At 42.2% G+C, this 144,179-nt stretch overlaps 1 protein-coding gene across 3 annotated transcripts; it reads right to left on the bottom strand.

Moving 5' to 3' along the window:
• Positions 1-9,411: 9,411 nt before the first annotated feature.
• LOC135504738 (transient receptor potential cation channel subfamily M member 4-like) lies at positions 9,412-118,217 on the bottom strand. 3 transcript variants are annotated; one of them, XM_064923559.1, is made up of 27 exons: positions 117,966-118,217; positions 114,610-114,671; positions 114,206-114,383; positions 100,570-100,750; positions 91,925-92,094; positions 91,073-91,250; positions 88,840-88,904; positions 88,417-88,650; positions 88,030-88,132; positions 73,392-73,513; positions 71,391-71,687; positions 68,537-68,638; positions 68,036-68,294; positions 66,541-66,686; positions 66,191-66,303; positions 65,811-65,912; positions 60,137-60,183; positions 59,507-59,739; positions 56,007-56,122; positions 37,816-37,948; positions 30,922-31,096; positions 30,517-30,682; positions 30,100-30,281; positions 27,048-27,180; positions 23,315-23,387; positions 20,310-20,403; positions 9,412-12,752 (listed from the first exon to the last, which is right to left on the bottom strand). In XM_064923559.1, the coding sequence occupies exons 1-27, from the start codon at positions 118,023-118,025 to the stop codon at positions 12,721-12,723; spliced, it is 3,756 nt and encodes a 1,251-aa protein (XP_064779631.1). In that variant the 5' UTR covers positions 118,026-118,217; the 3' UTR covers positions 9,412-12,720. The 3 variants fall into 3 exon arrangements, with proteins under 3 accessions (XP_064779631.1, XP_064779632.1, XP_064779633.1); XM_064923560.1 differs by lacking the exons at positions 20,310-20,403; positions 23,315-23,387; XM_064923561.1 differs by lacking the exons at positions 114,206-114,383; positions 114,610-114,671; positions 117,966-118,217 and adding an exon at positions 110,441-110,526.
• Between the last annotated feature and the right edge of the window lie 25,962 nt (positions 118,218-144,179).

Genomic DNA, 144,179 nt, shown 5'->3' on the forward strand with positions numbered 1-144,179 from the left:
TCACTAGATGCCCCCATTGTGCTTTTTGACCTTATGTTTTTTCCCTTGTTCCCCATTATTATTTGCACCTGTGCCTCGTTTTCCCTGATTGTATTTAAACCCTTAGTTTCCCTCAGTTCTGTGCTCTGTGTATGTATGTTAGCACCCAGCCTTAGTGTTCTGTGTATTCTTGTCGATTCCGGTGGATGCTCTTGTGGAATTCTGTTTTTGTTTTTGAGTATCTCTTGAGGCTTTTTTGTGCTATTCCTACCACCTTTTGGATTTGCCATTTTTTGTATTGAAGGACTTCTCCTTTTTACTTTATTAAATACACCGTCTTAAGTACTGCTGTGTCTGCCTCATCTTCTGGGTTCTGCTGACTATTCGTGGCTCAGTTGGTTAAGTGACTGTTTCTCACTCCGGAGACCCAGGTTCGTAACCGGGTCCTGACATATAGTTTCTAAGATTACATCCCTCTCAACAAAAACAGTTTAATAATTTTTCATATTTCATACACAACATAGAGGATGGAAACTTTGTACATATAGTTGGTATACTTTCCAAGTTACAGTATTTCATAATGACATCACAAAATAACAACCAAATGACATTAGTGGTCATTGGGTCACCTCAGACTGTTCCCCACATTCTATGTTAGAAATATAGTTCCAGTATTTGCTTTACACGGAACCCAATCCGGCTGCGCGCGTGCGCTATCGTGCGCTATCATGCATAAATTAATTAAATTAATCACAAGGCGCAGGTTAAAATATCAAAACAAATTCTGAACCAATGACATTAATTTGGGGACAGGTCGAAAAGCATTAAACATGGCACTTTAGCTTGCACTTGCTAGCTAACGTTAATTTGTCCAATTTAGCTAGCTTGCTGTTGCTAGCTAATTTGTCCTGGGAGATAAACATTGAGTTGTTATTTTACCTGAAATGCACAAGGTCCTCTACTCCGACAATTAGTCCACACATAAAACGGCCACCCGAATCGTTTCTAGTCATCTCTCCTCCTTCCAGGCCTTTTCATCGTTTCATTTATATGGTGATCGTATCTAAACTTTCATTGTATTACCACGACTACCGGCAAAACAGTTCATCTTTCAATCACCCACGTGGGTATAACCAATGAGGAGATGGGAGAGGCAGGACTTGCAGCGCGATCTGCGTCAGAAATAGGAATGAGTTCTATTTTAGCCCTTGGCGTCGCAGACAGTGTGGGTGCAATAATTGAATAACATGTACTTCTAAATTTATTTTGCGATGCTCGCGCACGCGACGTGTCCGGTGGGAAAATGTCTGTGAAACAAAGACACATTCATGTGTGAATTTGGAGAGGGAGATAGCTGAATGATCTTGATTTACAACAGGGTGTGAGCACTCAATACCCCAGCAGCTCCCTTCTCCTCCCTTCTGTGGTTGAGAGGGGGTCTGGCCGAAATCATCCACTGAATGATCTTGATTTACAACAGGGTGTGAGCACTCAATACCCCAGCAGCTCCCTTCTCCTCCCTTCTGTGGTTCAGAGGGGGTCTTGCCGAAATCATCCACTGCAAAGCTGATTCGACCCATCTGGATCCTCACAGAACAGTCATAACAACAGTAATTACACTTAAAGGGAAAAGGTGAGCGGAAGAGAGTGAGTAGATGCAAAAAGGAATTATACAACGATCTGGCTGCTATGAAAGTGAACTGTGTTTGTGCTTGATCAAAAGATCAAGTAACCATTTCACCATACAATTTACAATTTCTAGATCCTGTGCATATGACAAATAAACGTTGATTTTATTTGATATAGTGTGTTTACCAGAAACAGTAATTTGAAGAACAACATGACCTGCATCAAATTCAAATTAGGATACAATGTTAGGCCCCCCAAAAATGTTTAACTGATGGGTTTATTGGTTTAAAAACACAGCACTCATGCTATTTTGGACCACCAGGCTGCTGATGTCATTCACCCTGTCATTTTTGTGTTTATACTTTTTCATAACGACAATAGAATGTGCATGATGTCACTGCGACAACTGCAATTACAGTACTCAATGCAAATCTTCTGGGTAGCCATTTGATTAAATGTTCAGGAGTCTTACAGATTGGGTGTTTAGAAGCCTCTTGGACCGAGACTTTGCACTCTGTTACTGCTTGCCATGCGGTAGCAGAGAGGACAGTCTATGACTAGGGTGGCTGGAGTCTTTAACAATTTTTAGGGCCTTCTTCTGACACCGCCTGGTATAGAGGTCCTGGATGGCAGGAAGCTTGGTCCAGTGATGTACTGGGCCGTTCGCACTACTCTCTGTAGTGCCTTGCGGTCAGAGGCCGAGCAGTTGCCATACCAGGCAGTGATGCAACAAGTCAGGATGCTCTCGATGGTGCAGCTGTAGAACCTGTTGAGGATCTGAGGACCCATGTCAAATCCTTTCAGTCTCATGAGGGGGAATAGGTTTTGTTGTGCCCTCTTCACGACTGTCTTGGTGTGCTTGGACCATGTTTGTTTGTTGGTGATGTGGACACCAAGGAACTTGAAGCTCTCAACCTGCTCCACTGCAGCTCCATTGATGAGAATGGGGGCGTGCTCTGTCCTCTTTTTCCTGTAGTCCACAATCATCTCTTTTGTTTTGGTCACGTTGAGGGAGATGTTGTTGCCCTTGCACCACACGGTCAGGTCTCTGACCTGCTCCCTATAAACTGTCTCATCATTGTCAGTGATCAGGCCTACCACTGTTGTGTCATTGGCAAACTTGGTGTTGGAGTCATGTCTGGCCGTGCAGTCATGAGTGAACAGGGAGTACAGGAGTGAGCACTGAGCACGCACCCCTGAGTGGCACCAGTGTAGAGGATCAGCGTGGCGAATGTGTTGTTACCTACCCTTACCACCTGTAGTCCATGAATAGCATTCACAGCCAGCCATCTAACCTCTTCTAACGTTAGCTAGCTAACTTGGGGTCTTTTGTTTAGACATGTAACGTTAAGGGTTAGCTAGCTAGCTAAAGAATGAACTAAAATCCTAATCCACAGGATAACATTAGCAATCCAGCCTATGAACTCCAACTGGCTAGCTAACAGCAAGCTTTAACTAGCAATACAAACCAATTGTCATAGCTAGCTAAAGTTAACCAAATAGGTTCAATGTTAGATTCTTACCCGTATACATGGATGAAAGCTTCACGGCAGACTGATTCATTTTCAGAGTCAAAGAGATTCAGCATGGCACGATCGTCCTCCAGAAATTGGTCCATCACAACAAACTTATCTCTTGGGATGTCCAGCCCACTCATTACCTCAGCCAATCATAGCTAGCGGGAAGGTTGCTGGCTTTTTCTGTGGCAAAACCAACTAGGCTTGTCAATGAACAATTTTATTCATATTTACAGATGGCATACAAGTTTGATATTAAGGCACATGAAAGTTCACAAGTTCGAGAAGGTATCTCTGCAAAAAAAACGCATTTTGATAAAAACATATTTTTACGTTCAAACGGCTCACCTGTGAAGTCGTGATTTGCGACATACGCCTAGTTTCCTGAATCGGGTCACATATGCTGTAATAGAAATAAAACCATCCTCATAAAAGGTATTGTCCTCCCTCATCTTAAATGGCACTGACTGCCACTGACTGGAAGTAGATAAGATCAAACTTAAAGCCTTTATGCCATGGCATGAGTTATGACATTACGAGCCAAGAAGTAAACAGACATTAATCCAGGAATAATTTCAGCTTTTTCTCAGCACTAGGACAAGCAGTAGTTCAATCCTGGGTAATGCTTGTTCTTTTGAGTAAGGTATAGCCGTTCTTGCTTGTTTGGTTTTTATGTGAGCTGCAGCTGGGCTGGCCGATCTCCCTCTCGGTCTCTTAAAATCGATGGAAAGCCTTTGCTGACTCTTTCACAGCCAGCCATAAAAGATTTTAAGGTTTCTCCCTCTCCGTGTTGACATACTCTGCTGCTATTTTTGGTGGTCCAACAATCAAAATTAAATTACGATGTCCGCTTCTTTGTCAGGCATCAATGTAACAGGTGGAAATGGCCTTGCTAGCAAATTATTATGTTCTTGTTTGTCCTCTTCTACAGCTTTTAGCTCCAAAAGCAACCATTTCGAATTTTGTTTTACTTCATTACTTACACAGTATTTGTTTTCATGTGAAAGCATTATGGTCTGAAAAGATACATACACAGTAAGTCTTTAAAAAGCCTCTCAATATCCACCTTGTTCTCTGATTTACATTATTTTCCTGGTTATATCTGTTTTCAGCTGAGAGTTGGATGTCTGGTTCTCTGACTCATTTACCTTGGATGACTGGATCTCTGACTTATTTGATGCTTTGAAGAACCTCATACATAAAGTGCTGAGTCCCGAGCTAACTGAAATTCAAATGACAATAATTAAAATCGGAATGAACCACATACAATCCCACATATTGTATGCCAAAATCAGTTACACAGATTTGACTATTGAGCTAGAATCATGAACAATATTTAACTCAGGATGTGTTATTTTAGTGTTCCCTTTATTTTTTTGAGCAGTGTATATATATATATATATATATATATATATATACACATACATATACAGTGCCTTGCGAAAGTATTCGGCCCCCTTGAACTTTGCGACCTTTTGCCACATTTCAGGCTTCAAACATCAAGATATAAAACTGTATTTTTTGTGAAGAATCAACAACAAGTGGGACACAATCATGAAGTGGAACGACATTTATTGGATATTTCAAACTATTTTAACAAATCAAAAACTGAATAATTGGGCGTGCAAAATTATTCAGCCCCTTTACTTTCAGTTCAGCAAACTCTCTCCAGAAGTTCAGTGAGGATCTCTGAATGATCCAATGTTGACCTAAATGACTAATGATGATAAATACAATCCACCTGTGTGTAATCAAGTCTCCGTATAAATGCACCTGCACTGTGATAGTCTCAGAGGTCCGTTAAAAGCGCAGAGAGCATCATGAAGAACAAGGAACACACCAGGCAGGTCCGAGATACTGTTGTGAAGAAGTTTAAAGCCGGATTTGGATACAAAAATATTTCCCAAGCTTTAAACATCCCAAGGAGCACTGTGCAAGCGATAATATTGAAATGGAAGGAGTATCAGACCACTGCAAATCTACCAAGACCTGGCCGTCCCTCTAAACTTTCAGCTCATACAAGGAGAAGACTGCATGCCAAGAGGCCCATGATCACTCTGGATGAACTGCAGAGATCTACAGCTGAGGTGGGAGACTCTGTCCATAGGACAACAATCAGTCGAATATTGCACAAATCTGGCCTTTATGGAAGAGTGGCAAGAAGAAAGCCATTTCTTAAAGATATCCATAAAAAGTGTCGTTTAAAGTTTTCCACAAGCCACCTGGGAGACACACCAAACATGTTGAAGAAGGTGCTCTGGTCAGATGAAACCAAAATTGAACTTTTTGGCAACAATGCAAAACGTTATGTTTGGCGTAAAAGCAACACAGCTCATCACCCTGACCACACCATACCCACTGTCAAACATGGTGGTGGCAGCATCATGGTTAGGGCCGGCTTTTCTTCAGCAGGGACAGGGAAGATGGTTAAAATTGATGGGAAGATGGATGGAGCCAAATACAGGACCATTCTGGAAGAAAACCTGATGGAGTCTGCAAAAGACCTGAGACTGGGACGGAGATTTGTCTTCCAACAAGACAATGATCCAAAACATAAAGCAAAATCTACAATGGAATGGTTCAAAAATAAACATATCCAGGTGTTAGAATGGCCAAGTCAAAGTCCAGACCTGAATCCAATCGAGAATCTGTGGAAAGAACTGAAAACTGCTGTTCACAAATGCTCTCCATCCAACCTCACTGAGCTCGAGCTGTTTTGCAAGGAGGAATGGGAAAAAATTTCAGTCTCTCGATGTGCAAAACTGAGAGACATACCCCAAGCAACTTACAGCTGTAATCGCAGCAGAAGGTGGTTCTACAAAGTATTAACTTAAGGGGGCTGAATAATTTTGCACGCCCAATTTTTCAGTTTTTGATTTGTTAAAAAAGTTTGAAACATCCAATAAATGTCGTTCCACGTCATGATTGTGTCCCACTTGTTGATTCTTCACAAAAAAATACAGTTTTATATCTTTATGTTTGAAGCCTGAAATGTGGCAAAAGGTTGCAAAGTTCAAGGGGGCCGAATACTTTCGCAAGGCACTGTATATATATATATATATATATATATATATACACTGCTCAGTGGGGCAAAAAATTATTTAGTCAGCCACCAATTGTGCAAGTTCTCCCACTTAAAAAGATGAGAGGTCTGTAATTTTCATAATAGGTACACTTCAACTATGACAGACAAAATGAGAGAAAAAAATCCAGAAAATCACATTGTAGGATTTTTAATGAATTTATTTGCAAATTATGGTGGAAAATAAGTATTTGGTCAATAACAAAAGTGTATCTCAATACTTTGTTATATACCCTTTGTTGGCAATGACAGAGGTCAAACGTTTTCTGTAAGTCTTCACAAGATTTTCACACAATGTTGCTGGTGTTTTGGCCCATTCCTCCATGCAGATCTACTCTAGAGCAGTGATGTTTTGGGGCTGTTGCTGGGCACGGACTTTCAACTCCCACCAAAGATTTTCTATGGAGTTGAGATCTGGAGACTGGCTAGGCCACTCCAGGACCTTGAAATGCTTCTTACGAAGCCACTCCTTCTTTGCCCTGGCGGTGTGTTTGGGATCATTGTCATGCTGAAAGACCCAGCCACGTTTCATCTTCAATGCCCTTGCTGATGGAAGGAGGTTTTCACTCAAAATCTCACGATACATGGCCCCATTAATTCATTCCTTTACACGGATCAGTCGTCCTGGTCCCTTTGCAGAAAACCAGCCTCAAAGCATGATGTTTCCACCCCCATGCTTCACAGTAGGTATGGTGTTCTTTGGATGCAACTCAGCATTCTTTGTACTCCAAACACGACGAGTTGAGTTTTTACCAAAAAGTTCTATTTTGGTTTCAGCTGACCATATGACATTCTCCCAATCTTCTTCTGGATCATCCATATGCTCTCTAGCAAACTTCAGATGGGCCTGGAAGCAGGGGAACACGTCTGGCACTGCAGGATTTGAGTCCCTGGCGACGTAGTGTGTTACTGATGGTAGGCTTTGTTACTTTGGTCCCAGCTCTCTGCAGGTCATTCACTAGGTCCCCCCGTGTGGTTCTGGGATTTTTGCTCACTGTTCTTGTGATCATTATGACCCCACGGGGTGAGATCTTGTGTGGAGCCCCAGATCGAGGGAGATTATCAGTGGTCTTGTATGTCTTCGATCTCCTAATGATTGCTCCCACAGTTGATTTCTTCAAACCAAGCTGCTTACCTATTGCAGATTCAGTCTTCCCAGCCTGGTGCAGGTCTACAATTTTGTTTCTGGTGTCCTTTGACAGCTCTTTGGTCTTGGCCATAGTGGAGTTTGGAGTGTGATTGTTTGAGGTTGTGGACAGGTGTGTTTTATACTGATAACAAGTTCAAACAGGTGCCATTAATATAGGTAACGAGTGGAGGACAGAGGAGCCTCTTAAAGAAGTTACAGGTCTGTGAGAGCCAGAAATCTTGCTTGTTTGTAGGTGACCAAATACTTATTTTCCATAATTTGCAAATAAATTCATAAAAAAATCCTACAATGTGATTTTCTGGATTTTTTTCCCTCATTTTGTCTGTCATAGTTGAAGTGTACCTATGATGAAAAGTACAGGCCTCATCTTTTTAAGTGGGGTAACTTGCACAATTGGTGGCTGACTAAATACTTTTTTGCCCCACTGTGTGTATATATATATATATATATATATTTTTTACTGTATTCATATAAAATGAGGAATTTTGCTCCTTGATCAGGATTCTCTCTGTGTGTTAACCCACAGCTCGTAACCTTTTCTTTATTTTTTTTTTTATTGAATATTCGAAACATACAATATACTTACAGGGAAGCCGCTCAACAACTACATCATACCAGTCATCCAACAGACTCCCATTCAGAGCGACACATAGAAGCATCCAGGGTCAATGCCCTGCTCAAGGGCATGTTGACCGATCTACCACCAGGCCAAAAAACATGAACCCAAGATCCCCCCATAGTTCCCCAATAGTTGTTCCTCAACCATTCAAGACCCCTCCCACAGTCCCCCCAGGAAGATGTTTAAAATTTTTGTTTTTTAATTCCATTCCCCACCACCAAGAACACCCCAATGCACCAACAACCAAAATAATGAACTAAAGAGAAAAAAGGAAAAGACAGAAGAAAACAGCAAACAACAATGCATGTAAAAAAATAATTATATGAATACATTTAATGAATACACTTAAAACAAAGGACATCAAGGACAACTAAAATCATAACGGCAATGCCAGACATGCACACAACTGTATATGTTTGTGTGCATGTCTGGCACTATTACATGTATGTGTGTGTTATTGTATGTGTTTATTTGAATGAGTGTGTGTATATGCATGTGTACAAACACATGCACGGCATCAGCCTCAGGCAAACCGGCATTAGTTGTAAAAACACTGCCACTTAATGTCATTCAAATGTACTTTTTATTATGTTTTATTTAGACTTTAATTTATTTTATTTTTCCACTCGTTACCTATATTAATGGCACCTGCTCGTAACCTGACACCTACCATGCAGCCTGGACACACACAGAAACATAGGGCCAGAGGAAGAGCCGTCTTTCATTGAATGTAAGCAAGACATAGGTGGCGAGCTACCCGATGATATATGGCAACAAAGTATTGAGCATATCCACACATAATTTTGCACCGACTCCATTACTCAAATGACGGATTGGTAAAAATATACCTACATGTTGATGCCAAGTGTTTGAGATGCCACCAGATTTCAGTGACTGTTGGACACATGTTTTGGCCTCTGGGACCCCATTTTTTGAGGCACTCTCACATATGTCTAATACAACTGTTAGCCCCAACCCGGTCACTGACATTTTTGGGGTACATCCCTTAGACCAGAATGGTACCTCGCTGCTTGCTCGCCACCTTGTCCTCTTTCACTGGAAGTCTGCAAAGCCGCCCTCCTTTATGCAGTGGGTTAAGGAGGTGATGTCATCTCTGCCTCTGGAGAAGGTTAAGTACACTGTGCATGGATCCCGACAAAGGTTTAACTTAACCTGGTCTCCCATTAATACAATACGTGGAGAGCCTGTCTTTTACTTAGTGTAACTTGCATAGTTTGGTAAGCAGTGATGTCTGTTCTAGTGGCCATTTATTCTGATAAGAATTTTTATATACAACTTTTTTTAACCATTGTTTTTGTTTCTAATACTGTTTGTTTATGTTTATCTTTCCTTTTTAACTTACTTTTATAGATGCCTTGGAGGGAATGGAGGGAGGGGAGAATGAGAGGTTTGGGTTGTGTTATTTTTGTTGTTATATATCTGAAAATCTGTAAATAAAGTTAAAAAAAATGTAAATGATGGATTGACAAAAAGAGTGAAGTAAAAATACATGTCCTGTATAGTTGGCTAGTATAGCACAGTCTGTAACCCTGTAGCACATTTATATGTTTTGGTCACATCACTGCAGATAGGGGTTATACTAATACTAAATGGTACTTCCTTACGGATCAACCGTACAGTATCATCACAATTCTACAACTGAGTATGGCTATTATTGAATTGAAGTACAAGATCAGAAGCTGCATAACATGATACACACATATGAGTCAGAGTATGCAAGATGGAAAGACAGCGAGGCAACTTAATGCTTAGGAAATGTGACTACATGTTATACAGTATGTGTTGATCACGCCATTCCACATGACCCATTTCAGCTGAGAAGTTAAAAAGCCTTCTATCCTTTTAATGCAGAACATGGCTAAAATTACATGAATGGCCAATAGTGTAACAACGGCCCTGTACACACTTGGGTTACACAACTCATTTGATGCAACTGTTGTTATACAACAATGTTTTTCCGTAGTGGTGGTTGTGTCAAATTCTTTATCCAGACAAACTCAGATGTATCACAAAAATATCCATTGTGTTTAATGCATTGTACATTAGTTGTATTGCAGAGGCCTGCACGGGCAGGAATTTTAAGCCCAAATCCCACCCTTGCCTGTGACATTTAGGCCCTAACCTACCAAGACCCGATTGCTTCTGCCACATTTAATACTAAATGAAACCCGAAATCAGAAATAACTTCCCCTGTTAGTAAAACCATTAGCTGCTCTTCTGTCTGTCACTCGCTCCCTGTGCACACGGCTCTGAGTCGGTGAATATCCATAACAATGGCTCCGCTTGGGCTGCTCTGCTCAAAACTCGGACAAAACTCAAGGTACATTATTATTTTCTGTTAAATAATCTCTCCTGATTTATATTTGACGAGGTTGAAGCAATTCTGACACCATGTTATCATATCAGTCAGAAATGACTACTGCGTAGCAGAGCATGAGCAAATGGCTCAGCTTCAAAAAGATGGTGATCAATTTTGTGATACCCGAGCCATACCCTAGTTATTGATTAAAAAAAACAGACCCTACCCGAATGTATAACGTCGGGCCCCGTCGGGCTCGGGGAGCAGAGCTCTAGTGGTCGGAAACAAAAGTAATACAGACGTGACTAATACTGGACCTGACTGCAAGCAGAATTAATTAAGAATGAATACAGCAATCTACGGTTGTCGGCAGAAGTTTACATACAATTAGGTTGGAGTCATAACTCATTTTTCAACCACTCCACAAATTTCTTGTTAACAAACTATCGTTTTAACAAGTCGGTTAGGACATCTATTTTGTGCATGACACAAGTAATTCTTCCAACAATTGTTTACAGACAGATTATTTCACTGTATCATAATTCCAGTGGGTCAGAAGTTTACATACACAAAGTTGACTGTGCCTTTAAACAGCTTGTAAAATTCCAGAAAATTATGTCATGGCTTTAGAAGCTTCTGATAGGCTAATTGACATCATTTGAGTCAATTGGAGGTGTATCTGTGGATGTATTTCAAGGCCTACCTTCAAACTCAGTGCCTCTTTGCTTGACATCATAGGAAAATCAAAAGAAATCAGCCAAAACCCCAGAAAAAAATTGTAGACCTCCACAAGTCTGGTTCATCCTTGGGAGCAATTTCCAAACACCTGAAGGTACCACGTTCATCTGTACAAACAATAGTATGCACGTATAAACACCATGGGACCATGCAGCCGTCATACCGCTCAGGAAGGAGACGCACTCTGTCTCCTAGAGATGAACGTACTTTGGTGCGAAAAGTGCAAATCAATCCCAGAACAACAGCAAAGGACCTTGTGAAGATGATGGAGGAAACGGGTACAAAAGTATCTATATCCACAGCAAAACGAGTCCTATATTGACCATAACCTGAAAGACCGCTCAGCTAGGAAGAAGCCGCTGCTCCAAAACCGACATAAAAATCCAGACTACGGTTTAGAACGGCACATGGGGACAAAGATCTTACTTTTTGGAGAAATGTCCTATGGTCTGACGAAACAAAAATATAACATTTGGGCATAATGACCATTGTTATGTTTGGAGGAAAAGGGGCAGGCTTGCAAGCCGAACACCACCACCCCAACCGTGAAGCACGGGGGTGGCAGACTCATGTTGTTGGGTTGCTTTGCTGCAGGAGGGACTGGTGCACTTCACAAAATAGATGGCATCATGGAGGAAAATTATGTGGATATATTGAAGCAAAATCTCAAGACATGAATCAGGAAGTTTGCAAATGGGTCTTCCAACTGGACAATGACCCCAAACATACTTCCAAAGTTGTGGCAAAATGGCTTAAGGACAACAAAGTCAAGGTATTGGAGTGGCCATCACAAAGCTCTGACCTCAATCCTATAGAAAATTTGTGGGCAGAACTGAAAAAGCGTGTGCGAGCAAGGAGGCCTACAAACCTGACCCAGTTGCACCAGCTCTGTCAGGAGGAATGAGCCAAAACTCACCCAACTTATTGTGGGAAGGTTGTGGAACACTACCCGAAACTTTTGACCCAAGTTAAACAACTTTTGACCCAAGGCAATGCTACCAAACACTAATTCAGTGTATGTAAACTTCTGACCCACTGGGAATGTGATGAAATAAATAAAAGCTGAAATAAATCAATCATTCTCTCTACTATTATTCTGACATTTCACATTCTTAAAATAAAGTGGTGATCTAACTGACCTAGACAGGGATTTTTAGTATGATTAAATGAAAAGAATTGTGAAAAACTGAGTTTAAATGTATTTGGCTAAGGTGTATGTAAACTTCGACTGCAACTGTATGTCCTAAAATATTACAGATACCTCTAACACAAATGTACATTATGAACCTAGAACTGGTCTAGATTCAGTGACAAATACCCAATATAAAACATGTAAACTTCAAAAAGTAAAAGAAATTGTGCAACAAAAAAATGGTGTAAAATTCATAAGAGAGTGCCGCAAAAAAGTATTTGACAAATACATAGTATATCACATTACCCCTTTAAAAAAAACATAGCCCTCATAAAAAAACAACCCTTTCCCCTGGTTCCAAATGTTGTCTTTCAGGAACCTTTTAAAAATAAAATACACAACCTTAACGAATAAAGACAATTTAAAATGCCAACAAAAACTATTGGCAGCAGTGGTCCCTTGTTGATAAAGAAGCAGCCGAAGTGGAAAGAAACAGCGTTTCAACTTTTCCTTTCAGTGACCCTGAATGGCTTGGCATGTAAACAAAGACAGGATCAGATGGAAGAGGAGGGGGTAGGGAATGGCTCTGGAGAACGAGAGAAAAACAGAGAAGGGACAAGACATTTGACTTTTGGCTCAAATTTCTACAGACACTGACATTGTGCAAATTGGTCAATCACAATCAGATATAATACAAAACAATTTTCAAAATCAAAAATGACAAAACTGAATAAGATTGTGTATATACATATATTGAACAAAAATATAAACGCATCATGCAACAATTTAATTGATTTGACTGAGTTACAGTTTAAATGAGGAAATCATTAAATTTAAATTAATTAATTAGGCCCAAATCTATGGATTTCACATGACCGGGAATACAGAGGCGCATCTGTTGGTCACAGATAACAAAAAAAAAAAAATGGGCCTCACAATAGGCCTCAGGATCACATCACAGTATTTTTGTGCATTCAAATTTCCATTGATAAAAATGCAATTGGGTTTGTTGTCCGTAGCTTATACCTGCCCATACCATAACCCCACCACCATGTGGCACTCTGTTCACAATGTTGACATCAGGAAACTGCTCGCCCACACAATGCCATGCACGTGGTCTGTGGTTGTGAGGCCGGTAGGACCTCTAAAACAATGTTGAAGGCAGCTTATGGTAGATAAATGAACATTCAATTCTCTGCCAACAGCTCTGGTGGACATTCCTGCAGTCAACATGCTAATTGCACACTCCCTCAAACCTTGAGACATCTGTGGCATTGTGCTGTGTGACAAAACTACACATTTTAGAGTGGCCTTTTATTGTCCCCAACACAAGGTGTGTAATGATCATGCTGTTTAATCAATTTCTTGATATGCCACACCTGTCAGGTAGATGGATTATCTTGGCAAAGGAGAAATGCTCAATAACAGGGTTGTAAACAAATGTGCACAACATTGTAGAGAAGTATGTTTTTTTGTGCATATGGAACATTTCTGGGTACATTATTTCAACTCATGAAAAATAGGACCATCATTTTACATGTTGCGTTTATATTTTTGTTCAGTGTACATATTAATCTTAATATGCATTATAACAGTATCATGCTTAAACCTGTCAGTTTTAAGTGTACCCTGTTGTTTTGTATAGTATCATTTGGCTGTATCTACCAACGATTTACATATATACACTAGACTTACAGGGGGTGCTGTTTTGAAACCACCTCACATCCATCTTGGCACTCCCCCATCGATGTAAAAAAATATGGGAAGCTCTAGAAATGCATTTGTTTTTGACACATTAATGCATACTTTTAAATTATATTATGTGAGCTAAACATAAAATATAAACACTACCGTTCAAAAATGTGGGGTCATTTAGAAATGTCCTTGTTTTTGTCTATTAAAATAACATCAAATTGATCAGAAATACAGTGTAGACATTGTTATGTTGTAAATGACTATTGTAGCTGGAAACGGTAGATTTTTTATTGAATATCTACATAGGCGCACAGAGGCCCATTTACAACAACCATCACTCCTTTGTTCCAATGGCACGTTGTGTTAGCTAATCCAAGTTTATAATTTTAAAAGGCTAATTTATCATTAGAAAAACCCTTTTGCAATTATGTTAGCACAGCTGAAAACTGTTGTTCTGATGAAATAAGACTTCTTTAGACTAGTTGAGTATCTGGAGCATCAGCATTTGTGGGTTCGATTACAGGCTCAAAATGGCCAGAAACAAAGAACTTTCTTCTGAAACTCGTCAGTCTATTCTTGTTCTGAGAAATGAAGGCTATTCCATGTGAGAAATTGCCAAGAAACTGAAGATCGCGTACAGCGCTGTGTACTACTCCCTTCCCAGAACAGAGTAACCCATCTCTAACCAGAATAGAATGAGGAGTGGGAGGCCCTGGTGCACAACTGAGCAAGAGGACACATTAGAGTGTCTACTTTGAGAAACAGATGCCTCACAAGTCCTCAATTGGCAGCTTCATTAATTAGTAACCACAAAACACCAGTCTCAACGCTAGAGGCAACTCCAGGATGCTGGCCATCTAGGCAGTCACAGTCATTTACAACATTAACAATGTCTAACACTGTATTTCTGATCAATTTGATGTTATTTTAATGGTAAAAAATGTGTTTCTCTTTCGAAAACAAGGACATTTCTAAGTGACCCCAAACTTTTGAACTGTAGTGTATATATTTTATGTTTAGCTCCCATAACTTAATTTAAAAGTATGCATTATGATGTCTCTAGGACAATATATGTGTCAAAAACAAATGCATTTCTTTCAAAAACAAGGACATCTAAGTGACCCAAAACTTCTGAATGGTAGTGTATATTTTTAGAAAGTACTAATGTTACTGTCACCACTACAACAACAAAAACAAATGCATGTAATTTTGTCCTCAACATTTAAATTAAATACTGTAGAATTCCATTCATTCCTATGGAGGACTGCTTTTCTGAGGAGTGCCAATATGGCCGACTGGTGGCTTCAAAGCATCTCATTGGCCAATACAAAGCATCAGCAATCCAGGGTTTATATACAGTGGTTCTTCCTTTAAAAGTTGTCATACTGCAGCACACCTTGCGGGCTGCCACAGAATTCTATGGCACGTTATTTAAGAGTCAGCCATTGTTGCCATCAACGCTAGTCAGTGCAAGTTTGACCACCAGATGGCATTTGACAGTATTTAATATTGATTGTACTAGATAATTTTTTGTTTTTGTTTGTAAGAACACAGTATGTGGGATTGATTTTAAGAAACTTTTTTAATTTGATAAATATTTTGGTGTTTCTATTCCAAGAAAAACAAAACCCTCAGGGTTTCCGTTAGGAAAATATAGTGCTGTACAAAGTGACGGTCGGAAGTAGGCTACTAAGAGCAAAATACTCCTAACATTTCCACACCTTAATTGGAGACTAACCAATACCCAAACGTAGATTCAGTGAAAATAAAAATCTCATTGATTTATCAAGACCAGCCCCCATGCTTGTCTCACAGCAGTGCGAAATGGTGCTGAAAATAGTTGACCACACACGGGTAAGCTATTGCTTCAAATCCTATTATAACAATTGGATCACTTTGGGTGTTCCAGTAAGCAACAATTTGTTGCCTTCATTAGCCTACTTTACTCCAAAATTTCTGTATTTCAGTGAAATCTATTCCCATAATAATTTGTTATGGATGAATGATGAGCGATCGGCAAAGGCAATCAACAGCGCTCTAATCACAGTCAGAAGACAGTTGAAGAAACTTGAGAGGACTTATGGAAAGGCTCTGTAAGACATTGTAATTATTATTATATATATATCATTTTTTCTCCAAAACATTAACCATGTGATGTCTGTTCTCTTGTTTTGTACTGTTCTGTAGTTTCGACCCAATGTTTCGTCTGACAAACAAAAATGTTTGCATACTGCAGGCACAGGCATGGATCCAAGCTGACGAGACATTCAATGACATCTTCAAGAGATATACTGGACCCTATGTCAGAGAGGAATTTTTGGGACCACATTGTGTCTATTGTCCTGCTAATAGCCCTTGTGGAAACAGGGACGACAGAGCCGACAGAAAGGTTCCTAACTTCCCCCCCCTTCCACTTGCCTCTTCCATTTATTCCCATAGTAAATCGTTATGGTTTGCATTGCAAATGAGGGCATAAACTGGGTCAAGACGCCAGCAGACTAAGTAGACCTTTATATAGTAAAATAAAGGTTAAATAACATATATTTTTTTTAAAGACCTACAACACTTAACAGCACATTACTCAACAATAGTGAGACTCATGTCGCCTAAAGTATTTACGTAGGTCACCTGATTTAAACCTGATCGAACGTGTTGCAACTAAAATGTAGTTCAAATAAACATCTGCATGTTTGCCTGGCATGGATTGTGACTCCATCTCGTTCCTCGCCATCTTCAATTCCACCAATGCCGCCTGACACTCCGCCAATGACGTGACTCTCCGCCAATAATACAATTGAGAGGTTTGGATAATTCCAAATTAATATCTAAGGGGCATTTTTCGTTAGGGCAAATCTGGTCTGTGAGAATATCTAAGGGGATTTTATATAATTATAATGCAGGGTTGACAATAATAATCGCTTTGTAAATAAGGATGTATTATGAAAGGAAAATTAAATGTGCAAGAGATGGTAGTATAGCCTAGTGGTTAGAGCGTTGGACTAGTAACCGAAAGGTTGCAAGTTCAAATCCCTGAGCTGACAAGGTACAAAATCTGTCGTTCTGCCCCTGAACAGGCAGTTAACACACTGTTCCTAGGCCGTCATTGAAAATAAGAATTTGTTCTTAACTGACTTGCCTAGTAAAATAAAAATATATATTTTTATTCATCATAATTTTCTTTAACCAATTTTGATCTTGAATGCAGGGCCGACAGACACGTTCCTTACTGAAATTGCAACCAACATATGGCCTGTTTAAAAAATAATTATATTTTGAAGATGATTTCGTTTCAAATAACTGAACGTGAGCGATTGTAATCTGAATAAAGAGAAAAAGGCCATTCTTGAACATGGGGTGAGACATTCTTACTAATTTGTAAATAAAGCAAGTTTGTTACTTAGAATGATGTACTTCTGTTTTTAGAGGGAGAGATACCAAAAGCACACCGTGCCTTTTTTGGGGGAAATTGTCAGTCCACATGTCAAGTGAAATTCCCCCATTGTGATTACCCAAGTTCCATCTTAACTCCAGGACCACAGACAGTTGTTGTTGTTTGATGCAGAACTCTATTGCCAGAGGAGAGACTCAAAGACTGAAAACGCCTCCATTAATTGCCACAGTTTAGACTACCGATAGATCAGCGTTCTAACTCCCCCTTGTGATAGTGTGGTGCAATGACAGAATGCCACCATTATACCACAAACGGTCGCGGCATAAGCTCGTAACTTTTAAAGGAAGAACCACTGTACGTCATTGTTATGTTGGTTAAAAACTCTGGAGAAGAGATTTGGGAGATGAATGAATGAATGAATGAATGACTGAAATGTGTTTATTAACCGTGTTCTCAGCATTAAGGTTGTGGGGACATACAGTGCATTCAGAAAGTATTCAGACCCCTTGACTTTTCCCACATTTTGTTATGTTACAGCCTTATCTGAAATGGATCAATTAAAACATGTTCCTCATCAATCCCATAATGACAAAGCAAAAACAGGTTTTTAGACATTTTTGCAAATGTATTAAAAATAAAAAACAAATGCCTTATTTACATAAGGACTCAGAACCTTTGCTATGAGACTCGAAATTGAGCTAAGGTGCATCCTAATTCCATTGATCATTCTTGAGATGTTTCTACAACTTGATTGGACTCCACCTGTGGTAATTTCAATTGATTGGGCATGATTTGGAAAGGCACAAACCTGTCTATGTAAGGTCCCACAGTTGACAGTGCATGTCAGAGCAAAAACCTAGCTATGAGGTCAAAGGAATTGTCTGTAGAGCGCCGAGACCAAAACAAAATCATTCTTAAATGGAAGAAATTTGGAACCACCAAGATTCTTCCTAGAGCTGGCCGTTCGGCCAAACTGAGCAATCGGGGGAGAAGCGCCTTGGTCAGGTAAGTGACCAAGAACCCCATGGTCACTCTGACAGTGAACTCCAGAGTTATTCTGTGGAGATGGGAGAACCTTCCAGAAGGATAACCATCTCTGCACTACTCCACCAATCAGGCCTTTATGGCCAGACGGAAGCCACTCCTCAGTAAAAGGCACATGGCAGCCCGCTTGGAGTTTGCCAAAAGGCACCTAAAGAACTCTCAACCATGAGAAACAAGATTATCTGGTCTGATCAAACCAAGATGGAACTCTTTGGCCTGAATGCAACGTGTCACGTCTGGAGGAAACCTGGCACCATCCCTATGGTGAATAATGGTGGTGGCAGCATCATGCTGTGGGGAGGTTTTTACAGTGGCAGGGACTGGGAGACTAGTCAGGATCAAGGAAAAGATGAACAAGGCTGTAATCGCTGCAAAAGGTGCAACAACAAAGAACTGTGTAAAGGGTCTGAATACTTATGTAAATGTAATATTTCATGTCAGTAGGCATTAAGTGCTTTGAACGGCTGGTCATGGTTCACATCAACAGCATCATCCCGGTACCCTAGACCCATTCCAATTCGCATACTGCCCCAACAGATGCACAGATGACCCAATCTCTATTGCACTCCACACTGCTCTTTCACACCTGGACAAAAGAAACACTTATATGAGAATGCTATTCATTGACTACAGCTCAGCGTTCAACACCACAGTGCCCACAAAGCTCATCACAAAGCTAAGGACCCTGGGACTAAACACCTCCCTCTGCAACTGGATCCTGGACTTCCTGATGGGCCGCCCCCCAGGTGGTAAGGGTAGGCAAAAACACGTCTGCCACACTAATCAACAACACCGAGGCCCCTCAGAGGTGCGCTCTTAGTCCCCTCCTGTACTCCCTGTTCACCCACGACTGCGTGGCCAAACACGACTCCAACACCATTCAGTTTGCTGATGACACAAAAGTGGTAAGCCTGATTACTGATAACGATGAGACAGCCTATAGGGAGGAGGTCAGAGACCTGGCAGTGTGGTGCCAGGACAACAACATCAATCTGAACAAGACAAAGGAGGTGATCGTGGACTAAAGGAAAAGGTGGGCTGAACAGGTGCACATTAACATTGATGGGGCTGTAGTGAAGCAGTTTAGAGTTTCAAGTTACTTGGTGTCCACATCTCAAACAAACTATCATGGTCCAAACACACCAAGACAGTCGTGAAGAGCGCACAACAACACCTTTCCCTCTTAGGAGACTGAAAAGATTTGGCATGGGTCCCCAGATCCTCAAAATTCTACAGCTGCACCATAGAGAGCATCCTAACTGGTTGCATCACCATTGGGGCCAAGCTTCCTGCCATCTAGGACCTATATACGGAGGCAGAGTCAGAAGAAAGACCAAAAAATTGTCAAAGACTCCAGTCACCCAGGTCATAGACTGTTTTCTCTGCTACCGCATGGCAAGTGGTACCGAAGCACCAAGTCTAGAACCAAATGGCTCCTGAACAGCTTCAACCCCCAAGCCATAATACTGCAGAACAATAAATCAAATGGCCACCCGGACTATTTACATTGACAACCCCCCCATTTGTTTTTACACTGCTGCTACTCGCTGTTTATTATCTATGCATACTCACTTTACCCCTACCTACATGTACAAATGACATCGACTAATCTGTACCCCCACACATTGAATCGGTACCCCCTGTATATAGCCTCGTTATTGTTATTTTATTGTGTTACTTTTTACAATTTTTTACTTTAGTTTATTTGGTTGAAGAAAATAGTTTATTAACTCTTTCTTGAACTGCATTGTTGGTTAAGGGCTTGTAAGTAAGCATTTCACACTAAGGTTGTATTTGGCGCATGTGACAAATAAAGTTAGATTTGATTTCAGTTTTATTTGATACATTTGCTAACATTTCTAAAAACCTGTTTTTGCTTTGTTATTATGGGGTATTGTGTGTAGATTGAGGGGGTAAAAAAACTATTTAATCCATTTTAAAATAAGGCTGTAATGTAAAAAAAAAGTCAAGAGGTCTGAATACTTTCCGTATGCACTGTATATTGGGAGGTACCTCTAAGTGTTGGCGGTGGTCGAGTGGGTTTGACCATGTTGCTCTGTGAGAGTGCTTCCATTATCCAGCTGAGTGCACTGGAGCAATATTCCAACTGGGAAAGAATGGTTAAAAAAATGTAGTTTGAGAGTCAAGTTCAATTAAATATATTCCAGTGCAAGCTTGTTCTCTCACAGCTAAATGTAGCTACCATTAAGTTATGAACACCCTTCCAAGACTTTCTCGATACATTTTCAAGAATCTAACATGGTGCATGGTTGGGCATGGGGCTAGCAACATCATACCGTAAAACCTTTGTGCTACATGAACAAATGACAATCCTTCAACTGGATGATTAAGATCTCCCAGAGTCCCAGACTTGTATGACTGCCATCAGTGAAAGCCTATGGGAAACTGGTTATGTGAAGATGGGAGCACTGAACACCAAAAACAAACTGCACATTGGCTTATGGAATGTTAAAACAATGTTTGAGTCCGGAAAGCTGGCACAGGTTACCAACGAAATAAGAAGATACAAGCTACAGATCCTGGGAGCGAGTAAAGCCAGGTGGACTTGCACTGGTTCCACAATAACGAGCACTGGAGAAACAGCACTACACTCTGTATGGGAGGACGGACAACATTGCGAAGGTGTCTCCATCATCCTACAGAAAGGGGTAGAGTAGACATCCCACAAACTATGTCAAAGATGAAGAAAAATGTCTGTTCTATAACACCCTCCAATCTGAAGTTTAGAAGGCACCTGTTCAACACCTGCTCTTCGTCATCGGATACCTGAATGCAAAGGTTGGCACCGACAATGCCAACTACGAGAGAACAATGGGGAAGTACAGCTGTGGAGAGATGAATGACAACGGTGAGAGACTGGCAACATTCTGTGTCACAAATAACCTGGTGATTGGTGGCAGCTTGTTTCCCCACAAGAATATCCAAGCTGACAATGTACTCTCCTAATGGAAGAGAGAAGAACCAGATTGACCATCTGATGATCAATAGCAAGTGGATTATCTCGCTGAGGGACGTCAAGGTGTAGGAGGGACGTCTTGTGACTGCCGACATCAACTAAAGCTGAACTGTTCAAGACCACCGACAAAAGGAACAGCAAAATTTGAAGTTGGCATGCTGAGGGATTAAACCGTCAAGAAAACCTTCACAATGCAAATTCGCAACAAGTATCAAGCCCTTTCAAAGAACAACAGAAGATCAGGCAAGAAGAATATGATGGACCTTGTACTCTTCTCTAGAAGACCTTGACTTCACCGATGACCTTTCTCTTTTTATCACACACACACACACACACCAACATCTACAAGATAAAACTGACAAGAGTCCAATCCTTTGGCCAGCAAGTCAGCCAGCCTGGTTATCAACTACAGCAAGACAAAGGTCATGCCCATCAACATCAACACAGCAAAAGCAGCCAAAATCAAGGAACAGGAGCGTTACCCCACAGTTTGACTTACCTTGGGAGGATCATATTAACTTCAGTAAGTGATAAATACAGCTGCTAGAATCTTGACTAGAACCAAAAAATGTGATCATACTACTCCAGTGCTTGCCTCTCTACACTGGCTTCCTGTTAAGGCTAGGGTTGATTTCAAGGTTTTACTGATAACCTACAAAGCATTACATGGGTTTGCTCTGATTTGGTGCTGCCATACATACCTACACGTACAATACGGTCAGCCCTTGCTGTCTCTGCCTGGCCGGCTCCCCTCTCTCCACTGGGATTCTCTGCCTTTGACCCTATTATGGGGGCTGTGTCTGGCTTACTAGTGCTCTTCCATGCCGTCCCTAGGAGGGGTGCTTCACTTGAGTGGGTTGAGTCACAGATCTTCCTGTCCGGTTTTGCGCCCCCATCAGGCTTGTGTGATGGAGGACATCTTTGTGGGCTATACTCAGCCTTGTCTCAAGGTAGTAAGTTGGTGGTCTGTTGATATCCCTCTAGTGTTGTGGAGGCTGTGCTTTGGCAAAGTGGGTGGGGATATATCGTGCATGGTTGGCCCTGTCCGGAGGTATCGTCGGACAGGGCAACAGTTTCCCCTGACCTGGGTTTTAGGCTGGGTTTCTGTATAGCACTTTGACATCTGCTGATGAAAAAGGGCTTTATAAATACCATTGATTGATTAACCATATGCCATGATGGAAGCACCAGCAAAGACATCTGCACCAGAATCAATAAAGCAAGAGCAATCTTTATGAAGTTCCACGAATTCTGGAAATTGGGACAATATAGCACAAATACAAACTCAAAATATACCAGAGCTGTGTACTGCCAACTCTCCTTTATGGTTCAGAATGCTGGAAAATTACAAAAGACCCGAAAAAACGATCTACCTTCCACACAACTTGTCTCTGGAGAATCATGGAAATCTTCTGGCCAAACACAATATCAAAGACCGACCTCCTTAGACAAACTAAGCAGGAAGCCATCGATGCCATACTCAAGAGATGCTGCAGGAGCTGGATTGGATACGCCCTGAGAAAGAGTATAGACTCTATCCCAAGAATAGCTGTCTATTGGCTTTCAGAGGGCAGATGTAAGAGGGGGAGGCCCAAGACAACGTGGCATAGAACAATGGAGACCAAGCTCCAACAAAATCAGCACAGCTGGGGCACGGTGGAGAAGATGGCCAGAGACAGACAGAAATGGAGTTCCTTTGTTGATGCCCTGAGCAATTTAATTGCATTGTCAGGAAAGGACCTGCTAGTAAGCATTTCGTTGGACGGTGTATCATGTGTATCCTGTACATTCGATTAATAAAACTTGAAAACACACACACACCTCAATTTGATATAACGAATGACTCAATTGGCATCACAAGCAACAATCACAAGCCAAGGGAGCTGAAGCAACCCTGCCCCTTCTCAATCTTCGTCTGCTGGTGGAAACACTCAAGCACACACACAAACATGTTGGGACTGTGAGACATACAGTATGTACAAAATCTAAATCACACACACAAACACATAAATAGAATGTCGGAACAAAATGTAAGCCTGACCTCCGATTCCAGAGCCCTCAGTCTGCGATCATGATCCCTTGTCTCAGCCATCTGTTTCAGCACACTGTCCACCCTGTCACACAGTAAACACATAGTCAGGTCCAAAATTATTGGCACCCTTGATAAAGATAAGCAAAAAAGACTATAAGATAAAGAACACAAATACAGAGCTTATATTGCCTGCAAAACATTTACGCTAATACAATTACTCAGAGAAAGAGATTTTGTTTAACAAAAAAGTATTTGTTTTGCTAAAATATAGAGGTCAAAATTATTGGAACCCCTGTTTTCAATACAGATGTAGGATCTTAATTTGATCACTTTGGTTGCTGTGAATTTTCCTGCACAGCGGGAAATGCAAACTTGTAATGTATTTGAGGTTTAAAAAGGCTTCTTAAGTTTAATTTCTATGTAGAAATTGGATTTCCACCACTACAAAAATGTTCATTAATTATAATCCACATAATAATTCACATTTGCTGTTGCTGAAGGATTATTTTCCTTCTGTAGCAAACTGTCTTAAATTAAGATTCTACATCTGTACCTCACCTTGCAAGGCCCACATCAAGGCCAGCATGCCAGGCACACTGGACCTACTCCAAATTGCCTACCACTCCAACAGATCCACGGAAGATGCCATTTCCATAACACATCAGGACAAGAGGAATACCTATGTGAGAACGCTGTTCATTGACTACAGTTCAGCATTCAACACTATTTTCCCCTCCAAGCTCGACACCAAGCTCAGAGCCCTGGGTCTGGATACCACCCTCTGCAACTGGACTTCCTGACAGGCAGACCACAGGCTGTGAGGATTGGCAACAACACCTCCACACTGACTGTTAACACAGGGGCCCTCAAGGGGTGTGTCCTCAACCCTCTGCTGTACTCCCTATTCACCCACAACTGCGTGGCTTTGTATGACACCAAATCCAACATCAAGTTTGCTGATGACACCATGGTTAACCTGCAATGATGAGTCAGCCTATAAGGAGGAGGTAAAATAATTGGCATTGTGGTGCCAGAACAACAAACTCTCCGTCACCATCAACAAAACAAAGGAGTTGATTGTTGACAAGGTAACATGCCCCGATTCACATCGCTGAACTGCTGAACACTTGAACTGGACTGAACACCTGCTCTGATTCTCCACACCTTAGCACACATGCACTCGCACACACACAAATTCATGCTACACACACATCACAACTGCTGCTACCAGACTTTTATTATGATTGCTAAATAGTGCACAATTTAAACACTTGACACAAGTGTAAATATTGGACTACAAATCAAATATTATCCCACCCTAAAAATGTTTATTCTACTGAGTCATGAAGTTTGTTTTTATTCTTATATTTTATTATTTCTTATTGTTGTGGCATTGTCGAGAAGGAACCTGCAATTTTTATTTTTTTATTTTTTTTAACCTTTATTTTACTAGGCAAGTCAGTTAAGAACAAATTCTTATTTTCAATGACGGCCTAGGAACAGTGTGTTAACTGCCTGTTCAGGGGCAGAACGACAGATTTTGTACCTTGTCAGCTCAGGGATTTGAACTTGCAACCTTTCAGTTACTAGTCCAACACTCTAACCACTAGGCTACCCTGCCGCTAAGCATTGAGTTGGATGATGTATACCATGTATATCCCGCACATACGAGTAATAAAACTTGAAACTGAGCCTTTTTCTAAAATGTTTTATGAGATTGGAGAACACATTGAAGGGATCTTAGACCATTACTCCATACAGAAACTTTACAGATCCTTGATATCCTTCATCTGCACTTATCGACTGCCCTCTTCAATTCAAAACAATGATTTTTAATGGGGTTCAAGACCGGAGCATGAGAGGGTCATTTGCAAAATGTTGATTTTGTGGTAAGTTAACAATTTCTTTGTGGATATTGATGTGTGCATTGGGGTTATTGTCTTACTGGAAGATCTACTTGCGGCCAAGTTTCAGCCTCAGTATTTGTATTATCTATTTTATACAGTATTTTTTGCTCATCTTTATCAAGGGTGCAAATCATTTTGGACATCACATAATAAAAATATTACAGTACAGTACATTGTATATTGTATATTAAAGTATATAAAATATATTATTTGGACAAAATAAATAAATGTATACAATACATGTATATGTAGGCTACTGTAACATGTAAATATAAATATATTCTTAACCTGTTGAAACTCCCCATCCCGGATCCGGTATCGTGACTAAAGCCTCAGGCTCATTAGCATAACGCAACGTTAACGATTTCTGAAAATCGCAAATAAAATTAAAATAATGCGTTTGCTCTCAAGCTTAGCCTTTTCTTAACAACACTGTCATCTCAGATTTTCAAAATATGCTTTTGAACCATAGAAATTGACTAATTTGTGTAAGAGTATGCAAAGCTAGCATAGCATTTTGTGTAGCATGTAGCACGCAACATTTTCACAAAAGCCAGATAACCAAATAAATAAAATCATTAACTTTGAAGAGCTTCGGATGTTTTCAATGAGGAGACTCTCAGTTACATAGCAAATGTGCAGTTTTTCAAAAAAATATTATTTGTGTAGGACAAATCGCTCCGTTTTGTTCACGTTTGGCTATGAAAAAACCCAGTATACAGTTATAGCCTGAAGCTCATTAGCATAATGTAACGTCAACGATTTCTGAAAATCGCAAATAAAATGAAAATAATGCATCTGCTCTCAAGCTTAGCCTTTTCTTAACAACACTGTCATCTCAGATTTTCAAAATATGCTTTTGAACCATAGAAATTGACTAATTTGTGTAAGAGTATGCAAAGCTAGCAATGCATTTTGAATAACATGTAGCACGCAACATTTTCACAAAAACCAGATAACCAAATAAATAAAATCATTTACCTTTGAAGAGCTTCTGATGTTTTCAATGAGGAGACTCTCAGTTACACACCAAATGCGCAGTGTTTCCTGAAAGCGTCTGTGTGTAGGAGAAATCGTTCCGTTTTCTACATTGCGCCTGGCTACTGAAACGAACCGAAAATGCAGTCACCTACAACGTAAAACTTTTTCCGGATTAACTACATAATATCGACCGAAACATGGCAAACGTTGTTTGGAATCAGTCCTCAAGGTGTTTTTTCACATATCTCTTCATTGACATGCAGTTCGTGGAAGCTTGCTTTACTCTCTGTATTGTTTGGAAAAATACTGGCAGGTGACTTTTGCGCACCAATTTCGGCGCAGGACACCGGGCGGACACGTGGTAAATGTGGTCTCTTATGGTCAATCTTCCAATGATCTGCCTACAAATACGTCACAATGCTGCAGACACCTTGGGGAAACGACAGAAAGGGCAGACTCATTCCTCTTGCGTTCACAGCCATATAAGGAGATCATGACAAACAGAGCCTCAAAAATCCTTGTCATTTCCTGGATGCCATCTCATCTTGGTTTTGCCTGAAGCTCACGTTAAAGGGCACGCACAGAGAAGATCTTTGTATTTCTGGACACGTCAGAGTGTTTTCTTTCGAACAGTAGCAATTATATGCATAGTCGAGCATCTTTTTGTGACAAAATATCTTGTTTAAAACGGGAACGTTTTTCATCCAAAAATGAAATTGCGCCCCTAGAGTTCCAAAAGGTTAATATCCATAAATATCCACATTATCTAGAAAAGGCTGTAGTTAAATTGGTAGAGAAAAATGCTGAAAGAGAGATGGATCCTAACTGGAGGGCGGGTGTAAAGGTTTACTCACTTGACTGACATCCGTTTGAGCCTCTCTGAGTCACTCCCTCTCTGGATCTTGCTCTGGGCTGTCAGGAAGTTTTCCTTCTGAATGGCCTCCCATGTCATTAATCTGTTAGCTGCTTTCCCCGTCAGCTCCAATACTAACAGAGGTGGAAAATGTATTAGTCGTGCTGATGCTTAGCGTGAGGTAGGAAGCACAGGAGGCTGCTGAGAAGAGAATGGCTCATAATAATGGCTGGAACAGAGTGAATGAAATGGCATCAAACACATGGATTGATGTATTTGATACCATTCCATTGATTCTTCTTCAGCCATTACCACGAGTCCGTCCTCTCCATTTAAGGTGCCACCAACCTCCTGTAGTAGGAAACCAGTAGTTAGCATGTTAACCTCACTGTCAGACAGAGGTTGTGTCCCAATAATCTCTCCTTTCATATCTAAGGTTTATTTTGGGACTGGAATGGGTAGATATGCCACTGACATGGCCTCTCATCTGAAGACATGGCCTCCCGAAGTGTGCACTTGTTCTTCACGGATTTTAAAGGAAATTACTGGCATATGGAAATTCCTTCTAGTCTTTGCTTAAATACTGGCTACAGGTTCATCTGCCTCACCTAAATCACATTATTGTGGGAATCTGCTATAGACCACCAAGCGCTAACAGTCATTATCTGGATAATGTGTGAAATACTTGATAATGTATGTGATATCAACAGAGAGGTATATTTTCTGGGTGATTTAAATATTGTCTGGCTTTCATCAAACTGCCCACTCAAGAAGAAGCTTCAAACTGTAACCAGTGCCTGCAACCTGGTTCAGGTTATCAGTCAACCTAGCAGGGCAGTTACAAACAGCACATGAACATGTATTGATCACAACTTTACTAATGTTGCAGAAATAAGCTTGCAAGCAGTATTCAGATCCATCAGATGTGATGGTCACAGTATAGTAATCACATCTAGGAAAACCAAAGTTCCAAAGGCTGGGCATAATATAGTGTATAAGAGGTCATACAATACATTTTCTAGTGATTCCTATGTGTTTTTTACCTTTATTTAACCAGGCAAGTCAATTAAGAACAAATTCCTATTTTTAATGACGGCCTAGGAACAGTGGGTTAACTGCCTGCTCAGGCGCAGAACGACCGATTTGTACCTTGTCAGCTCGGAGACTTGAAGTTGCAACTTTTTGGTTAGTAGTCCAACACTCTAACCACTAGGCTACCCTGCCGCATGTTGTTGATGTAAAGAATATTTGCTGGTCCGTGGTGTGTAATGAGGAGCAAACAGATGCTGCACTTGACACATTTATGAAATTGCTTATTCCAGTTACTATTAAGCATGCACCCATTAAGAAAAGTATTGTAAAAACTGTTAAATCCCTGTGGATTGATGAGGAATTGAAAATGTTTATGTTTGAAGAAAAAAAAAGTCTGGCTGCCCAACTGATTGGTGAATGTACTGCAAATTAAGAAATCATATGACTCAACTGAATAAAATGAAGAAGAAACTATACTATGAAACAAAGGTTCAATGAATGATTGTAAAAATCTTTGGAGCACCTTAAATTCAATTTTGGAAAAAAAGGCAAACTCAGCTCCACCATTCATCGAATCAGAATTCATCACAAAACAGACTGATATTGCCAACTACTTTCAATACTTTTTTTTCTTCAGAAAGATTAGCAAACTTAGGCATGACATGCCAGCAACAAACGCTGATACTACACATCCAAGTATATCGGACCAAATTATGAAAGACAAGCAGAGGTGAAAAAATATTGTTGTCTATCAACAATGACACGCCACCGGGGTCTGACAAGTTGGATGGAAAATTACTGAGGATAATAGCGGACAATATTGCCACTCCTCTTTGCCATATTTTCAATTTAAGCCTACTAGAAGTTGTGTGCCCCCAGGCCTAGAGGAAAGCAAAAGTCATACCGACCAATCAGCCTGTTACCAACCCGTAGTAAACTTTTGGTAAAAATGGTATTTGACCAGATACAATGCTATTTTACAGTAAACAGACTTTCAGCACACGTATAGGGAATGACATTCAACAAACACAGCACTTATAAAAATGACTGATTATTGTCTGAGAGAAATTGATGATAAAAAGATTGTGGGGGCTGTTTCGTTAGATTTCAGTGCGGCTTTTGACATAATGCTGCCGGAAAAAACGTGTGTGTTATGGCTTTACACCCCCTGCTATACTGTGGATAAAGAGTTACTTGTCTAACAGAACACAGAGGGTTTTCTTTAATGGAAGCCTCTCAAACATAATCCAGGTAGAAGCAGGAATTCCCCAGGGTAGCTGTTTAGGCCCCTTACTTTTAAAATCTGGCTTTGAGTAAAGCCAGTGTGGCTATGTATGCGGATGACTCAACACTACACACGTCAGCTACTACAGCAACTGATATGACTGCAACACTTAACAAAGAGCTGCAGTAGCAAGGAATAAGTTTGTCCTAAATATTTCCAAAACTTAAAGCTTTGTATTTGGGACAAATCATTCACTAAACCCTAACCACATCTCATAATGAATAATGTGTAAATTGAGCAAGTTGAGGTGACTAAACTGCTTGGAATAACCCTGGATTGGAAACTGTTATGGTCAAAACATATTGATACAACAGTAGGTAAGATGGGGAGAAGTCTGTCCATAATAAAGCGCTACTCTACCATCTTAACAGCACTAAAAACAAGACAGGTCCTACAGGCCCTAGTTTTGTCACACCTGAATTACTGTTCAGTCGTATGGTCAAGTGCCACAAAAAAGGACTTAGGAAAATTGCAATTGGCTCAGAACGGGGCAGCACAGCTGGTCCTTGGATGTCTACAGAGAGCTAACATTAATAATATTCATGTCAATCTCTCCTGGCTCAAAGTGGAGGAGAGAGTGACTTCATCACTGCTTGTATTTATGAGAGGTGTTGAATGCACCAAACTGTCTATTTGAACTACTATTGCTAATTGCCCCTTTAAGCAATCGAGTTCTTATAGTGATTGTAAGGATATAAAAATTCCTTTTCAATGAATACCTGGGTTAAATTCTCACCAAAATGGAGGATCTTGACCGAGGGTACCTTGCGGATGTATCTCTTGATAAATAGGTGAACGTGGGAGAGGATAATGAAGGGGGGAGCAAGGGAGGGCCGGGAGTGGTACTCCACAATCAGGTTGTAGCGCTGGAACTTCCAGTAGGTGTCGCTTTGGCCCTGCACCTTGGAGAATGTGTAACTGTGTGAAGAGGGGATGAAGAGAAAGGATTCATAATTAACATAATGTGGTACACAATTGACAAAAGACGAGGCATTCTATTTAGCTGAAAATTATAGTAAAAATGTCAGTAAAAATTATATTAACAGAATAGATTTATAGGAGACTGAAGATTCAGGGAGGTGAGAGGGAGGGAGAGAGAAATAAAGGAGAGAAGAAAGATAGAGAAAGAAGGAAAAGAGTGTCCATCCTTTACCTGAACATGGCGATGAGTAGGTTGATGAGCAGGATGTTGGTGACCAGTAGGTAGATGACCAGTAAGACAATCACTAGCCAGTTAGCATAATGGCTCCTGCAGGGCTCCGCGCCTCCCTCGATCAGCGTCACATTGTCAGTGCACTCTGTGTCCCACTCCTTCCTCACTACAGACAGACAGACAGAATATGGAGGACATGAGTAACAGAGGTTTGTAGACTTTTCCACACTGATCTTGTCGAAAAGTTTGGCAGCTTTGAGTTGGAAAGCATCACATAATTTGTACGGGACTTACACACACACACACACACACACACACACACACACACACACACACACACACACACACACACACACACACACACACACACACACACACACACACACACACACACACACACAATACCATCTATTTCCTCCACTGGGACCTGTCCGAATATGTGCAGGTACGGCCTGTAGAACACGCGCCGGAAGATCCAGGCGGGGCGAGGGTCATAGGAGTACAGCAGTGCTTGATTGGCCACCCCATATGCCATAAGCCACACACCAAGGAAGAAGAGGAAGAAGAAGATATCCTTCATCTATAGTAGAGCACAACATTTAACATGGATTAGAGTGGAGGCTCCTCAGAGGAGGAAGGGGAGGACCATCCTCCTCAGTGAAATTTTAAGATAAAACTATACTAAATATAATCACGTCACCAAATAATTGATTAAAACAACTTCAATAACACTCTCTGGGGTAGCACCACGGTATAGCCGCAGGACAGCTAGCTTCTGTCCTCCACTGGGTACACTGACTTCAATACAACATTTAGGAGGCTCGTAGGCCTCACCCCCTTCCATAGACCTACATGGTAATTATGAACACTTCCGGAGGACGACCTCCAACCAATCAAAGCTTTTGCAGTATGAACTGACATGTTGCCCATCCAATCAAAGGATTAGTATCAGAGAATGAACCTAGTGTGTTGTATTGGGGTTGTGCTGCAGAGCATTATGGGGGCGTAATATGTGTTGAGAAGCTTGGTGAGTTGGTGACAGGATAGAGATTGAAAAGTGATAGCATTTTGGGGATATTATTCAATTCAAATGAGTTTCTTCAAATTACTGGAGATAGAGGACGTAGATTATAAATAGTTTCCTTGTTTTAGAACTTTATTCTTGTGTCCAGTTAGTGCAATTTATTTGAAAAAAATGCTTTGCGAACTTCAGTAGCAGTAGCTACCAGCTTGAGTGTGCAGTTTTCGCCGCCAACACTACCGCAAATTTTGTTGACATTTTTGTTGAAGAACCCCTTTCATTCTCTGGGGTGCACGGAAAAGGTGCGAATTAAAACCGAGGGTCGACCTCTGCCTGAGATCAGTTTCATGAAGAAGGGTGAAAAGGTGAGGGAGTTCATTACCAATTTGTATCAAAAGTATAGTTGGTTAACAGGGAGCCTTTAACCAAGCTGCCTGCATTGCTGGCCTTGCCTGCTTTTTAGAAAGTCTTGGGCGAAAGGGGGGTCAGTGACCCGAAGAACATCAATCATTCAGCTAACCGGAAAAACAAAAGGAGGGAGCATATAAATTCTGACATCAGATTCATGCTTCTGGGAAAAAGCTGCATCGAACATGACAATGGTCTGCGTATTCAAACTGCGTAATACAACAAGAAAGTAAGAAGAAACAGGGATGTTCTCAAGAGGCTTATCAACACCACTGCATTTTTGGGCATGCAAGATTTGGCTTTTGGAGGACACGATGAGGACAGTTCCACTAACAAGGGCAACTACAAGGAGCTTGCAGAGGTAATAGCAGGTTATGATGTGTTACTTGCTGAACATATGGAACTTTCGACTGTCTTTTCCGGGATCTCGAAATCAATTCAAAACTACTTGATAGTTTCCATCCCATCATCCATTAAAAGTTAGATTAAAGAGAAAGGTTGACTCAGCATATTTCTTCGCACAGGCTCAAGTAGGCTTTCCACTTTCCTCCGGTATTTATTTAGCAAAGATGATAACACAATCACCCCAGACAGACAACAGCAAAAACTCATTACATACAGTTGAAGTCGGAAGTTTACATACACCTTAGTCAAATTCATTTAAACTCAGGATTTCACAAATCCTGACATTTAATCCGAGTAATAATTCCCTGTCAGTTAGGATCACCACTTTATTTTAAGAATGTGAAATGTCAGAATAATAGTAGAGAGAATGATTTATTTCAGCTTTTATTTATTTCATCACATTCCCAGTGGGTCAGAAGTTTACATACACTCAGTTAGTATTTGGTAGCATTGCTTTAAATAGTTTAACTTGGGTCAAACGTTTTGGGTAGCCTTCCACAAGCTTCCCATAATAAGTTGGGTGAATTGTGGCCCATTCCTCCTGACAGAGCTAATGTTTAACGGAGTCAGGTTTGTAGGCCTCCTTGCTCGCACATGCTTTTTTCAGTTTTGCCCACAAATTTTCTATAGGATTGAGATCAGGGCTTTGTCATGGTCACTCCAATACCTTGACTTTGTTGTCCTTAAGCCATTTTGCCACAACTTTGGAAGTATGCTTGGGGTCATTGTCCATTTGGAAGACCCATTTGCAACCAAGCGTTAACTTCCTGACTGATGTCTGGAGATGATTCTTCAATATATCCACATAATTTTCCCACCTCATGATGCCATCTATTTTGTGAAGCGCATCAGTCCCTCCTGCAGCAAAGCACCTCCACAACACGAAGCTGCCAACCCCTGTGCTTCATGTTTGGGATGGTGTTCTTCGCCTTGCAAGCTCCCCGCTTTTTCCTCCAAACATAACGATAGTCATTATGACCAAACAGTTATATTATTGTTTCATCAGACCAGAGGACATTTCTTCAAAAAGTACGATCTTTGTCCCCATGTGCAGTTGCAAACCGTAGTCTGGCTTTTTATGGCGGTTTTGGAGCAGTGACTACTTCCTTGCTGAGCGGCCTTTCAGGGCTCGTTTTACTGTGGATATAGATACTTTTGTACCTGTTTCCTCCAGCATCTTCACAAGGTTTTTTACTTTTGTTCTGGGATTGCTTTGCACTTTTCCCACAAAGGACGTTAATCTCTAGGAGACAGAGCGCGTCTCCTTCCCGAGCGGTATGACGGCTGAATTGTCCCATGGTGTTTATACTTGCGTACTATTGTTTGTACAGATGAACGTGGTACCTTCAGGCGTTTGGAAATTGCTCCCAAGGATGAACCAGACTTGTGGAGGTCTACAATTTTTTTTCTGAGGTCCTGGCTGATTTCTTTTGATTTTCCCATGATGTCAAGCAAAGAGGCACTGAGTTTGAAGGTAGGAATTCAAATACATCCACAAGTACACCTCCAGTTGACTCAAATTATGTAAATTAGCCTATCATAAGCTTCGAAAGCCATGACGTCAATTTCTGGAATTTTCCAAGCTGTTTAACTTACTGTATGTAAACTTCTGACCCACTGGAATTGTGATACAGTGAATTATAAGTGAAATAATCTGTTTGTAAACAATTGTTGGAAAAATGACTTGTGTCATGCACAAAGTCCTAACCGACTTGCCAAAACTATAGTTTGTTAACAAGAAATGTGTGGACTGGTTGAAAAACTAGTTTTAATGACTCCAACCTACATTGAGGGAAAAAAGTATTTGATCCCCTGCTGATTTTGTACGTTTGCCCACTGACAAAGAAATGATCAGTCTATAATTTTAATGGTAGGTTTATTTGAACAGTGAGAGACAGAATAACAACAAAAAATCCAGAAAAATGCATGTCAAAAATGTTATAAATTGATTTGTATTTTAATGAGGGAAATAAGTATTTGACCCCCTCTCAATCAGAAAGATTTCTGGCTCCCAGGTGTCTTTTATACAGGTCACGAGCTGAGATTAGGAGCAGACTCTTAAAGGGAGTGGTCCTAATCTCAGTTTGTTACCTGTAAAAAAGACACCTGTCCACAGAAGCAATCAATCAATCAGATTCCAAACTCTCCACCATGGCCAAGACCAAAGAGCTCTCCAAGGATGTCAGGGACAAGCTTGCCTACGGATTGAGGGGAACGGCACCGCAGTACCTCCAGGCTCTGATCAGGCCCTACACCCAAACAAGGGCACTGGTTCATCCATGGCCTGCTCGCCTCCCTACCACTGAGAAGTCCAGTTCCCGCCAGCCCAGTCAAAACTGTTCGCTGCTCTGGCCCCCCAATGGTGGAACAAACTCCCTCACGGTCAATCACCACCTTCCGAGACACCTGAAACCCCACCTCTTCAAGGAATACCTAGGATAGGATAAAGCAATCCTTCTCACCCCCCTTAAATGATTTAGATGCACTATTGTAAAGTGGCTGTTCCACTGATGTCATGGAAGAAACAAATGACTTAAATGTAAATGTAAATGTGATTGTAGACCTACACAAGGCTGGAATGGGCTACAAGACCATCGGCAGCTTGGGTGAAGGTGACAACAGTTGCAAGATGGAAGAAACACAAAAGAACTGTCAATCTCCCTCGGCCTGGGGCTCCATGCAAGATCTCACCTCGTGGAGTTGCAATGATCATGAGAACAGTGAGGAATCAGCCCAGAACTACACGGGAGGATCTTGTCAATGATCTCAAAGCAGCTGGGACCATAGTCACCAAGAAAATGGTAACACACTACGCCGTGAAGGACTGAAATCCTGCTCTGCTCCCTCTGCTCAAGAAAGCACATATACATGCCCGTCTAAAGTTTGCCAATGAACATCTGAATGATTCAGAGGACAGCTGGGTGAAAGTGTTGTGGTCAGATGAGACCAAAATGGAGCTCTTTGGCATCAACTCAACTTGCCGTGTTTGGAGGAGGAGGAATGCTGCCTATGACCCCAAGAACATCATCCCCACCGTCAAACATGGAGGTGGAAACATTATGCTTTGGGGGTGTTTTTCTGCTAAGGGGACAGGATAACTTCAACGCATCAAAGGGAAGATGGACGGGGCCATGTACCGTCAAATCTTGGGTGAGAACCTCCTTCCCTCAGCCAGGGCATTGAAAATGGGTCGTGGATGGGTATTTGTTACGGATACAGGTATCCTGTGTGGGTGTGTGTATCCTGTGTTCTTTTCTCTCCTTCTCCCCTCACAGGTGAAAATCATCACTCCCCAATCAGTCACCAATCAATCATCAATCAGTAGACACACCTCCTCCTGTTTCCTACCCAATCACAGTTCATTTCCCATGGTTTAAAAACCCTGTCAGTTGTTTGTCTGTAGATCGCTCTGGTTCACCCTCTCCTACTATGTCTCTCTATCGCTCTTTATGTATTGACCTATCTTTTGTTTGAGCACCTCCATATCACTTTGTCCTCACCTGTAAGTATTGTTTTTGGTTATGGTGTTTGTGTTTGTTTGCTGGTGGGAAAAGGGGGAACAAAGACAAGTCGCCCATGGGCATACACTACCCCTGGTAAACTTTGTTAAAAACACTAGTTAGAACTGGGCGGACCACCCACTGTATTTTTGGTTAGTTAGTTAGCTGTTGTTGAAATAGGCTAGTCTAGCTTAGGGGTGTTTTGGATGCTTATTTTTTCTTTCCTTGGGTCCAGCTCAGCCCCTTTTCCTGACCCCCCCCCCCCCCCCCCATTACTGTGTGTTTTCTAATAAACCATGTGTTTGACGGTAATTTAGTTGTCTGTGGTTATTTCGTTCTCACTTGTACTTTGTCACTATTATAAATTGCATGAGTTATGTTACGGGTCCTGTTACCTTCCCCCCTAGACTGTCGGGTCAAAAGGGATTCGTAACAGTATTCCAGCATGACAATGACCCAAAACACACGGCCAAGGCAACAAAGGAGTGGCTCAAGAAGAAGCACATTAAGGTCCTGGAGTCGCCTAGCCAGTCTCCAGACCTTATTTCCATAGAAAATCTGTGGAGGGAGCTGAAGGTTCAAGTTGCCAAATGTCAGCCTTGAAACCTTAATGACTTGGAGAAGATCTGCAAAGACGAGTGGGACAAAATCCCACCTGAGATGTGTGCAAACCTGGTGGCCGACTTCAAGAAACGTCTGACCTCTGTGATTGCCAATAAGTGCTTTGCTCCCAAGTACTAAGTCATGTTTTGCAGAGGGGTCAAATACTTATTTCCCTCATTAAAATGCAAATCAATTTATAACATTTTTCACGTGCATTTTGTTTGACATTTTTGTTGTTGTTATTCTGTCTCTCACTGTTCAAATAAACCTACCATTAAAATTATAGACTGATAATTTCTTTGTCAGTGGGCAAATGTACAAAATCAGCAGGGGATCAAATACTTTTTCCCCTCACTGTAAGTGTATGTAAACTCCCGACTTCAACTGTAAATGTTGCAGCAGCCTTAGAGATCTGACATGGTGTATGGGATGAAAACAAGATTTTTTTCAGTTTGATTAACTGTAGCCTCTTAATAAGAACAGCTGCATACAGTCTATGTGCACTGTCCATTTGGTCAGGGTAACTAATTGGTAATGTTATAGTCCATTCTTTTCAGCAGAAAATGTGAATTTGATCAAATTTGGTGCATATTAGGCTGCTTATACATTTTCAATCCAAAATGATTAACTGTAATTACTCTATCAACATAATAGTGATGGCAATTTTTTATAAGGTCTACAGTTGCAAACATGCATAAAGCAAGCGCAGCCCTGTGAGTTCTATTGTCTATCAGTTGTCTGTGTCTGGGTAGAGGAAATCCCCCTCCTAATCTGGTCTAAATATAATTAATATAAACAAGTATAAAGTTGCTGCAGTTTGACAAGGTTTTTTCCTCCTCCAGGGCCACAAGTTTTTTTCAGTTTTTTTTTAAAACAATGTGACCTGATTAGGAAAAACTGGTCCCATCATAGCCCTTATAAAACCTTTTACAACTGATTAATCATTGCCATGCATTATAGGGCCCAGAGTTTTACTGGTTAGGATAATAGACGTTCAGAAGGGCACGCAGTAGGGTAAACGTTTTGCGACGGAAAATATAAATCTGTGTTCCTATTGGACACGTTGGTATGATGGTCCCACAGTGTTAAATGAGAAAAGGGCAACGTTTCTACCCAACAAGGGTCTTTGCTAAGACCAGTAAACATTCAGGAGCATCATACCAGTGTGCAGATTTATATTTTTTGGTGCATGTTATCCTCTCGGATCAAACACCTGAGATAGGATTTTATGGATGTGCTTATCTTCACACCTCAAACCACTAATTGGACACGTTGCCTTTCCATTCCAAAGTGTTTTTTTCAAATAACTAAACACAACCCAGCTATAGTCATGTCTCATTTTGTTGCTTCAGTAAGTCTCACCATCTTGCCGACGATGATGATCTTTGGCCCCAGTTGTTTGTGAATGGCGAAGATGTGGATGAGATGAAGTGTGAAGACCATGTAGTCCACACACAGGACTGCTCGGCCAAACTCATAGGACCACTGGAACATTCTGACCCACACATGCACACACATGCATACATACACACAAATACACACAAAGACAGACAGTGACACACACAAACAAACATATACGTTAAGTATGCACATGCACACAAACACACACACAGTAGAGCAAATGTAAGTATATTAGGGTCTTTCTATAAATAATGAGGCCAATGTGTGACATTGGGATCAACATTTCTGAATAATTTGAACAACAAAATAAAAAAGATTTTCATGCAGTTCCACATGTGTACTTAGAGGAATAAAAGTGAATATATGCAAATTGACCCATAACTCCACCTATACAACAGCATAGGCCTAGGACTATACATCCGTTAAAGCAGGGTTCATAAAGACATTGGCAAGTCAAAATCAAAGACTTTCAGGGACTTTTTCAGGCACTTAATTGTAATTTTCAAGGATCTCAATGTTATACATTTGTATAATTTCTATACTTGTACATATTGGGCCTAAAATAGAACACCTTCCCCAAAAAAGCATGCAAAAAGTGTAAAAAAAAAGTTGGCCATTACCACTTTAAGAATCTTTGTTTTTTGGGGGGAGGGGCTTGCCCTAAAATATGTAAGAATAATGTGGACATTGCCTGACTAAATGGCTGCATGCATGACGATTTTTCTGTAGCCTATGTGGCAGGCGCAGGCATACATAATAAAGCCATGAATATCGGTAGCATTAAATCGCACCATTTGAATCTCACCTTCACTGTTTATATAATGATAAAGTGAAGAAAGACCAGGTTACTTTTTCAGCGGAAGGATTTGTATTGGAAAGCAAAGTTGAAGCCAACATTAGATGTTGTCGACCTCATAATAACAGCATGTGGTTTTAAGCAACAGAGAAGCATGACACCCTTCAATTGAAGCGGCGGGAATCAAATGAAAGTGGCCAAATCACAGATAATTATAAGGGAGCAGCAGAATTTATAAACTGCCTTTATATTTATAAATTACACAGTCATTTCACGCAGGTAGGCCTATTCCAGTACTTGCATTTCTAAGCTCCAAGCACCTTGTATTGTTAAAAATGCATGCCCCTTGTATTGTTTAAATGTGTCATGTTATTTCATTACCAGATGATACTGTGAATAAGGCCACTAGGCTATGAAATTTGTTGTAATTACATCCAAAATCATTTGTAGGAATAGCATTGGGTGTTGCGCAATACTCTATCTACACAATTGTGTACACTAGACTTGGTGTCAAAGCCGAGGCACAAAAACATATGAAAACATGAACACAATACCTTGATGCTTTCTTTCTCTGTTAAATCTAATGAGACCTTGCTGTAAATCAAGTAGACAACAACAGATGACCAACATCAATTCACTAGGGATATTAGATCCAACAAATGAGACACCAAAATATTCCCTTTTCCAGCACTCGGGCTGTTGCATTGCATGCTCTATCACAACATCTGTTCATCACTTGACTGTCATTTAGAAAATGATTTGCTCGATCAGATGATGTGTGAAAATGAGAGCATTCCGTATTATTCTGTACATAAACCGGACACTCCATTTACAATAGTATATACTACATTTAGTATGGTATGTATTAATTTGTGGAGGTTCATCACCCATTTTGTATATCTTACGAATTACAATTCATATTATATGTAACAAATTTGCTAAAAGTTCAATATGTTACGAATTTGCCTAGTGTATTATGTGTTGCGAAATCTAGCTAGTTAGCTAAGGTTAGCTACGCTATGGGTTAGGATTAAGGTCAGGGTTAAGTTTAAGAGGCTAAAGGGTTAAGGTTAGGGTTTGGGGAAAGGTTAGCTAACATGCTAAGTAGTTGCAAAGTAGCAAAAAGGTAGTAAGTATTTGCAAAGTTGTCCGTGAGGAGATTTGAACTTGCAACCTTTGGTTTGCTAGACATTCACGTTATACGCCCACCCATCCACCCTACTTCCCTTTTTGCCTTAACTTCTTATGGCTGCAGGGGCAGTATTGAGTAGCTTGGATGAAAGTTTCCCAGAGGTGCCCAGAGTAAATAGCCTGCCCCTCAGTCTCAGTTGCTAATATATGCATATTATTATTAGTATTGGATTGAAAGCACTCTGAAGTTTATAAAACTGTTTGAATTATGTCTGTGAGTATAACATAACTCCAATGGCAGGCAAAAACCTGAGAAGAAATCCATACAGGAAGTGAGAAATCTGAGGTTGGTCGATTTTCAACCCAGGCCCTATTGAATTCACAGTGGGATATGGATAAAGTTGCACTTCCTAGGGCTTCCACCAGATGTCAACCGTCTTCAGAAACTTGAATGAGGCTTCTACTGTGTTGTGGGCCTGAATAAGAGCTGAACGAGTCAGGTTACTGGCAGAGAGCCATTTCCTGGTCACGAGCATTCCACATGATATCGACCTGCGTTCCATTGCTTCTCCATTGCTTCAGGAATTCTTGAAGATTTATAACAACACCCTAAAGATTGATTCTTTACTTTCTGAGCGCCGTCTCAGATTATTGCATGGTTTGCTTTTTCCGTTAAAAAAAATTGAAATCTGACACAGCGGTTGCATTAATAAAGAAGAGGTATATATATAATTCCATGTGTATAACTTGTATTATCATCTACATTTATGATGAGTATTTCTGTTGAAACGATGTGGCTATGATGTTTTGGAACTAGTGAACGTAACGCGCCAATGTAAACTCAGATCTTTTTATATAAATATGAACTTTATCAAACAAAACATACATGTATTGTGTAAAATGAAGTCCTATGAGTGTCATCTGATGAAGATCAAAGGTTAGTGATTCATTTTATCTCTATTTGTGCTTTTTGTGACTCCTCTCTTTGGCTGGAAAAATGGCAGAGTTTTTCTTTGGCTTGGTGGTGACCTAACATAATCGTTTGTGATGCTTTCGCTGTAAAGCCTATTTGAAATCGGACATTGTGGTGGGATTAACAACAAGATTACCTTTAAAACGTTATAAGATACATGTATGTTTGAGGAATGTTAATTTTGAGATTTCTGTTGTTTTGAATTTGGCACCCTGCACCTTCACTGGCTGTTGTCATATCATCCCGTTAACGGGATTGCAGCCCTAAGAAGTTGTTTCAGTAACTGTCTTATGTAACCATAACAAACTTAACATATCCTACTAATTTGAGTGTCACGTTTACTATGTTATGTCTAGTCTATGAGACCAGGCTGGACAGATGGTTATTTGTAGGGTGGATGGTTGGGGTAGATAGGTGGGTGTGTAACACAAAACCAAAAGGATGCAAGTTTGAATCTCAACGCAGATAACTTTAGCATTTTAGCTAATTATGACTAATTACTACTTTTTAGCTACTCTGCAACTACATTTACATTACATTTAAGTCATTTAGCAGACGCTCTTATCCTTAGCATGTTAGCTAACCCTAACTTTAAGTGTTTAACTAACCCTTCCCCTAACCTTAACTCTTTATTCTAAATTCTAACCTTAACCGTAACCCTTATCCTAGCTAACCTTAGCCAGCTAGCTAGAATTCGTAACATAACATATGCTCTGCAAAATCATATCATATTTTATGTTTGGCAAATTCGTAACATATTGTATGTTTTGCTAATTCATAACGAATTGGAATTCTTAATATAACATACGAAAAGGGTGGAGATCCACAAATGAATGAGTGTTGGACTAGTAAACAAAAGGTTGCAAGTTCAAATCCCCGAGCTGACAAGGTACAAATCTGCTGTTCTGCCCCTGAACAGGCAGTTAACCCACTGTTCCTAGGCTGTCATTGAAAATAAGAATTTGTTCTTAACTGACTTGCCTAGTAAAATAATGGTAAAAAAATATCATACTAAACAGAGTGTCTCAGATTTACATACAGAATCATATGAAATGCTCTGAGACCAGGTTGACCAGGCTGTCTTATGTAACCATACCAAATGTAATATATCAGCTGGATCCAACATGGATTATTCATAATTATTGAAGAACCATGGTAATGACAGTATCTATTTAAGTTTTCAGTATTAAGGTTGGTTGACTCTTTCTGTTAGAAGCATTCAATTTTGCAATCACATTTTTTATTTTGGACTTGTGTGTCCATTAAAACTGTTTTCACCCCTGTAACATAAGGAGACACGAAATGTTACGTAGTTACACTGTATTTCTGAGATCTCTTATACAAAAAAACTGTCTGACAGCTAGATCCAGGATTCGTACAGAGTTAAGTACAATGTATTATTTAACTAATTAATGCTTAATATATGATATAACGACAACTTACACTGCCATAAAAAAATCTGATCATTATCGATGACAGCTGTAAAAAGTTGTCCAGTGTGGTAAATCTTCACTGCTACCATAGTCGATAAAAAATACCCATTACTGTCACACCCTGATCTGTTTCACCTGTCTTTGGGCTTGTCTCCACCCCCTCCCAAGGTGTCACCCATCTTCCCCATTATCTCCAGTGTAATTATAACTCGCTTTTACTGTTGCCAGTTAGTTTTGTTCTTCAAGCCTACCAGTGTTTTCCCGGTTTTGACCATTCTGCCTGCCCTGACCCTGAGCCTGCCTGCCGTTCTATACCTTTTGGACTCTGATCTGGATTACCGACATCTGCCTTCCCTTAGCCTGTAGTTTTGCCTGCCCCTGTTCTAGTAATAAACTTTTGTTACTTTGACACTGTCTGCATCTGGGTCTTGATAGTACTTGATAGTACAAACTGGCCATGACTGACCCAGCAGACTTGGACCAGCTTTGCATCACAATCTCCTCCCAAGGAGCCACGAGCAGTTGCTTCGTGGTCTGATGGAAGGGTTCCAGATCTTAGCCGAATGCCATGACCGAGCGTTGAACACATTTCTGGAGCAATTCTGCGGGTTGTTTGTTAGGCAGCCTACCACAACGGCAACCTCCCAGTCCCTCAGTAACCCGGCAGATAGCAGTACTGCCTCCCCGGCCACCCCGGTTTCCCAGGAACCACGCTTACCAACCCTGGATCGATTCGTCGGGCACCTGTCGGCATTTCTCGCTCTTTATTTCCTCATTATCGAGCTGCAGCCCAAGTCCTTCCTCTCTGACTGCTCTAAGATAGCGTACCTCATCATGCTAATGTCCGGGAGGGCTCTCATCTGGGCAATGGCAGTATGGAAACAACAGTCGGCCGAATGCTTCAGTCTGGCGAAGTTTATGGCGGAGGTAAGGAAAGTTTTTGATGCTCCATTGCCCGGGAGATAGGCTGCAGGGAAGTTACTCCAGCTTCGGCAAGACTCCCGCAGTGTGGCAGACTTTGCGGCGGATTTCTGCACGTTGCCAGCTGAGAGTGCCTGGAACCTGGAAGCGCTGTTTGACATGTTCCTGCACGGAGTTTCAGAGGAAGGACAAGCTTGCAGCCCGGAAACTACTGACGGATCTCGACTCGCTCATCGCCTTGACCATTCAGCTCGATGGGTGACTATGGGAACGAAGGAAGGAGAGGAGAGTTTATTTCACTCGCCCGCCCAAGGATTCTACCTCGCCTCCGAGGCATCCTTGAAATCCCGATGGCTCTATTTCCGAGAGAACCCGAGGCTATCCGAGCTCCACCGAGAGTCTCCGAAGTCTGCTGATTCAACTTGGCAGAGCTAGGCTGTCTCTAGACGAATGGCTGTACAGGCTTCACACTAAGAGCTGCCTGTATTGTGGGACTACTGGTCCTTTCGTCTCTACCTGTCCACTAAAAGACCAGGCTCACCGGTAGGAGCGAGTACTCTGGTGGGCCATACGAAGAACATTTCCTCTCCCCTTACTCACACCCCTTTTCATGCCATTTTGCTGTGTGGGAATCAATCAAAATCTCTCTTGGTACTCATAGACTCTGGGGCCGATGAGAGCTTTATGGACGCTACCCTGGCATCCATAAACCACTCAGCCCCTCTCCATTCCCATGGACGTTAGAGAGTTGGAAGGGCACCCTAAATAGACCAGCTCACCCACAATACCAACCCCATCAACCTAACTGTGTCAGGGAACCACAGCGAGACGATCTATTCCTGCTCATTAAGTCTCCACAGATTCCTGTAGTATTAGGTTTCTCTTGTCTCCTTCTCGCAGACACCACTCCGCCCGGGGACAACTGTACTCTCTGTCGGGTCCGGAGACCAAAGCTATGGAGACCTACATTGAGGACTCCCTAGCTGCAGGATTCATCCATCATTCTGCCTACCTCGCCTGCGCAGGGTTCGCATGTGTGGAGAAGCTGGATAAAACCCTGAGCCCATGCAATGACTACCGTGGCCTCAATGATATCACTGTGAAGAACCGCTACATTCTTCCACTCATCTTCTCGGCCTTCGAGCCACTCCAGGGGGCCACTGTGTTCTCCAAGCTGGACCTTTTGGAAAGCTTATATGGGATGGGCACGAGTGGAAGACTGCCTTCAACATGGTCAGCGGTCACTACGAGTATCTGTTCATGCCATTTGGCGTTACCATCGCCCCAACTGTGTTCCAGGCTCTGGTTAATGATGTTCTCCGCGACATGTTGAACTGGTTCGTCTTCGTCTACCTCGACGACATCCTCGTCTTCTCCCGCTCAGCCCAAGAACACATGCTCTACACGTTCTTTTTGTGAAAGCAGAGAAGTGCGAATTCCATCGCTCCACCATCCCATTCCTGGGTTACATCATCGCTGCACGGAGTGGACATATGGATCCCGGGAAGGTGAGAGTGATGGTGGATTGGCCCCAGCCCACGTCCAGGGTGCAGCTGCAACGTTTCCTGGGATTTGCCAACTTTTACTCACCTCTCCCAAGGTTCCATTCAAGTGGTCCCCAGGTGCTGACCGGGCATTCCGGGATTTCAAACACCGTTTCATCACAGCTCCCATCTTGGTTCAACCTGACCGCTTTCTCCCATCACCTCAAGGCCACGGAGAGGAGCTACGATGTGGAAAATCGTGAGCTTCTCGCAGTGAAGATGGCATTAAACGAATGGAGGCACTGGCTGTAGGGGGCGGAACACCCGTTTGTTGTGTGGACCGTCCACAATAAACTGGAATATCTCCACACCGCCAAGCATCTTAATTCCAGGAAAGCTACGTGGGCCCTGAGATTCACCCGGTTCAACATCTCCCTCTCCTATCGCCCGGGATCCAAGAATGTCAAGCTGGATGCGCTTGTCAAGCCGGATGCGCTTGACATCCGAACCCCGGTGGGGCCCAGATAAACAGATGTTTGTTCCTGACGCAGTCCACTACTCTGTCCTGGAGTGGGCCCCCTCCTACAGGCTTGCCTGCAACCTGGGTGCCCATTAAACCCTGGCCTTTGTGCGACAACTCTTAAGTGGCCTACCATGGTTCCTGATATGCACGATCTGTGCGCAGCACAAGACTCCTCAAAAAAGCTCCGGCTGGTCTCCTTCAACCTATGCCTGTCCCTCAGCATCCCTGGTCTCACATATCCCTGGACATTAAAAAAATCAATATATTTCACCTTCATTTAATCAGGTAGGCTAGTTGAGAAAAAGTTCTCATTTACAACTGCGACCTGGGCAAGACAAAGCATAGCAGTGTGAACAGACAACAACACAGAGTTACACATGGAGTAAACAATAAACAAGTCAATAACACAGTAGAAAAAAAAGAGTCTATATACATTGTGTGCAAAAGGCATGAGGAGGTAGGCAATAAATAGGCGTGGAGTGAATAATTAGCAGTGAATAATTACAGTTTAGCAGATTAACACTGGAGTGATAAATGATCAGATGGTCATGTGCAGGTAGAGATACTGGTGTGCAAAAGTGCAGAAAAGCAAATAAATAAAAACAGTATGGGGATGAGGAAGGTAAATTGGGTGGGCTATTTACTGATGGACTATATACAGCTGCAGCGATCGGTTGGCTGCTCAGATAGCAGATGTTTAAAGTTGGTGAGGGAGATAAAAAAGTCTCCAACTTCAGCGATTTTTGCAATTTGTTCCAGTCACAGGCAGCAGAGGACTGGAAGGAAAGGCGGCCAAATGAGGTGTTGGCTTTGGGGATGATCAGTGAGATACACCTGCTGGAGCGCGTGCTATGGGTTGGTGTTGCCATCGTGACCAGTGAACTGAGATAAGGCAGAGCTTTACCTATCATGGACTTGTAGATGACCTGGAGCCAGTGGGTCTGGCGACGAATATGTAGCGAGGGCCAGCCGGACTAGAGCATACAGGTCGCAGTGGTGGGTGGTATAAGGTGCTTTAGTAACAAAACGGATGGCACTGTGATAAACTGCATCCAGTTTGCTGAGTAGAGTATTGGAAGCTATTTTGTAGATGACATCGCCGAAGTCGAGGATCGGTAGGATAGTCAGTTCTACTATGGGTAAGTTTGGCGGCGTGAGTGAAGGAGGCTTTGTTTGTGAAATAGAAAGTCGACTCTAGATTTGATTTTAGATTGGAGATGTTTGATAGGAGTCTGGAAGGAGAGTTTACAGTCTAGCCAGACACCTAGGTACTTATAGATGTCCACATATTCTAGGTCGGAACCATCCAGGGTGGTGATGCTAGTCGGGCGTGCAGGTGCAGGCAGCGAATGGTTGAAAAGCTTGCATTTGGTTTTACTAGCGTTTATGAGCAGTGTTGTATGGCATTGAAGCTCGTTTGGAAGTTAGATAGCACAGTGTCCAAGGAAGGGCCAGAAGTATACAGAATGGTGTCTTCTGCATAGAGGTGGATCAGGGAATCGCCCGCAGCAAGAGCAACATCATTGATATATACAGAGAATAGAGTCGGCCCGAGAATTGAACCATGTGGCACCCCCATAGAGACTGCCAGAGGACCGGACAACATGCCCTCCGATTTGACACACTGAACTCTGTCTGCAAAGTAGTTGGTGAACCAGGCATGGCAGTCATAAGAAAAACTGAGGCTACTCAGTCTGCCGATAAGAATATGGTGATTGACAGAGTCGAAAGCCTTGGCCAGGTCGATGAAGACGGCTGCACAGTAATGTCTTTTATCAATGGCAATTATGATATTGTTTAGTACCTTGAGCATGGCTGAGGTGCACCTGTCACCGGCTCGGAAACCGGATTGCACAGCGGAGAAGGTACGGTGGGATTCAAGATGGTCGTTGATCAGTTTGTTAACTTGGCTTTCAAAGACCATAGATAGGCAGGGCAGGATGGATATACAGTGCCTTGCGAAAGTATTCGGCCCCCTTGAACTTTGCGACCTTTTGCCACATTTCAGGCTTCAAACATAAAGATATAAAACTGTATTTTTTTGTGAAGAATCAACAACAAGTTGGACACAATCATGAAGTGGAACGACATTTATTGGATATTTCAAACTTTTTTAACAAATCAAAAACTGAAAAATTGGGCGTGCAAAATGATTCAGCCCCTTTACTTTCAGTGCAGCAAACTCTCTCCAGAAGTTCAGTGAGGATCTCTGAATGATCCAATGTTGACCTAAATGACTAATGATGATAAATACAATCCACCTGTGTGTAATCAAGTCTCCGTATAAATGCACCTGCACTGTAATAGTATCAGAGGTCTGTTAAATGCGCAGAGAGCATCATGAAGAACAAGGAACACACCAGGCAGGTCCGAGATACTGTTGTGAAGAAGTTTAAAGCCGGATTTGGATACAAAAAGATTTCCCAAGCTTTAAACATCCCAAGAAGCACTGTGCAAGCGATAATATTGAAATGGAAGGAGTATCAGACCACTGCAAATCTACCAAGACCTGGCCGTCCCTCTAAACTTTCAGCTCATACAAGGAGAAGACTGATCAGAGATGCAGCCAAGAGGCCCATGATCACTCTGGATGAACTGCAGAGATCTACAGCTGAGGTGGGAGACTCTGTCCATAGGACAACAATCAGTCGTATATTGCACAAATCTGGCCTTTATGGAAGAGTGGCAAGAAGAAAGCCATTTCTTAAAGATATCCATAAAAAGTGTTGTTTAAAGTTTGCCACAAGCCACCTGGGAGACACACAAAACATGTGGAAGAAGGTGCTCTGGTCAGATGAAACCAAAATTGAACTTTTTGGCAACAATGCAAAACGTTATGTTTGGCGTAAAAGCAACACAGCTCAGCACCCTGAACACACCATACCCACTGTCAAACATGGTGGTGGCAGCATCATGGTTTGGGCCTGCTTTTCTTCAACAGGGACAGGGAAGATGGTTAAAATTAATGGGAAGATGGATGGAGCCAAATACAGGACCATTCTGGAAGAAAACCTGATGGAGTCGGCAAAAGACCTGAGACTGGGACGAAGATTTGTCTTCCAACAAGACAATGATCCAAAACGTAAAGCAAAATCTACAATGGAATGGTTCAAAAATAAACATATCCAGGTGTTAGAATGGCCAAGTCAAAGTCCAGACCTGAATCCAATCGAGAATCTGTGGAAAGAACTGAAAACTGCTGTTCACAAATGCTCTCCATCCAACCTCACTGAGCTCGAGCTGTTTTGCAAGGAGGAATGGGAAAAAATTTCAGTCTCTCGATGTGCAAAACTGATAGAGACATACCCCAAGCGACTTACAGCTGTAATCACAGCAAAAGGTGGCGCTACAAAGTATTAACTTAAGGGGGCTGAATAATTTTGCACGCCCAATATTTCAGTTTTTGATTTGTTAAAAAAGTTTGAAATATCCAATAAATGTCGTTCCACTTCATGATTGTGTCACACTTGTTGTTGATTCTTCACAAAAAAATACAATTTTATATCTTTATGTTTGAAGCCTGAAATGTGGCAAAAGGTTGCAAAGTTCAAGGGGGCCGAATACTTTTGCAATGCACTGTAGGTCTGTAACAGTTTGGGTCCAGGGTGTCTCCCCCTTTGAAGAGGGGGATGACCGCGTCAGCTTTCCAATACTTGGGGATCTCAGATGATACGAAAGAGGTTGAATAGGCTGGTAAAAGGGGTTGCGACAATGGCGGTGGATAGTTTCAGAAATAGAGGGTCCAGATTGTCAAGCCCGGCTGATTTGTATGGGTCCAGGTTTTGCAGCTCTTTCAGAACATCTGCCATCTGGATTTGGGTAAAGGAGAAGCTGGGGAGTAGCTGCGGGGGGCGAGTAGCTGCGCGAGGGGGGGGCATGGCCAGCCGTTGAGAAGTGTCGATCATCATGGATTTATCGGTGGTGACCGTGTTACCTAGCCTCAGTGCAGTGGGCAGCTGGGAGGAGGAGCTCTTGTTCTCCATGGACTTTACAGTGTCCCAGAACTTTTTGGAGTTAGAGCTACAGATTGCAAATTTCTGCTTGAAAAAGCTGGCCTTTGCTTTCCTGACTGACTGCATGTACTGGTTCCTGACTTCCCTGAACAGTTGAATATCGCAGGGGCTATTCGATGCTATTGCAGTCCGCCAATGGATGTTTTTGCGCTGGTTGAGGGCAGTCAGGTCTGGAGTGAACCAAGGGCTATATATGTTCTTAGTTCTGCATTTTTTGAACGGAGAATGCTTATCTAAGATGGTGAGGTAGTTACTTTTAAAGAATGACCAGGCATCCTCAACTAATGGGATGAGGTCAATATCCTTCCAGGATACCCGGGCCAGGTCGATTAGAAAGGCCTGCTCGTAGAAGCGTTTGACAGTGATGAGGGGTGACGTTTGACCGCGGGGCCGTAGCGCATACAGGCAATGAGGCCGTGATCGCTGAGATCCTGATTGAAGACAGCGGAGGTGTATTTGGAGGGCAAGTTGGTCAGGATGATGTCTATTAGGGTTCCCATGTTTACGGATTTAGGGTTGTACCTGGTGGGTTCCTTGATGATTTGTGTGAGATTGAGGGCATCTAGCTTAGATTGTAAGACTGCCGGGGTGTTAAGCATATCCCAGTTTAGGTCACCTAACAGAACAAACTCTTTAGCTAGTTGGGGGGCGATCAATTCACATATGGTGTCCAGGGCACAGCTAGGAGCTGAGGGATGTCGGTAGCAAGCGTCAACAGTGAGAGACTTATTTCTGGAGAGATTAATTTTTTTAATTAGAAATTCGAACTGTTTGGGTATGGACCTGGAAAGTATGACATTACTTTGCAGGCTATCTCTGCAGTAGATTGCAACTCCTCCCCCTTTGGCAGTTCTAGCTTGACGGAAAATGTTATAGTTGGGTATGGAAATCTCCGAATTTTTGGTGGCCTTCCTAAGCCAGGATTCAGACACGGCAAGGACATCAGGGTTGTCAGAGTGTGTTAAAGCAGTGAGTAAAACAAACTTAGGGAGGAGGCTTCTGATGTTGACATGCATGAAACTAAGGCTTTTGCGATCACAGAAGTAAACAAATGAGGGTGCCTGGGGACATGCAGGGCCTGGGTTTACCTTCACATCACCCGAGGAACAGAGAAGGAGTAGGGTGAGGGTGCGGCTAAAGGCTATCAAAACTGGTCGCCTAGAGCGTTGGGGACAAGGACTAAAAGGAGCAGATTTCTGGGCATGGTAGAATATATTAATATATAATAATAATAATATATCCCATTTAGGGCATAATGTGCAGACAGGGGTATGGTGGGGTGCGGGTACAGCGGAGGTAAGCCCAGGCACTGGGTGATGATAAGAGAGGTTGCATCTCTGGACATGCTGGCTATAATGGGTGAGGTCACCGCATGTGTGGTGTATCAGAGGTATGAGGAGTGGAACTAGGAGCTCCATTGTAAACTAAAACAATGATAACTAACCTGAACAACAGTATACAGGGCATATTGATATTTGAGAGAGACATACAGCGAGGCATAAAGTAATCGCAGGTGTTGATTGGGAGAGCTAGCTAAAACAACAGGTGAGACAACAACAGCTAATCAGCTAACACAACAGCAGCAGGTAAAATGGCGATGACTAGCCAGAGAGGGTCAGATTAACTACACACAGAGCCTGAGTTCGCGGCTGGGGCTGACAGAAAAAAAAATAAACAGAATGGAGTACCGTGATTAATGGACAGTCCAGCGGGCATCAGATATGTAGCCAAGTGATCAGTGTCCAGGGGGCAGCAGTAGATGGAACAGGGAAGCCTAGCATGCGGGCGACACAGAGTTTAAAGTTATTAGCCCGGGGCTAGTAGGAGAGTCTGCTCCGACGGAGGCCGGTTGAAGACACAGCGGATGGAGTATTCGTCGGGAGACCAGTCGTGGTGGTGCGGCGGGGCGCAGTTTCGATAGAGAATCCAAGCCAGATGGCAAAAGAGGTATTGTAGAATTTAGTTTGCTAGCCGGGAGATGTGCCTGGCTCACGGCTAACTGGTGCTAGCTTCGTGGCAGTGGCGTTAGCCACTATAGCCAATCGGTAGCAGCGGTGATCCGGTGCCAAGGTCCAGAGTTTACAGCAAGGATCCGGTGGAGTATTGGGCTCTAGCCGTGTATGAGTGGGGTTCGGGTGAGCAGCTGAGTAGGCCGGGAGTTGGGCCTCAGGGATAGCTTCGGTACTGGGTGCAAGCTAGCTGTGAGGATCAGAAGTAGTGGTCCAGGGATTTACGGCAGGAATCTGGCGCTGTTGTGGAGAGACAGTCCGATACTGGTAGACTGGCAAGTATTATCCAGGCTAAAAACAGGGCTGGTATCTGTGCAGAAGGTAAAAGCCGCAGTGGCTAACAATGACTAAATAGCTTGTAGCTAACTAGCTGGTTAGCTTCTGGAGGTTCTTGAATGTGTTCTAAAATAAAAAATAATAGCGATTCCGTATCACATTGGGTGAGGCAGGTTACCGGAAGGTAAAATCGAATTAAAAATCGAAAAAGAGATTGTATATATATATTTGAATTTTATTTAAAAAAAAATACAAAAGTACACGAGAGGACGAACAAAACACGTCTTTACTGCTACGCCATCACAGGTCTCCCCCATCTGATGCAACACCACCATTCTGACAGTAGTGGACCGGTTTTCCAAAGCCGCCCACTTCATTCCTCTCCCTAAGCTACCCTTTCCCAAAGAGATGTCCCAGCTCATGGTGCAGCACATCTTCCGGATCCATGGCCTCCCAGTGGACGTGGTCTCCGACCGGGGTCTTTCGCTCTCCTCCTGGTTCTGGAAGGCGTTCTACACACTCATTGGGTCGCCAGCCAGCCTGTCCTCCGGGTTCCAACCCCAGTCCAACGAACAGTCGGAGCGAGCCAACCAAGACCTGGAGACGACTCTTCGCGGCCTGGTCTCCTCCATCCCCACCACCTGGAGCCAGCAACTAGTGTGGGTCGAATGCGCTCGCAACACCCTTCTTTGCTCTGCCATGGGTCTCTCGCCCTTTGAGTGTTCCCTGGGTTATCAGGCCCTGCTCTTCCCTGAGCATACCTTTGGCCCAGATGATGTTTGTTGTCGTACCTGGTAGAGAAACCAGTCGGCCTTTCTCAAGACCCCCTCCGGGGATCGAAAAGCGGACTGCCACCAGACGCTGGCTCCTCTGTATCGTTTCGGGCAAAAGGTATGGCCGTCCCCCTGGTATCTGCCACTAATGGTGGCAAAATTGCAAAATTATGTTATAATACTTTTATTGCATCAAATGGTTGTTTTATTCAACAGAATAGAGTATTCTGTTAACTATTGTGTGTGTTTCTACTGAGGATGGGCCTCTGGGAGATAACACTGACAGGAGATGTATGATGTTTTTTGGGTGATAAAATCTAAAGTGCATTCTAGAGCATGAGTTAATGTTTCTGTTCTATACCATGCCAGAGAGAGATGGTTCCAGTTTGGAGTCGGAGAGCCAGACACTGGTCTATACAATGAAAACTGTTGGCACAGCAGATACTGTCTGCTATGTATTATAGGCATCTTTCATACACATCTTAACCTTGTGACGCATTCTATACATCTGTTGTTCGTCATGTAGGTTGAAAGAGGTGTATCTTGGCTATAAAGGACCTTTGTACTTTTGTCTTGGCGCTCTCAACGGATCATCAGAAACTGTGATTCGTCAACAAGCCATTGCAAAGCTCTCACTACTTAAGATTTAGTTTAAGTATAACTCTGACTTGTGTGATAAGTTTGTCTCTCCTCATTTGATAGTAAAGAAATTAACCACCACACCCTCCAGGTGGAGTCCCACAAATCTGCCCTTTCCCCATAATTTCATTTGCCCCTCTGCTGTTCATCTTCTGTTGCCCCGTACCCTCCGTATATGTCCCACTTTTCATGTGTCTAGAATCAAACCCATGTCTCACAGCCCTTTGTCTCCTGTTTCCAGGCTCACCCCTCTCCCCCGTCACATTGATGGACAACCGGTGTACACTGAGGTGTCTCCTGAAGGTTCGACCTCTGGGCAGAGGACTCCAGTACTTGGTTGACTGGGCGGGTTATGGCCCGGAGGAGAGGTGCTGGTTACCCGCTAGGGACACCCAGGCCTCATCGCTCATGACCAGGTATGCACCCAGGTAGGACGCCAGGTGGCGCCCCTAGAGGGGGGGGGTACTGTCACACCCTGATCTGTTTCACCTGTCTTTGTGCTCGTCTCCACCCACCTCCATGTGTCGCCCATCTTCCCAATTATCCCCAGTGTATTTAAACAGGTATTCTGTTTGTCTGTTGCGAGTTCGTTTTGTTCGTTAAGCCTACCAATGTTTTTCCCCTTGATCCTGTCTGTTTCTAGTTCCTGTCTTCTAGTTTTCCCGGTTTTGAACATTCTACCTGCCCTGACCCTGAGCCTGCCTGCCGTTCTGTACCTTGTCACATTACACTGGATTATTGACTTCTGCCTGTCCTGACCCTGAGACTGCCTGCCTGTCTTGCCACCTCATTATTAACATAAGAAAACAGTTTGACTCCTGGGTCGTATTCATTAGGCACCAAATGGAAGAAACCGACCTGAACAATCTGAACTTGTCAAATAAGTTAAGTGTTCCTATGGTGTGAACAAATTAATATGACCCTGTTCAGACAAAAAGAGTGGGGCTTAATTCCAAATACACCAAGGCACTCCTGTAGAGCAGAAAACAATGGATAGGTGTATGCAATATGGTGGAAATTCAACTTAGCCTATCAAAGGAGAAGGTAAAGCAATTATTATATTGCTTTAACCTAACCATTTCTCTAATATCTGCAGGAGTGTCTAGGGAGTGTTAGCTTGATTTGGAATTCAGCATTCATAGCATACTGAACCATGTGGGAGTATAATTTGGTCCCAAGGACGAAATAACCCTCTATTGTCCATCAATGTCCATATGAAGAAACGTTCCTGTTTTAGGGTAAGGAGTGCTGATTAAGGATCAGGTCCACTGTCCATATAATCTTAATCATTATGGTCTGAAAGGCAACATTGATACTATAATCAGCAACACTTGTGAATACAGGCCTGTTTATGTGCATTATGATTAAGAGAAGAATAATTGTGTGGCTCCCTTTGTATTTTTTCCCCCGATGATCATAGAATGATACCATGACAGACAACAAACTGACAACTCCCAGTTGATGTTGTTAGACATTGGCCCTGTTTGTACACCTTAAACAGGAATCGTTCCTTCGTCTTTTCCTTTATGGAACCTGACCTATAAGATGATAAGTTCAAATGATAAGTTCAAATATGGTGTCCATCCCATTGCTTCTACCAAATTTACTGCGTGAGATCAGCGATTTGCTCAAGGAAAGATGGGTGTAGTTAAGTATTCAAACAGGGCCTATACAGTTGAAGTCGGAAGTTTCCATATACCTTAGCCAAATACATTTGAACTCCGTTTTTCACAATTCCTGACATTTAATCCTAGTAAATATTCCCTGTTTTAGGTCAGTTAGGATCACCACTTTATTTTAAGAATGTGAAATAATAGTAGAGAATGATTTATTTCAGCTTTTATTTATTTCATCACATTCCCAGTGGGTCAGAAGTTTACATACACTCAATTAGGATTTGGTAGCATTGCATTTAAATTGGGTCAAACGTTTTGGGTAGCCTTCCACAAGCTTCCCACAATAGGTGGGAAGAATTTTGTCCCATTCCTCCTGACAGAGCTGGTGTAACTGAGCCAGTTTTGTAGGCCTCTTTGCACACGCTTTTTCAGTTCTGCCCACACATTTTCTATAGGATTGAGGTCAGGGCTTTGTGATGGCCACCCCAATACCTTGATTTTGCTGTCCTTAAGCCATTTTGCCACAACTTTGGAAGTATGCTTGGGGTCATTGTCCATTTGGAAGACCCATTTGCGACCAAGCTTTAACTGATGTCTTGAGATGTTTCTTCAATATATCCACGTAATTTTAAAATCCTCATGAAGCCATCTATTTTGTGAAGCGCATCAGCAGTAAAGCACCCCCACAACATGATGCTGCCACCCCCATGCTTCACGGTTGGGATGGTGTTCTTTGGCTTGCAAGCCTCCCTCTTTTCCCTACAAACATAGCGATGGTCATTATGCCCAAACAGTTCTATTTTTGTTTCATCAGAACAGTGGACATTTCTCCAAAAAGTACGATCTTTGTCCCCATGTGCAGTAGCAAACCGTAGTCTGAATTTTTTATGGCAGTTTTGGAGCAGTGGCTTTTTCCTTGCTGAGCGGTCTTTCAGGTTATGTCTATAAAGGACTCGTTTTAATGTGAATATAGATACTTTTGTACCTGTTTCCTCAAGCATCTTCACAAGGTTTTTGCTGTTGTTCTGGGATTGCTTTGCACTTTTACCACCAAAGTACGTTCATCTCTAGGTGACAGAACCCATCTCCTTCCTGAACGGTATGACGGCTGCGTTGTCCCATGATGTTTATTCTAGCGTACTATTGTTTGTACAGATGAACGTGGTACCTACAGGCGTTTGGAAATTGCTCCCAAGGATGAACCAGACTTGTGGAGGTCTACAATTTTTTTCTGAAGTCCTGGCTGATTTATTTAGATTTTCCCATGATGTCAAGCAAAGAAGCACTGAGTTTGAAAGTAGGCCTTGAAATACATCCACAAATAATGTCAATTAGCCTATCAGAAGCTTCTAAAGCCATGACATCATTTTCTGGAATTTTCCAAGCTGTTTAAAGGCACAGTCAACTTACTGTATGTAAACTTCTGACCCACTGGAATTTGTGGAGTGGTTGAAAAACTAGTTTTAATGACTCCAACCTAAGTGTATGTAAACTTCCGACTTCAACTGTATCTCTGGACCATGCAGTTATGACATAAGAGGCTACTGTGAAATCTTGTTAACCACCTGCAGGTGAGGCCTATGATGAAGAGTATGATGGCGGTGAGGTCACACTTGTTCCAAACGTCCTGGATGTACTTCCTCATCCTCTGACGCCACATCATGCTGCCCACTAAGAACGTCTGGGATAAGAGAAGACATGGGTCAATCAAACACTGTTACCTTCAGTCAGACCATATGCTACTGTAAGTAAGTCCCAGTCATCCAGGGTGAGCTTAGATAGCTAATTGAAAAACAGAAAGAAAAACTGCACACTGCTGCGCATGATCCCAGGTGATATTTATTAACAAAGTTTTGTCCTTTAGGTCTTCATCAGGCATCCATATCCCAGGTGGGGGTGGAAGGTTCTATATATAGGGGCAGTACTCAGTGACATCACCTCCTGAAAAAGGAGGTAAAAAAGATTAACATAATTTCACAATATTAACATTCAATGTATCAAAATATATCATCATACACAGGAATGTGATCAATATTCACAGTAATATGCCTACAATATTCAATTAGGATTTTTAAAAAGCCCACAATTTAGACATATTGAAACTATAAAAACGGTTTCAAGTCAAACTCCTCATTATGGTCAATGGACCACGTCATCGAATAGGCCATCATCACGACCACCGCCCTCCCTGCGTCCCCACAAGGAATGCAGAAATGGACTACGTACGAAGACGGCAACACCCGAAATTCCAGCCCCACACACGGAGCAAGACACAGTAATAAACCTGTCCAACAGGTCTATGTCTGATACATGTTCATCTGCCCTAGGTAAGGGACTATCATTTATCCCAACATCACAGGCCAAGGACTTTGAAACAGTTATAGACTTTCACAAGTTTTTTTTTTTTACAGTTTGAGATTGACTGAGTTTTTTGGTAATGGGGTTGGTCCCTATGCACCTGCCAATGTTAATCTATTGAACGATATTAGTAGCCAGACAGGAAATAGAGCTAATGTTTTTCCAATTGATAACCTGAAAGACAATGAACCTGACTCTTGCCCTGAGGACATGACAAGGGAAAATACACATTTTAAAAGGAAAAAAAAACATTTTTACCACCTAAAAGAAATCCCTCTAATGAAACATATTGCCACCGAGTTGAGAAAGATGTACATAATCTCCTGGATAAGAAAAAAAAGAACACAAGGTATTTCACAATTTGTCCAAAGCAGAGAAATAATCTCTTTTGGAACTGAAAAATGACTCCAGTATCATTATAAAACCTGCCGACAAAGGAGGTGCAAATTGTGATACTAAATGCAGCAGACTATGAAAAGGAAATTCTGAAACAACTTAGTGATTTACAAAAGACTCCCAAAGGACCCTACTAATTAATTCAAGTCTCTGATTCATGATAAATTGTCAAAATGTTTGAATGAAGGAGAATTACAAAGATCAAATATGAGTTTATGAAAGTTGACTGCCCAACCACACCTGTCATATACACTTTACCCAAAATTCACAAGCGCATGACACCACCTATACCAGGCAGGCCCATTGTGAGTTGTAATAGATCTCCGACAGAGAATATCTCTACCTTTGTAAACCATTTTGTGAAACCCTGGGCGATCTCCCTCCCCACGTATACTAGAAACTCAATTGATTTTATATATATATATATATATATTTTTACATCTGTGGACCATATACCTGAAAATTCTATTCTGTGTACTTATGTTACCAGTCTATATACTAACATCCCCCAACAGGGCGGCCTTGAGGCCCTCAAGTTCTACCTCAATGAACGTCCCCCTAATGCTCTGACCAGCACCAATTGTACTGTGGACTTGGCTGAACTGGCACTAACCTCAAACTCCTAATTATGCTAACCTATGTCTAGGAATGTATGAAAAACAGGTGGTGCTGAATCTAGACCTTGACCCTTTTCTCTCCAATATTCTCCTAATTCTGAGATATTTGGATGACATTTTCATGATCTATACAGGCACCCAGGAAGAACTTTTGGATTTCCATGCTTATCTAAACTCTATGAATGAACACCTTCACTTCACCCTTAACTATGACCAATCACAAATCAGTTTTCTTGATGTGATGGTTATTAAGGACGAACCCTCCCTCTACAGATCTCTATAGGAAACCTACGGACAGAAATACCCTCCTTAGAGGTAACAGCTTTCATCCACGTCCACTTTTTAAAAGTCTCCCTATAAGTCAATTCAGTTGTATCAGAAGAATATGCAGCTCTGATGCTTCTTATCAGAAACAGACCACGGACCCCACAAAGATTTAACAAAAGGGGGAACAAAGACAATTGGGGAAAACATGCCAATGTCCGTTTCGAAGGTTTAACACAGTTGGAAAGCCTTAAAGAAAAAGCAAACCATGTCCCATCATGCTTTACCCAATACTCACCATTGGGGAAGACATTTAAGGACATTATCAGGAAACACTGGTACATTATTGATACTGACCCACAATGGAAACCCATTTTTAAACATCTCCCACTTATGGTTTTTAAAAGACCCCCAAATGTGAGAGATAGTGGTTAAATCTGATTACCCACCAGAGAAAAGGGAAACTTTTTTGGACAAGGCTCCGGAGGCCAATGTTTACGTACAAATGCAACTCATTTACACCACTCCCCCCACACACACAGGACAAAGATTTAAGATCAAGGGCCCGATTACCTGCATTTCCACCAATATTATTTACATGTTGAAATGTCCTTTTGGTCTGTCTTACATAGGTAAAACCATTTTTATTGTTTCAATATGTCTGTATGGGTTTTCATCCTAATTGAATATTGCCTGTATATTACTGTAAATATTGATCACATTCCCTGTGTATGATCATATATTTTGATACATTGAATATTAATATTGTGAAACTATGTTATTCATTTTTTTTTTTTACCTCCTGTTTCCATAGGTGATGTCACTGCCCCTACATATAGGACCTTCCACCCCCACCTGGGATTTGGATACATGATGAAGACCCAAGGGTCGAAACGTTGTTAATAAATTTCACCTGGGAGCATGAGCAGCAGTGTACAGCGTTTTTCTTTCTGTTTTTCACAAGTTTGCCTAGAACTCCAGCACCTGCCGAAAGTAACCTGGATGTGCGTATGTTCTTCAGCTTTAGATAGCAAATTGCTAATCGATAAAGCTAGTTAGCTAAATGAAGTCTTACAAGAATTAAAAGTGCCATAAAGAGTTAATAATGTATAAACATTACATATGTAGACACAATACACATTACACTACATAAGTTAGGGGTTTTGCCTTTGGCGTAGGGGCAATATGTAGGGGCAATATGAATGAAGTATATCCTGGTCCTAGGGACCCAATCCTGGTCCTGGTGACTGAAAGGGGTGCACATTTTAGTTTTTGCCCTAGCACTAAGACACCTGATTCAACTATAGGCTTGATGATGAGTTGATTTGTTGAAACAAGTGTGCAAGGGCAAAAACAAAAACGTGTTCCCCTTTGGGTCTCCCAAGACCAGGATTGAGAAACACTTCCTTCAATCATCTTTCTCTTCCCACCTCTCGGATCTCCTCACAGATGATGGTGAACACCCAGAAGTACAACACACACTCGGCGAAAGCGGGGCCTCGCGGGGGTGGCGGCTTAAAGTCCACCAATAGCACGTAGGCAAACAGCAGAAGGAACAGGAAGTACATCAGAACGTTGCCTAAAAAGGAAGTGACGGGTGCGAACCAAAACTGCCGCCATCGGGATACCACAAAAGGCCGTTTAGGTGGGGTGTCGGGCGTGCCTGAAGAAACAGAGAAAGATGTACATATAAACAAACTACTGCACACTAATTTACATAAAGTAATAATGTACACATACATTTATATCCTGTACTGTACCATTACAAAACCAATAGACCTGTTTCTGGCATATAACAGACTCTTTAAGACTAGAACTTTAGATAAACTTGAAACATTCATGAAGCACAAAATCGATAATAGCATGATGCAGAATGTTGAAACCTGCTAGACAAGTATGCTGATGAAATGTGGCAATTAAGAACCTATGACTTGATGGGTTTGTATGGCTTGGTAGATTTGCAGTGTATGAAGCTATATATATCTTCAACTAAAAAGAAGTGAGGGACATTGGAGAAAATAGGGAAATGGAGATATGAGGGAACGTAATATTTTGCTCACCTTTTAGATGATATCTGGGACTATTAGGACCCTGTGTATGATGTTCACTGAAGTAAAAATATAATATTGCAATGAGGCATTACAGTGATGTCCATTCACATACTCAGTGTTTTCCACAAGCACATGGAGTAGCCAGCCAAATAGAAAAATGTGCCCATTTGATTTTTGCAGAACAAGTTGTATTTTGCTATCCTTTGGTACATTCTAATGCCTTGATTCCATTCGAAACTCACAGCGAAAATATTGAATACTTTATTGAATTTGTTGTGGTACTGTTTTTAAATTAATGAAACTATATTAATACAGTGTATTGTTAGTTTTGGATAAAAAACAGCTGTGGTGGAAGCATCATGTTATTGAGTATGCTTGTCACCGGCAGGGACTGGGGAGTTTGTTAGGATAAAATAAATATGAAAGGAGCAAAGCCCAGGTAAAATGTTACAGGACAATGTTCTGAAAACCTAACTCTCAGAAGGGCTTTATTTTTCTTCTGTAAAATTACACAAGTTGTTATGTAAAATACACACCAGAATGGCTTTCCAAGAGGTGTTGAGTGTTCCTGAGGGGTGTGGTCTCAGTCTACACGTGACAAATAAATCAAGTTTGACTTGATCCCCATACAAATTTACTGTTGTTGAGCAATTTTTTGACAAAAACGTTGGATATATTACCCTAAGACTTGTATAAAGTTGGTAGAATCTTAATGAAAATGATTCACAGCTGTACTGGATGCCAAAGGTGCTTTCACCAAATGTTAACTCAGAGGGGTGGAGAATTACTGATATTTCAGGGGGGCGGGGTTCTATAACTTTCTTTCAGGTTGTGTAGATTTGTAGAGAAAAAATTAAATCTAAAATAGATTTTTTAAGGCAGCAAAATGTTTGTTTTTTTAAATTAAAGGGGTGTAGACTTTCTAAATCAAATCAAATTTTATTTGTCACATACACATGGTTAGCATATGTTAATGCGAGTGTAGCGAAATGCTTGTGCTTCTAGTTCCGACAATTCAGTAATAACCAACGAGTAATCTAGCTAACAATTCCAAAACTACTACCTTATACACATAAGTGTAAAGGGATAAAGAATATGTACATAAAGATATATGAATGAGTGATGGTACAGAGCAGCATAGGCAAGATGCAGTAGATGGTATCGAGTACAGTATATACGTATGAGATGAGTATGTAAACAAAGTGGCATAGTTATTAAAGTGGCTAGTGATACATGTATTATATAAAGATGCAGTAGATGATATAGAGTACAGTATATACGTATACATATGAGATGAATAATGTAGGCTATGTAAACATTATATAAGGTAGCATTGTTTAAAGTGGCTAGTGATATATTTTACATAATTTCCCATCAATTCCCATTATTAAAAGTGGCTGGAGTTGAGTCAGTGTGTTGGCAGCAGCCACTCATTGTTAGTGGTTGCTGTTTAACAGTCTGATGGCTTGAGATAGTAGCTGTTTTTCAGTCTCTCGGTCCCAGCTTTGATGCACCTGTACTGACCTCGCCTTCTGGATGGTAGCGGGGTGAACAGGCAGTGGCTCGGGTGGTTGTTGTCCTTGATGATCTTTATGGCCTTCCTGTAACATCGGGTGGTGTAGGTGTCCTGGAAGGCAGGTAGTTTGCCCCCGGTGATGCGTTGTGCAGACCTCACTACCCTATGGAGAGCCTTACGGTTGGGGGCGGAGCAGTTGCCGTACCAGGCGGTGATACAGCCCGCCAGGATGCTCTCGATTGTGCATCTGTAGAAGTTTGTGAGTGCTTTTGGTGACAAGCCAAATTTCTTCAGCCTCCTGAGGTTGGAGTGGCACTGCTGCGCCTTCTTCACGATGCTGTCTGTGTGGGTGGACCAATTCAGTTTGTCTGTGATGTGTATGCCCAGGAACTTAAAACTCACTACCCTCTCCACTACTGTGCCATCGATGTGGATAGGGGGGTGTTCCCTCTGCTGTTTCCTGAAGTCCACAATCATCTCCTTAGTTTTGTTGACGTTGAGTGTGAGGTTATTTTCCTGACACCACACTCCGAGGGCCCTCACCTCCTCCCTGTAGGCCGTCTCGTCGTTGTTGGTAATCAAGCCTACCACTTGTGTTGTCCGCAAACTTGATGATTGAGTCGGAGGCGTGCGGGCCACGCAGTCGTGGGTGAACAGGGAGTACAGGAGAGGGCTCAGAACGCACCCTTGTGGGGCCCCAGTGTAGAGGAGGGTGGAGATGTTGTTGCCTACCCTCACCACCTGGGGGCGGCCCGTCAGGAAGTCCAGTACCCAGTTGCACAGGGCGGGGTCGGGACCCAGGGTCTCGAGCTTGATGATGAGCTTGGAGGGTACTATGGTGTTAAATGACGAGCTGTAGTCGATGAACGGCATTCTCACATAGGTATTCCTCTTGTCCAGATGGGTTAGGGCAGTGTGCAGTGTGGTTGAGATTGCATCGTCTGTGGACCTATTTGGGCGGTAAGCAAATTGGAGTGGGTCTATGGTGTCCGGTAGGGTGGAGGTGATATGGTCCTTAACTAGTCTCTCAAAGCACTTCATGATGACGGAAGTGAGTGCTACGGGGCGGTAGTCGTTTAGCTCAGTTACCTTAGCTTTCTTGGGAACAGGAACAATGGTGGCCCTCTTGAAGCATGTGGGAACAGCAGACTGAGATAGGGATTGATTGAATATGTCCGTAAACACACCAGCCAGCTGGTCTGCGCATCCTCTGAGGGCGCGGCTGGGGATGCCGTCTGGGCCTGCAGCCTTGCGAGGGTTAACACGTTTAAATGTTTTACTCACCTCGGCTGCAGTGAAGGAGAGTCCGCATGTTTTCATTGCAGGCCGTGTCAGTGGCACTGTATTTTCCTCAAAGCGGGCAAAAAAGTTATTTAGTCTGCCTGGGAGCAAGACATCCTGGTCCGTGACTGGGCTGGTTTTCTTTTTGTAATCCGTGATTGACTGTAGACCCTGCCACATACCTCTTGTGTCTGAGCCGTTGAATTGAGATTCTACTTTGTCCCTATACTGACGCTTAGCATTTTTTGATTGCCTTGCGGAGGGAATAGCTGCACTATTTGTATCCGGTCATGTTTCCAGTCACCTTGCCCTGATTAAAAGCAGTGTTCGCGCTTTCAGTTTCACGCGAATGCTGCCATCAATCCACGGTTTCTAGTTTGGGAATGTTTTAATCGTTGCTATGGGAACGACATCTTCAACGCACGTTCTAATGAACTCGCACACCGAATCAACGTATTCGTCAATGTTGTTGTCTGACGCAATACGAAACATATCCCAGTCCACGTGATGGAAGCAGTCTTGGAGTGTGGAATCAGATTGGTCGGACCAGCGTTGGACAGACCTCAGCGTGGGAGCTTCTTGTTTTAGTTTGTAGGCAGGGATCAACAAAATGGAGTCGTGGTCAGCTTTTCCGAAAGGAGGGCGGGGCAGGGCCTTATATGCATCGCGGGAGTTAGAATAACAATGATCCAAGGTTTTTCCAGCCCTGGTTGCGCAATCGATATGCTGATACAATTTAGGGAGTCTTGTTTTCAGATTAGTCTTGTTAAAATCCCCAGCTACAATGAATGCAGCCTCAGGATGTATGGATTCAAGTTTGCAAAGAGTCAAATAAAGTTCGTTCAGAGCCGTCGATGTGTCTGCTTGGGGGGAATATATACCGCTGTGATTATGATCAAAGAGAATTCTCTTGGTAGATAATGCGGTCGACATTTGATTGTGAGGAATTCTAAATCAGGTGAACAGAAGGATTTGAGTTACTGTATGTTTCTGTGATCACACCACGTCTCGTTAGCCATAAGGCATACGCCCCCGCCCCTCTTCTTACCAGAAAGATGTTTGTTTCTGTCGGCGCGATGCGTGGAGAAACCCGCTGGCTGCACCGACTCCGATAGCATCTCTCCAGTGAACCATGTTTCCGTGAAGCAAAGAACGTTACAGTCTCTGGAATGCTACCCTTGCTCGGATTTCATCAACCTTGTTGTCAAGAGACTGGACATTGGCGAGAAGAATGCTAGGGAGTGGTGCACGATGTGCCCGTCTCCGGAGTCTGACCAGAAGACCGCCTCGTTTCCATCTTTTACGAAGTCGTTTTTTTGGGTCGGCGGCTGGGATCCATTCCGTTGTCCTGGGTGAAAGGCAGAACACAGGATCCGCTTTGCGAAAGTCATATTCTTGGTCGTACTGATGGTGAGTTGACGCTGCTCTTATATTCAGTAGTTCTTCTCGTTTGTATGTAATGAAACCTAAGATGACCTGGGGTACTAATGTAAGAAATAACACGTAAAAAAACTAAAAACTGCATAGTTTCCTAGGAACGCGAAGCGAGGCGGCCATCTCTGTCGGCGCCGGAAGCACTGTATATCAAAAATACAAACTACATCTTAGTTCACTTGTCCTGATGTGATACCATGGACATATAACTGCGTTGTATGATTTATGAATGGCAAGGATGAGATCAACTTTATTCAGTCAGTTCGACAACTTTTATAAGAAATGAGTCAAGCTTGCTGTTCGTCAATCAAAGCAGTGTAAAGAGCATATGTGCCACCCCTCCATGGCTGCATATGAAACACGCCAGGGTTCAATGTTAACTTTTTTATCAATTGGCCGGTCGGGCCAGTAGGTCAAAATCTACTGGCCCAAACAGAATTTCTACTGTCCCAGACATGGTGTAGTTCTTTAATGGATTCACAGGCCCAGCATGTCTTCACTGGCCCCAGGTCATCGTTGATGGCAGACACTGCACGCAAAACAAAATAAATGAATGTGCCAGAAAACAATAGCCTAAGTGGATTTCGACTCATCGTTACCACATTATATGGGACATACAAATTCCTCAAATTATATGGGACATGCAAATTCATGCCCTCTCCCTCCATGTAAAGAATTTTGACTGCAACCACAGCACACACAACAGGTTACCAGGTACCGGGAGGCGGGACAGACAGCATACTGGGCACAGACATCAATTCAACGTCTATTCCATGTTGGTTCAAAGTTGATGCGAACAAAGTTGATTAAAGCAGTGTGTGCCCAGTGAGAGCAGACTGTCAAACCAGTAGTGTTTCCCTGTAATCGCTCACTTTGTGACTGACAGGCACCTGTCCTATCAATAGATCGCAATTTTTTTATTTATTGAACTAGCTAAGTCAGTTAAGAACAAATTCTTATATACAATGACGGCCTACCCCGCCCAAACCCGGACGACGCTGGGCCAATTGTGCACCGCCCTATGGGACTCCCAATCACGGCCGGATGTGATACAGCCTGGATTCGACCCAGGGACTGTAGTGACACCTCTTGCACTACGATGCAGTGCCTTAGACTGCTGCACCACTCGGGAGCAATTAGACGCATATTGTTCATTCTAGTGGGAGAGGGCTCCGCAAAACTTTTTCTGACTAGTGAATTGAAAAGTAGCCTAATTAATTTAAGTGGAAAAAGTAGCCGGCTGAAAATGAGTCTAATCAGCTGTATAGCCAACAACCGGCACTAGTGGAAAACACTGCATACTTGCATATTACCAAATGTTATAGTAGGTATATTTACATGCAAACACATAACAGGTGCACACAACACAGACAAGTACGCAAACGTGGTGAGACATACAGTATGTACACAATTTAACACACAATGTAAATGCATTTTTAGAGGGAGAGTTACATGTGCTTGATGTCAGAGAAGGAGAAAATCGTTTCTCCATAAAGGCTGTCATTGTCTCTTCCCTGTGCAACCTCATCAGGCTTGCCCGGCTCCTCCAATTCCCTGTGAAAGACAAAGTTTAAAGTATAAATAACATTGAAACTAAGGTACTGAGGGCCAAATCCTAACCTTTGACATCAATGCATGATTTACGTAATCAGCGACTTAATCCCACACATTGCTAGTGATAAGAGGGAGAAGCAGAAAGAAAAGCACACAGAAAGAAAAGAGTTTCCATACACAAATTGATATTCACTTTTAATCAAGGACTAGGCTTAATCTGGGTCAGAAAAACAGACACTCCCAGACAGAGGTGGATGTGGAGGAGGTACTAAAGGTACCTGAAGGAGATGAGCTGGGTGTACATCAGAACGGGACAGAAGAAGGTGAGGAGGAGTTTCCACACTTCCGTGCTCCTCTTCATATCCCCCCACCAGATCTGAGACAGGAGAGACTGGGGGGGGGGGGCACATAGAGATGTCGAGGTTTGCAATTTATTCAATCTATTGTAGCCTATGTCATGTTATGCTCCTGTATATAACTTCAAATGTACATGGTTACATTCTATGCACTGGAGCATCCAAGACGCAGTGAAATATGATTACAGACGGTGAAAAGAATACACTAGTTGAAATGTTTTGTTTAATTAGAAGGCAGAATAGGCCAGCCAGCCAGACAGACACAGACAGACCTGTACTCCATCGTGGCTGAAGAAGAGGCGGGCGTCGGCGGCCATGCCCATCTTTAGACAGGTGGTCCCTCCCCATACGGGAGACTTCCTGATCAGCAGGGTGAAGGAGCGACTCTCACTGCTCTGGTAACACTTACTGAATACATCTACAGAGACGGATTTAAAGGTCTACATTAATTTAGCGATGCAGATCCGGTTTTGGACATGTGTGAAATCCCCTCCATGCCCATCATGAAACAAGAGATGAGAACATCTGTGAATATCGGTGAACCAAAATATCGGTTTGTTTTCCATTTCATATGTTCAAAATCCAATCCCATCTTTACCTTAGGCCTAGTATAACGAAGGCTGGTTCAACAGCAATTTTATGATATCATTAGATTTGACATTTGTTGTTTTAATATGTTATTAAAACCGAAAATGATTCAAAAAATTCAAAATCCCCCAAAAATTTGGAAGTGTGGAAGTGGAAGTGTGTATGCGATCTGTAAGATGGTTCCAATGTTTATAAAAGATTCTATTTGGGAGCAAGTTGCCTTGTCTGAATTATATGCCCATAGGGAACAATTATTGTGAGTAGACATTTCTCCTTTCTCTTTATATTGGATCTTTATCCAGCTCCTGTGAAAAGTTAGGATATACGTAAAACCCTCCATAGTCTAAGTTGCCTTGTCTGAGTTATACGCCCACAGCAAACATTTATGGTGTCTGGAACTGTATTTAGTCTATTTAAAACAAGTTTTTATTTTGTTTTTATTAGAATTTGATTCGAATTATATACATAGTCTTTTTAGGCCTTAGCAATAGCCGAGTGAATTTAATCTTGCTCATTGACTACGTTTGGCATGTCCACAGACTGCAATTTACAGTTGGCCTAGCCCATATATCAGTGCGAATGCTATAGCATAAGTTTAACAATGTATTTCCAAATTGAAACAATGCAATTACAACGTGGACTGCAAACATCTTCAATATGTTTTGTAAATATGGGGCAGGCTATTTAACGAACTAGGCTATAACAGACTAACATTCGAATTAGAGTTGATGACAACGCAATACATGAAAGACCGTAAATACAAACTTGAAGCAACCACATTATTTAGCCATGGAGCAGGTTCTGATTGGCCAGTGAGAGGCCAAGCCACGACACACCCACAAATAGTTTATTCATCAAAACCTAGCCCTTTCGCGCCACCTTCAGCAACTGCGTCCAGAATTATGATTGTGAAAATAGCAACATTATTTCTGGCATAGCCCCGAACCTACAGTAAAGCGCTACCAACAGCGCTTAGATTTACCATTGCGTTAGGGTTGTTAAAATAGAGCCCCTGGTCTCCGGCGGGGAGTCACATGTGAGATGAGAGCGAGGAGTGTTACCACTTCACCAGGCTCTGCACTGTTTTCCGCTTTTCAACCTTTATGAAATGATGAAATAACACCTTCTCCATTATCACTTTTCATGTTTCTATTAAAAAAAGGTATCCTCTCGTCTCACCGTGAGCCAGGTTCTCGAACCTCTGCGCTAGCTCCTTCATGGCCAGCTTGTTCTCCGTCTCGCTCTCCAGCTTGGACAGCTCCCTTAGGATCTTACAGCCGCTCAGAGCACTGAGGACCGACTCGCCTGCCATCTCCCAGAAGAAAACGGCCATGTCTTTGCGGTTCTGCAGCACAGCCCAGACGAAGAGACTAGCCCAGGGAAAGAGACAGCGCCTGTCCTGGTACACACAGTCACCCCGCAACAGCTTACTCACACGCTGAGAGACAGGGTGATGGGGATGGCGAGGGGGGAGAGAGAGAGAGAGAGAGAGAGAGATGATTGGGGTGAGTTCCAATAAAGAAGTTAAGTATCTTGGACCAAATATGCAATTTAATTTACACGTATCAAAGTACAAAGCCCACAAAGAGTGAATACAAGGAGAAAATTGAGGGAAATGAAGAAAAATAAACTATGCAAAAGGAAAGAAAGACAAAGGAAAATCTATGTTATTGAGAGTACCCTGAGAGCCTTTCTCTGGGAGGAGATGTTCTCCAGTTCCAGTGGTGAGTGGTAAAATGGCTGACACACATCCCCCATCAAGTCCTCCAGGACTCTCGACACCTGAGAAGAAAGGGAGAGAGGACATGGTGGTGGAGAAGATAGAGGGGGAATCATTGGCATTAATATGGAGTTGGCCCCCCCTTTGCTGCTATAACAGCCTCCACTCTTCTGGGAAGGCTTTCCACTAGATGTTGGAATATTGATGCAGGGACTGGTTTCCATTCAGCCAAGAGCATTAGTGAGGTCCGGGGGGCACTGATGTTGGGCGATTAGTCCTGGCTCACAGTCAGCGTTCCAATTCATACCAAAGGTGTTTAATGGGGTTGAGGTCAGGGCTCTGTGCAGGCCAGTCAACTTCTTCCACACAGATCTCGACAAACCATTTCTGTATGGACCTAGCTTTGTGCACAAGGGCATTGTCATGCTGAAACAGGAAAGTGCCTTCCCCAAACTGTCGCCACAAAGTTGGAGGCACATAATCGAATGTCAATGTATGCTGCAGTGTTAAGATTTCCCTTCACTGGAACTAAGGGGCCTAGCCCGAACCATGAAAAACAGCCCCAGACCATTATTCTTCCTCCACCAAACTTCACATTTGGCACTATGCATTGGGGCAGGTTGTGTTGTCCTGGCATTCGCCAAAACCAGATGTCTGTCAGACTCCCAGATGGTGAAGCGTGATTCATCACTCCAGAGCACGTGTTTCCACTGCTCCTGAGTCCAATAGAGTCGAGCTTTACATCACTCCAGCGGACGCTTGGCATTACACATGGTGATCTTAGACATGAGTGCGGCTGCTTGGCCATGGAAACCCATTTCATTAAGCTCCAGGTGAGTTTGGAACTTGGTAGTGAATGTTGCAACCGAGGACAGACAATTTTTACGTACAGCACGCGTCAGCACACGGCGGTCCCATTCTGTGAGCTTGTGTGGCCTTCCACTTCGTGGCTGAGGCGTTGTTGCTACTCGATGTTTCCACTTCACAATAACAGCACTTACAGTTTACCGGGGCATCTCTAGTAGGGCAGAAATGTGACAATATGACTCCTTGGCATCTTGAAAGTCACTGAGCTCCTCAGTAAGGCCATTCTACTGCCAATGTTTGTCTATGGAGATTTCATGGCTGTATGCTCAATTTTATACATCTGTCATCAACAGGTGTGGCTGAAACAGCAGAATCCACTAATTTGAAGGGGTGTCAACATACTTTTGTATACAGAGCATTCGGAAATAATTATTTTCGGTTACAACCTTAATCTAAAATGTTTCTCATCAATTTGCACGCAATACCCCATAATGACAAAGTGAAACTAGGATTTTAGACATTTTCTGCAAATTCATTAAATAAAATAACAGAAATACCTTATTTAAGTATTCAGACCCTTTGCTATGAGACTCAAAATTGAACTCATGTGCATCCTGTTTCCATTGATCATCCTTGAGATGTTTCTACAACTTGATTGGAGTCCACCCGTGGTAAATTAAATTGATTGGACATGATTTGGAAGGGCACACTCCTGTCTATATAAGGTCCCACAGTTGACAGTGCACGTTAGAGAAAAAACCAAGCCATGAGGTTGAAGGAATTCTCCATAGAGCTCTGAGAGAGGATTGTGTCGAGGCACAGATCTGAGGAAGGGTACCAAAAAATGTCTGCAGCATTGAAGGTCCCCAAGAACACAGTGGCCTACTTCATTCTTAAATGAAAGAAGTTTGGAACCACCAATACTTTTCCTAGACTTGGCCTCCCAGCCAAACTGAGAAATCGGGGGAGAAGGCCCTTGGTTAAGGAGGTTAACAACAACCTGATAGTAACTCTGGCAATGCTCCAGAGGTCCTCTGTGGAGATGGGAGAAACTTCCAGAAGGACAACCATCTCTGCAGCACTCCACCAATCAGGCCTTTATGGAAGAGTGGCCAGACGGAAGCCGCTCCGAAAAAGGCACATGACAGCCTGCTTGGAGTTTGCCAAAAGGCACCTAAAAACTAACAGAACATGAGAAACAAGATTCTCTGGTCTGATGAAACCAAGATGGAACTCTTTGGCCTGAATGCCAAGCATCACGTCTGGAGGAAACCTGGCACCATCCCTACCGGTGAAGCATGGTGGTGGCAGCATCATGCTGTGGGGATGTTTTTCAGTGGCAGGGCCTAGGAGACAAGGTAGTATCGAGGGAAAGATGAACGGAGCAAAGTACAGAGAGATCCTTGATGAAAACCTGCTCCAGAGCGCTCAGGACCTCAGACTGGGGCGAAGGTTCACCTTCCAACAGGACAACGACTGGCACACAGCCAACACAACACAGGAGTGGCTTTGGGACAAGTCTCTGAATGTACTTGAGGAGCACAGCCAGAGCCCATACTTGAACCCGATCGAACATCTCTAGAGAGACCTGAAAATAGCTGTGCAGCGACGCTCCCCATCCAACCTGACAGAGCTTGAGAGGATCTGCAGAGAAGAACGGGAGAAACAACCCCAATAAAGGGGTGTCAAGCTTGAAGCGACATACCCAAGAAGAATCGAGGCTGTAATCGCTGCTAAAGGTGCTTCAGCAAAGTACTGACTAAAGGGTCTGAATACTTATGTCAATTTTATTGTTTTTAATAAACTTGCAAAAATGTCTTAATCTGTTTTTGCTTTTTATTATGGGGTATTGTGTGTAGATTGATGAGGGGGAAAAAAACTATTGAATCCATTTTAGAATAAGGCTGCAACAAAATGTGTAAAAAGTCAATACTTTCTGAATGCACTGTATATGTAGTGTACTTGTTTTAGTAAATTTTTATAAAATGTACTCATTTCATCTCTTACCTCAAATAAACTGAACTTATTCGCAGGCCGCCGCCCCCCTGGCGGCCCACCAGACCCTTTGGTGGGAGAGACATCCGGCAGCATGGCCTGCGAGCCTGTCATACCCTGGCGCTCCCCTAGGCGGCGCTGCAGCAGGACGTAGGCTAGAGAGCTATCTGCCACCGAGCGGTAGAGGCTCTCCAGCCGCCCATAGGTCAGGTAGTCTAGGATGTTGAGTCCGTTCTCGGTGAAGAGGCGCACGAATTGTGGCTTGTCATTGACCAACGCGTCCGTCATGGAGTCCTCCAAGTCCTGGTACTGCAAGGGGGTTAGGGAGGTTGAGAGGTCAAAGGTGAGAGGTAACAGAACAAAAATGTGTGTTTCTTATTGTACAATTTCAGGTAGTCCCTCCCTTGTTTTCTTCCACGTGATACCAATGGGCGGCAGGTAGCCTAGTGGATAGAACATTGGGCCAGTAATCGAAAACTTGCTAGTTCGAATCACCAAGGTAAAGAATGTGTTGATGTACCTTTGAGCAAGGCCCTGCAAGGCCCCTTAACCCTGTTTGCTCCAGGGTTGCCGTTGATAATGGTAGGCCCTGGCTGTGACCCCACTTTCCGAGGGTGTCTCAGGGGGATTTGGGATATGCCACAAAAACATTTAATACACGCTTGTGCATGTGTGAAATAGGAAAAATGTAAACATTCTCCTATATTGACTAATGATCACTGCAGTCTACGAATACAGTATCATGGGAGCTACCTTACTGTGCATGAGATGATCATGTCCTCTACACTGCCCCCCCCCTCCCCCCCACACAGAACAGCCTTAATTAATCCGGCATGTACTCTACAAGATGTCGAAAGAGTTCCACAGGGATGCTGCTCATGTTGACTCCAATGCTTACCACAGTTGTGTCAAGTTGGCTGGATATCCTTTGGGTGGTAGACCATTCTTGATACACACAGGAAACTGTTAAGCATGAAATACCCAGCAGCGTTGCAGTTCTTGACAAAAACCGATGTGCCTGGCACCTACTATCAAACCCTGTTCAAAGACACAAATCTTTTCTCTTGCCAATTCATCCTCTGAATGGCAAACATACACAATCCATGTCTCAATTGTCTTCCTTTCATCTACACTAACGGAAGTGGATTTAACAAGTGACAATACGGGATCACAGCTTTCACCTGGATTTACCTGGTCAGTCTATGTCATGGAAAGAGTAGGTGTTCTTAATGTTTTGTATACTCAGTGTATGTACAAACCTACAATGAAATGGCACATAAACTTGAATCTGATGGAACAGGTCTTTGACAGCTGCTGTATAGATGGAACAGGCTGGGTCTTCCAAAGCCTTTGTGGCTAAAGTAGTGTATTATTTCTCTCGACAATGCACTCACACACCACTTGTAAAACAGTGCTCGCGCACAGAAAATCAGCATTCACACATCAATGTTAAAGTTGTTAATCTCTCGTGGCTGGAAGAGAGAAATTATCTACTACTAAGTTCTCTGTGGAGAAAATCTTTTTTTTTTTTTTAAGTGAAAGTATTGAGAAACCCTGTCCCAATTTGATCCCCTCCATTTCCCAATCCTCCTAGACCTCTGATAGGCTTGGTGGAATTTTCACAATAGTGCATTGGGCCTAAACCAGGGATCAACAACTAGATTCAGCCATTCAACAATTATTTTCTTGAGCAGATGGTCAGGGGGCCAGAATATAATTATAAATAATTTGTAGATGGCAAATTGACCACAAGAAGCCCAAACATATATAATGTTTGACTACAACATAATAATATAAAACTTTGCTTACATTTGTAAACAATCACGTTTCTCTCCATTATGTGTGGAACACTTGGGAACACCTTTCTTAAATGAATATCACTTGGAGCTGATTTCCTGGTGTTTTGAGTCTATTATGTCCCCCCCAAAAACTTTGGGAATTCAGACCGTGTGCAGCCAGTTGGGGAATCCTGGCCTAGGGTCTAGGGGTTGATTGGGAACATGAGTGTCTCACCCTCCAGTGGATGTCTCCATTGAAGAGCTCACTCTTGGCGATGTCCACTCTGTTCCAGGTAACCGCCAGCTTCAGCTCCTCAGTGTAGGGGCTGGCTTCACTTGACACACGCTGTTTACTCGCTGACACACACACGTGCAAAGAGACACGCATAGACACAGAGAGACAGACAGACACACACACACACACACACACACAAACACACACACATCATGACTTAAGGATACTGTACACATACAGTACCAGTCAAAAGTTTGGAAACACCTACTCATTCAAAGGTTTTTCTTAATTTGTAGTATTTTCTACATTGTAGAATAATAGTGAAGACATCAAAACTATGAAATAGCACAAATAGAATCATGTTAAGCAAATATAAAAAAATATATTTTATATTTGAGATTCTTCAAAGTAGCCACCCTTTGCCTTAATGACAGCTTTGCAGACTCTAGCCATTCTCTCAACCAGCTTCAAGAGGTAGTCACCTGGAATGCATTTCAATTAACAGGTGTGCCTTGTTAAAAGTTATATAGTGGAATTTCTTTCCTTCTTAATGTGTTTGAGCCAATCAGTTGTGTTGTGACAAGGTTGGTGTGGTATACAGAAGATGGTATTTTACCAAATAAGGCTAAGCCCATATTATGGCAAGAACAGCTCAAATAACAAAGAGAAATGACAGTCCATCATTACTTTAAGAAAGAAGGTCAGTCAATGCGGAAATTTCAAGTACATTGAAAGTTTCTTCAAGTGCAGTTGCAAAAACCATCAACCGCTATGATGAAACTGGCTCTCATGAGGACCGCCACAGGAAAGGAAAGCCCAGAGTTACCTCTGCTGCAGAGGATAAGTTCATTAGAGTTAACTGCACCTCAGATTGTAGCCCAAATAAATGCTTCACAGAGTTCATGTAACAGACACATCTCAATATCAACTGTTCAGAGGAGACTGAGTGAATCAGGCCTTCGTGGAAGAATGGCTGCAAAGAAACCACTACTAAAGGACACCAATAAGAATAAGAGACTTACTTGGGCCAAGAAACACCAGCAATGGACATTAGGCCAGTGGAAATCTGTCCTTTGGTATGATGAGTCCAAATGTGAGATTTTTGGTTCCAACCACTGTCTTTATGAGACACAGAGTAGGTGAACAGATGATCTTCGCAAGTGTGGTTCCCACCATGGGGCAAGGAGGAGGTGTGATGTTGGGGTGCTTTGCTGGTGACACTGTCAGTGATTTATTTAGAATTCAAGGCACACTTAACCAGCATGGTTATCACAGCTTTCTGCAGAGATATGTCATCCCATCTGGTTTGCGCTTAGTGGGACAATAAGTCGTTTTTCAACAGGACAATGACCCAACACACCTCCAGGCTGTGTAAGGGCTATTTGACCAAGGAGAGTGATGGAGTGCTGCATCAGATGACCTGGCCTCCACAATCACCCGAGTTCAACCTAATTGAGATGGTTTGGGATGAGTTGGACTGCAGAGTGAAGGAAAAGCAGCCAACAAGTGTGGGAACTCCTTCAAGACTGTTGGAAAAGCATTCCAGGTGAAGATGTTTGAGAGAACGCCAAGAGGGGGCAAAGCTGTCATCAAGGCAAAGGGTGGCAACTTTGAAGAATCACAAATCTAAAATATATTTAGATTTTTTTTAACACGTTTTTTTGGTTACAACGTGATTTCATGTGTTATTTCATAGTTTTGATGTCTTCACTATTATTCTACAATGTAGAAAACAGTAAAAATATAGAAAAACCCTCAAATGAGTAGGTGTGTCCAAACTTTTGACTGGTACTGTACATTACATCCACCATAATGTCAGACAAAGATGTCTATTATAATGTCAAGACAACATAATTACCTTGAACGCCTAACATCTTTAGTTCTGTCATGACTGCAATTCATCGAATAATTACCTACTACATTTAATTATTACTCAATGAAATTAATCATGTAACAATTAACTCATTAGGAATTTGGGGCCCACGAGATTTATTTAACTGATTCATTTAATCAATCAGTTACCATTTCCCGAATGAACTCAAGAATATATCGATATCATACCAGTCATCAATCAATAATTTCCTCATATCAGTCTCATTCTGAACGTCGTTGATTTCGTAAATCTGCGCGAACCATAACCTAAGTGATGAATCGATGCACAAATTGGCTTAATTATTTATTTACAAACATACTGTGGCGGGGCGGGCGCAGTGCGTGCTAAACAAGGTTGCCAGGTGCACGGTGTTTTACTCCGACACATTGGTGTGGCTGGCTTCCGGGTTGGATGCGCGCTGTATTAAGAAGCAGTGCGGCTTGGCTGGGTTGTGTATCGGAGGACGCATGACTTTCAACCTTCGTCCCTCCCGAGCCCGTACGGGAGTTGTAGCGATGAGACAAGATAGCAGCTACTAAAACAATTGGATACCACGAAATTGGTGAGAAAACGGGGTAAAATTCAACAAAACAAAAAAAAAAAAAAAAATTGTCTGTGAGTATAACAGAACTGATATTGCAGGCGAAACCCTGAGGAAAATCAAAGCAGGAAGTAGCTTCTATTTTGAAAATTCCATGTTCCATAGCCTCCCTTTGCTCCATTTAAAGGGATATGAACCAGATTCCCTTTCCTATCGCTTCCTCAACAGTCTTCAGACATAGTTTCAGGCTTTTGTTTTGAAAAATGAGCCAGAACGATAACATCGCGTCAAGTGGTCACATGAGTTTTGCTCGTGCAACAGAGTTTGGATAGGTATTGCTTTTCCCTCTCCTACTGTGAAAGACATTTGCGGTTGATATATTATCAATTATATATTTTAAAAACAACCTTGAGGATTGATTATAAAAAAACATTTGACATGTTTCTGTGGACATTATGGAAACTATTTGGAATTTGTCTGCGTTGGTTTGACCGCTCTATCTTGTGGATTTCTGAACATAACGCGACAAAACAAACGGAGGTATTTTGGATCTAAAAATAATCTTTATGGAACAAAAGGAACATTTGTTGTGTAACTGGGAGTCTCGTGAGTGAAAACATCCGAAGATCAAAGGTAAACGATTAATTTGTTTGCTTTTCTGATTTTTGTGACCGAGCTACCTGATGCTAAGTGTACTTAATGTTTTATCGTGCGATCGATAAACTTACACAAACGCTTGGATTGCTTTCGCTGTAAAGCATAATTTCAAAATCTGACAGGACAGGTGGATTAACAAAAGGCTAAGCTGTGTTTTCCTATATTGCACTTGTGATTTCATGAATATAAATATTTATAGTAATATTTATTGTATGTAGCACTATGCTATTCAGCGGTTGTTGATGACACTTATCCCGATATCGGGATTGCAGCCATAACAAGTTAAGGAGAAGTGGATCTAAAATTCCAGTTGTATCTTTTAGCAATGTTTATTATGAGTATTTCTGTAAATTGACGTGGCTCTCTGCAAAATCACCGGACGTTTTGGAACTACTGAACATAACGCACCAATGTAAACTCCGATTTTTGGATATAAATATGAACTTTTCCGAACTAAACATACATGTATTGTGTAACATGAAGTCCTATGAGTGTCATCTGATGAAGACCATCAAAGGTTAGTGATTAATTATCTCTCTATTTCTACTTTTTGTGACTACTCTCTTTGGCTGGAAAAATGGCAGTGTTTTTCTGTGACTTGGCTCTGACTAGACATAATCGTTTGGTGTGCTTTTGTCGTACAGACTTTTTGAAATCGGACACTGTGGCTGGATTTACAAGTGTATCTTTAAATTGGTATAAAATACTTGTATGTTTGAGGAATTTTAATTATGGGATTTCTGTTGTTTTGAATTTGGCGCCCTGCAGTTTCACTGACTAGCATCCCACATACCCTAGTGAGGTTAACCAGATACAGTGAATTATAAGTGAAATAATCTGTCTGTAAACAATTGTTGGAAAAATTACTTGTATCATGCACAAAGTAGAGGTCCTAACCGACTTGCCAAAACTATAGTTTGTTGACAAGACATTTGTGGAGTGGTTGAAAAACAAGTTAATGACACCAACCTAAGTTTATGTTAACTTCTGACTTCAACTGCATGTGTTGAGAAGCTTGGTGACATTGTTGGATAGAGTTAAGAGTAAAGAGTGATAGTTGAGCATTTTTGTGATTTTATTCAATTCAAATGAGTTTTTTCAAATTACAGAGGACGGAGGAGGTATATTAAAAATAGTTTTCTTGGATTTATACATTTATTTTTGTGTCCAGTTAGTGCAATTTATTTAATTTTGCCTTGCTATCTTCAGTAGCTAGCAAAGTGAGCAGGCAGGTTTCTCCGACAGAATGACTAACGCTACCAAAAATGTTGTGGACATTTTGTTTAAGAACCACTTTCATTCTCCGGGGTACACGGGAAAAGGTACAAATTAAAAACGAGGGTCGACCTCTGCCTGAGATTAGTTTCATGAAGAAGGATGGAAAGGTGAGGGCGTTCAATGTCAATTGGTGTCAAAAGTATAGCTGATTAACAAGGAGCCTTTCATCAAGCCGCCTGTATTGCTGGCCTTGCCTGCCTTTTGGAAAGTCTCAGCCTTGGGCGAAAGGGGGGTACTGTGATCTGAAGAACATTGATCGTTCAGGTATACGGCATCACAAAAGCAGGGAGATTATAACTGCCCACATTTATATCGTTCGCAGTTGTGTCGGTCGCAGTTGTCAGTTATCGTCAGGTATGTGGATGATCAGGGCTTTAGGAACGTTTCTTGGGCTACTTTTTAAGTGTCATGTGGACGAGATGCACAGTTTGTGTTTGACTTTGTGAATTCTGAGATGTCTGAGTTTAAACTTCAGAAGAAACTTGTTGCCCAAACCAATGGTGGTGCTGCTGAAGTAGCGCCGAGTGCCACTTTTGTGCACTGCTATGCACACTGGCTCTATTTAGTTCTGAGTCAGAGCACAAAGTTAAGGTTTTCTTTGCGACACTGGGCGGCTTCACCACTTTTTTTTTTAAGTCGAACAAGATGGTGATGTTGCTTGAACAGGCTGGATGTGCATGCTGACCAAAAAACGCACCAACACGTTAGAATTTAACTTCTAGAATTGTTAACACTGTGGTGAAAAACTATGACCAACTGATGGACACCTTCACCCATATTATAGAGCACCCTACCATGGATGATGATACTGTGTCATGTGCAGATGGGTTCAAGGCAGAGCTGGAAGATTTTCTTTTTTTTTCTTTTTTTTACTTCTAACTTTTGAGGAGATATTTGCTCACACAGATGTTGTGTTTGACATAGTGCAGCAGAAAGCCATGGATGTAGCCTAATGTAAAAGAATAGAGAATCTAACAAGCAGAATGGAGGAGCAAAAGTCTGATGTAGAATTCAGTGCCATATATGAGAAGACAGCAAGCGTGAAAGAGGATCCAGACATCATGCACAGGAGGAAGCGTCGGCAGGGCACTCAGGATCAAAGGCATCTACAATGAACTGTATGACTCAATTCATGATAACATGAAGTCTCAGATAGCACAGAGGTACAAAAGCCTAAACTGCATGCAATTCCTGGAGTTGTTAGATGGTAGTAAATTTGATTAATTCAAGAGAAAATTCCCAGATGATGCTCTGACAAGCCTATTGCAGACTATTGGTAAAAAAAATGTAATTAGGAAAGACTGAAAACAAGTGTTTTACTGTGATGAGGAGATTCAAGGGAACATTGCAAAGCTGTCTGACACAATCCTGCACTATAAGAGCAGTGGACTTGATGAAGCGATGCCTGAGCTGTGCAGGCTGCCTAGTTGCTACTATGGGGACAACATCAGCTGGGGTGGAGCGAATTCTCCTCTCAGAACACTATGGGACAAGAGACACTGAGGAACCTTGTAATTGTATCCATAGAGAGGAGAATTCTTAAATCACTGCAGAAAGATCCTTACTGGAATGAGGCCATCGACCAGTTTGCCAACCAGACTATGAGAAGAATGGACTTCAACTTTAAAGTAAGGCTTTAACATGTATTCCCCATTATAATAAGGTTTTAATTAGTTTAATTGTTTATGAAATTATGTTTCATGAACATTTGGTTTTCAACAGTAACTCCCCCACGCTCCATGGACAGCCGGGGCTGTTTAGTTCTTCAGGGGGCACGGGGCTGTTTAGTTCTTCAGAGGGCACAGGGCTGTTTAGTTCTTCAGGGGGCATAGGGGTGTTTAGTTCTCTGAAGAACTGAACAGTCTATGCCCCTCTGAAGAACTGAACCCCCTGGTCCTCTGCTGTCTGTTATACCCCATATGCCCTTTTATCCACTGGCACATTGAATGGTTCCTCTCCAAGCACTGTGCGTGCACCTATACATTTTCTTCATTACTATGTAGAGTCAATCCCATACACAAACACAATCACATTATCACACAAGTGTGATTTACTCCTTGCTTGGACTAACTCATTCGTAGCTCTTTTGTCTAACTGTGTCTTATTGCTTTTTTGTCTTCCCAGCCAAATCCTGTCCTGCCCTTAGTGGAGGAGTTGGGCTCTTCTACAGCACCATCCATCCATCCATGATGAAACTTTTTTGCCACTGAAGCCTCTGAACACCTCTACTCACGCCAAATACCCTCATTCAATCACTGCTGCCCTTCCCAACACTGTAGCCTTCTCATTCCCTTCCCCATAATATTTTACTATAAATGTCTTTATTAAACGTTTAGGTTAAAATCATTTGTCTTTGATGATTTTTCAAATGCGTTTTATCATTTGGTCCGCGCCTATACCATTGGTCTTCCATCCTCCTCATTTTTTCAAGTCACCAGCCTACACTGCTGTCAGCCCTGTGTCGAGCTAATCTTGTGCCTTAGATCCTCACCAAGGAGAGAGAGTCATGACAGTTCAAATACAAATAGAGATCACTTCCTGTTTCGGTCGCATGGAGTGAGCACGGAAAGCTCAGAGAAACCGAGAAACCACACTGTCGGCGCAATGGTGGGCACCGAATCGGGTTCGCAAGCTGCAGTGAGAGAAAATTAGTTGAATGAATCCGAACGCCCTATCCCCATCTGTTCTATCATACAGGAAGAGATAGGCACAGCAATAGACAAGCTCCAACCAAGTCTGGAAACAATTAGGACATCAGTTGCTGAATGAAACGAGAAGACAGCCATAGCTGAAGAAGCCATGCCTAAAGTGGATGGCAGGGTGACTGAACTTGACAAGCTTGAAGTTTTGGAAATGCAGGCGTAAATGTAATCTTCGTGTCACAGGATTTGATAACGGCATTGAACAGGGAAATCCAACAGCTTACATGACAGCATTCTTCACAGAACTGTTCCAGGCTGAGGAACTGTCCAGTGAACCAGCAGTGGAGAACACACATAGGAATTGGATCGAAACCATCTTGGCATGCTGACCCCGCGTGATGATCGTGAGGATGCAGCGTTCAGGTCAAACACGCAATCATACAGTTGTCAAGGAAGAAATTAGATATTAACTTTTGTGGGATGAAGGCAAAGATGTTTCTCAACATGACTGCTGATATGACCAAAAAAGAGAGCCTTGACAACAATATCAGGGTGTACCTACGTGAGGCAGAGATCCAGCACGGACTAATTCACCCTGCCAGGCTGATCATCACCTCCCAAGGAGCTACCAAAACCTTTCTGAATCCCCAAGACGAAGAAGCATATTACAACAACTCCATCAAACCAACTCTGCGCAGCAAGTAAAGACAATTCTAGCCGCTAATGACAAGACGACACAGGAGGATGGACAAGGTTCGCTTGTGGGTACGATACGGTATTTTGATAGGCTACTTAATTTACCTAGCAGATTAAAAGAGACAACCAAAAATGTGATTACAGATAATCACAATATGATAGGATTCATAGACATACTGTATGTTATTTACTAATTTAAATCTTGGACTGATTGTTGGGCCTATGGTGAAGCCTTGTAGGCTACACCTTAACCAAATCCAACCATGAATTATACTTAGCCTACTAAACAGGCATGAATCATAAGTAATTTGCCCAACCAACAGTAATTTAAAGGTCTTTTCCGTTTTTTATAACATGATATATGCTCATTTGATGACTGGGGAAGAAAACAAAGGGAGTGGCATATAAGGGCAGGTAATCAAGGTGATGGAGTCCAGGTGAGTTTCATTATGTGCAAATGCACTTAACGCTGGTGACAGGTCTGCGCCATAAATGAGCAGCCTGGTGACCTAGAGGCCGGAGAGGGAGTACACGTGACACACAAACTTTCTTTAGGCAATTTTTTTACTGATAGGCCTATCCCATAATTTGTAGTAGGACAACAAGCAGAATAGATTTTATTGATAGTAGGCTATTGTAGCATTTCCTACTCATTATAGTTATTTTTTGATATCGCAAAACATGTACAGTGCATTCGGAAAGTATTCAGACCCCTCGACTTTTCCACATTTTGTTACATTACAGTCTTATTCTAAAATTGATGAAATATTTTTACACACAATACCCCATTATGACTAAGCAAAAACTGTTCTTTAGAATTTTTGCAAATGTATTAAATATAAAAAACTGAAATATCACATTTACATAAATGTTCAGACCCTTTACTCAGTACTTTGTTGACACACCTATGGCAGCCTCGAGTTTTCTTGGGTATGACACTACAAGTTTGGCACACCTGTGCTAATCTGAAAACAAGACTCCCTAAATTGTATCAGCATATCGATTGCGCAACCAGGGCTGGTAAAACCTTGGATCATTGCTTTTCTAACTTCCGTGATGCATTTAAGGCCCTGCCCCACCCTCCTTTCGGAAAAGCTGACCACGACTCCATTTTGTTGCTCCCTGCCTACAGACAAAAGTTAAAACAAGAAGCTCCCACTCTGAGGTCTGTTCAACGCTGGTCCGACCAATCTGATTCCACGCTCCAAGACTGCTTCCATCACGTGGACTGGGATATGTTTCGTATTGCGTCAAACAACAACATTGACGAATACGCTGATTCGGTGAGCAAGTTCATTAGAACGTGCGTTGAAGATGTCGTTCCCATAGCAACGATTAAAACATTCCCACACCAGAAACCGTGGATTGATGGCAGCATTTGTGTGAAACTGAAAGTGCGAACCACTGCTTTTAATCAGGGCAAGGTGACCGGAAACAGGACCGAACACAAACAGTGTAGCTATTCCCTCCGCAGGGCAATCAAACAAGCTATAAGCGTCAGTATAGAGACAAAGTAGAATGGCAATTCAACAGCTCAGACACAAGAGTTATGTGGCAGGGTCTACAGTCAATCACGGATTACAAAAAGAAAACCAGCCCAGTCACGGACCAGGATGCCTTGCTCCCAGGCAGACTAAATAACTTTTTTGCCCGCTTTGAGGACAATACAGTGCCACTGACACGGCCCGCAACCAAAACATGCGGACTCTCCTTCACTGCAGCCGAGGTGAGTAAAACATTTAAACGTGTTAACCCTTGCAAGGCTGCAGGCCCAGATGGCATCCCCAGCCGCGCCCTCAGAGCATGCGCAGACCAGCTGGCTGGTGTGTTTACGGACATATTCAATCAATCCCTATCCCAGTCTGCTGTTCCCACATGCTTCAAGAGGGCCACCATTGTTCCTGTTCCCAAGAAAGCTAAGGTAACTGAGCTAAACGACTACCGCCCCATAGCACTCACTTCCGTCATCATGAAGTGCTTTGAGAAACAAGTCAAGGACCATATCACCTCCACCCTACCTGACACCCTAGACCCACTCCAATTTGCTTACCGCCCAAATAGGTTCACAGACGATGCAATCTCAACCACACTGCACAATGCCCTAACCCATCTGGACAAGAAGAATACCTATGTGAGAATGCTGATCATCGACTACAGCTCAGCATTTAACACCATAGTACCCTCCAAACTCGTCATCAAGCTCGAGACCTTGGGTCTCGACCCCGCCCGGTGCAACTGGGTACTGGACTTCCTGACGGGCCGCCCCCAGGTGGTGAGGGTAGGTAACAACATCTCCACCCTGCTGATCCTCAACACTTGGGCCCCACAAGGGTGCGTTCTGAGCCCTCTCCTGTACTCCCTGTTCACCCACGACTGTGTTGCCACGCACGCCTCCAACTCAATCATCAAGTTTGCAGACGACACAACAGTGGCAGGCTTGATTACCTACAACGACGAGACAGCCTACAGGGGGAGGTAAGGGCCCTCGGAGTGTGGTGTCAGGAAAATAACCTCACACTCAACGTCAACAAAACGAAGGAGATGATTGTGGACTTCAGGAAGAAGCAGAGGGAACACCCCCCTATCCACATCGATGGAACAGTAGTGGAGAGGGTAGTAAAGTTAAGTTCCTCGGCGTACACATCACAGACAAACTGAATTGGTCCACCCACACAGACAGCACCGTGAAGAAGGCGCAGCAGCGCCTCTTCAAACTCAGGAGGCTGAAGAAATTTGGCTTGTCACCAATAGCACTCACAAACTTCTACAGATGCACAATTGAGAGCATCCTGTCGGGCTGTATCACCGCCTGGTACGGCAACTGCTCCGCCCACAACCGTAAGGCTCTCCAGAAGGTAGTGAGGTCTGCACAACGCATCACAGGGGGCAAACTACCTGCCCGCCAGGACACCTACACCACCCGATGTCACAGGAAGGCCATAAAGATCATCAAGGACAACAACCACCCGAGCCACTGCCTGTTCACCCCGCTATCGTCCAGAAGGCGAGGTCAGTACAGGTGCATCAAAGCTGGGACCGAGAGACTGAAAAACAGCTTCTATCTCAAGGCCATCAGACTGTTAAACAGCCACCACTAACATTGAGTGGCTGCTGCTGCCAACACACTGACTCAACTCCAGCCACTTTAATAATGTGAATTGATGAGAATTGATGTAAAATATATCACTAGCCACTTTAAACAATGCTACTTAATATAATGTTTACATGCCCTACATTATTTATCTCATATGTATACGTATATACTGTACTCTATATCATCTACTGCATCTTTATGTAATACATGTTTCACTAGCCACTTTAAACTATGCCACTTTGTTTACATACTCATCTCATATGTATATACTGTACTCTATACCATCTACTGCATCTTGCCTATGCCGCTCTGTACCATCACTCATTCATATATCTTTATGTACATATTCTTTATCCCTTTACACTTATGTGTATAAGGTAGTAGTTTTGGAATTGTTAGCTAGATTACTCGTTGGTTATTACTGCATTGTCGGAACTAGAAGCACAAGCATTTCACTACACCCGCATTAACATCTGCTAACCATGTGTATGTGACAAATAAAATTTGATTTGATATTTGGAGAGTTTCTCCCATTCTTTACTGCAGATCCTCTCAAGCTCTGTTAGGTTGGATGGGGAGTGTCTCTGTACAGCTATTTTTAGGTCTCTCCAGAGATCAACTCAAAGAAAAAGAAAAGGATCAGGTTCAAGTCCGGGCCACTCAAGGACATTCAGAGACCTGTCCCAAAGCCACTCCTGCGTTGTCTTGGCTGTGTGCTTAGGGTCATTGTTCTGTTGGAAGGTGAACCTTCGCCCCAGTCTGAGGTACTGAGCGCTCTGGAGCAAGTTTTCATCAAGGATCTCTCTGTACTTTGTTCTGTTCATCTTTCCCTCGATCCTGACTAGTATTCCAGTCCCTGCCACTGAAAAACATTCCAACAGCATGATGCTGCCACCACCATGCTTCACCGTAGTGATGGTGACAGATTTAATCCAGATGTGATGCTTAGCATTCAGGTCAAAGAGTTCAATCCTGGTTTCATCAGACCAGGGCATCTTGTTTCTCATGGTCTGAGAGTCTTTAAGTGCCAAGCAGGTTGTCATGTGCCTTTTACTGAGTAGTGGCTTCCGTCTGGCCACTCTACAATAAAGGCCTGATTGGTGGAGTGCTGCAGAGATGGTTGTCCTTCTGGAAGTTTCTCCCATCCCAACAGGAACTCTAGAGCTCTGTCAGAGTGACCATCAGGTTCTTGGTCACCTCCCTGACCAAGGCCCGTCTCCCCTGGGCAGTCAGCTCTAGGAAGAGTCTTGGTGGTTACAAACGTCTTCCATTTAAGAATGATGGAGGCCACTGTCTTCTTGGGGACCTTCAATGCTGCAGATATTTTTTCCCCCAGATCTGTGCCTCAACACAATCCTGTCTCGGAGCTCAATGGGCAATTCCTTCGAACTCATGGCTTGGTTGTTGCTCTGACATGCACTGTCAACTAACTGTGGGACCTTATATAGACACGTGTGAGACTTTCCAAATCATGTCCAATCAATTGAATTTACCACAGGTGGACTCCAATCAAGTTGTAGAAACATCTCAAGGATGATAAATGGAAGCAGGATGCACCTGAGCTCAATTGAGTCTCATAGCAAAGGTTCTGAATACTTGTGAAAATAAAATAGAAATTGTACATTTGCACAAAAAAAATAGAAAAACCTGTTTTCACTTGTCATTATGGGGTATTGTGTGTAGATCACTGAGGATTTGTATGCATTCAATCAAAAGGGTGTAACGTAAACATTTTTGGAAAAAGTCAAGGGGTCTGAGTACTTTCCAAAGGCAATGTATCTGGAGCCCTGTAGTTTGGTTTATAGGAGATGAGTGTGCAAATATACTACTGAAGGGGATTGACAACCCATAACCCACCAAGCATCTGGGTGTTGCTGTTTGTACCATTGGAATTCAATACTTCTAATGTTTTGTTTGGGTGGTGAGGGGAATAGGAGTGGGAAGGGGAAAAACATCATTATCATGGAAGAACAATTGTCAAAAAGATAACTTTAAAATGCAGAGACATTACTTTCTCATTTGCCTATTCTAGCTCGTCATGGATTGTCATGGATATCGCTGTTTTTTTCTGTTCGTTTTACACAGGGGACTGTGTATTTGTCTCCGTCTTTTTGTTTTTATCTATTTTGTACATGTTCATTGCTTTGTGTTGTTGTTGGTTGTCTTTATGGAAAGGCTAAATAAAATGTTTGAAAAAAAAATTATACACAAATAGAGGACTGGTTCCGGACAACTGTGTGATCACGATCTCTCCACAGCCGATATGAGTAAGACTTTTAAAAAGGTCAACATTCACAAGGCCTCACAGCCAGACGGATTACCAGGACATGTACACTGAGCATGCGCTGACCAACTGGCAAGTGTCTTCACTGACATTTTCAGCCTCTCCCTGTCCAAGTCTGTAAAACCAACATGTTTCAAGCAGACCACCATAGTCCTTGTGCCCAACAACACTAAGGTAACCTGCCTAAATGACTACCAACCCGTAGCACTCACATCTGTAGCCATGAAGTGCATTGAAAGGCTGGTCATGGCTCACAACACCATTATCCCAGAAACCCTAGACCCACTCAAATTTGCATACCGCCCCAACTGATCCACAGATGATGCAATCTCTATTGCACTCCACACTGCCCTTTCACACCTGGACAAAAGGAACACCTATGTGAGAATATTATTCATTGACTACAGCTCAGCATTCCAACACCATAGTGCCCTCAAAGCTCATCACTAAGCTACGGACCCTGGGACTAAACACCTCCCTCTGCAACTGGACCTTGGACTTCCTAACAGGCCGCCCCCAGGTGGTAAGGGTTGGTAACAACACATCCGTCACGGTGATCCTCAACACGGGAGCCCCTCAGGGGTGCGGGCTCAGTCCCCTCTCGTATACCCTGTTCACTCATAACTGCATGGCCAGGCACGACTCCAACACCATCATTAAATTTGCCGATGACACAACAGTGGTAGGCCTGATCACCGACAACGATGAGACTTGACCATGTGGTGCAAGCACGACAACCTCTCCCTCAATGTGATCAAGACAAAGGAGATTATATTGGACTACAGGAAAAGGAGGACCGAGCACGACCCCATTCTCATAGACGGGCTGTAGTAGAGCAGATCCACATCACCAACAAACTAACATGGTCCAAGCACACCAAGACAGTCGTGAAGAGGGCACAACAACACCTATTCCCCCTCAGGAGACTGAAAATATTTGGTATGGGTCCTCAGATCCTCAAAATATTCTACAGCTGCACCATCAAGAGCATCCTGATGGGATGCATCACTGCCTGGTATGGCAACTGCTTGGCTTCCGGCCACAAGGCACTAAAAAGGGTAGTGTGTACGGCCCAGTACATCACCGGGGCCAAGCTTCCTGCCATCCCGGACCTCTATACCAGACAGTGTCAGAGGAATGCTCTAAAAATACTCTCTGTTATTATCTATGCATAGTCACTTTAATAATTCTACCTACATGTACATATTACCTTTATTACCTTGACTAACCGGTGCCCCCGCACATTGACTCTGTACCGGTACCCCCTGTATATAGCCTCGCTGTTGGTATTTTACTGCTGCACTTTAATAATTTGTTTCTATTATTTCTTACTTTTTGTATTTTTCTTAAAACTGGATGTTGGTTAAGGGCTTGGAAGCATTTCACTCTAAGGTCTACACTTGTTTTATTTGGCTCATGTGACAAATAACATTTGATTTGGAATTATGTCCTGCATCAGCTTATACAGTATGGGTCAGCGGTGTGAACTGTGGATAAATATGGGCTGAAGTCAAATTATTCCACTCATGCAATGCTTGCATTCGCGAAACAGGGGTGATACGGTGTATCATACCTCTAACCAAGGCTTTGAGCAAGACCGTGTCAAAGTCATCTGGTCCCTCCTGCTCTCCGTGGTAGACAGTGATCAGATCCCTGTTCAGGTAGATGCTCAGAACCTGTGAACATGGGATAGGAGGAGAGATGCTGAGGTGTAGGTGAAAATAGTATGATGACCAGTTTGGCAAACACTGTTCAAGGGCAATATTTGAGAGGCTCTTTATTGTGGTCAGGCTTTTCAATGTCAATTGAAATAATTATGTTGAAAACCTATCCAATCCTTTCACCTCTTTGTGGTAATGAGGGAAAGGAGATGAAGAGAGGAAGCCGTGAAAGACAATGCTTAGCTGAGAAAATTACCCTGTGCAGCAAAAGACTGCCCCACATTCTCCCCTGCTCTTACCCGTTCTACCAGTTTGTCTATCTCTGTTTCGGACGGAAAGTGCTTCCTAACCCTCTCGGCCACTCTGTCTTTAAGGTCCACACTAGGTCCCGCCTCCCCCTCCCCCTCGGTGGAGGACAGGACAGGGGGCGCAGACGATAGGCTCTCCAGGACGTCACTGACGAGATCGGCCACACCACCCGACCCCGCCAGCACCAGCCAGGGCATGGAGTTCCTCAGAGAGAGATCCAACCGCTGGGAAGGAGAGAGAGAGGGAAGAGGGGAGGGAGGACAGAGGAGGGAAGTGGGAGAGGAAGAAGGGAGGGTGATATACAAGCCTTGCAATATACACCGATAGCAATGAGCAACTAATAGATTGATCATCAAAAAGGGTTTGTAAATAAAACTACTCAGACTATACGAAATTAAGTCATGTGATTGTACCTCCAGCATGGTTGTCTCTCCTGATATCAGCATGCACAGGACGGGGATGTCAATGCTTCCACTGCCTGACAAACAGATGTTCAGAAATTATTACAACTTCCAACAAAAACAACTGAGTAACAGCTTGAAATTTCTCAAAAGTTTCTGTTAGCTATACATGACTATTTGTGGCAGGTAAACTAAGAAAGCACTGGTGTATTACAGGGTTCCTACACAGATAAGAGAAACATAACTGATAAGAATAGCAAAGTTTTTAGCGCAATGCATTTTGATAATGTGTGTCACTGCACTCAAAGAATTAATCGTCTAAGATTACCTTTTCAACTCTGTGTGCTTGTATTTAAATTTTGATAAGCTCATTGAAAAGACATGATGTGACATGTAATGGCTAGCCCGGCATGCTCTCCTACACTTGGCAGAAGAACTAGACTATGCCATGGCTGAGGTCCAACAGATGCCATAGTTGTAAAATCGTATTATCATGCATGCAGTGCTGTACTATCACCACAGGATGGCATAGTGTGCACTCTCACGATGTCAACCTGAAAATGCAATAGCTACTCTAGGCATTTCAGTACACAACTAGGTGATGTCAGAGGTCATAGACTATAATAACAGCATTGAATGGTTATAATGCCATTGATTATTTTATTTTTTGAAGTTACTATATATATATATTTTTCAATACATTTTTTGGGGGGGGACCTTTTTATTTATTTATTTTAATTCACCTTTATTTAACCAGGTAGGCCAGTTGAGAACAAGTTCTCATTTACAACTGCGACCTGGACAAGATAATGCAAAGCAGTGCGACACAAACAACAACACAGAGTTACACATGGAATGAACAAACATACAGTCAATAACACAATAGAACAAGTCTATATACAGTGTGTGCAAATGAGGTAAGATAAGGGAGGTAAGGCAATAAATAGGCCATAGTGGCAAAATAATTACAATTTAGCAATTAAACACTGGAGTGATAGATGTGCAGAAGATGTGCAGAAGTTAGTGAGGGAGATATGAGTCTCCAGCTTCAGTGATTTTTGCAATTCGTTCCAGGCATTGGCAGCAGAGAACTGGAAGGAAAGGCGGCCAAAAGTCGAATTGGCTTTGGGGGTGACCAGTAAAATATACCTGCTGGAGCGCGTGCTACGGGTGGGTGCTGCAATGGTGACCAGAGAGCTGAGATAAGGTAGGGCTTTACCTAGCAAAGACTTACAGATGACCTGGAGCCAGTGGGTTTGGCGACAAATATGAAGCGAGGGCCAGCCACCGAGAGCCAGCCAACGAGAGCATACAGGTCGCAGTGGTGGTAGTATATGGGGCTTTGGTGACAAAATGGATGGCACTATGTTAGACTGCATCCAATTTGCTGAGTAAAGTGTTGGAGGCTATTTTGTAAATTACATCGCCGAAGTAAAGGATCGGTAGGATAGTCAGTTTTACGAGGGTATGTTTGGCAGCATGAGTGAAGGATGCTTTGTTGCGAAATAGGAAGCCGATACTAGATTTAATTTTGGATTGGAGATGCTTAATGTTAGTCTGGAAGGAGAGTTTACAGTCTAACCAGACACCTAGGTATTTGTAGTTGTCCACATATTCTAAGTCAGAACCGTCCAGAGTAGTGATGCTGGGCGGGCGGGCGGGCAGCGATCGGTTGAAGAGCATGCATTTGGTTTTACTTGCATTTAAGAGCAGTTGGAGGCCACGGAAGGAGAGTTGTATGGCATTGAAGCTCGTCTGGAGGTTAGTTAACACAGTGTCCAAAGAAGGGCCAGAAGTATATAGAACACCTGTGGTAACGCAAGATTAATCATCCTCTAGAATTCAAATCAATACTAGTATAAGTAATATGGTAATAGCTTGGTGTTGCCACCTGACAGCCTGGCTTTAACCTATCCAGTTCAACCAGATCCACGAGAGCAGGGCAACAGAGACAAAAGGAAGCCCTTTCAATGAGGTGATCACTGATCTAACATGATTGTCCAGTCATGCTGATGAGTGATTACTTCAAGAAAGGAGTATGAAAGGATGAATTTTGGATAGGATGAAGCCACGCAGTCAGGTGGCAACAACAAGCTAAAACCATATACTAGTATGGATTCAAATAAAGATGCCCTCCAACGGAAGTAGTGCCCTTATTTCTCACATGGTTTACCTGAGGCACATGCTTTTGTTTAGCCTGAATTACATAGACTAAATTGACGTATTTGAATCCAACGTCTCTCACCCCAGATGCCTGTGCGCTGATGGGAAATATAGTCCTCCAGCCGGGCCCTGAAGCCTGCCTCGCCCCCTCTGCGGCCTACACTCCCATCATCCACCAGAAGAAAGGCCTGGTAGTTGTTGTCCAGGCAACATGAGTCACGGGACGTGTTCTGAAAGTAGTACCTAGCAGGGAAGCTACCCTGAAAGAGGAGGAAACAAGACATGGTCAGAACATGAGGGCTTTTCATACTACTGTGACTGGAACGAATTGCAAAAATTGCTGAAGTTGGAGACTTTTATCTCCCTCACTAACTTTAAACATCAGCTATCTGAGCAGCTAACCGATCGCTGCAGCTGTACACAGCCCATCTGTAAATAGTCCATCCAATCTACCTATCTCATCCCCATATTGTTCTTATTGACTTTTTTGCTCTTTTGCCCACCATTATTTCTACTTGCACATCATCATCTGCACATCTATCACTCCAGTCTTAATTTGCTGAATTGTATAATTACTTGGCCTATATACTATGGTCTATTTATTGCCTTACCTCCTCATGCCATTTGCACACACTGTAGACTTTTTTCCTATTGTGTTATTGACTGTACGTTTGTTTATTCCTTGTGTAACTCTGTGTTGTTGTTTGTGTCGCACTGCTTTGCATTATCTTGGCCAGTTTGCAGTTGTAAATTAGAACTTGTTCTCAACTGGCCTACCTGGTTAAATAAAGATGAAATAAAAAAATTAAACTGAGCCGAGCCAAGAAGATATCCACCATCATTTCCACCATAGTTTCTTAAACTATGTTGAAAAAGAATGTGAAAAGGAAATATCTGAGTTAGCAGTTTGGTTCGGCACGGTAGCGTGCATTACCTGTGGATTGACCAGCTGCTGGCGGTTGTGGACCAGGCCCCAGGGAGCGATGCCCAGAGCCACCACCTTGTTCAGGGAGACAGATGAGGCAGCGGTGGCATGGTCCCTTACCGCTTCCCCTACACACCTCCCTACACCCTCACGCAGGCCTCCAGTCAGTATCCACGCTCCTGTAGTAAGTGTGTGTGAGAGAGAGAAAGAAAGAGAGGGGAGAATATCATGGGGTGTTATTACATGATCAAGTATATTTCCAGTTCAAAGCGGTAAGATGGTATTACATTGACAAGTAATTATGGTTACTTGGAGCAAATATGATTCAAGAGAAATAGCTAATAAAGTTAGCAGACGATTCTGTCATTGTCAGTTGCTTTCTAGGAAAACAACTGAGTAGGCCTAATGTTGTAGATTTTTGTTAAGGGATTTTTATGAATAATGACTAAATTATGTATGCATTTAAATCAGAACTATGACACAACAGAATACTTCCATGTTACTGTATGGATGTATGAATCTTATTATAATCATAATACTGAATGTAATGTGTGTAGTTTTCGTCCAGAATTAGAAGGACTGTCTGTTCCTTGTTAGAAACGAATGGAGCTATCGTCAGACTGGCTGGAATGCTGTGTTCCTTACAGGACATCCTGTCTCTACCCAGGGTGGGGAGAGACTTTGGGCTTGTAGTAGATTGTTTAACAGGTGGCAGACAATGTGGGAAGGCTTGGCTATTTCGCCATTATATCGGAGAGAAGGAGTAGCAGCATTCAAAACGCTATGTCGAAATGTGATATAAACCAATGTACATTGTATTATGATCAGTACTCTCGAGAATAAACGCTATTGATTGATTTTGAGACTGGTCTCTGGCCATTTTATGCAAATAAGTATCTTACAAATTCTTAGAAATGCACAGTGTTTCAATTGAATTGGTTGATGAACAAATAGGAATATAATTCCTTTAACAATTTTGTAGAACTGTGAGGCCACTTTTAGAGACCAAATGTTACAAAAAACAAAAGTCATGGCAACTCACTCACTCATTATCACTGTTTTTTTAGTCATAATTTTTAATATTTAAATTCAGGATTATTGATTGTCTAAATACATCTGTCCTCTCCTCGTACTTCTCCTTACTGAGCCAATTACTCTCTCTTTCCTCCCACTCTTAAGTTCAAAGTTATTTGTGCTTGCATCAGCAGTAGCCTTTAACCGAGATAATGGTGGGTATCGTATGTGAAGCTGGAGAGGGGGAGTGGTAGTAGTGGGAGAAGAGCTTCTCAATGAAGTGCTAAAATCCAGAGCGTCTCATATAAAGGGCTCCTGAGTGGCACAGCAGTCCAAGGCACTGCATCTCAGAGGTTGAGGTGTCACTACAGACACCCTGGTTTGAATCCAGGCTGTGTCACAACTGGCCCGTGATTGAGAGTCCCATAGAGCGGCGCACAAATCCCCAGCGTCGTCCGGGTTTGGCGGTGCAGGCCATCATTGTAAATAAGAATTTGTTCTTAACTGACTTGCCTAGTTAAATAAAGGTTAAATGTAAAAATATAAATATATATATATATTAAAGGAACATTACATATTGCATAACATAGGAGTTTCAGGAAAATGTGAATTTAAAAATAATAATAAACCCACTTACTAATAAGCTAGATGGAGCAGAATACCTAGAGATATGAACCCCTTGGGGGGAGACAATTCATGCGATTATATGTCTTGAAAGACCCCTCTCCTTCTTATGATAATGACAGGTTTGAGAACAAGGATATCCAAATATTCAGTCATCCTAGTATATTCAAAGAGTCACGGGAAAAGGGGGAAAAGGATCAGAAAGGTGGGTCACAGCTTGTACAACTTTGGTAACCACTGGGTCAGAGTGTAGAGGGAGGGACAGCTGAGAACAGTAGTGGATTTCCACGAATACCAATCACCCCTCGGGGTATGGGACTAATTTGGAGTACAATGACCATTTCCTCTCTCCTGAAGTGACAAGTCCACGGGCCCGCACCAGCTACTTGTCGTTCTCCAGAAGTCCCTCTGAGGCCTAAGATTTCAAGACAAAACAATAAATATGCTCACACTCACTGTGGTATTGCACGGCGAGAGAGTTGTATATCGGTTGTGCAAGGCAGAGGTCATACAGTAGTGTGAGAATTGTCTTCAGTTCTTAGTGTTTTCCCTGTTACTATAAGTACGCACTTACAGAAAAAACTGTGGCTATTACCAGTATTTGCCTAAAATCCCATTGTATTGTCCTGGATGGTCACAATATATTACAGTATTAAAGGATAACTTTTTTAATGTCTATTTTATTTTTATAAAATCCACTAGATTTTATAAAAATAAAAATAGACGTTAAAAAAGTTATCCTTTTTAGATAAACCTATACTAAATATATTCACGTCACCAGATAATTTATTAAAACACACTTTTTGCAATGAAGGTCTAAAGCAGCCTCAACAGCACTCTGTAGGGAAGCACCATGATCTCCCTGAAGGACAGCTAGTTTCCGTCCTGGGTACATTGATCTTTTTTATTTTACCTTTGTTTAACCAGGCAAGTCAGTTAAGAACACATTCTTATTTTCAATGGCTGGGAACAGTGGGTTAACTGCCTGTTCAGGGGCAGAACGACAGATTTGTACCTTGTCAGCTCAGGGGTTTGAACTCGCAACCTTCCAGTTACTAGTCCAACGCTCTAACCACTAGGCTACCCTGCCGTCTGCCGATCTAGCAGGCTCATGGTTCTCACCCCCTTCCATAGACTTACACAGTAATTATGACAACATCCGGAGGACATCCTCCAACCTATCAGAGCTCTTGCAGCATGAACTGACATGTTGTCCACCCAATCAAAGGATCAGAGAATGAATCTTGTACTGAAAGCATAAACTACAGCTAGCTAGTGCTGCAATGTATAAAATGTGGTGAGTAGTTGACTCAAAGAGAGAGAAAGACAACACTTGAACAGTTTTGAACAAATCATTTTCTTGAAAAATTAATGACAAGAAAGAGCTATATTTCATTGCATTTTCTTCAACGGCTTAATTTAACTAGGAAAGTCAGTTAAAAACAAATTCTTACTTACAATGACAGCCTACCGGGGAACAGTGGGTTAACTCTCTTATTCAGGGGCAGAACGACATATTTTTACCTTGTCAGCTCGGGGATTCAATCCAGCAACCTTTTGGTTACTGGCCCAACACTCTAGGCAACCTTGCCACCCCATCTAGCTAGCTAGTTTTTACCTACCTAAAAAGAGAGGGGTGCTATGTTAGCTAGCTAAGGCTATCCAACACTGGAACTCTTCCAAGTCAAGGTAAGCTTCTGGTTTCATTAATTTAATGCCACCAGGGCCCTCCGGTGTAACTACCAAACTGCTTGCTGACTGTACTGCATGATTGTAGCGGCTATGACGTTAACTAATATGGTGACAACAATGTAGGCTATGTGTAGAGGTTAGCGGTTATGATATGAAGGTTAGGCTTGGGAAGGTTTTTTCGCCTGGTCAGAGACAGCTAATGTGTTGTGCACTTATGTCCACAAGTGAAGGGAAAAGGTGAGTGGAGGAGATCGTGTAGATGTGAGAAGGAATTATACAACGATAAAAATAATCATGCTGTTTGTATTTTGCTGCTATGAAAGTGAACTGTGTTTGTGTGTGATCAAGGCTGTATTCATTCTGCCGATTCTGTTGAAAAATGGGAATAAACGGAAGCAAACGGATCGAAACGGGTATAAACATACCTGAATTTGTCCAACAGAAACTCTCGTTTGCAACTGTTGTTTAACCCCCTAGATCAACTATATGCAGGCAAGAGTGTAGAAGGCGGTATTGAATGTTTCAATGTCTGTTATTTTGATGACTAAAAATGTTCTCTCGATCTGTGCACCTACACTGTAAACTTTCAGTTACAGGCTAGGTTGTAGCAACCTCATGATGGGTTAGGGAAGATTTGAGTATCATGTCGTAGCTTAAACGTGTCAATAACGGTCCTCATGGTTGGAGCGAGCGGTCGCATCTACACTTCGGTCCGCAGGTAGTATAACTTTTCATTACATTTCATTATAGTACAACGGTTTGATTTGTCTAATCTTAGCAATTTCTTCTTAGCTAGCTACATAGCCGTCTTTGTATCAAAGATAATTGCATAATTATCGTATTTCGTCGTCCTAACGTATCTGCCCAGCAGCTAGCTAAGCAGCTAGCTAACATCCACTGTCCACCAGCACTGTAGAAACTATTACACTCAACTGAACGACTCGATTAGCGTAGTGTCAGCTAGCTACATAGTTGTCTTCGCTGTCTTCGTATCCAAGATAATTGTGTAGTTTAGAGTGTGTAGACTTAGAGTGATTATCTTAATTTACCGAGGTTAGCTAGCCAGCTATTTGTCGTCCTTAACGTAGGAGATGCTGCTAGCTAGCTAGCCAACAGCTAGCCAACCTCTACCGAATTGAACTTCAACTACCCGGTCAACATTCCACGTCGCTCCACAGGTAGTATCACATTTTCATTTCACTTCATTACAGTACAACGGTTTGATTTGTTTGATCTTAGCTAGCCAGCTACATAGCCGTCTTTGTATCTAAGACAATTGTGTAGTCTAGAGCGATTTTCTAGGTTAGCTGGCCAGCTATTGTCGTTCTTTTAACGTAGCTAGCCAGCTAGCCCCGAATAGCAGCACTGTAGAAACTATTACAGTACAACGGTTTGATTTGTTTGATCGTAGCTAGCTAGCTACATAGCCGTCTTTGTATCTAAGACAATTGTGTAGCCTAGAGCGATTTTCTAGGTTAGCTAGCCAGCTATTGTCGTTCTTTTAAGGTAACGTAACGCAATCAACCTGCTAGCTAGCCAGCTAGCCCCCGAATAGCAGCACTGTAGAAACTATTACACTCGACGGAACGACTTGATTAGTGTAGTGTCAACATCGCAGCCACTACCAGCTAGCCTACAAAGTCAACAACGCAGCCACTGCCAGCTAGCCTACTCCAGCAGTACTGTAGCATTTCAATCATTTTAGTCAATAAGATTCTTGCTACGTAAGCTTAACTTTCTGAACATTCGAGACGTGTAGTCCACTTGTCATTCCAATCTCCTTTGCATTAGCGTAGCCTCTTCTGTAGCCTGTCAACTATGTGTCTATCTATCCCTGTTCTCTCCTCTCTGCACAGACCATACAAACGCTCCACACCGCGTGGCCGCGGCCACCCTAATCTGGTGGTCCCAGCGCGCACGACCCACGTGGAGTTCCAGGTCTCCGGTAGCCTCTGGAACTGCCGATCTGCGGCCAACAAGGCAGAGTTCATCTCAGCCTATGCCTCCCTCCAGTCCCTCGACTTCTTGGCACTGACGGAAACATGGATCACCACAGATAACACTGCTACTCCTACTGCTCTCTCTTCGTCCGCCCACGTGTTCTCGCACACCCCGAGAGCTTCTGGTCAGCGGGGTGGTGGCACCGGGATCCTCATCTCTCCCAAGTGGTCATTCTCTCTCTCTCCCCTTACCCATCTGTCTATCGCCTCATTTGAATTCCATGCTGTCACAGTTACCAGCCCTTTCAAGCTTAACATCCTTATCATGTATCGCCCTCCAGGTTCCCTCGGAGAGTTCATCAATGAGCTTGATGCCTTGATAAGCTCCTTTCCTGAGGACGGCTCACCTCTCACAGTCCTGGGTGACTTTAACCTCCCCACGTCTACCTTTGACTCATTCCTCTCTGCCTCCTTCTTTCCACTCCTCTCCTCTTTTGACCTCACCCTCTCACCTTCCCCCTACTCACAAGGCAGGCAATACGCCGACCTCATCTTTACTAGATGCTGTTCTTCCACTAACCTCATTGCAACTCCCCTCCAAGTCTCCGACCACTACCTTGTATCCTTTTCCCTCTCGCTCTCATCCAACACTTCCCACACTGCCCCTACTCGGATGGTATCGCGCCGTCCCAACCTTCGCTCTCTCTCCCCCGCTACTCTCTCCTCTTCCATCCTATCATCTCTTCCCTCTGGTCAAACCTTCTCCAACCTATCTCCTGATTCTGCCTCCTCAACCCTCCTCTCTTCCCTTTCTGCATCCTTTGACTCTCTATGTCCCCTATCCTCCAGGCCGGCTCGGTCCTCCCCTCCCGCTCCGTGGCTCGATGACTCATTGCGAGCTCACAGAACAGAGCTCCGGGCAGCCGAGCGGAAATGGAGGAAAACTCGCCTCCCTGCGGACCTGGCATCCTTTCACTCCCTCCTCTCTACATTTTCCTCCTCTGTCTCTGCTGCTAAAGCCACTTTCTACCACTCTAAATTCCAAGCATCTGCCTCTAACCCTAGGAAGCTCTTTGCCACCTTCTCCTCCCTCCTGAATCCTCCCCCCCTCCTCCCTCTCTGCAGATGACTTCGTCAACCATTTTGAAAAGAAGGTCGACGACATCCGATCCTCGTTTGCTAAGTCAAACGACACCGCTGGTTCTGCTCACACTGCCCTACCCTGTGCTCTGACCTCTTTCTCCCCCTCTCTCTCCAGATGAAATCTCGCTTCTTGTGACGGCCGGCCGCCCAACAACCTGCCCGCTTGACCCTATCCCCTCCTCTCTTCTACAGACCATTTCCGGAGACCTTCTCCCTTACCTCACCTCGCTCATCAACTCATCCCTGACCGCTGGCTACGTCCCTTCCGTCTTCAAGAGAGCGAGAGTTGCACCCCTTCTGAAAAAACCTACACTCGATCCCTCCGATGTCAACAACTACAGACCAGTATCCCTTCTTTCTTTTCTCTCCAAAACTCTTGAACGTGCCGTCCTTGGCCAGCTCTCCCGCTATCTCTCTCAGAATGACCTTCTTGATCCAAATCAGTCAGGTTTCAAGACTAGTCATTCAACTGAGACTGCTCTTCTCTGTATCACGGAGGCGCTCCGCACTGCTAAAGCTAACTCTCTCTCCTCTGCTCTCATCCTTCTAGACCTATCGGCTGCCTTCGATACTGTGAACCATCAGATCCTCCTCTCCACCCTCTCCGAGTTGGGCATCTCCGGCGCGGCCCACGCTTGGATTGCGTCCTACCTGACAGGTCGCTCCTACCAGGTGGCGTGGCGAGAATCTGTCTCCTCGCCACGCGCTCTCACCACTGGTGTCCCCCAGGGCTCTGTTCTAGGCCCTCTCCTATTCTCGATACACCAAGTCACTTGGCTCTGTCATAACCTCACATGGTCTCTCCTATCATTGCTATGCAGACGACACACAATTAATCTTCTCCTTTCCCCCTTCTGATGACCAGGTGGCGAATCGCATCTCTGCATGTCTGGCAGACATATCAGTGTGGATGACGGATCACCACCTCAAGCTGAACCTCGGCAAGACGGAGCTGCTCTTCCTCCCGGGGAAGGACTGCCCGTTCCATGATTTTGCCATCACGGTTGACAACTCCATTGTGTCCTCCTCCCAGAGCGCTAAGAACCTTGGCGTGATCCTGGACAACACCCTGTCGTTCTCAACCAACATCATGGCGGTGGCCCGTTCCTGTAGGTTCATGCTCTACAACATCCGCAGAGTACGACCCTGCCTCACACAGGAAGCGGCGCAGGTCCTAATCCAGGCACTTGTCATCTCCCGTCTGGATTACTGCAACTCGCTGTTGGCTGGGCTCCCTGCCTGTGCCATTAAACCCCTACAACTCATCCAGAACGCTGCAGCCCGTCTGGTGTTCAACCTTCCCAAGTTCTCTCACGTCACCCCGCTCCTCCGCTCTCTCCACTGGCTTCCAGTTGAAGCTCGCATCCGCTACAAGACCATGGTGCTTGCCTACGGAGCTGTGAGGGGAACGGCACCGCAGTACCTCCAGGCTCTGATCAGGCCCTACACCCAAGCAAGGGCACTGCGTTCATCCACCTCTGGCCTGCTCGCCTCCCTACCACTGAGGAAGTACAGTTCCCGCTCAGCCCAGTCAAAACTGTTCGCTGCTCTGGCCCCCCAATGGTGGAACAAACTCCCTCACGACGCCAGGACAGCGGAGTCAATCACCAGCTTCCGGAGACACCTGAAACCCCACCTCTTCAAGGAATACCTAGGATAGGATAAGTAATCCTTCTCACCCCCCTTAATGATTTAGATGCACTATTGTAAAGTGGCTGTTCCACTGGATGTCAGAAGGTGAATTCACCAATTTGTAAGTCGCTCTGGATAAGAGCGTCTGCTAAATGACTTAAATGTAAATGTAAATGTAATGTTACATTGACATGACTGAATGGAATATGAATGACATGATGTAATAGAAATAATAAAAATAATATAAGGTATGCTCATAAAAAAAAATTATAACTGACCTCCGTCATCTTAAATGGCCGCTACTGACCACAGTATATCAAAAATCTCACCTACTCATTATGATTTACAAAAGCGGATGTGCACAAAGGTGGCGGCCTCCATGGACTTAATAGGTTTTCTGTATTGTAGCTTTCTCACCGTTACCCTCTTTTTATATCTGTATTTAGCACAGTATACATGATCCCAATTGAACAATGTTGTGCGCCATAGTTTAAAAACTCTGTAGATTGTTTTAGCACTATGACGTCATATCTGTATTCTGCCATCTTTATGCACATGCGTGTTCAGAGAGTGCCATTGAGTAAGGAGAGGAGGCGGTTCCATCAGTACCTGTGCTCTGGGAGGCTTTGACCAATCCCTGCCTCAGGACCTCCCGTACCCACGTCTTGACCTTTGCTCTACCCTCCCCGCTCACCACTGACACCACCAGGTTGGGCGGAGGTAGCCCCCAGTGGGCCGTCATCAGGGTGTAGACGATGGAAGGAGGGGTGTCCCACGAGAGACGCAGGAACTAGGAGAGAGAGAAAGAATAGTACATGCCAATAGTAGACAGTCTATACAATAATATTGTAAAGTATATAGTATAGTATACTCTCTTCGTCTCGTCCCCTTCATCTGCACTAATGTAAAATATCTGAGTCTCTGCTCTATCATTACTACCAGACAGCCATAGTAATGATGATTAATCAATTCAAGAACAAAATGAATGTTGACAGGAACAAGAAAGTAGTATGAAAGATGGTAGCAGCAGAGAGAGAAACAGTCAGACAAGCACATACATAGTGAGAGAAAGCAAAATAGATCTATAGTGGTTCCTCCTTTAAAAGTTGTGTCATACTGCGGCACACCCTGGGGCTGCTGCAGCATTCTGTGGCATGTTATCTATTTGTCAGCCATTTTTTCTGTTAATAAATCCTCTTAGAGCTACCCGCTACTTTTTTCAATTTCCACCTGAGGACATACCCAAATCTAACAGCTTGTAGCTCAGGCACAGAAACAAGGATATGCATATTCTTGGTACCATTTGAAAGAAAACACTCTGACGTTTGTGTAAATGTGAATTGAATGTAGGAGAATATAACACAATATATCTGGTTTAGATAATACAATGAAAAAAAACATACATGTTTTATTTTTATATCATCATCTTTAAAATGAACAAGATAAAACAAACATTCATATAGGATGATGGGGACAATTTCAGTGAAAAACAGAGGGCAACAGTACTTGATAACTTCCAAAATGAATGATAACTTCCAAAATGAGTGTGCAACATGACATGAAGTGACCCAGGTGTCCCACACAAGTAGCCCAAATGTACCCAAGTGGCCAAATTGGTGAAGCTATACATTTTGAATGGAACAACTATATACAAAATACCAAAATGGTATTCTAACACCCCCCCCCCCCCAAAAAAAAACAATAGAGAAAAAACATGAAGAAAAAAATGTAAATGTACAAAATAACACATTCAATATTTGGAAGACCCCCAGTCCTCGACACAATTTATGCTGCTGATTCCAGGTGCCATAGCACATCCATGCCTGCAGAAATACATTTGCGCAGATGGACACCACTTGTGGCAGGATATAGACCTGCTTATTATAGACCTGCTAGATCTACGGTCTCATTTATATTATGACATTTCAGCTAGATCTGTCTCTATTATATTATGACAGACTAGCTAGATCTACTGTCTTTACTATATTATATCTATATATATTATATATATTATATCTATATATAAAAACAAAAAACGAAACCCTCACGGAATGGAAAATATGGCGCTGTACAATGTGACAGTCAGGAGAAGGCTACAGGATTGGAGCATTCTAAATTGTTTGCCTTCATTTGACAACTTTGTTCCAATATTTCTGTAAATCAGTGATATTTATTCCATAGTAATTCGTTATGGATCCATAACTAAATCAACATCTACAATTTGAAAGAGTATTTTTATCATTATATTATTAACAAAATGTGTTTATTATGCGTCTGTGCAGTCTACAATACATACTGTAGTAAACATGGGAACGTGCCTAATTCCTTACATAAGGGAGAGCAGGCCATGTCTGTACTACAGAATGCGGGGCACGCGGAAGACCGGGATTCAAATCCCCAATGGGGAGGAAGGAGTAAGCTGTCCTTGTAAATAAGAATTTGTTTTTAACTGATTCCTTATGTATTATTTCATAGTTGTGATGTCTTCACTATTATTCTTGTAAGTCGCTCTGGATAAGAGCGTCTGCTAAATGACTTAAATGTAATGTAAATGTAATGTAGAAAATAGTAAAAAATAAAGAAATATCCTGGAATTAGTAGGTGGGTCCAAACTTTTAACTGGTACTTGCTAAATTCATTTGATTAATATTATATTTTTTCTATTCCAAGAAAAACTAAAAGCCCTCTGGGTTTCCATTAGGATGGAACGGAAAATATGGCGGCAGTACAGTACTGGGCTATTTAGCTAAAGAATCCCCGCAGGGCACATGCATGACCGGGGTTCAATTCCCCGAAAGGGAGGAAGGAGTAGACTGTCCTTGTAAATAAGAATTGACTTGCCTAGTAAAATAAAGTTTGCACTAAGAGCATAACATTTCTGCACCCAAATTTTCAAATTATTGTCTAACCAATACCCAAACAGAGATTAAGTGAAAGTAAAAAAACTAATTGATTTATCAAGACCAGTCCCCATGCTTGCCTCAGAGCAGCATGAAACAGTTGCAGGCTTTTGCTTCTAACTTCAATTTGCTCTTGAAATAAATAAGACCTACACCATTTTTAACAGAACATTACTCAACACTAGTGAGACTCATTTTGCCTATGGTAGGCCTAAAACATTTTTGTTTTCAATTATGTAACTCTCCGCCGATAATTACATTTAGAGGATTGGAGGACTCTAAACTAATATCTAAGCGGCATTTCCATTAGATAAGAGACTTTTATAATTCTAAAGGAATTAATAATACATTTGTTTGTTGCTTTGTTTAAAAAGTAACGATATTTTGAAGATTTTGTTTTTATTTAACCTAGAATGAGTGAGAAAAAGGCAATTCTTGAACATGGGGTGAGACATTCTCACTAATTTGTAAATAAAGCCAGTTTGTTATTTAGAATTATTTTTTAGCAGGCATCACTAGCTTATATTCAGTCAACACATATTTTAAGAATATCATGGAATATTTGACAAATTAATTTCTTATGGATCCATATCTAAATAAACATCAGCATTTTGAAAGAGTATTTTTAATCTATATTCTTCAGTTACACATCCCTGGAATAGCAGAACAGCATAACAAGAACAGCATAACAAGAACAGCATAACAAGAACAGCATAACAAGAACAGCATAACGGTCTGGGCAGCCCATGCTGTGCCTGGTGATCAGTTGGTCAAGTTCTGTTGTCAGAAGAGGAATGGAAATGTCAGGGTGAACCGATGACCTGACGAACTCGCAACGTATATTGACTCTGCCTGACGGAGGTGGAGCTCCAGAGCTCACAAGTGTGCATGACATGGAATGTGAGTCCATCTCGTTCCTCGCCCATGAGCACCTTCATCAGATGAGCAGAATGGTACCGCCCTGAGCCCCCATAGATGACAGTGGCCTGTGATAGCAACGGTAGATCAATTGAGAATGAAAAGTGACTCCAACACACAAATGAGGCGTACACATTTTAAGAATCTAGCTTAATCTTGGGGCTAGGTGTCCCGTCAGCAGGACACCTGTTGACAATTTCTGGTGAAATTGGAGGGCGTGTAATTCAAATAAATAATCTTAAAGATTATGGATATTAAACATCTAGGTACATACAATTGTCTTTTATCGGTTAACTTCTTGAGTGTAGGGGGCAGTATTTTAGTTTTTGGCAACAACAAAAAACATACCCATTTGAAACTGCCTATTTCTCAGGCCCAGAAAATAGAATATGCATATAATTGTCAGCTTAGGATAGAAAACACTCTAAAGTTGCCAAAACTGTCAAAATATTGCTTGTGAGTATAACAGAACTGCTATTGCAGGCAAAAACCTGAGGAAAATCCAACAAGGAGGTGCTGAAAGCGCTCTGTTCCAATGGATGCCTTGCCTCCATTGAAGGGGATATCAACCAGATTAATGTTCCTATGGCTTCCTCAAGCTGTGAAGTCTTTAGACATAGTTTCAGGCTTTTATTTTGAAAAATGAGCGAGAAAGAACCCATTGCGTCAGTGGATGGCTGTGTGCCAGCAGAGTTTTTCATGCGCAACAGCCATTTTCTCTCTTTCGCCTATGGAATAAGCTACCTTCCGGTTGACATATTATCGATTAAATACTGTAAAAACAACCTAAGGATTGATTATAAAAAGCATGTAACAACTTTCGACGCACTTTACGGATACTATTTGGAATTTTAGTCTGCGATGTCGTGACCGCTCGAGCCTGTGGAATACTGAACATAAAACGCCAAACAAATGGAGGTATTTTGGATATAAAAATAATCTTTATGGAACAAAAGGAACATTTATTGTGTAACTGGGAGTCTCGTGAGTGCAAACATCCGAAGATCATCAAAAGGTAAGCGATTTAATTTATTGCTTTTCTTACTTTCATGACCAATCTACTTGGCAGCTAGCTGTTTGTAATATTTTGTCGACAAAGAGATGTTCTTACATAAACGCTTGTTATGCTTTCGCCGAAAAGCTTTATTGAAATCTGACACGCCAGGTGGATTATCAACAAGCTAAGCTGTGTTTTGCTATATTGCACGTGTGATTTCATGAACATTATTATAAATTAATAGTTTTAGAAATTTAATTTGAATTTGGCGCTCTGCAATTGAGCGGATGTTGATGAAAAGGATCCCGCTAAAGGGATGGGTGCATCCAGAAGTTAAAAGCTTAAATTCTTGTTAATCGATTTACAAAAGGCTTTACAGCGAAAGCATACCATGCGATTGTTTGAGGACAGCGTCCCAGATCAACATATTTTTCAACCAGCACAGGCTTCATAAAAATCACAAATAGCGATTAAATAATCACTTACTTTTTGAAAATCTTCCTCTGATTTGCAATCCAAAGGGAACCAGCTACAACATGCATGGTCGTTTTGTGAGATAAAATGCTTCTTTATTTCCCAAAACGTCAGTTTAGTTGGCACCATTGATTTGAGTTCTACATGCAGACAAAGGAATCCATAAAGCTACCACTAAACATTGTTAAAACAAGCCAAACTACGTTTCTCATTAATCCTCAGGCACCCTAAAATGTGATTAATAACCTCTTGAAACTCCCCATCCCGGATCCGGGATCGTGACTAAAGCCTCAGGCTCATTAGCATAACGCAACGTTAACGATTTCTGAAAATCGCAAATAAAATGAAAATAATGCGCCTGCTCTCAAGCTGAGCCTTTTCTTAACAACACTGTCATCTCAGATTTTCAAAATATGCTTTTGAACCATAGAAATTGACTAATTTGTGTAAGAGTATGCTAAGCTAGCTTAGCATTTTGAGTAGCATTTAGCAAGCAACATTTTCACAAAAACCAGATAACCAAATAAATAAAATAATTTACCTTTGAAGAGCTTCAGATGTTTTCAATGAGGAGACTCTCAGTTACATACCAAATGCGCAGTTTTTCCTGAAAGCGTCTGTGTGTAGGAGAAATCGTTCCGTTTTGTACATCGCATTTGGCTACCGAAACGAACCGAAAATTCAGTCACCTACAACGTCAAACTTTTTCCGAATTAACTCCATAATATCGACCGAAACATGGCAAACGTTGTTTGGAATCAATCCTCAAGGTGTTTTTTCACATATCTCTTCATTGATATATCGTTCGTGGAAGCTTGCATTCTTCTCTAAATTCCATGGAAAAATACTTGCAGCTGACTTTTGCGCACCAATTTCGGCGCAGGACACCGGGCGGACACCTGGTGAATGTGGTCTCTTATGGTCAAGCTTCCAATGATATGCCTACAAATACGTCACAATGCTGCAGACACCTTGGGGAAACGACAGAAAGGGCAGACTTACTCCTCTCGCATTCACAGCCATATAAGGAGACAATGGAAAACAGAGCCTCAAAAATCCTGCTCATTTCCTGGATGCCGTCTCATCTTGGTTTTGCCTGAAGCTCACGTTCTAGGGCACGCACAGAAAATATCTTGGTAGTTCTGGACACGTCAGAGTGTTTTCTTTCGAAAGCTATCAATTATATGCATAGTCAAGCATCTTTTTGTGACAAAATATCTTGTTTAAAACGGGAACGTTTTTCATCCAAAAATGAAATAGCGCCCCCATAGCATCAAGAGGTTAAACTATAATATTTCATACGGAAAGAAGTATGTTCAAAAGAAAAGTAAGATTAGAAAGTGTGCGTCGTCTTAATCGCGCACCCACAGACTGATTTCCAGCTGTGACTCCCAGCACCAAAACTCAAAATTGTTCTTCATTTTGGAAGAAACAAGCCTGAACAAAGACTGAACCTTGAACAAAGACTGTCGACATCTAGTGGAAGCCATAGGAATTGCAATCTGGGAGCTGGAATTGCATAGGACCCATAGCCTTCCATTGTAAGAGCACGGGATCGCCAAAAAAACAATTTCTGGTTGGTTTTTCTTTGGATATTCTCCTACCATATAAGTTGTGTTATAGTCTCATATATTATTTTAACTTTGCTTTCTATCCAATGGTACCAATTATATGCATATCCTGGCTTCTGGGCCTGAGTAACAGGCAGTTTACTTTGGGCACATCAGTCAGGCGGAAATTCTGAAAAAAGGACCCTAACCTCAACCGCTTTCTTGGCAACCATGCGTTTTTTCCAGCCCTTTGTCCACTGACCTCCACGGATGGTTGTCAGCATGGTTGTAAGCTCTCCAAAAACACATTCACGTATTAACTTCTCTAGGGTAGGGGGCAGCATTCGGAATTTTGGATGAAAAGCATGCCCAAATTAAACGGCCTGCTACTCGGGCCCAGAAGATATGATATGCATATAACTGGTAGATTCCAAAACTGGTAGATTCCAAAACTAACGTTTCCAAAACTGTTAAAATAGTGTCTGTGAGTATAACAGAACTGATTTGGCAGGTTTTTTTGGTAGTTTTCAATTCAATGCCATTACAGTATCCATTGACTTAGGACTCAAATTGCAGTTCCTATGCCTTCCACTAGATGTCAACAGTCATTAGAAATGGTTTCAGGCTTGTATTCTGATAAATGAGGGAGTAAGACCAGTCTGAATGAGTGGACCCTTGTCGTGTCACAGAGAGAGTGCCTTTGTAGTGCGACCGAGAGAGTGCCTTTCTTGTTTACCTTTTATTTGACGACGTTATTGTCCGGTTGAAATATTATAGATAATTTAGGCTATAAACAACCTGAGGATTGAATATAAACATCGTTTGACATGTTTCTATGAACTTTACGGATACAATTTGGATTTTTTTGTCTGCATGTTTTGACTGTGTTTGAGCATGTGGATTACTGAAGAAAACGTGCAAACAAAACAGAGGTTTTTGGATATAAAGAGACTTCATAGAACAAAAGGAACATTTATTGAGGAAATTAATGTCTTCTGAGTGCAACCATATGAAGATCATCAAAAGGTAAGGGATTAATCTTTATCTCTATTTCTGACTTGTGTAACTCTTCTACTTGGCTGGTTACTGTTTGTAATGATTTGTCTGCTGGGCTGTTATCAAATAACCGTAAGGTATGCTTTCGCCGTAAAGCATTTTTTAAATCTGACACCGTGGTTGGATTCACAAGAAGTTAATCTTTAAACCTATGTAAAATATGTTTTGTTTTCTGAATTTTTATAATGAGTATTTCTGTATTTGAATTTGGCACTCTGCAATCTCACTGGCTGTTGGCCAGATGGGACGCTAGCGTCCCACATACCCTAGAGAGGCTTAAAGTACACAATTATCGATGTTATTACACAGTATGCCTACAAATTGATTGGCTATATACCTTATTTTTTATATAAAATACTCTGAAACCAAAATACCTTTAGTCCGTGGGGCGACGCACAATTGGCCCAGCGTCGTCCGGGTTAGGGAGGGCATGGCCGGTAGGGATATCCTTGTCTCATCGAGCACAAGCGAGTCCTGTGGCGGGCCGGGCACAGTGCACGCTAACCAAGGTTGCCAGGTGCACGGTGTTTCCTCCGACACATTGGTGCGGCTGGCTTCCGGGTTGGATGCGCGCTGTGTTAAGAAGCAGTGCGGCTTGGTTGGGTTGTGTATCGGAGGACGCATGACTTTCAACCTTCGTCTCTCCCGAGCCGGTACGGGAGTTGTAGCGATGAGACAAGATAGTAGCTACTAAAAACAATTGGATACCACGAAATTGGGGAGAAAAAGGGGTAAAATGTAAAAAATAATAATTAATCTATACATGTTGGTCTCCTGATTTAAACATGATCGAACTTGTTTGGCATCAACTGAAAACATTCCTCCGTAACTCTGCCAAGCCGACAAGCAAAGATAAACTAGTCAAGGCCATCAAGGTGTTTTGGCAAGAGAAATTGACGACAGAACAATGCAACAAATACATTCATCTCAGCCAGGTTTTAACTGTGGTCGTGGAGCTGGGTGGAAGTGTGACTAAAATGTAGTTTATATTAACATCCCCATTTGAATGCATTTTTCTCATTTTATTAACGAAAGCATAAAGATGTTGATGAAGAATTACTGTACTGCTGTTTTGAGTTAGAAATGTAACACTTTAGAGTGCTTAAGCATCGAATACATTGCAAGTTGAGGGATTTTCACAACAGTGGCCGGGTTATAAAAAGTATATTGTCCTGCTAATAGGAAACATTTGCATGATGTGCTACACCTGCTACAGTTGTGAAAAACAAGTTTGAAAACCTGTTTTCAAAATGCCTCCAGTTGTCCATACTACTGTAAATAAAAACATAACATCTTGTTTACATTCTTTATTGTGTCACACATAATTTGTATCTAACTTTCCAATTACTTTTAGAGTTTGGGATTTACAAATGTGCGCTTTTCAAAATGAGTTTCATTGTTTTAGTTAGAACGTGCAGACTTTTTCTCTCTAAACTATTGTTTTATGTAGTATGCTACATTTCTGACCAGTTGCAATTGTAAGTAGGGCTAATAAAATAAATCCTACTTCTATTAGGGCAGCCGGGTAGCCTAGTGGTTAGAGCGTTGGACTAGTAACCGAAAGGTTGCTGACAAAAGGTACAAATCTGTCGTTCTGCCCTGCCCCTGAACAGGCAGTTAACCCACTGTTCCTAGGCCGTCATTGAAAATAAGAATTTGTTCTTAACTGACTTGCCTAGTAAAATAAAGCTAAAATAAAAACAATACAATTAAATTAGGCTGTTAAGCCTAATAGCCTACCTCATCCAGTTAAGTAATTTTATATAGGTCTAGGCTCTGAAGAAATAGACTCCAATTAAGCCCTCTTGTTGTTTGTAAAGTCAAATTAAAATTAATATTATTGTTGAAATGAATTGCTTGACTGGTGTAGGTTCTCTCCATCTGTTGGTGTGCAACACTTGCATGACAAGTTAGCTATATTCTCAGCACCAGCCTCTGTATTGGTTGCCGCCAGTTGTTTTTTAAATTGAAACTTTATTTAACTAGGCAAGTCAGGTAAGAACAAAAATCTTATTTACAAAGACGGCCTACTCCGGCCAAACCCGGATGACGCTGGGCCAATTGTGCGCCGCCCTATGGCACTCCCAATCATGGTCAGATGTGATACAGCCTGAATTCGAACAAGGGACTGTAGTAAAGCCTCTTGCACCGAGATGCAGTGCCTTAGACTGCTGCACCACTCAGGAGCCATGACCAATAAATAAATAAATATTTATTTATTTCAGAACACTAACTGTGTGTAGGTAGATACGTGTAGGTATATTGCCTTGCAAAAGTATTCATCCCCCTTGGCGTTTTTCCTATTTTGTTGCATTACACCCTGTAATTATTTGTTTTTTTTCATGTAATAGACATACACAAAATAGTCCAAATAGGTGAAGTGAAATGAAAATAATTACTTATTTCAAAAAATGATTAAAAAATTCAAACGAAAAAGTGGTGCGTGCATATGTATTCACCCCCTTTGCTATGAAACCCCTAAATAAGATCTGGTGCAACCAATTACCTTCAGAAGTCATAATTAGTACAATAAATTCCACCTGTGTGCAATCTAAGTGTCACATGATCTCAGTATATATACACACCTGTTATGAAATGCCCCAGAGTCTGCAACACCACTCAGCAAGGGCACCATGAAGACCAAGGAGCGCTCCAAACAGGTCAGAGATAAAGTTGTAAAGAAGTACAGATCAGGGTTGGGTTATTAAAAAAATCTGAAACTTTGATCATTCCACGGAGCACCATTAAATAAATTGTAAAAAAAATGGAAAGAATGTCACCACAACAAACCTGCCAAGAGAGAGCTGCCCACCAAAACTCACGGACCAGGCAAGGAGGGCATTAATCAGAGAGGCAACAAAGAGACCAAAGATAACCCTGAAGGAGCTGCAAAGCTTCACAGCGGAGATTGGAGCATTTGTCCATAGAACCACTTTAAGCCGTACACTCCACAGAGCTGGGCTTTACAGAAGAATGGCCAGGAATAAGCCATTGCTTAAAGTGTTAGCCAAACGGCATGTGGGAGACTCCCCAAACATATGGAAGAAGGTATTCTGGTCAGATGAGAATAAATTGAGCTTTTTGGCAATCAAGATAAAAGCTATGTCTGGCACAAACCCAACACCTCTCATCACCCTGAGATAACCATCCACAATGAAGCATGGTGGTGGCAGCATCATTCTGTAGGGATGTTTGTCATTGGCAGGGACTGGGAAACTGGTCAGAATTGAAGGAATGATGGATGGTGCTAAATACAGGGAAATTCTTGAGAGAAACCTGTTTCTGTCTTCCAGTGATTTGAGACTGGGACCGGGGTTCACCTTCAAGCAGGATAATGATCCTAAGCATACTGCTAAAACAACACTTGAGATGTTTATTGGGAAAGATTTAAATGTCTTGGAATGGCCTAGTCAAAGACCAGACCTCAATCCAATTGAGAATCTGTGGTATGACTGTTTTGCTGTACACCAGTGGAACCCATCCAACTTGAAGGAGCTGGAGCAGTTTTGCCTTGAAAAATGGGCAAACATCCCAGTGGCTAGATGTGCCAAGCTTATAGAGACATACCCGAAGAGACTTGCAGCTATAATTCCTGCAAAAGGTGGCTCTACAAATTATTAACTGGGGGGTGAATAGTTTTCAGTTTGTCTTATTTCTTGCTTGTTTCACAAAAAAAATATTTTGCATCTTCAAAGTGGTAGGCATGTTGGGTAAATAAAATTATACAAACGCCCCAAAAAATATATTTTAATTCCAGGTTGTAAAGTAACAAAATAGGAAAAATGCCAAGGGGGGGTGAATACTTTCGGCAACCACTGTAAATGTGGAACGATAGATACAAATGATTAGTTGGGCAGGGGGCTTCACACCGAGCTCGGCTATGAGACAATTCTTTAGTAAACGTTGAATAGACTATTGTTCAGCTAATAGCTCATCCTGCTACTACGCTTGTAAAAAACTAATAATAATACTTTTACCCCTTTCCACAAGTTGAAGACTATAATTGAGTGTTTTTGGCCACAATCGGCCCCAACCCCAATTAATACATTTGGGCACAGTCGATAGCGTGCTGGACTTCGGGCCAAAATGTTGAGGGTTCAAAACCTGCTCCCTCCTTGTTTCATTACTTTATTATGCCGGTCTCAGTGCAAAAAACTCATCTCATTCCTCGTGTCATTCTTCTCCTGAGTGGCTATCTTGTGGGCATGCTGGTAGGATGGACTGTTTTTATTCTATACAGTGGGGCAAAAGAGTATTTAGTCAGCCACCAATTGTGCAAGTTCTCCCACTTTAAAAGATGAGAGAGGCCTATTTGGTCAATAAGAAAAGTTTATCTCAATACTTTGTTATATACCCTTTGTTGGCAATGACAGACGTCAAACATTTTCTGTAAGTCTTCACAAGGTTTTCACACACTGTTGCTGGTATTTTGGCCCATTCCTCCATGCAGATCTCCTCTAGAACAGTGATGTTGTGGGGCTGTTGCTGGGCAACACAGACTTTCAACTCCCTCCAAAGATTTTCTATGGGGTTGAGATCTGGAGACTGGGTAGGCCACTCCAGGACCTTGAAATGCTACTTACGAAGCCACTCCTTCATTGCCCGGGTGGTGTGTTTGGGATCATTGTCATGCTGAAAGACCCAGCCACGTTTAATCTTCAATGCCCTTGCTGATGGAAAGAGGTTTTCACTCAATATCTCACGATACATGGCCCCATTCACTCTTTCCTTTACACGGATTAGTCGTCCTGGTCCCTTTGAAGAAAAACAGCCCCAAAGCATGATGTTTCCACCCCCATGCATCAAAGTAGGTTTGGATGCAACTCAGCATTCTTTGTCCTCCAAACACGACGAGTTGAGTTTTTACCAAAAAGTTATATTTTGGTTTCATCTGACCATATGACATTCTCCCAATCTTCTTCTGGATCATCCAAATGATCTCTAGGAAACTTCAGACGGGCCTGGACATGTACTGGCTTAAGCAGGGGGACACGTCTGGCACTGCAGGATTTGAGTCCCTGGCGGCGTAGTGTGTTACTGATGGTAGGCTTTGTTACTTCGGTCCCAGCTCTCTGCAGGTCATTCACTAGGTCCCCCCGTGTGGTTCTGGGATATTTGCTCACCGTTCTTGTGATAATTTTGACCCCACGGGGTGAGATCTTGCGTGGAGCCCCAGATCGAGGAAGATTATCAGTGGTATTGTATGTCTTCCATTTCCTAATAATTGCTCCCACAGTTGATTTCTTCAAACCAAGCTGCTTACCTATTGCAGATTCAGTCTTCCCAGTCTGGTGCAGGTATACAATTTTGTTTCTGGTGTCCTTTGACAGCTCTTTGGTCTTGGCCATAGTGGAGTTTGGAGTGTGACTGTTTGAAGTTGTGGACAGGTGTATTTTATACTGATAACAAGTTCAAACAGGTGCCATTAATACAGGTAACAAGTGGAGGACAGATGAGCCCCTTAAAGAAGAAGTTACAGGTCTGTGAGAGCCAGAAATCTTGCTTATTTGTAGGAGACCAAATACTTATTTTCCACCATAATTTGCAAATAAATTCATTACAAATCCTACAATGTGATTTTCTGGATTTTTTTTCTAATTTTGTCTGTCATAGTTGAAGTGTACCTATGATGATATTACAGGCCTCTCATCTTTTTAAGTGGGAGAACTTGCACAATTGGTGGCTGACTAAATATTTTTTTGCCCCACTGTATATATGAACTACAAATCAGCCTTTACTTAAACCAAGGTTTCTAGTCTTTTGCAGTTACAGTGTGTAATCATGGATGTCCCAGGAGCAGGAGTGGTAAACACTGTTGAAGTGTATAATTGCAATACATACTTGCAGACACAGCATCATTCAAAGAATGGAGTTTGATACACCTGGTATTGGATATGACTGAAAAAAAACATCCTAAATAGCGATTTTCATAGATGTAATTTATAACAAAAAAATATGCACAATCATTTGTCTCTACATTAACTAACATATTCCTCTCAATTGTACAGTTGCTTAACTCGTTATGACGTTATAATTACTTAAATTTGCTTCCACCATAGTGTTTTGTCAGCCATCTTTGAAAGTCACCAGAGATGGGTGGCTCGCGTCAAATTCGTCATTAGAACCACTCGGAATGATTGGTCATTTAAAAACCTTGGGACCCAAATACATAATGAGTGTTTTCACTCCCCCTTGCGGTGGTCTGGAGCAATGCAGCCGTGACGCTGGAGCAATGCAGCCGTGACGCTGGGTACCTCTAAGTCCAGCTGTGTAAGCTCGCAACTTTTAAAGGAGGAAACACTGTAGAGAGAGGGAGAAGCATACAGACAAACAGAAAGATAGACACCTACTTTGCTGTGTCTCTTGCTGGCACCGGCGAACTCCAGCTCTCCGAAGGCATCGGTGGGGTACTCGGAGGAATGTTGGGAGCTGTCCCAGTGGCTGACGATGGCTGTGCTGAAATAGTCCCCCAGAGCCACTGACTCATGGGTGTCCCGCGTACCCCCACACTGACACAGCCTGCCATTACTAAGGGAGAGGAAATGGGACAATCAGCAGCAGCATAGGAAAATATTCATTATTACTTTGATAATTTACATTACAAGAATTATATATTCATCATTACTATATTCAAGCTTTACACAGTTATTGGCCTCCTGAGCTTGCATTATTTTGAGCAATAGGTGAAAAATTTGAAATGTTAATAAAACAAATGTAGAGAATGTGGGAAACTGGGAATGCGATTAGACTTTACCTGAAAGAATCCTCTACGAAAGTTGTGCACACTCGTTTCTTGATAATTTTGGGTATCCAGCTCTGAAATTATAATTAGAAGGTTAGTTTATAACCATCAAGATTGCTGATATTTGATTGATTCAAGAAGCAAAATACACATTGGTGCGTTATTGCAGGTGTTCTGTTTCCACCCTGAGACTTTCAGGGTGCCTCACTAAATTAAGAGTAGGCCTAACTGTTAGGCCTCCTGTAATATTAAATCCAAACTATGACACTGTTTTTTTATATTTCAACCCTGTCAAACTGTGCTCATGCATTACATGTGAAAAATATTGATCTTGCTGCTGTTTTCACCTATTACTTTCTCTCCAGCTTTTTCTGGGACACCTTGAAACCTCACCGATGCCCCCAAAGGTTGAAAGTAATAGGTGCTTTGAAATAAGTGCCATGTAGTGTTGGAAAACTACCAGTAATTTACCAAAGTTACCTGAAGTTTCTGTAATTAACAAGTAATCTATGGAAAATGTGGTAATTTATACTTCAATAATATTTAAAAAATTTATTAATATATTCCTTTTTTTCTTCAAATGTACATCTGTGTCCATATTGTCCATGTCATGAGTTTCTAGTGGATAGCCATATTATTCAAGAGAAAAATAGCTAATGAAAAAAGCATTAATCAACAATGGCATAATTGTCAAGTAATCTGCCACCGGTTTGCCACCCATTTACCATATTATTACTCCTACATAGCAAATAGGCCAGTCTTACCTAGTGTTGATCTTCAGTGTAACATTTCTTGTGTTGATTCAAGTATTAAAATCCACACCCACCATTACCATATTTCCCAGCATGCTCCATTGCAGGTTGATTTGTTTAGAATTGTTTGTTTTAATATCTATGTCTTTGCATGTACATTGATTGATTCATTAATCTTGTGCTACTCAAATATAAATAACGTACAATTTGTTAAACTAATCCAACATGTTACTTGGATTTATTGCACCCATTACTGTTTTAGGTCAGGGGTGGGCAGATTTTTGGCTCGAGAGCCAAAACAGGATTTTGAAATTCTACAGAGGGTCGCATTTTTTGGGAGACCCAATTATTTATTTATTTTAGCAGTTTGCGGGTGCCTCTTGATTGGCGTAGCGCTTTAAGGCACTGCATTGCAAGTGCTTGAGGCGTCACTACAGACCGGTTTTGATCCCTGGGAGACCTATGAGGCAGCACACAATTGTCCCAGCATCATCTGGGTTAGGAAAGGGTTTGGCAGGCCGGGCGCATGCACGCTGACACGGTTGCCAGGTGTTTCCTTCGACACATTGCTGCAGCTGGCTTCTGGGTTAAGCGGGCATTGTGTCTAGAAGCAGTGCGGCTTGGCTGGGCCATGTTTCGGAGGACACAAGGCTCTCGACCTTCGCCTTTCCTGCGTCCATACGAGAGTTGATGCGATGGGACAAGACTGTAACTCCCAATTGGATACCACGAAATTGGGGACAAAAAAGGACAATAAAAAAATCTATATATTTTGTCTCGCGGGCCGGCTTGAAGTGCCCGACGGGCCGTACTTTGTCCCCTCTTGGTTTAGGTAGTCTCATATTGTGGGTGAATAAAAATTCAAAAAAATTCTTTAAAAAAATTCAGTCCACTCTTGCTGAATTCCAAGCCTGCATAATGTGACTTGCAGTCCTACTGTTACCTGTAAAACCATGAGTTCAGGCCACTGTATTAGGGTAAAGCTAGGCCCTTTATAAAATGTGTGGTATTGTGTTAAAGAATAACGTAAACTCACGTAAACTCGTACATCGCCTTGGTCCGTACAATTGCTCTTATTTTAGCGCCCCAAAAACGTAATACTTCCAGATCAACTGTAATTTCTATACCATTGTAGAGCACAATTTCTCCCCTTTCCAACAAAATAAATGACATGACCTAAACGCTGCCCGTTTCTGCATAAGTCAAGCTGGCAATGAGCCCCATCGGGTCTTTTTAAAAATGGAGTGTGGGGAAGCGAAACTAATGCGAGATAGTGAGGAGAGATGTCGTGTGGGAAAATTGCTTTTTTCCCCCACTCGATCTGTCCAACTTATCACAATATCGCCTCTAAAATGTTAATAAAACAATATAAAAAGAGTTTATATAATGTCATTACATACCTATTTGAAGGTTTGTGTTTGAATTTTAATCGTTTAAGTAAACAGCGGCTTTGAGAATGATGATCGCATGCAATGACGCAAAAAATGACTTGGTATCCCCCCTTACCCCGTCACTGTCCATTTCTTGTTTTTAAAGGATGATATAAGTGCTACACCTGGTGGAGAGAGATTGTAAGACAGAAATAGTTGCTTTATGCGTGCTGTACGTTACGACATGACACGCCATGATCTAACGGAGGGTCCGTTTTTTCAACTTTTCTCCAATACTATAGAGCCATCACCATGTCGATCAACACATGAATAGAAACCTAGTTCACACACCCCGATTTTTAAGTCAACACAGTCCCATTAGTTTTCTTTGTAGCCTTGTTTGAATATTGCGGTGGCGCACATTTGTACGGAATGGGGTGAGTTTACTTTATACATTTAATAATATTCTCTTAGGATCTCACTTGGTGAAGGCCACAGGACTGAATTGGAAAATGTGTATTTTTCTCAACGCTCTGCTGATGAGTATTTTTCTCAGCTCATACAGGAGTAATACAGGCCTAGTGCACTAATTTGGTGCGGATAACTTTTATTTATATTTATTTTTTTAAATTGTGATTTATCAGGGGGTACTTCAACCCGCTATGCTCGAAAGGCAAGACACTCTAGGAAATATGCAAATAAGGCTTTACACTAAAGCAGTCTGTTAACTTAACACAAAGTGTGCACCCCTATACACTAGACCGGTGTTAAATCAGACCAGTGATAGATGTAACACTCTGTGTGGATTTAACACAGGGGACTTTGCTGTGTATTTAAAAACTCACGGTCATACTTTTGGCGATGCTTGGAACACAGTGTATGCAAAATCACAATGCGTAAAAACCACTCAGATTTACAATTGACCAATTGTAAAATAATGTGATACCAGGAAGAATAGCCAACATTTATTTTACAAACGAATAATACCATAAGTATGTTGTTATCCCACATTCTACACTAGTGCATAACTAGGCTACTCGAAAGACAAGTTTCAAAACGTTGATTGAAGCCGTGTTAAAAGCGTGTTGCTGGCGCGCCACACACGGTACTCTCAGCCTTTTTTAATCGTAGTCTAGCCCCCACATAAATAAATAGCCCCACATGCAGTAAATCAATACTGTATAGTACAGTCAACTTTAGGTTACAACGGAATACAATTTCTCGCAAATTTTGGAAGCATTCCCACCTGATCTTTCTCGGTCTTCTCGGACATTTCGCCGCCGTCTTCTCCTTCCGTATCGCTCATCTCAAATACCTATCGTTTTATTCCCGAAAAACTATGAACAGATAAATTATCCATTTGACTAAACCTTTTCTAAATTACTGGCCATGCGGTGAGCGTTCAGAATTGAGTATGAAAATCCAGTTTCTTTGTGGTTACATTCGGCGACACGTCTGCTAGGTAGGTGTGGTTAGAATCAAGAAAGGGTATGTAGAAGGAAATCTGAAAAAAGTTTATTGCGAAAATGGGGTAAGACCAATGCAGCATATGGATAACAAGTCAAGACAGACAGTTAAGGCATGGCATGACTTAATAATGCGGATAGTAACGTTGAATATGCGCCAAACTATCCACCTTTAATAGTTCATAATAACAAAAACAAAAATATAAATGCAACATGTAAAGTGTTGGTCCCATGTTTATTGAGCTGAAATAAAATGTCCTAGAAATGTTCCATATGCACAAAAAGCTTATTTCTCTAAAATGTTGTGCACACTTTTTTTACATTCCTGTTGGTGAGCATTTCTCTGTTGCCAAGACAATCCATCCATTTGACAGTTGTGGCATATCAAGAAGCTGATTAAACAGCATGAGCATTACACAGGTGCACCTTGTGCTGGGGACAATTTTAATTAACCTTTATTTAACCAGGTAGGCCAGTTGAGAACAAGTTCTCATTTACAATTGCGACCTGGCCAAGATAAAGCAAAGCAGTGCGACACAAACAACAACCCAGAGTTACACATAAACAAACGTACAGTCAATAACACAATAGAAAAATCTATATACAGTCTGTGCAAATGTAGAAGAGTAGGGAGGTAAGGCAATAAATAGGCCATAGAGCCAAAATAATTACAATTTAGCATTAATTAAAGCACAATAAAAGGCCACTCTAAAATGTGCTGTTTTGTCACATAACACACGTTTGATCACATGCTTTTTCAAACCGTGTGTTGCAAAATGTGAGATCCCATTGATTTCGCTGTGGTTTCAGTGCTTTCTTCGATCCCATGCTGCTTTCAAACATCGACCTCGACTGGATTTTGTACTAAAAGTTTCACCTGACATTCAGAGACACTTTCTGCACTGTTGTTCAAATAATTTGTTTTATTTGGTATAGTATAAGCTTCTATCTTAAGCATCCTAAATAATGCATAGATTAAAAAAAAATAGTCAACTGGAAGGCAAGAAAGGTAAGCATGATGTAAAATGCAAACCTGGTATTCCAACTGATTATAGGCTACTGAAGCCAACGACTTACCACTGAGCCACGGAGTTCTGATAAAAACAGTGGAGAAAAAAAAGTATTGCTGGCTGGCAGAGGTCCCTAATGTGCATTGTGAACAGATAATGAAGCACAAAGTAATGGACCGTTTCTCAGTATAATTTGATGAAAGCGCCAACGCCTTCAGAAAGCCTCGGTTTCCCATCACTAGCAGAGTGATGTGTAATTCTTATTGGAATTTAGCCAGAATGTGTTTATCCAACAATTGAAACTATCAATCACACACAAATTGCATTCAGAATGACTGCCTTCTCCTCCCCTTCATTTACACTGATTGAGTGGATTTAACAAGTGACATGCTCAAATATTATAGGTACAGTTTAAAACATTCTCACACATATCTTTTCAAACATATCAGATTATGCAAACTCCTGAAGTTAAAGTTGAAACACTGCAGTCAACACTAATGCTCAGGCACTATTTAAAAGAAAGAAAAAAATATACAGTAAAAAAGCATATTCAGATTCAGAAGGGTTCTTTGTAGAACCCTTCTTGCCTTCCAAGGTATCCTTCTTGCCTTCCAAACAATCAAATAATGAAAAAGGTTTTAGGTAGAACTCTTTGCCTTCTCTTCCAAAAAGGGTTCTTCAGATGAAAACGTTTCTTAGTCATTTTTTTAAAGTGTAGCCTATCCCGCTTTTTTTAAGTTTAGCTCTGCCCGTGTTAAGTCTGAGGGTTATGGTCATAGATGCAGTATAAGGGATCAATAAGTCACCTGTGTGTTGATCTGAGAAGTGAGGCTACAGTCAGAGGCACAGTCACAAGCAGCAGTACAGCCATCTCAATACTGCCTATAAGGAAGATGATATGATTATTACATAGAAATGACGATAACATTGCATTATATACTGTAATATTACACTGCATACATAGCATAGAGTAATATATTGCACCTTTCGGGATATGATTATCCACGCTATCACTGGATTAAGATGGAATACATTTTTATATTTTCATACATTTATAATTTCTCATCGGAGGTTATATAAAACAAATATTTAAAAAAAGTTGTTTAGTACTGATACACCCTCATATTTATACATACAAATGCAACAGACTTTGAATTAATTAATACAAGTGGTTACATGAATAAAAACTCACCACTAAGAAAATTGAAAATCGTGTTATACCTTTTTAGGTGAACAATTAATCCTGAAATTATTTTTGTTATATTCTTCTCCTTCTCTCTTCTTTTATAAGCTGGAGAGATGGGATGAGGGGAGGTGTGCCCAAGGGTTACTATACTCACAAGCCAAATTCTCCTCCTGTAATAAATCAATAATTTTGACAGTGTTATTGTACATTTAGTAATAGCTACACTTTAAATATAAACACTTATTGTAAAGTAGCCAAGTCAACATCATAAATTTTTATATTAGATATTATTTTGTTTATGTGTTTGTGCTATAATCACTCCTTCTTGTACACTTCCCTCCTCCCTTTCCTACTCCTCATCTCCCCCCGCCCCGTTCGCAGTGGAGCGATTGTTCCCAAAAACATTGTTTAATTTCTTCACCTGCAGGAAACCCAACGGCTCAAAATAACTCAGTGTCCTCTCACTCTTTCTTTATAATTCCATTTTTCATGCCATATTTCCCTTGAGTCAAATTTTACATTACCGTGTTTATTACTGAAATATCCTTCAAACACATCTCACCAGAAAACTCCCTAATGACCAGTTTCCCAAGATTTCCCCCTCAATACATCCAAAAGGAGAGAATTTATAATAATTATAAAGAGATTAATTTCAGTTTCAGAATTATTTTCATGTCATAGTATAACCCAGTCTTGCAGGAAATAATCTTATTGGAGGTTATCGTTTAATCTCTCCAATTACACAGGGAGGCAATATTGTAATTTAGTGTTTCTCACAATACCCCAATCCCTCCACATTTCCCTCTCCCACTCTCTGTCACTCACTGCTTCCCTCCTGATGTCATTGTTCCACCTGTCACCAGTGGGTGGCAGAGACCGTCCTAGAGACAATAATGACACTCAGGTGTGTCCTGTTACTCAGTATGATTTCCCTATTAAAAGAGGTGTGTGTTCTGGTTTCATTTACAGAAGCTTGAATTGTTTGCTGTGTGCGGTTGTCTCCTGAGTGAGGTTTTGAGACTAAGTATTTGGTGGTTTCCCAATGTTACTGTGATCCTTTGTTTACTGTTTCTCAGTAAAGTATTATGTTTATCCTTAACCACTGATTCCTTGTCTGGTCTCTTCTCTGAGCCTGGGTCCAACTTCACCATGTCACAGCAAGCTTTTGCCAAAACATGTACCCAGCAGAGAGCACCCAGATCAAGGAGCATTTCTGGGGCGACAGCAAGAACAACTCTCACAAATATGAGACCCTCCGGGCACTTGCCTACTCCCTCCAACCACAGTCCAACTTCAACCCAGGAGCTGCCAAGTCTCATCGCCCAGTGCTACAGGTGTCGCTGTAGTTCCTCCAGGGAACCCAAGATCTCAGCCCCCGAGCGATATGACGGCCACCCGGGAGGATGCAAGGGGTTCCTCACTCAGTGTTCTCTGGTGTTCGAGCTACAGTCCTCCTCGTTCTACACAGATTGGGCCATGATCACCTACATCTCTCTACTCTCAAGCAAGGCCCTGGTGTGGGCAACGGCTGTGTGGGAACAGCTGCCATCATCCTGCAGCTCCACATTAGCCTTCACTGCCAAGCTGCAACGAGTCTTCGACCACCCAGTGTTATGGGATTTTGATGAATAATGACTATGTATACATTTAGTTTAAAACTGTAACTAAACAGAATACTACTGTTACTGTATGAATCTTATTATAAACCTAGTACTGGATATAATGTGTGTAATTCGAACAAGGACTGTCTGTTCCTTGTTAGGAACTAATGGAGTTATCGTCAGACCGGCTGGAATATTATGTTCCTTTACAGGACATCCTGTCTCTACCCATGGAGGGGATAGACCTTGGGCTAGTAGTAGATTATTTAACAGGTGGTAGACAATGTGGGAAGGCGTGTGAACTATACTGCCATTGTATCGGAGTGGCGGAAGGACATTTTAAAACCTATGATGTCATTTTTAGTATATAACCTGAGGTATATTGTACTATGATCAGTACTCTTTAGAATTAATGCTATTGATTGATTTTGAGACTGGTCTCTGTCCATTTTATGCAAACAAGTATCTTACAAATTCTTAGAAATGGGCAGTGTTTTAATTTAATTGGTAGATGAACATATAGGAATGAAATCCCTTTAACACCCAGTCGGCAGACGAGAAGCAGCCAGTTAACTGTTCTACATCCGCCAAGGGGTCAGACCAGTGGCTGAGTTCTGCACCCTCGCATCTGAGAGTGGGTGTAATACGGAGGTCCTGGTCACCGCTTTCCACCAGTGTTTGTCTAACTCCATGGATGAACTGGGAGAGGACCTCGAGTCCCTGATTTAATGCTGGCAGTCAGGATCGACAACCGCCTCAGAACGCGTGAGCGCCTTTTTGACGCTGCTGCCTCTACTGCGGAGGTCTCGGCCATCTCCGAGCTACAGCATTTACTTTTGTTTTTTTGTCATTAATAATTGCTTAATTTCTATCTTCCACTAAGGACTTTCATGAATAAAAATAATATTGAATGGACTTTAAATTAAAAACACTTCCTTAAAAAACCCCAAACAGCAAGCAATACAGGTGTCGAAGCAAGGTGGCTAGGAAAAACTCCCTAGAAAGTCCAGAACCTAGGAAGAAACCTAGAGAGGAACCAGGCTATGAGGGGTAGCCAGTCCTTTTCTGGCTGTGCCGGGTGGAGATTATAACAGAACATGGCCAAGATGTTCAAATGTTCATAGATGACCAGCAGGGTCAAATAATAATCAGTGTTGAGGGTGCAACAGGTCAGCACCTCAGGAGTAAATGTCAGTTGGCTTTTCATAGCCTATCATTCAGAGTATCTTTACCGCTCCTACTGTCTCTAGAGAGTTGAAAACAGCAGGTCTGGGACAGGTAGCATGTCAGGGGTTCCATAGCCGCGGGCAGAACAGTTGAAACTGGAGCAGCAGCACGTCCGGGTGAATTGGGGACAGCAATGAGATTTATCAGGCAAGGTAGTCCTGAGGCATGGTCCTACGGCTCAGGTCCTCCGAGAGAAAGAAAAAATTTAGAGAGAGCATACTTAAATTCACACAGGACACCAGATAAGACAGGAGAAATACTCCAGATATAACAGACTGACCCTAGCCCCCCGACACATAAACTACTGCAGCATAAATACTGGAGGCTGAGACAGGAGGGGTTGGGAGACACTGTGGCCCCGTCCGACGATACCCCCGGACATGGCCAAACAGGCAGGATATAATCCCACAAATTTTGCCAGAGCAAAAAAAAGCCCTGGTTCCTATGGACACAGTATAATATTTTCTGAGCCTGTTTGATGTAGGATTTGAAATCTGTAACCACTTGAAGCCGGGATGTCCCTAATACCACTTAATTCGCGCTTTCGACTGTCATACTCCTGGCTGAACCCTATGTCAAAGCCACTGATAAAGCATCGTAGCGCAGCAGGAGAATGGTTTTATCACTTTAGCACATTCAGATTTATACCCAGTCGTCTAAAAAAATTCAATTTAAATTAAAACTTTCTTTCTTTTGGTCATAGACGGACAACATTAATATGCGATGAAAGGCGAGTTCCCAAGGAGTTCAGGAAGCCAAGCTAGAGCTCTCTCTCTATTACATTTTGGATTACATTTAGTTACATTTAACTGTAAAAAATACATGCTTAAAACTTCAACAGCTTCCACCCCATATCACTTGCATGAATACAATCAACTGTTATTGGTTCAGGGACCTTGTCTGTACAATCTACGGCAATTATTTTTGTATTTTTTGACTTTGTCTATTTTTAATGAATTTTTGTTGACTTTAAGGAAAAATTATTCCTTAAATCTTCAATAGCTTCAACCCAATATGACTTCCATGAATACAACCAACTGTTATTGGTTGAGGGACCTCTTCCCTCCAATTACTTTTTGGCTTTTTGACTTTCTAACTTTTTTATCAATGGTAGTTGTATTTACATGACAAATACTTCCTTAACTTTAATTACTTCCATATGAATAAAACAATTACAGAGTCCAACTTTTGCTACACTGGCCATTTTAGAGCTCTGTGTCATCATTTGGCTATCTACAGTTACTCCCTACCTTTTTCCGCACTTTATTGAATTGAATGAGAGAGCTCCGGAGGGCCAGTGAGGGCTGGGGTTCCAGGTGGCGCCACTGCATCCATTTATCCTATGGAGTCAGATATTTCATTTAATGGGCTAATTGCATAGTCTTATTACGAGGTGTATATATCAAATATTACCCACTACACGGCTGCCAGGGGACGCCACTCATTCTAGCCAGCTCTCTGCCCCAGGGAAAGGGCCAGGGAGGAATGGGGCCACCCCAGGGACCCTGCTCTGCCCCCCAGAAGGACAGTCACTCACCCAGTCAACCAGTCTCCATCACCCAGCCTGCTTTGCACCCCTGAAGGACAGCATTCTGCCCAAGCTCTAAGCTTCAGCCAGCCCTCCACACAGTAGAAAACAACAATTGACACATCAATCTGTTCGTTTCAATTTAAGCTATTATATCAAATACTTGCTACAAAATGAATGCTCAATATATGGGTCATTGAACAATTTGCCTTGTGCAGACTCTGCTACAAGGAAACAGAATCAATAGAACATATTTTCTGGTACTGTTAATCGGTGTCTCGGTTTTGGAGTCAGGTCCAGGAATGGTTGTTATGTCATAATATCAAGGTTCAGAAGTACCTGCAAACTGTATTGTTGGGGGATCTGAGAAACCACGATCAGTCAATGGGAAATAAAATTATAAAATGGCATTATACTGGGAAAGATGGGTTAATCTCTGGACGGCGGTGTCAAGACTCCCTCCGAAGTCGGCTCCTCTCCTTGTTCGGGCGGCGTTCGGCGATCGACGTCACCGGCTTTCTAGCCATCGCCGCTCCATTTTTCATATTTCCATTTGTTTTGTCTTGTTCCATACACACCTGGTTTTCATTCCCTAATCACACTGCATGTATTTAGTCCTCTGTTCCCCTCCATGTCTTTGTGTGAAATTGTATTTATGTTATGTGGGTATTGTTACGTGCCATACTTTTTGTCTATTGTTCCGTGTTTGGGCATATTTATGTACTTTTGTGCTTTCGTTGGACCGGAATAAAAAAGTGCGCCTGTTCACTACACTCTGCTCTCCTGCACCTGACTTTGCCTCCAGTACACACCCATAACAGTTGGAGGATTGGAATTAAAATCAGAATGAATGGTGAATTGGTTGCTATGGGATAAAAAAATCCAGTACTTGAGGAAAGAGGAAATTAGGACTATAATGAATCTCTAGTTATTTAACTGTACCTAGCAGTATAAGTATTGTTTGTCCATTTGGTCCATTTAGGGGGGGAAACAATTAAATTGATAGGACCTACAATGTATCTGCAACATTAAAGCTGATTTAACTCCTATAAAAAAGACTACAGTAGGGGAGAGCCGGGATGAAAGTAACACAGGGCTAATGTAATACGGCCATTTTCTCAGATAAAACAGAAGCTAGAATGAAAACAGCGAAGTCAGCAAAGTAACACAATGTTAACTGATGACCTGGAATAAAATTAAATATTTTTTAAGCATAGGCCATTGTCTCCTCTAATTCATATTGCTTTATAATCTTAGCAAAATATGTGACAATGTCTGAAAATGATATGACATCATTAGAATTATGCCTTAATCAACTGACTTGGTGGATCAGGTTGTCGCATAAGCTTTTATTGACAGGTTAGTTAGTGGTTAAAAATATATATCTTTATGAATCTGGAGGTAAATTACCTTGTGTCAAGCCATGGAAATGTGATAAGCATGATGAGTTTGCCGTTCGTGAAGAGAATAAAAATGTTTATTCTATCAAGACACGAGGAGTGTGCATGACAAGGACAGCTAGAGTTGACCTGATTGGTAGATCTAAGCATGAATAGTAATTGAAAATTGTGAAAAACATCGGACTAAATGCCAATTGAAATGAAATTAGAAAAATATGGTTATGTGATCCATTTTAGTCCGATGAATATTGTAAGGCAAAATGTTGTGTTTGCGTGATGTTGACACATAGTTCATTTACAATTAGAACCTATAGCATGAATTATTCAAATCGACACAAACATGAAATGATGGCTGATTGTACATTTGTTGAAAGTAACAAGCATTACAAACCAGTAACATGGAAATAAGACAGATATTGTGCATTTCTTGACAGCTGTTACTTTCGTACAAGGCTGTATTATTCCCACCCCGCCGGCAGGTACAAAAGTAACGTTACGTTAGTTCTGTTCTGTCTATTCAATTTGAGCTCATTTACCCTACACTGTAAAACTAGAAAGTCTCAGAACACCATGATTGTGAAATGAAATCATGTAAAGTAGTGCACTTAAGCTGAGATCTGGTGTTTGGATGGTGATTGAATGTAACTCAATGTAATTGTATTAATACACAGCATGTTTTTTTAAACAGAAATTAAGTACTCTGAAACACCCAAAGTGGTTCTTCAACCTGAATATTGGTGTTTTTGAGAGTGTTGTAAAAACACTTTTTGGGGTTTCAGTGCATGAAAAAGGGATCAAAACACAAAAACGTTTTTTTTCTCACACAATCAATGGTTTAGAAATGCAAATGGTTTATAGCCTAAATATTGATTGATGATAAGGTCCTATGGAGAATATCTCTGCTTTATTTAGACAGATAAGGAGGGGTAGTAAGATGGTACATTTCGTTGAAATTTGACCAGACCTGAACCCAATAGAAAATCTTTGGAGGGAGCTGAAAGTCCGTATTGCCCAGCGACAGCCCCGAAACCTGAAGGATCTGGAGAAGGTCTGTATGGAGGAGTGGGCCAAATCCCTGCTGCAGTGTGTGCAAACCTGGTCAAGAACTACAGGAAACATAGGATCTCTGTAATTGCAAACAAAGGTTTCTGTACCAAATATTAAGTTATGCTTATCTGATGTATCAAATACTTATGTCATGCAATAAAATGGCAAATTCATTACTTAAAAATCATACAATGTGATTTTCTGGATTTTTGTTTTAGATTCCGTTGAAGTGTACCTATGAAATTGAAGTGTACCCAACATTACAGTATCAAATACTTCTTCTCCCCACTGTATGTATGGAGAATGAGCAATACAGCAATAATACCTATACACTCAAAATCCGCTACAGAGTCACCGATCGCGTCTCCTACCTTCGGTGGGCCACTGTGGACAAAGAGCACAAAAATGATCCTGGAGCAGCCTCAAAGATCACTTTGAAAAAATAATTTGAATATCCCCAAGAAGAGCTGGTGGAAACTTTTAACATTTTGGTCCAGAAGTTCAGGAACCATCTCTATAACATTTGTACCTATTTTGTACTGAAATTTTCAAGGGGTTTACAAGAGGAACCTGGAACTACTTCAAAGCCAGTCATGGCAAAGGTGCCCCAGATGGTGTGGGTGGCACATTGAAGAGGAGGGCTGACAGAGTTGATATCCCCACAGCATTGTCCCTGTACCAAACTCTGAGTGAGGGACAATCGAAGGTGAAATTGTTTTACATTCAGGAGCAAACTGTGGAGGATGCAGTGTAAAAAATGCTAGCTGACCTTCCAGCCGTACTGTCCACAATGAGGCTCCACCAGGTGGTCACGTTCACCTGGGAAAATTCTCTACCGTGACATCAGCTGCATGTATTCTGCAACAAGGAATCTGAAGTGTGATTGTCAAAAAACAAAGTGCTCCAGCTTTAATCCCACAGATGACCTCACAGAAGATCCCATACAGCACACCAGAAGGAGTGCAGTGGCACAGTACAGAGGTTGTGGGGAAATGGTGTGCACTGGTGCACGACCACACCATTTACTCAGGGATCATCCAAGAGGTGAATAAGACCCAACGTCAGGTGAAATGTATGCATAGAGTGGGGGTAGACCGTTTTTTTTCTGGCTGTTGAGGGACAATTTCCTTTAGTATCCCTTGAGGATGTGCTGACCCTCATTTCTCTCCCAGAGAACATTACCTCACTCCACATGGCCATTGCAAGTGAGGTATGGGATACTCTGGCCAGTCACTAATATTTCATGTGATTTCATAAAGTTACATATTGGTCCCGAATCCCGACTATACCTACGGAGAATGTCACAGTATAACTGATATGGGTTTTTTGAAGGATGCATGTGCATTTGCCTTGCTGTACTTATAAAATAATTTGGTATTCCAATTGCTGTATGGCTCACACTCTATTTGAGATGTGAAAGCATGCACCTTCAATTTATTTTGAATGCATAGATATACGGTTTCGGTCAATTAAATGTTTAGGTTGATAACACAAGTTCTCCAGCTGTTTTTAAAATCATAGAGAACAAATGTCAAATGTCATTTTAGCTGTAGCGTCAATATTTAGTGCTACCACTAGAGGGAGACTTTCAGAGTATTGCTACTGCTGGTGCGTGCTGTTCTTCTTCACATTGAGAGGAAGCAACAAGAATCAAGCTAAGCCTTTTGGCTGACCCATATGTAGTTTAAGGCTGGGTAGAAAATAAATTGGCTACTGTTAAATCACTGAAGTTAGCTCCAAGTGGGCTTGTGATCATTTTCGGTGTTTCTTCTGCCCAGAGGGAGCAGGCACCTCCCGTCACAAGAATTGTTGCTTTTGTCTGGTGCCTTTGAAACGAGTGACTACTGGGGTAGTGTTAAGTTTTGAGGAGGAGCAACTGAAATTAAGATTCTCTGTGTCTATGTGACGCCTGCAGTTTGATGAGACACAGTGAAACTGAGCATGGTGAAACTGAGATAACACTGTCTTGTCCTTTTTGAGTTTTGAGTCTTTACCTGACAAAGTCATGCTAGGATATGTCCATGAGAGCTTTTGTGCCAAACAAACTAAGGTGTCAAGTTTATGGTGATGTAGCAGCAGTGTGTAGGAGGGAGATTCTGAGATGTGAGAAGTGTGCAGGAGGGCATGGGACAAAGGAATGTCTACATAGGCAGCTTGTGAGTTTCAAGTTTGGGGAAGCTAATTGTCACCATAAAAATGTACCTTTATAATAAAGCATTCCATGGATCATCGCATTTGTAGTTTTATGTCAGATGGCCTACTATTCATACAGCGATGAGTAGATGGGATAGTCATAATTTAGGCTAATAATATAACTGTCACATCTGCTCCTGCAACGCCCTCTACCCCCTCCACCACACCCTATTGCTACCTCATCGCCAATACGACTGCGCCATTGGTCTCCAGCCTGAAGCTCCTCTCCCCAGTAGCTGGTTGTTTAACCTCTCTGGTCCCAAGCAAGAGGCTATGGAGAGGTACATTCAGGATTCTCTAGCTGCAGGTCTTATCAAGCCATCTTCCTCCCTGGTGGGTGCTGGGTTTTTCTTTGTGAAGAAGGATGGGTCATTGAGGCCGTGCATAGACTTCTGTGGGCTGAATAATATCACTGTTTAGAACAAGTACCCCTTGCCACTCATCAGCTCTGCTTTTGCCCCCCTCCATGGTGCCACGGTGTTTACCAAACTCGACCTCCGGAATGTCTACCACCTTGTCCGCATAAGAGAGGAGGACGTGTGGAAGACTACGTTCACTGAGTATTTGGTCATGCCTTTTGGTCTTCCTAACGCCCCTGCTGTTTTCCAGAACCTAGTCAATGACGTGCTGAGGGATGTGATTGGATGCTTCATTTTTTGTCTATTTAGATGACATCCTGATTTTTTTTCCAAGGACCCTGAGGCTCACCAGCAACACGTTCTTCAACGGCTGTTGGAGAATAAGCTTTTGAATAAAGCTGAAAAAATGTGAGTTCCATACTGCCAAAGTGTCTTTCCTGGGTTATATTTTTGCACAGGGACAGTTGTGTTTGGACCCCGTCAAGGTCATGGCAGTCACAGAGTGCCCTGCGCCCTCCAACCTGAAGCAGCTACAGCATTTCCTGAAGTTTGCACATTTTTACAGACGTTTCATCCGCAACTACAGCCATTTTGCAGCACCTCTCACCTCAGCACTTCCCCACTCTCACCTCCACCTCCGTTTCGCTTCCTCTGACCTGCACTCCATCTTCCCCGTGTTCCAATAAATACCTTTGGTTACTTCATCCCAGTTTCCTCGTCTAAGTCTGCTCTTGGGTTCCCTTGTTCCACTCCGTGTAACAATAACTCTATCACTGTTTGCAAAAATGACCATTCAATGCATGGCTGAGCACGTATAGCATAGAGTAGGCTTAGCTATATGCTAAATCAGATTTCTTTGCATGGAAAAAATGTGGCCTTTTTATAAACATATTTCATGCAATTCTTCTACACATATAATGACTGGAGACATTTTTTGTTACTATGACAAATTGTGGTAACTTGGACGAAATGCCCCCTTAAGGGAAATGTCTATTTCCTGACAGAAAAAAAGCTACATTTTGTAAGATTTAGATATATGCATGCTGGCTATCCTTAGGCAAACACATTTTCAAGGGAAATAGAAAGCAGAATTATTATTTTTGATATTCAATAAAAATAAATGTTAAAAGGTGACTTTTTAAAAACCGATTACACTTTATTCTTTCTTACCAAGTAGATTATTAATTGTTAGGCTCCCCTACTGGTATACCATATGTAAAACAAGTTTAAAGATCTGACTTCATGCCTGGGCGGGTATGGAAGCAAGCATACCCAAAACCAACTATTTCTTAATAAAAATAAATACATGTCGTGCAGAGGCCGTGGTCTAGCAATAACACACCTGGCACCTGGCTTTAGACATGTCACCCCTTTCCCCACCGAAGAGCGGGGTTAAATTCCCCACTTCGACCCTTCAATCTGTTTCTCCCACCTATCTGTATCCCCTCTGTCTTTTCATAATTGTCTCAAAGTGTCAAAATACCCCCAAACATATATTTTACCCAAGTCGTTTCAACAATTTGTTAATTTCATTTTTTACCAAAATAATGTAAGAATAAATCCAACTTAATATGTTTTTTCAAAATGTATCTTTCACGAGGATAGCCAAAGGGAAAGAACATTTAGTGATTGACTTCATTGGAAGTCAAGACCTAATTTCCCATCTTGCCACATGACTGTTTTTAGAGGATTGTGGGTCATCAACGTTTTTTGACTTTATGATTCTTTCACACCGTGTTTGAAGAAAGAAGCACATATATATATTCTATATTGGTATTAAGCTTGTTGTGCCATTAAGTGTAATCAATCATGATGAACGGATATCAAAACCGTCAGGCAAAATCATGTTCAATGACGACAGCATTAATGGTTGTCAATGAAATTAATTTTTAGGGAGTTACTTAAAAAGTTGAGATGAAACAGACTACATTTTTAGTTGAGCAATACTAGTGGTATCCAGGGAAAGTGTTCCATTTTTTTGGGTTGACAGTAAGTGGTGTTTAATCCTGGGAGACATTTAACCCCAACCCATTCTACAAAGTAGCCTACTCTGTTGACACTGACAAACAGCTCAATAAAAACGACATTGTCGATAAGTTAGCAAAAAGGGGGGACACAAATACTGTAGAATTTGACATCCGTCTAAACTGGAGGATGAAGTTATTGTCCAAAAACAAACTTTAAAGTGGCACTGACCCAACAGTGATAAAGAGTGAATATGTGCAGTGCACAATCACTGGGGATATCCCGATGCCAATAAGACCGGCTATAGGCTACTGTTGTTCGCTCAATTAAGTTGAACAGATTCATGTTTTAATTGTCTTCGCTTTACAGTGATATGCCTGGCTGGGCCTCTCTCCTTTTCACTGACAGTAGCAACTGAACAAGTGAGCGCTGTACAAATTGGGTGGGCTGCCTTTCCTTCCGGCTTGTAGGCAATGCGATTTGTTAAATAAGCTAATGATCCTCTGTGGCCAAATCAGGCTTTAGTAGCCTATTTGGAAGGATTTTTTTCTAGACAGGAATAGGCTCCCAGTGGGCATACGATGTGATAAACATGTATTTTACTGGTTGAAATCTGGTCAGGTACCTTATAACTAGATCGCATCCAGATTAAGACGTGTTTTAAAGAAATATGTTTTATTTTGGTTGATATCTGTTTTTTAGTTGAAATCTGATTAAACTACTAACCAGTTATATCTAAATGCTACTCATATCAATCTATATAAGCATGGGCATAGTGTTTGTGGGCCATGCACCCACTGCATACAAGACACTAGAACCATTACAATTATTACAGTTGGAGTAATGTTCTTTTTAAGCAAGGTTTGAATGATTCAGTTTAGCACATTTGGCAAACAGCCGGCAGAGCACACCAAAGCAGGTTAGGGTCTCGTGGCATACTGTACCCAGTCAGGCACAAATAACCTTTTCAGGAGTAGGGCCATTTTAGGTTTTTATTTGGCAGGTGTGGAAATAATAATAACAATAATACAATTTTAAAATTTGTGATATACTTCACCCTCAAGTCATGGAATTTGCTAGGTCATTAAAAGCAAACATTTGTGACAGTCTCTGCAGTCCTATAGCTATCAGAGATGGTCCCTAATTTAGTGAATCGCCGATACTATAAATGCTTGTGCTTTTATACAGGCTATGGCAGTGTTTTACATAGTTGCAGTCCACCCAATTGAAAAATGCACATTCACCAGCATTAAATATAAACATGCACAATAATACAGGATACCCTTACAAAAACGCATTACTGTTCAAATGCAGTAAAACTGCAGTACAAATAAATGTTTTTTAGATTAATGAAATCTGGTAGCTTGCTGTGTGTGTTGGCTTCTAATGGTAATATTGTATTTGTGTTAGCTAATTGCACTGTTTATTGTGCTGCACATTTTCTTCTGTTCCACTGAATGCTGTTTTGAAGTTCTATTATTGTCAAGATGGTGTATTGGAGGCGAAGTCAAGTGCAGGAGAGCAGATACAATGAACAGGCTGTCACACCCTGGCCATAGTTTACTTTGTATGTTTCTATGTTTTGGTTGGTCAGGGTGTGATCGGAGTGGACATTCTATGTTGGATGTCTTGTTTGTCTATTTCTATGTCTGGCCTGATATGGTTCTCAATCAGAGGCAGGTGTTAGTCATTGTCTCTGATTGGGAACCATATTTAGGTAGCCTGGATTTCACTGTGTGTTTGTGGGTGATTGTTCCTGTCTCTGTGTTTTGCACAAGATAGGGCTGTTTTCGGACGTTTTGTTAGTTTATCGTGTATAGTTTCTTTATTAAAATAAAATGAATAACAACCACGCTGCATTTTGGTCCGCTCCTCCTTCCCACAACGAAAGCCGTGACAGAATCACCCACCACAACAGGACCAAGCGGTGTGGTAACAGGCAAAAGCAACAGCAGGAGCAACAAAAAAGGAATGGACATGGGAGGACGAATTAGACGGAGAAGGACCCTGGGCTCAGCCTGGAGAATATCGCCGTCCCAAGGAAGAACTGGAGCGGAGAGGCGCCGGTATGAGGAGGCAGCACGGCGACGCAGATGGAAGCCCGAGAGTCAGCCCCCAAAATTTTTTGGGGGGGCTCAGGGAGAGTGTGGCAGAGTCAGGAGTCAGACCTGAGCCCACTCTCCCTGTTTATCGTGAGCCAAGGAGGAGACCATAGCCAGTGTTGGAAGTGAGCGAAACAGAGACTGTGAAGGAGTTAATGGGGAAATTGGAGGAGAGAGTAATGAGGGAGTTGTTGTGTTGTTGCTTTAAGTATGGAATTCGCCTGACGGAGCGTGTCGGGGATTTGATGGCACCTGGGTCAGCGCTCCATACTCGTCCTGAGGTGCGTGTTAGTCGGCTGGTGAAGTTGGTGCCAGCCTCACGCACCAGGCCTCCTGTGCACCTCCCTAGCCTTGCATGTCCTGTGCCAGCACTGCTCTCAAGATCTCCAGTACGCCTTCACGGTCTAGCCCATCCTGTGCCACCTCCACACACCGCTCCTCCTTCCCACAACGAAAGCCGTGACACAGGCGCACTTTTATTATAGTTCCAAAAACGAGAGCACGACATGAAAAAAACACGCTCAAAAAAACGGACCATAAATGTCGAGCGCGTAAACTAACACTACCTAATATGAAAACAATTACAAACAAAACATGATGGGGAAACAGAGGGTTAAATACAAGTAGCTTAATTGGGGAAATGAAAACCAGGTGTGTATGGAAACAAGACAAGACAAATAGATATATGAAAAATGGAGCGGCGATGGCTAGAAAGCCGGTGACGTCGATCGCCGAACGTCGCCCGAACAAGGAGATGGGCTGACTGCGGCAGAAGTCGTGACAATTATGAATAACTAAACAATTTTCAGAATGTAATAAATAACACTGTCTTTTACTTCAATATCATACTAAAATCCACCAGGATTTACAAAACCCTATTTTCATCACATTTATTTCTATGAATAATTAGTTTTAAAAAATTCCACCTGATTTTGACACTGAAAATATTACATTTAACATTTACATCTGACAAATCAAAGTTTATATGTCACGTGCGCCAAAATGCTTACTTACAGGCTCTAACCAATTTTGTGTGTGTGTGTGTGTGTGTGTGTGAAATAAGAAGTAATAAGAAATAATAAGACAACAGTAAAAATACATTTAAAAATAAGAGTAGCAAGGCTATATACAGACACTGGTTAGTCAGGCTTATTGAGATAGTATGTACATGTGGGTATGGTTAAGATGACTATGCATATATGATGAGCTTTTAAACAATAAACATAATGTTATTTTAAATAAGGAGGTAGGCATATTAGTTCCAGCTAAAACTTGGAATGGAATCTGTGCATAGTGCAGTAATATATCTTTACATGCAGGCAGCCTGCTTGCTCTGTGGTTATTTCAAAAGCAGTTTGGACAGAGGCCCAGTAGGCTACACAACAACACAGCTGGAAATCAACGACAGATTCTAAAAATGTACACAGACAACTTAGAAAATAATTGACTGCTAAGTGGTAGTCCCTGTTCTCCTGCATTCTTGTTTTACTTGTGAAAGTTAAGCAGTGGTGTCACGCCTTGACCTTAGAGATCCTTTTAATTTTCTATTTGGTAAGGTCAGGGTGTGACTAGGGTGGGCAATCTATGTTTTCTATTTATTTGTTGGCCTGGTATGGTTCCCAATCAGAAGCAGCTGTCTATTGTTGTCTCTGATTGAGGATCATATTTAGGCAGCCTTTCCCCACCTGTTGTTTGTGGGATCTTGTTTTGGTATTGTTGCTATTGAGCCAGACAAGGCTGTACGGTTCGGTGGGTTTCTTGCTGGTTAGCATTAATAAATATGATTAACCTACCCCACGCTGCATCTTGGTCCGATCATTCTTACAACGACGAACGTAACAGGTGGTTTGTTGGGGAGAAGAACGTCAAGGAAAAATTTGCTAGCCAGCTAACTTAGTTGGCTAATGTTAGCTCAATGGCTAATCCTTCATGGACATGGTAAGTTTTCATTTTTACCTGTTGTAGGCTTTGGTTGTAGCGAGCTGACATTTTGATACACACATTTACTATCATTAACAAAACAGGTATGTGTGTTCTCTGCGTGTGTGTCAGAGGGAGATGATGTTCACAATAACTTTAGAAAAGTTTCATGTCAACTAGTGACTCTAGTGAGCTAGTTATCGCTTTGTGTGGCTCGATAAATGCTTGATAAAAGCCACTGTCATTGAGTCCTTTTCAAACCACTCATTGCTGAATTGCGATTTCCAACTTGTGTAATGTTTGTCCTATGGTCGACTTGATTCATACTCAAAGTTTATATGCACCTTAGCCAAACATCTAAACTCAGTTTTTCACAATTCCTGACATTTAATCCTAGTAAAAATTCCCTGTTTTAGGTTAGTTAGGATCACCACTTTATTTTAAGAATGTGAAATGTCAGAACAATTTATTTCAGCTCCTATTTCTTTCATCACATTCCCAGTGGGTCAGAAGTTTACATACACTCAATTAGTATTTGGTAGCATTGCCTTTAAATTGTTTAACTTGGGTAGCCTTCCACAAGCTTCCCACAATAAGTTGGGGGAATTTTGGCCCATTCCTCCTGACAGAGCTGGTGTAACTGAGTCAGGGTTGTAAGGCCTCCTTGCTCAGACAAGCTTTTTCAGTTCTGCCCAAAAATATTCTATAGGATTGAGGTCAGAGCTTTGATGGCCACTCCAATACCTTGACTTTGTTGTCCTTAAGCCATTTTGACACAACTTTGGAAGTATGCTTGGGGTCATTGTCCATTTGGAAGACTAATTTTTGACCAAGCTTTAACTGACTGATGCCTGACCAGTTCCTACTGCTGCAAGGCACCCACACAACATGATGCTGCCACCCTCATGCTTCACGGGTGGGATGGTGTTCTTCGGATTGCAAGCCTCCCTTTTCCCTCCAAACATAAATGGTCATTATGGCCAAACAGTTCTATTTCTGTTTCATCAGACCAGAGGACATTTCTCCAAAAAGTATGATCTTTGTCCCCATGTGCAGTTGCAAACATTTGAACTGTGTGGTGGTTAACTAACCCCACAAGACCAAGCCACACAACAACCTAGTATGTGTTGAAGCTAGCTAATGCATCTGAAATGGGATCATATACACTGCTCAAAGAAATAAAGGGAGCACTAAAATAAAACATCCTAGATCTGAATGAATGAAATATTCTTATTAAATACTTTTTTCTTTACATAGTTGAATGTGCTGACAACAAAATCACACACAAATTATCAATGGAAATCAAATTTATCAACCCATGGAGGTCTGGATTTGGAGTCACACTCAAAATTAAAGTGGAAAACCACACTTCAGGCTGATCCAACTTATGTAATATCCTTAAAACAATTCAAAACGAGGCTCAGTAGTGTGTGTGGCCTCCACGTGCCTGTATGACCTCCCTACAATGCCTGGACATGAGGTGGCGGATGGTCTCCTCAGGGATCTCCTCCCAGACCTGGACTAAAACATCCGCCAACTCCTGGACAGTCTGTAGTGCAACGTGGTATTGGTGGATGGAGCGAGACATGATGTCCCAGATGTGCTCAATTGGATTCAGGTCTGGGGAACGGGCGGGCCAGTCCATAGCATCAATGCCTTCCTCTTGCAGGAACTGCTGACACACTCCAGCCACATGTATTGTTTTGCATTAGGAGGAACCTGGGGCCAGCTTATGGTCTCACAAGGGGTCTTGAGGATCTCATCAATGGCAGTCAGGCTACCTCTGGCGAGCACATGGAGGGCTGTGCGGCCCCCCCACACCAGGACTGACCCACCACCAAACCGGTCATGCTGGAGGATGTTGCAGGCAGCAGAACGTTCTCCACGGCCTCTCCAGACTCTGTCACATGTGCTCAGTGTGAACCTGCTTTCATCTGTGAAGAGCACAGGGCTCCAGTGGCGAATTTGCCAATCTTGGTGTTCTCTGGCAAATGCCAAATGTCCTGCATGGTGTTGGGCTGTAAGCATAACCCCCACCTGTGGACGTCGGGCCCTCATACCACCCTCATGGAGTCTGTTTCTGACCGTTTGAGCAGACACATGCACTTTTGTGGCCTGCTGGAGGTCATTTTGCAGGGCTCTGGCAGTGCTCCTCCTTGCACAAAGGCGGAGGTAGCGGTCCTGCTGCTGGGTTGTTGCCCTCCTACGGCCTCCTCCACGTCTCCTGATGTACTGGCCTGTCTCCTGGTAGCGCCTCCACTCTCTGGACACTACGCTGACAGATACAGCAAACCTTCTTGCCACAGCTCGCATTGATGTGCCATCATGGATGAGCTGCACTACCTGAGCCACTTGTGTGGGTTGTTGACTTCGTCTCATGCTACCACGAGAGTGAAAGCACCGCCAGCATTCAAAAACATCAGCCAGGAAGCATAGGAACTGAGAAGTGGTCTGTGGTCACCACCTGTAGAACCACTCCTTTATTGGGAGTGTCTTGCTAATTGCCTATAATATCCACCTGTTGTCTATTCCATTTGCACAACAGCATGTGAAATTTATTGTCAATCAGTGTTGCTTCCTAAGTGGACAGTTTGATTTCACAGAAGTGTGATTGACTTGGAGTTACATTGTGTTGTTTAAGTGTTCCCTTTATTTTTTCGAGCAGTGTATTATCTGAAGCAACAGTAAATACCAGTGTAGATCATTTGGACAAACTAAGTCTCCAAAGATAAGTGGTAGATTGTGAAGTAAACACCAGGACTGGATAGCATTTAACCCCAAGTCATTCGTCCTTTCCTAACTTCACAGCAGGAGGCTTGTTGTTTTGCTCCATGTAACCATAGTTAAAGCTCTTTATTCCACTGTCTATTTCATTTGATGTTGTGTACTTTATAGACAAGTGCAGTATTAGCAGTTTCATTTCATATTGTGCCACTCCAAGATATCATGCATAATATTGACAGACAAGTTTTCACATGTATTGAAGTACTGCAAGCAGTTTAACACCCATCACAGGAAAGACTGGGATTTGTCTTTTTTTGGCATTGTTCTGCATGAAGTGTTCTAGTTCACATTAGTATCTTGGGTGAATCTTCATCAAATTCAGTCTGAGTCCTCTTTCTCAGCAAGGCAAAAGCGGCAACAATATGTGGCACTGAATGATTCAACAAAACCAAATACACAGTGAAGACCAAGGTTGTCACAAATAGTTCCATACACTGGTTGATCATACAAGGGGACCATAATTCCATCCCTCTCAAGTACTTGAATATCCTGCACAATTGGATCAAGTATTTTAGAAAAGCCATATGTTTTAACGTCTTGGGCATGAAATAAAGCAACCAAATGAATATTAAGCAGAAATTAGTTGAACTTTGGAGAAATTCTTTAAGGTGAAATAGATTGCTCATAATTTATGTATTCCCCGTTTTGATCCAAGAGGATTTGCTGTTTCAAAATCATCATAGAAAATCTGTATCTGAATTGCATGCTTCTGTTTTGAAAATAGATCATGGCTCTTGAACAGATCTCCATCACATAAGTCATAAAGTTTTCTTGAACTGGAATCAGGTCTGCATCTCCTTTAGGTTGTTTGTAAATAAACTAATGTTTTCAAAATTGGGATGTTAACAAATTTATCAGTAACAACAATTTGATCATAGCCTCCAGTAGTCCGATTGTGTATCAAATCTTGTACCAAGAACGTATTCACTGGGTCTACCCTTTCCCACTTTTCTGTAAAATACTGCCTTCTCTTACTTTCAGAATTTAATACACTGAAAGGATTTTCAATTTTTTCAAAACACTGATCAATTTTACACTCAGTCACTTTAATAGGCTCCTGTATAGACAGACACTTCTTCACAGATTCTTTAGCTTGATTATGAATATCATCAACTATCCCACCCATGGAAATTACCAAAGAGTTAATGGTTGTTTCACCTACACCTGCCACTAAGTTCAGCTAAGGTTGCAGCTCAGCTGTCTACAAGACTCTTATTGACAAGGACTGAGGCAGAAGGGGAACTAGTTGATGGCAAGTAATCAAAATTACTGATATGTAATTCAGCTGGAGAGGGGCCTTTTGTTTATTTTTATTTTTTTTTTATTTTTTTTATTTCACCTTTATTTAACCAGGTAGGCTAGTTGAGAACAAGTTCTCATTTACAACTGCGACCTGGCCAAGATAAAGCATAGCAGTGTGAACAGACAACACAGAGTTACACATGGAGTAAACAATTAACAAGTCAATAACACAGTAGAAAAAAAGGGGAGTCTATAAACAATGTGTGCAAAAGGCATGAGGAGGTAGGCGAATAATTACAATATTGCAGATTAACACTGGATTGATAAATGATCATGTACAGGTAGAGATATTGGTGTGCAAAAGAGCAGAAAAGTAAATAAATAAAAACTGTGGGGATGAGGTAGGTGAAAATGGGTGGGCTATTTACCAATAGATTATGTACAGCTGCAGCGATCGGTTAGCTGCTCAGATAGCTGATGTTTGAAGTTGGTGAGGGAGATAAAGGTCTCCAACTTCAGCGATTTTTGCAATTCGTTCCAGTCACAGGCAGCAGAGTACTGGAACGAAAGGCGGCCGAATGAGGTGTTGGCTTTATGGATGATCAGTGAGATACACCTGCTGGAGCGCGTGCTACGGATGGGTGTTGCCATCGTGACCAGTGAACTGAGATAAGGCGGAGCTTTACCTAGCATGGCCTTGTAGACGACCTGGAGCCAGTGGGTCTTGCGACGAATATGTAGCGAGGGCCAGCCGACTAGAGCATACAAGTCGCAGTGGTGGGTAGTATAAGGTGCTTTAGTGACAAAACGGATGGCACTGTGATAAACTGCATCCAGTTTGCTGAGAAGAGTGTTGGAAGCAATTTTGTAGATGACATCGCCGAAGTCGAGGATCGGTAGGATAGTCAGGTTTACTAGGGTAAGCTTGGCAGCGTGAGTGAAGGAGGCTTTGTTACGGAATAGGACGCCGACTCTTGATTTGATTTTCGATTGGAGATGTTTGATATGGGTCTGGAAGGAGAGTTTGCAGTCTAGCCAGACACCTAGGTACTTATAGGTGTCCACATATTCAAGGTCGGAACCATCCAGTGTGATGATGCTAGTCGGGCAAGCGGGTGCAGGCAGCGATCGGTTGAAAAGCATGCATTTGGTTTTACTAGCGTTTAAGAGCAGTTGGAGGCCACGGAAGGAGTGTTGTATGGCATTGAAGCTCGTTTGGAGGTTAGATAGCACAGTGTCCAATGACGGGCCGAAAGTATATAGAATGGTGTCGTCTGCATAGAGGTGGATCAGGGAATCGCCCGCAGCAAGAGCAACATCATTGATATATACAGAGAAAAGAGTCGGCCCGAGAATTGAACCCTGTGGCACCCCCATAGAGACTGCCAGAGGACCGGACAGCATGCCCTCCGATTTGACACACTGAACTCTGTCTGCAAAGTAATTGGTGAACCAGGCAAGGCAGTCATCCGAAAAACCGAGGCTACTGAGTCTGCCGATAAGAATATGGTGATTGACAGAGTCGAAAGCCTTGGCAAGATCGATGAAGACGGCTGCACAGTACTGTCTTTTATCGATGGCGGTTATGATGTCGTTTAGTACCTTGAGTGTGGCTGAGGTGCACCCGTGACCGGCTCGGAAACCAGATTGCATAGCGGAGAAGGTACGGTGGGATTCGAGATGGTCAGTGACCTGTTTGTTGACTTGGCTTTCGAAGATCTTAGATAGGCAAGGCAGAATGGATATAGGTCTGTAACAGTTTGGGTCCAGGGTGTCTCCCCATTTTGAAGAGGGGGATGACTGCGGCAGCTTTCCAATCCTTGGGGATCTCAGACGATATGAAAGAGAGGTTGAACAGGCTGGTAATAGGGGTTGCGACAATGGCGGCGGATAGTTTCAGAAATAGAGGGTCCAGATTGTCAAGCCCAGCTGATTTATACGGGTCCAGGTTTTGCAGCTCTTTCAGAACATCTGCTATCTGGATTTGGGTAAAGGAGAACTTGGAGAGGCTTGGGCGAGGAGCTGCGGGGGGGCCGGAGCTGTTGGTCGAGGTTGGAGTAGCCAGGCGGAAGGCATGGCCAGCCGTTGAGAAATGCTTGTTGAAGTTTTCAATAATCATGGATTTGTCGGTGGTGACCGTGTTCCCTAGCCTCAGTGCAGTGGGCAGCTGGGAGGAGGTGCTCTTGTTCTCCATGGACTTCACAGTGTCCCAGAACTTTTTGGAGTTGGAGCTACAGGATGCAAACTTCTGCCTGAAGAAGCTGGCCTTAGCTTTCCTGACTGACTGCGTGTATTGGTTCCGGACTTCCCTGAACAGTTGCATATCGTGGGGACTGTTCGATGCTATTGCAGTCCGCCACAGGATGTTTTTGTGCTGGTCGAGGGCAGTCAGGTCTGGAGTGAACCAAGGGCTATATCTGTTCTTAGTTCTGCATTTTTTTGAACGGAGCATGCTTATCTAAAATGGTGAGGAAGTTACTCTTAAAGAATGACCAGGCATCCTCAACTGACGGGATGAGGTCAATGTCCTTCCAGGGTACCCGGGCCAGGTCGATTAGAAAGGCCTGCTCACAGAAGTGTTTTAGGGAGCGTTTGACAGTGATGAGGGGTGGTCGTTTGACTGCGGCTCCGTAGCGGATACAGGCAATGAGGCAGTGGTCGCTGAGATCCTGATTGAAGACAGCGGAGGTGTATTTGGAGGGCCAGTTGGTCAGGATGACGTCTATGAGGGTGCCCTTGCTTACAGAGTTAGGGTTGTACCTGGTGGGTTCCTTGATGATTTGTGTGAGATTGAGGGCATCTAGCTTAGATTGTAGGACTGCCGGGGTGTTAAGCATATCCCAGTTTAGGTCACCTAACAGAACAAACTCTGAAGCTAGATGGGGGGCAATCAATTCACAAATGGTGTCCAGGGCACAGCTGGGAGCTGAGGGGGGGTCGGTAGCAGGCGGCAACAGTGAGCGACTTATTTCTGGAGAGAGCAATTTTCAGAATTAGTAGTTCGAACTGTTTGGGTATGGACCTGGAAAGTATGACATTACTTTGCAGGCTATCTCTGCAGTAGACTGCAACTCCTCCCCCTTTGGCAGTTCTATCTTGACGGAAGATGTTATAGTTGGGTATGGAAATCTCAGAATTTTTGGTGGCCTTCCTGAGCCAGGACTCAGACACGGCAAGGACATCAGGGTTAGCAGAGTGTGCTAAAGCGGTGAGTAAAACAAACTTAGGGAGGAGGCTTCTGATGTTGACATGCATGAAACCAAGGCTTTTTCGATCACAGAAGTCAACAAATGAGGGTGCCTGGGGACATGCAGGGCCTGGGTTTACCTCCACATCACCCGCGGAACAGAGAAGGAGTAGTATGAGGGTGCGGCTAAAGGCTATCAAAACTGGTCGCCTAGAGCATTGGGGACAGAGAATAAGAGGAGCAGGTTTCTGAATATATTCAGGGCATAATGCGCAGACAGGGGTATGGTGGGGTGCGGGTACAGCGGAGGTAAGCCCAGGCACTGGGTGATGATGAGAGAGGTTGTATCTCTGGACATGCTAGTTGTAATGGGTGAGGTCACCGCATGTGTGGGAGGTGGGACAAAGGAGGTATCAGGGGTATGAAGAGTGGAACTAGGCGCTCCATTGTGAACTAAAACAATGATAACTAACCTGAACAACAGTATACAAGGCATATTGACATTTGAGAGAGACATACAGCGAGGCATACAGTAATCACAGGTGTTGAATTGGGAAAGCTAGCTTAAACAGTAGGTGAGACAACAGCTAATCAGCTAGCACAACAACAGCAGGTAAAATGGCGTTGACTAGGCAACGGGGCCGACAGATAAAACATAAACAAGCAGAATGAGGTACCGTGATTAATGGACAGTCCAGCGTGCATCAGCTATGTAGCCAGGTGATCAGTGTCCAGGGGGCAGGGAAGCTGGATTAGTGAGTGTTATCCAGGTTAAAAAAAACTAACAATGACTAAATAGCTTGTAGCTAGTTAGCTTCTGGAGGTTCTTGAGTGTGTTCTAAAAATTAACAATAATAGCGATTCCGTATCACATTGGGTGAGGCAGGTTACCGGAAGGTACAAACAAATTAAAAATCGGAAAGAGATAAGAGAGTAAATATGGGTCCAGTGAGTGTTTGGGACGAGGCGATTCAGACGGTTAGCAGGCCTGTGCTAACAAGCTAACAGTTAGTAGGCCGGGGCTAAACAAGGTAGCAGTTAGCAGGCCGAAATAGCAAGCCAGGGGATAGCAAGGGCTAGAGAGTTAGCCTTTGGGGGACGTCGCGATGGGGTGAGTCTGTTTATTCCTCTTCATGCGGTGACATCGATAGACCGGTCGTGGGTCCGGGTAATTGTAGCCCAGGAGTATGCTACGGTGGTAGGTATTGTAGCCCAGGAGTATCCTACGGAGGTAGCACAGGTG

Source organism: Oncorhynchus masou, chromosome 18 (assembly GCF_036934945.1).
Source record: "Oncorhynchus masou masou isolate Uvic2021 chromosome 18, UVic_Omas_1.1, whole genome shotgun sequence".
In the NCBI taxonomy this organism is placed as follows: domain Eukaryota; kingdom Metazoa; phylum Chordata; class Actinopteri; order Salmoniformes; family Salmonidae; genus Oncorhynchus; species Oncorhynchus masou.

Excerpts from the sequence above, each read along its gene's own strand:
- LOC135504738 (XM_064923559.1), bottom strand. The coding sequence starts at position 118,025 with ATGAGCGATACGGAAGGAGAAGACGGCGGCGAAATGTCCGAGAAGACC. Across the intron at positions 114,672-117,965 it reads AGAAGACCGAGAAAGATCAG|AGCTGGATACCCAAAATTAT; the intron begins GTGGGAATGCTT and ends TTATAATTTCAG. Across the intron at positions 100,751-114,205 it reads CCAGCAAGAGACACAGCAAA|TTCCTGCGTCTCTCGTGGGA; the intron begins GTAGGTGTCTAT and ends TCTCTCTCCTAG.